This window comes from Pinus tabuliformis, chromosome 4_1 (assembly GCF_031772625.1).
Source record: "Pinus tabuliformis cultivar Carrire ecotype Pingquan chromosome 4_1, CPIR1, whole genome shotgun sequence".
Taxonomy (NCBI): Eukaryota; Viridiplantae; Streptophyta; class Pinopsida; order Pinales; family Pinaceae; genus Pinus; species Pinus tabuliformis.
The window spans coordinates 175,166,947-175,288,842 of NC_142303.1; the positions used below are offsets into that span (position 1 = coordinate 175,166,947).

The following is a 121,896-nucleotide window of genomic DNA, read 5'->3' on the forward strand; positions in this document are numbered from 1 at the left end:
CTTTCCATAATTATCACTTGAGCTTTCAATGAGGTTTCCAAGAGTTGTATCCTTTTAGTGAAGGAGATTATCTCAGCCATAGTATAGATCTCTCACTTCCTCCTTATTACTTTTCTTCGTCTCAGGTTCTTCGATTTCTTCGGTAATATGGGATTCTTCCTTATTTCTCTTGTTATTGTCCCTTTTAAGTTTAGGACAATCTCTTCTATAGTGCCCATATTCTTAACATCCATAGCACTAAACCTTAGCCATGTTCTGCTTTTTCTTATGAAGACGAAATTTACCAAACTTTCCTTTTATTTTTGTCATAGCAGCATATTCTTGATTTTTCTCATTTGATCCTACATCTGTTTTTGCCTTCTATTTGGCTTCTTTGATCTTGCACAATGACCATAGATCTTGGAAAGGAGTGGCTTCTTTCTTCCCATGAATACTTGAAGTGAAGTTGCCCCATTCCTCTGGTAGTACATTTAATACTATAGTGGTCATTTCTCTGTCGGATATTATTTCACCCAGATCTTGAAGTTGATCTCTTATTTCTGAAATCCTCATGAAATATGAGGTTATTCCCTCTTCATTTGAGATCTTCAATTTGTAGAGTTGTTTCCTTAGAGAGATAACTTCTCCTGCAGTACTTACGAAAACAAAACAAAACAAAAAAACAAAAATAAACTCCTCTACCAAATTGTCATATATATATTTTGAAGTGTATAGTTTTGATACATATGGGATGAGAGAATCCTGGATGGATTCTATGAGAATCATCTGTGTCCTCACTTCCCCTTTCATGTATTTATCAATTTCTTGATTATAATATTTCTGAGGTTGGGTTATTGACCCCCTGATCTCATCCATGACTTCATTCTCAATAAGGTTTAGATCTGTTATTTTCTTCCATGCAAGAAAATTTGAAGCCCCAACTAATTTGTTGCTCTCCTTGCAAAAAGACATTTTGATAGATTTAGATGAAGTCATAAATATACTTACTTGAGTAGATGTTTCTTTCTCCACTTTCTTCCTCCTTTAACTTGATAGTGATATAGATAGTAAAAGACTACTCCTTGATAGATTCTTTCTACAAGAGTAATCCTTGATCCCTTTGGTAGAGAGATCACTTTGATGAAGTTCTTCAAAGGTTAGAGCTTTTCTTTTCAAACCCATTTTGAGGATGATGACAATGTCCTTAGATCTAGCCTTCTTTAGTCTTTGAAATAGATTCCACTCCTTAGATGATGGTTGAGTGATGATTTCGGAAATACTTCTAGGGCTTTGGTCTTACTTTATGCTTCTTCCTTAATGAAGATTCCAAGACTTTTGCTGAAGTATAATTCTTTGATCTCGGGCTTCGGTATGATGTAGAACTTGAACTTTCTCTTGGCATTCTTCGACTCTCTTTGATCCCTTTCTAGAAAATCGATCCTTGTGTGTCCCTTTGATTAGATTCCCCCCCTTGACTTTGTCACCTTAACTTTGATACCATGTTGAGAAATCTAGGGCATCAATAGATAGGTGATTTCTCTATTACGATAATTTCTTGTGAGTGTCTTTTTACTTCTCGATTATGATCTTCTCTTCTTGTGTTATTATTTTGTTCTTTCATCAAGACAATTACCAACTCATGAACAATATAAGGACAAGAGATATAGTGTATAGGTTGTCATCCGAGGTCAAAACCTCTCACTCTTTGAGAGGAAAACCAAAACAAAATTCTTCTTATAGAACCTTCAATTGATGAATACCAAGACCATGACAAAATCCCCTTGACACTAAAGCCCTTCCAAGACCAAGTCACAAACCTCCTCTTCTCCCCTAGATCAATGTTGCTCTTCCTCTTCTCGACTTCCTTCAAATTCTCAACCTCTTCTTGTAGGTCTGAAACCCTTTATCTTCACAACAGAAACACTGGATATGATTTGGTTCCTCAGTTAGTCTCCTGCTTGAGACAGACTCTTCTCTCTCTAACTCAGCTTCCTTCAGCGAATATTTCCACCCAAACAAGAACAACTATGTATGATAGCAACATTCAACCTTCTTTGCATCTGTGATCTTCACACATGTGAGGGTAGAATAACCCATAAACAGTCCTCCAACGATGTCAACTCCTTCACTCTTCTTGTCTTCTTCCTTCGCTAATCTTGAGGCTCTTTCTTAGCATGGTTTATGCACTTCTTTTTAGAGACTTTCTTCACCGAATAGATTTCCTCCAAATGAGGCTGAGCACTGCTATTTATAGTGGTTGGTTCATCACTATTAGGCCAACATGATCCCTTGGAGTGGACCGACTTCACCTTACTAGAATTAACCTTTTGTTGTAGGCAAACTTGAGTGAGGGCTAGTGACAAGGTCTTAGAGGATGACTTACAAAGCAAGTTTGACTCTTTACAATGTGTAACATGCCTTCATTACATGAAAATGACTCTTTGGACTTTTCTGACTAGATGACAATATCCCTAAGGGCTCTCAATGGGAGCCTTAACTAAAAGAAAAATATCTTGCTCATGAAACCCATGAATCAAGCATTACAATAATTTTATTTTTCTTCTTTACATCTATTACATAAAATCACTTTTACATGTCACTATGAAGACCAAACCTAGTTACGCTTTCCATGACCTTTTCATTTCTTGTTCAATTGTAACCATGCCTTGTCTCCCATTCTAAATGATATCTCTAGTTAGTGTTGATCATGCATGGTCGTATATTCTTTCATTGACTTCTTCAGCATCTCCAATACTTGAAATGGATATGTATTGTAACATCCCCAACCTCTTGTTGGGCGAAGCCACACATACCCCATCCAACAATTACAAAATTTTAGCAGAAGCTCATAAATTTTGATACAATTTATAAACCATGGCCATTGTCATCTTCTCTTGCAACATCACTAGTTCACAGCTGTCCAAATTTCAATTTTCAACGAGGTATAATTATGCCTAGTGGCCCTCTGTGACCAATAAATATACCATTTTTCCTTTTCATCAATTGTCGCATCAACGCCATGATCTAGACTTGTGTCTAGGTGCTAACCCCAAATTATATATCCAATATAATGCAATGCATTAGTAAAGTAATACTCAGCCGTAATTTTCAACAGTAAATAAAATTTATGCATGACAGAGAAATAAACACAAAACCCCAAACGATGGTAACTTACAATACATGGCAATAAAATACACGGAAACACATATCTAATAAAGAAGGCCAACTGAATGCATACCTTCCACGTTCAACCTAGCGTTATTCAGCATGATTCATAATCTCTCAACTAAAGGTCACTCCCAAGCTAGGTTCTTGACTCCATGGGTAACAACCATATCTGAATCTTGGGCACACGTCCAACAATCATATTCAGCCAAGGTAACAATCCCCAGCTGACTCCAACCTACAATCTCATGCCCCCCATCAGCATGCACCCAAGCAGTAAACCCCTTCCCTGCACCCAGCATTCCCTTGTTTATGCCACCACCTCCAGCACATCTTACCAACACATAGGAACAATCTCAGCTCTATGGATCCACGAGCTCATGTTGCTCTCTAGGTCCCCAAGTACCCTTCAGGCCTCAAAACGACTAGCATCCTCCAACCTCAGGCTCACGGCCCCCATCAACCTACATCTTAATAGTGCACCACTTCACTTCCCCCAATAGTGTGTCGGTTGTACCACCACCTCCGGGGCGTGTTACCACTAAACATGGGAAGTCCCCACTCTGGGGCTCCATGATTCTTTTATGAAAAAACAAAACAAGTTAGTTGTGCCATCTCTGCCAGAGATCTGTAATCTCAAAATCATCATCCCCTACCAAATTTCCCCTCACAGGAAAAATATATTACTTTTCATATGCATGTTTTTCCTTTATAACATGGCATGCTCTAAATTTGGCATTCACTTTAGTTATATTTTACCCTCATAATAATTCATCATCAACATTTCCTTTTATTCCCCATGGAGTCTTCCCCCCATACTCTTTTTTTGGATTGATCTACATTCAGTCGTTTTTTTTATTATTATTATTATTATGATTATTACAACATCATCTTTACAATATTAGGTTTCCCAACCTCACAACCTATAAAGGCATATAACCAAGGGCATGTCAGCCCCAAACCATATATAGCATATACACACGGGCACACATGCCTCAAAACAAACCTCATCTCACCATCCTAATTCAATACATTCTAGCTCATCATCCTAAATATCTGCATGTGCATGGTATTTAAAACATAGGGCCGAGTGAGTTATTATATGCATAATCTTCTCAACGTTTTTTTTCTCTTAATGCATATCCTGTGATACCCTCCCTCACACCTTGTTTTCCATATACAACATCCAAAAATTAAGGTGGAAAATATCCAAAAAAAATTAAATGGGTACTTACTAGTAGATATGTGGATTTCTTTGTTATAAGAGTGTTGTATATTGACCATTTTTCATCACAAGTCTTCAGATGATTCTGATTGTAACCCCTCAAGTTGCACCCCAAAGTCATGGTGACTACTTTTGTTTTCCAATTTGACTATGAATGGAATGTTATAGACCTCTTCAACTTCATGTCTATCTTTTCCCACAATATTGTTCAAAATGTGTTGAGAAATCTAATCTCTATTTCAAACAATATTCCTTAGTATCCCAAAGTGCACCTAAACATGTTCAAAGAACAAATGTGTTGCTTCTTGCCCTTTTATGTTATTTTCATAGGGCATGAGAATGCAAATCTTGTTGAACCTATTAACTACAACAAATAGGTAGCCATGTTAGTTCTTGGTTGTTGGTAAACCTCCCACAAAATTCAAGGAAATTATTTCCCAAGAACAAGCGGATACAGGTAAGGGATGGCATAGATCTTATTTCATGTTACTAGGATTGTTGGTACAACAAAACACACATCCTCTAATGAGCCTTACTACATACTCTTGCATTATGGGAAAGTACACATACCTCTATAAGTGGACCATTGTCTTCCCTACACCAAAATTTCCTACAATGTTAGAGGTGTGAACCTGTCTAATTTGTGGTAATTTCTCACCCTTAGGAACACAAAGCTTATCTAGCCTATAGAGTAACCCATTCTGGAGATCATAGTCAATTGTAATATCATCGTCGTCTACATGACTCTAGATCTGAAATTGCTAAAACACCTTCTTAAATTCCCCATCATTTGTATATTCCTCTCTATATGCATCATGGGTGAAAGGTTCATGTGCATGAGAGTTCCCAAAGTTGTAATTTTTCTGTGAGTGGCCTTAAAGGCATTCCAGTTAACTAGTTTGTGTTTCACTTGTTATACTTAATCAATAAATGGAATTTTTGTAAGAAACCCATCCACTTGTAGTGTATGGTCTATTATGGCTTACTCTAGGCCTACAAACTTGTAGTGGTTAGTGATCTGTGTGGAATATAGTCTCATTTCCCATCAGATAGTGTTGAGTAGATCTGCTGCTATAAAATTAACTTGTGAACCTTGGTCAAAAAGGACAATGATATTTATCTTCTTGACCTAGATCTTAATATAGAGGATTTTTGTCATCTCCTTCTCTTCGTGGTGATGAGTCTTCTCAAACTCACCTCCTTCTACACCGATGTTCAAACAATCTTCTCATGAACACCAAAACTACTTTCAACTTGATTGCTTGAATATTGGCAATAATATTCTTTTTCTTCCCATCATTTTCCAACTCTAGACACAATTAACAACACTTCTCAATGTGCCCATCAATTTTTCAGTGGTTTCAATGATTGTTAGGATTCTTGTACTAGTGTTCAATCATTGTTGTCTTCTTGTCCTTCCCCTTTCCACTTCTTCTTCCCTTCCTTGTGTTGAGAAATCTATAGGGCAATAGTTAGGATGATTTCTCTTATACTTGATAACTTCGTGTGATGTATTTTTACTTTTTCTTAATAGTATTATCTTCTTATCTTATTATTATGTTACTCTTACCTTCAGACATCTACCAAAACAACAATATCAATAATACACAGGAACATGGGATATAGGTTGCAATCCAAGGCCAAAACCTCTCTAGTTGAGAGGAAAACCCACAAATCTCTTCCCTTCTTATAGATTCTTAAATTGATGAATTCCAAGACGTCTAAACCAAGACCAATACCCTTCCAAGACCAATTCCACCCTCCTTGATGATGTGCTTCCTTTGTCCAAATCAAACCTAGTCAAATCTCTTCCAGCAACACAACTTTGTCCCCTAGATATAGAATTTCAACCTCTATTGCATGTCTAAAATTTTAGGCCCCTCTAGCAATTGTTGCTTACACACGTGTGAGTTGATCTAGGGCTTCCAAGGCTTCTCTTTACCTTCGTTTGAGTTTCTCCTTATTCTAGGGCTTGAGGATGACCTATTGAGCCTTCCTTCAACCTTCTTTCTACACTTTCTTCAAATTCAATCTTGCAGCAGCAAAACCCTAGCCTTCGTTCCTTCACATGTGTGAAAAGAGAGAGAAAAAAGCCAAACGCTTGTCTTCATCCTTCCTCCTTCTTCATTGGCATTCTCCTTCTTCTCCTTTGCTTGAATGATGAGAGAATGAATGATGTGCCAAGGAGATTGAGTTCCCTTCTATATATAGGCCTCCAAGGTGGACGAAATGCCCTAGAACAGGTCGATTTCTTAGCTGTTAGGTCGACTTGGTCTTGGAAGGTATATTTACACTTTAAAATAGATATTATATATATATATATATATATATATATATATATATATATACAAGTTACAATGTGCCTGATTAGGTCTTCCTCATATGACCATGACTCTTTTGACTTCTTGACCCTAGGACCAATCCTAGAAGCACTCAATGGGTGCTTGACCTCTAATATAAAATAACTTAAGCATGAAACCCATGCTTCAAAAATAACAATAATAATTTTTCTTTAATATTACAATATATAAGAATCAAAAGTACACTTCATATTTATGAAGACCAAACCTAGTTACACATTTTTCAACACTCCCTCTTAACTAGGGAGGTATTCATAAATGGTACATGGACATTCTCAATCTGAAGAGATCTCATAAGAAGAGTCAGATTGGTAAACCATATATTTGCATAAAAGCATCCAGCATTGTCACATATCAAGGCCTTGACTAATAGCTCTATCTCTCCACAAGATCAGAGCACAATGTTGGCGAGACCAATGACTAATAGACATCGTCATTGTTGTCTCTCAAGGCACATACTCCACCTGGGTTTTCACAGGGTATGTCCTTCCAGGAAAATTCCTATCTTGGAGTATCACATCCTCGAGGAATCTCCTCTACGACCACTCTTACCTTGGATGCCCTACCTCATCCTCAAAGAGTGTCGGCTACCCAATGCTTACCCAATCCTCCATTCTTTATTCACGAAGCAAAGACAAAAATGATGTGTCTATCTCTCCCTCTCAACTAGGGAGGATATATCAACCAAACCAAGATTGTATTTCAAGTCATAAGCTTCTTGTTAGGAAGAGATTTTGTCAAGATGTTAGCTAATTGTTCATCAGTGGAGATATATCGTAGCTGCAATGCTCCATCCTACACCAACTTTCGAATGTAGTGATACTTGTTATTTATGTGTTTTGTCTCTCCATGAAACATTGGGTATTCATACAAACTTATATAGATGGTGTTGTCACAATGTATCACCATAGAGTCCATTGGTCCTTCAAATAATTCGGACAGCAATTTCCTCAACCAGACGACTTCTCTTTTGACTTCATAGGATACAATATATTTATCCTCAGCGCTACTCAAAGCAAATGATTCTTGCTTTCTTCTCATCCAGGAGACCATGGAGGATCCCAAACTAAAACATCCTCCAGTAGTGCTTCTTCCATCCTGCTTACTACCTCCCTAGTCAGAATTTGTATATCCAATCAAGTGGACATCATTCCTCTTATCATACTTTAGCAAGTAGTGGATTGTTCCTTGCAGATATCTCAATATATGCTTGGTTGTTATCCAATGATCATGCTTGGTCTCTACCTGGAACTGACTGAGAACATTCATTGAAAACAAATATTTGGGCAAGTATTTACCAAGTACATCAGCGAGCCAATCAATTGTCTATACCTAGTCGGATCCACTAGGTTTTATTCGTAACTTCTTATCCTCTTCAAGTTTCTAATCATGGGATTTGTCATAGGTTTGCAGTTCATCATGTCAAACCTCTTCAGCATCTCAATCACATACTTTCCTTGACCTAGATAAATCTCATCATATCCCTACCAAAATTTTAGTCCCAAATAATAGCGCATCATCCTTCATGTCATTCATGTCAAATTTTGATGCCATGTGATTCTTGCATTCTTGAATATGACCTTCCACACCTATCGTGATAATATCATCCGCATATAGAAGAATGATTACGGGCTCATCCTTCACAACCTTGATATAGAGATTTGGATCAGCAAAATGCTTTGAGAAGCCCAATATTTGTAGGTATGCATCCATCCTTGCATAACATGCCCTTGGTTCTTGCTTAAGGCCATACAATGCCTTCTTCAACCTACAAACATAAGTCTCTTTATCTTTGACTTCAAATCCCAAGGGTTGCTCTATATAGATTTCTTCATCAATAGTGTCATTGAGGAATGTAGTCTTGTCATCCATTTGATAATGTTACATCCCATCGATGCCGCCAAAGAGACCAGTCAACGTATAGTTGTATACCTTGTTTTAGGTGCAAATTTCTCTTCAAAATCAATGTCTTCCTATTGAGAGAATCCCCTAGCCACAAATCTTGCCTTATATTTATCGCACTTCCATATGTCGCATGTTTAATCTTATAGATCCACTTGGAAGTTACCACAGATTTATCTTCTGGCCTAGGTACGATCTCCCAGACTCCATTTTCATTATCGATTGATACTCTTCATTCATGGAATCTTTCCACTCTTGACATTTGGAAGCCTCTTCAAAGGTATATGGTTCTTCTTCTATTAGTTTCATCATATAGGTTGCATACCCAGAAAATATTTTGGGCTTCTTACTTCCCTAAATGTGCCTTTGGATGCTCCATGTCCCTCTGCATCTAAAAGAGTAAATCTCAACCAATTAAGTCTCTTTCTACTTTCAAGGATGACCACAGGTTGTACAAGTTCATTGGGACCTTCATTTTCATGATTTGAATATTCCTCCTCCTTGGCACATTCCTCTTCAAATATAGAAAGTTCTTTGTCATCAGAGTTGAACGGGGTCTTTTGATTTCTTAAATGCAACACTTTCATCAAATCTCACATCTCGACTGACTTCCATTTGGTGTCCTTCCTTTATGTAGATCTTATATGCCTTTGAAGTATTACTATATCCAACAAATGTTCCCTTCATGCTTGTAGGATCCAACTTCTTTCTCTTATCCTTCGATATGTGAATATAGACAGGACAACCAAATATTCAGAGATGGTCCACACTTGGTTTCTTCCCAGTGAATGCTTCTTTAAGAGTCATGTTGTCTAGCGATCTATGAGGACTTCGATTTTGAATATATGCTACATTATTTGTTGCTTCACCCCAAAAAGAAATTGGCAAATATTGATCATGTAACATGGCTTGCACTTTCTTCAATAGATCAATTTTTTTGTTCTACAACTCCATTTTGTTCAGGGTTATATGGGACTATCAATTCCCTCTTAATTTGAGCTTACTTACAAAAAGTTATGATTTCCTTTGAAGTTTATTCCCCTCCATTGTCGGACCTTGGTATCTTTATTCTTCTTTCTGTAAGGTTCTTCACTTCAACATTGAATTCTTGAAATTTGATGAATACTTCATTCTTGGATTTCAGAAAATAAACCCAAGTTTTCCTTGAATATTCATCAGTGAATGTCACATAATATAGATGACATCCAAGAGACTTTGTAGACATAGGACCATAGACATCATAATGAATGAGATACGGAATTTATTTTGACCTTGAAGCACTGCTTCCAAATGGTCTCTTGACATTTTTACCCAATTCACATTCCTTGCATACTCCTTCATCATCCCCCTTGAGTTCAGGGATGCCATTCACCATTGAATTTAGAGTTGGTAAGATTTCGTAGTGAAAGTCACCAAACCTTCTATGCCAAATTTCACATAGACTTACTTCAATGTGAACCAAAGCTTGAGAGAGAAGAGTCAACAATCTGTAAAGTATTCCTTCATGAATCTCAATCATATTTTCATTTTCGATGCTAGATTTTTTATCCCATACTACAACCTTTCCATCTATAAAAGGAACTCAATCTCCCTTATCTTCTAGACATGAAATAGAGAGTAGATTCTTTTGCAAACCTATAACAAATAGGATGTTGTTGAGATGAATCTAACGAGGTTGATCCAATTCCTCTTATAGGATAGCTCTTCTTGTCACCAATCTCAATGGAGTAAGAATATTTTCCTCTTGATGGGGTCTTTAGTTTCTTGTGCTCACCAGTCTTATGTCTTGATGCTCCACTATTGTCCTTTGTAGATGTCTTGGTCATATTATTCCAGATGGATAATAGGAGATTCCACAATGCCTTGATGCCTTTCTTGAGATGAATTGCTACCATAGAACACTTATGTAAATACTTATTCAAGGGAGTAGTGATCCTAATCATGCCCTTATCCAACCTTAGTTGTGATACCATGTTGAGAAATCTATAGGGAAATAGTTAGGATGATTTCTCTTATACTTGAAAATTGCTTGTGATGTCTTTTTACTCCTTCTTACTTATTATATTCTTCTCTTATTATTATTGTCTTCTTATCATCAAACATCTACCAAAACAAGAAGATAAACAATTCATATGAACACAGGATATAGGCTGCAATCCAGGGCCAAAACCTCTCTAGTTGAGAGGAAAACCTCCAAATCTCTTCTCTTCTTATAAATTCTTCAATTGACGAGTTCCAAGACTTCTAGACCAAGACTAATACCCTTCAAAGACCAAGTCCAACATTCTTAATGATGAGATTCCTTTATCCAAATCAAACCCAATCAAATCTCTTCCAACAACACAACTTCGTCCCCCGGCTATATAATTTTGGCTTCTACTAATAATCTGGAATTTTCAGCTCCTCTAACAATTGTTGTCTTTGCACATGTGAGCTGATTTAGGGCTTCTCTTGACCTTCGCTTGAGTTTCTCCTTATTCTAGGGCTTGAGGATGACCCAATGATCCTTCCTTCAACCTTCTTTATGTACTTTCTTCAAATTCGATCTTCCAACAGCAAAACCCTAGCCTTCTTTCCTTCTCACGTGTGAAAAGAGAGAGAAATAACAAAAACACTTTTCTTCATCCTTCCTTCGTTGGCATTTTCCTTCTTCTCCTTCACTTGAATGATGTGTCAAGGAGTTTGAGTTCCCTCCTATATATATGCCTCCAAGGTGGACTAAATTCCCTATAATAGGCCGACTTCTTAGTTGTCAGGCCGAATTGGTCTTGGAAGGTATACTTTAAAAGACAAAATTCTTTTTACAAGTTAGAATGTGCCCGATTGGGTCATCCTTACATGGCAATGAATCTTTTGACTTCTTGACCCTAGGACAAATCCTAGAAGCACTCAATGGGTTCTTGACCTCTAAAATAAAAGACCTTGAGAATGAAACCCATGCTTCAAAAATAACAATAATAATTTCTCTTTCATTTTACAATATACAATAATCAAAACTACATTTCATATTTATGAAGACCGAACCTAGTTACACATTTTTCAACACCTTGAAAGCTTCCTGGTGCTCTTTCTATTTTGAACCACTTCCCTACCCTTTTTTTGGCTTATGTTTTCTAGGTATTGTTCCTCAATGATTAGTTATCAGAGTTTGAGAGAAGTCATTTCCTTTCATGGTACTGGGTTAAATGTTCATTTAAGATAGGGTCAAACATATCGATGGCCTACACTATTGATGATCCATGGCCATCAAATTCCCCTATTCTAGAGGCACGGGGAATAAAGGAATGCCACTTCACGTAAAAAATGGAAATAATCCAATTTTATGGTTTCGGATGGCGCGTGAGAGGAAATCTCCTGGTAATCAATGTTTCTCATTTGATGGAAATATGGATCTTGGTGGTGTAGGAACTCTTTAGAAACACTGCCTCCCGATAGATATCCACTCTATGTTCTATTTAATCTAGTTTCTTAGCTATTTGTTCATTGTCTAGTGGTTTGGCTTAACATGGAGGCTCTTATCAATCTAGTCATCTCTCTTTCTCCTTGTTGTGCCATGCCTCTCTTGGTCATTTCTATTATGTTCCCCTTTCTCTCAGTTTCTTTTGGCGATCTCTTAGTGGTCTTCAGATTTTCCTAGTGATCATCCCCTCCTATGTACCACCCTTGGTGACTTCTCACCCCCAATACTATTCTATCCACCATCCCCCACTCTTCTCTGCTAACTTTCTTACTTTGGTTTTCTAACTATATTCCTCTATGATATCTATCCTATATATCTACCTCCCCTTGTAGTATATTTCCTCCTCATCATTAGTTATGCCTCACCAAAGGGCACAAGTAAGAAGGGTGATTGCCTCTTAATAAGTACAATAGAATTTGTGGGCCTAGTCTCAAGCAGCTACCCCAGTTCCCATTCAATTCGAAATTGATCAAGTCAACAAGAAATAGCTAGAGAGAGTAAGTTTCTTTCAGACATTGAAGTTATAACAAACATGGGTGATTAGGTACCTAACACAGACCATACTCGTGGAAAGTGTTAATTTTTATAGCTAGGGTCAAATTCCACATTGGACAACTCAAATGATCAAGATAGTATGTGCATTAAATCCCTCTTTTCGAGAGGACAAAAATCGACCTAAAGATTACCTAATTTGGTTAAACATAAATTAAGTTTTGAATTATTTTATTCATGCACACATTATGGAATGGGTAGACCCTAACCACATGAGTAACTGCTTGGGTCAATATTAACCCCAATTTAACCCTCAGGAAAAACTATAAAAGGAAGTGACCTCAAGTTCATTTGATCACATCATCATCTTCTTTTTGTTCTTCTTTTTCTTTTGGCTCGCACATGTTCATCAGCAAAAGTTCACATTGAGTCTGAAATTATAGGTGAAAGGTTCTCTCTGGGTTAGATTTTTTTGGATCTCGATCGCTAGCATAGATCTGAAGTTTTTCGTCCTTAGTTGTAGGCACAAAGTAGGACAGAGAGTGACTTTGGCTCTTTGGTCACTCGGAGACAGTTCAATGAGAGCGACTATGGGTTCAGAGACAGATCGGAAGGATCTGATCCCCAGTTGCTTTCATCGGGTAGACTTGAGAGTTACCCTGTCATCACAGTCACTCGCACAGCTCAACAAGGGTGTGACTTTGGCTCTCAGGTCGCTCGCACAACTCGATAAGGGAGCGACTTTAGGTGTTTTCAATTCGGTGTCAGAGTCGCACACATAGAGACCTCCTAAGTGTGACTTTGCAGTTACAGTCGCTCGAAAATTGTATACGTGAGAACGACCCAAAAAATTCAGTTACTCGCAGAGAATGTAGATGAGAGTGACCCAATTCAGATCTAAGATTTTGACATCTTGCCATCAGTTGGCTTTAGTGATGTGGTAGATCTAGGTTTCTCTGTTGTTATAACAAATCTGTAGATCTGTAGATCTAGTTCATTTTTATCCACTGCAAACCATATGTATTAAGCTCAATGTACTCTCTTCTGAAATCTTTTTATAACAATCTACTAAAGAAGAAGGTTTGAAAGGGTTTCCCCCTAGTGGGATTTTTCCCTAGTCTTGGACCAATCTGCTATCTCTTATGCTTGTGTTATTTTCTTCTCTATCACGACATATATTTTTCTTTCTTCAAATATGTTTATGATTGATTATATTGCTAACAAATTGGATACATTGTTAATGAAAAGATAAATTGGGCTAAAGTAATTGATACAACATTGAACAATCTGAAAATTTAACACGGTATGAGAGAAAAGGTGAAAGTCAAGCCCAAAAGAAGACAAGCTTTGAAGCCCTCTCCTTCAAAGAGCAGATCACCTATTCAAGGACAAGATGTCGTCTTCTACCTTCAAGGAGCATGAAACATTGGGTGATGCATCAAACTTTGCTGCATGGAAAGTTACATTGGAGATCATAGCTGAAACAATGAAGTGTTGCAATACATCCAAGGAAGAATGCCCGAGCCTCCAGAAAATGCTTTCGCTTCTCTCAAGAACAGGTACAAGAAAGGTGAATCTAAAGAAAAACAAATTATAGTTGATGGTTTACAAGATCATTTACTTGCTTATGTTGAGAATTTACGAAATTCTAAAGATATGTATGACAAGATAGTTGGCATGTATGAAGTTAACAAATTGAATGAAACATCACTCTGAAAGATCAACTCAAGGAAGCTAATATGAACAAAGGGGAAATGGTTTAATCCTACATTATTTGAATCTCCCGCCTTTAGAGATCAATTGCAAAGGGATGGATAAAATATGTCGGATAGGGAGCTTTTGGTTGTGACTCTTAGAGGTTTCCCTCCCATTTGGGAAACCTTCATTACTACAATTAGCAATAGCAATGTCCTTCCGACATTTGACAAAATCGTTGGGAAGCTCACGCAAGAAGAATCCAAGATGATAGCAAGAGGAAGGATTCAAAAGCATGAAGAGGGAGAGCTGCTACATATATCTCTCATGACAAGAAGAAGAAGACAAAAGGAGGTCCATCACGAAATCCTCCTCAAAGCTCAAAAAGAAGAAACGAAAAATCATTATCTCAGGTTGAATGCTTCTAATTCCATAAGAAAGGTCACTTTGCTCATGATTGTCTCAAGAAGAACAAAAGACATCACTATAACACTAGAAGCAACTATAATGACAAAAGAAGAGAAGACTATCAAAGGAATAACTATGATAGAAGATTCAAAAGAGACTCCTCAAGTGATCGTGAAAAACAACGTCCTTCACAAAAGAATTCCAAGGCTCCTAGTTATGAAAGTAATGTTGTAAATAAATATGAATACATTCTCATTTCTTCTCTTACTGGTTCTTCCCCGTCGGATTCGTGCGATAGTTGGTTGGTTGATAGTAGGGCCACTCATCATTTATCTGGTTATAAATAAGTCCTCTCTAATCTGGTAGAGAGGGAGACTAAACTAAATATCATTCTTGGAGACAATTGTACTCACCCATTGAAAGGTTTTCGGTCTTCCAAGTTTCAGTTAAATTTTGGGGAATCAGTTCTACTGCATGATGTCATGTATGTAACAAGATTAATGAAGAATTTGGTATCTGTATCTGCATTGGAAGACAAAGGTATCAGGGTTTGCCTTCATCAAAGATAAAGTTTTAACTTGTCCTATTGAGTCACCTGTGAGGGATGCCTTCACACTAGGATCGAGATTTGAAGGACTTTATAGGGTCACTTGAAGACCTCTCTTTGGTCCATAATACTAATCATTTGAGCGAAGCATGGCACCGAAGACTGGCTCATCTTCACTATGATGCACTTCTGAAACGAAAGAAATTGGTCTCTAGTATTCTCGATGTTCAGGTTCATCATGATGGAGTTTTCCCAGGTTGTGAAAGTGGAAAGAAAACAAGGGGACCATTTCCCTCTAGTAAGAACAAAAGTCATGACATCCTTCATCTCATTCATTCTAATATATGTGGTTCGATGCCTGTACATTATGTTGGTGGTCATCTCTAGTACACTACCTTTATCGACGACTTCTCAAGAAAGACATGGATACACTATCTTAAGCACGAGGATGAAGCCTTTGAAACATTCAAGGAATTCAAAGCCTTGGTTGAAAATCAATCAAGAAGAGAATCAAATTCTTTAGGTTCGATAATGGAGGAGAATACATGTCAAAATAATTCATAGCATTTTGCAAGAAAGATAGAATCAAGAAGGAAACAATCGTGCCATATACTCCTGAACAGAATGGTCTAGCTGAAAGAAAAAACATGTCCATATTAGACGTTGCTCGTGCTATGCTACATGATCAAAAGGTTCCAAAGTTCCTCTGGGTTGAAGTAACATCTATTGTTGTATATGTTCAGAATAGGGTGCCTCATCAAGCATTAGAAAACAAGACACCTAAAGAAATATTCACAGGCACTATGTCTGATATCAGCCATCTTCGTGTATTTGGATGCCCAATATATTTTCATGTGCCGAAAGACAAAAGGAACAAAGTGGAAGCTATTGTCAAAAAAGGTAGGTTTTATGGGTTATTTTGAAAATTCTAAAGCATATAGAATTTATATTCCTGGTCAAAGGAAGGTCAAAATTAGTAGGGACATAACATTTGATGAAGATGCAGCTCTTGGTAAAGCAAGAGATCTTCCTCCACCTCCTCCTCCCAAGGGAGAGAATGATGACTGGGATATTCTGGATGATTCGTCTGCACCTGAGTCTGATATGGTTGACGATCCCATAGGGCCTGTGGATCCGTTAGATCAAACTCCAAGTGATCCTCCCTCCAAGTAGAGACCACTTTGGCTTCAAGATACTTTACAACATATTGAAATAAATGTCCCCATTCATAGATCATACAGAGAAAAGAAACAAACATGTAGGGATCAGGGATATGTTGTTGCTATGAGTAGTATGATTCATGTTGAACCTTACACATTCGAAGACGCTGCAAAAGAACAATTTTGGAAGGATACTATGGTTGAAGAATATGAATCGATTATGAAAAATGATGTATGGGACATTGTACCTAGACTAAAAGGGAAGTTTGTTCTGAGTTCAAAATGGCTATTTAAAATAAAACATGGGATTGATGGTAGCATTGAGAAATATAAAGCAAGGTTCGTGGCTCGAGGCTTCTCTCAAAAAGAGGGAGAATATTATGATGACATATTTGCTCCTGTAGCTCGATATACAACAATATGTTCTATAGTTTCCCATGTTGCAAGTCAGGGATGGAATCTTCCTCAAATGGATGTAAAGACTGCTTTCCTCCATGGCATGTTGCAAGAAGCGATATATTTTGAACCACAAGGATTCGAAGTAGAAGATTGAAGAACACATGTTTGCAGGTTGAAGAAGGCATTGTATGGTTTGAAGCAAGCTCCCCGAGCTTGGTATGCACGTATTGACAGTTACTTAGTGAAGTTGGGATTCACAAGAAGCAATGTCAATCCCAACCTCTACTTCAAGGTAGTCCAAGGTATGCCATTAATTTTGGTTTTATATGTTGACGATCTATTTTTGACAAGTAGTGAGCCTCTGATGATCAAATGCAAGAGGAAGCTAGCCTCTGAATTTGAGATGAAAGACCTTGGTCTCATGCACTACTTTTTGGGTCTTGAAGTGTGGAAAAAGCATGGTAAGATTTTCCTTTCACAAGGAAAATACATTGTAAAGTTGTTGGAAAGATTTGGAATGACTGAATGTAAATCTATGGTCACTCCAATGAAAATGAACTTCAAGAAATTATGTGGAAATGTTGCAGAACCAAACTTAGAAAATCCATCTCAATATAGATAGTTGATTGGAGCTCTAACATTCCTTGTGAACACTCATCCAAACATATGCTATGCAGTAAACACTTTGAGTCAATTCATGACTGAGCCCCACACTCACATTGGATAGTTGCTAAACACATATTGAGATATTTGCATGGGTCAATTACACTTGGCTAGAGATATTCTGCAGGAAATGTTCAACTTCGCGGATACATTGATGTTGATTAGGCCAAAAATGTTATTGATAGGAAAAGTACATCTGGATGTTGTTTTATTCTTGGATCTGCCATGATATCCTGGATGAAAAGGAAACAAAAGTCTGTATCATTGAGCACAACCGAAGCAGAATACATTTCCACTAGCATGGCTCGCTGTGAACCAATTTGGCTGAGACAGCGCTTTGGAGAGTTTCTTGAGCTAATCCTGAATACTACAATGATATATTGCGACAACAAAAGTGGAATCCGTTTGGCAAAGAATCTTGTGTTTCATTAAAATTCCAAGCATATTGAGATTCGATATCACTTCAATCGAGACATGGTGCAAAGAGGAGCTGTAAAGCTCCATCACATATCAACATATGAACGGAATTCAGATATTCTCACAAAGGTATTACCCAAGAGAAAGTTCTTGGTCTTCAAAGAGAAGCTTGGATGTGTCCCCTCCGAATGAGGGTCAGCGCTGATCAAGAACACTGAGTCAGCTCTTCCTACCTTGTTTGAGCTCTAGGGTGAGGAATCGAGATGAAGGGCTCCTGGGGCTGAGGGAACTCTGGACAATAGGGTGTTATCGCTATCTGTTACCCATAGGGTTGGAGTTGTATCTCACCTTATCTTGGTCTTTGCAAAGTATACCCCAGTTGGCATCATAACCACAAGTCGAGCTTGTTGGGAGTACCGCTCTTCGTCTAGCCAACGAGTGAGAGTATACTTGGGGATGTACAACCCAAGGTGATTATGATGCAGGTGTTCTACCACATGACTATTCAAGATCATCGATGGTAAGATCAGTAGGCAATAGGATGAGTTGAGATAACCCTAGGTAATAGCCCGATATGATTCTGGGTAAGGGTTCAATCCCCTGTATGATGAGTTATCTTATTGCTAGATAAGGGTGGAAGTTATTACTCCCTGATTATTCTTCTAGAACCGAGAAAGTTTCAGCAGATAAAGTTGAGCAAAGACAGTCTTGACAGGTTTATCAACTGATAGATATTGAAAGGTGGAATTCTTCTTAGTTGAGAGGAGTGTTCATTTTTGCAACTAGGGTAAAATTCCATATTGCTCCAATGATCAAGATATTATGTGCATTAAATCCCTCTTTTCGAGAGGACCAAAATCGACCTAAAGATTACCTAATTTGATTAAACAAAAGTTAAGTTTTGAATTATTTTATTCATGCATACCTTAAGGAATGGGTCGACCTTAACCACATGAGTAACTACTTGGGTCAATCTTAACCCCAAATTAACCCTCAGGAAAAACTATAAAAGGAAGCAACCTCAAGTTCATTTGATCACATCATCATCTTCTTTCTATTCTTCTATTTTGTTTTGGCTCGCACGAGTTCATCGACAGAAGTTCACATTGGGTTTGAAATTACAGGCGAAAGGTTTGCTATGTGTTAGGGTTTTCTGGATCTCAGTCGCTAACACAGATTTCAAGTTTTTCGTCCTCGGTTTGCAGACATAAAGTAGGCCAAAAAGCGACTTTGGCTCTTTGGTCGCTTGGAGACAATTCAGTGAGAGCGACTCTTTGTTCAGAGATAAATCAGAAGGATTCGATCCCTACTCGCTCGCATCAGGTAGACCTAAGAGCGACCATGTCGTCATAGTCGCTCGCACAACTTAACAATGGTGCGACGTTGGTTGTTTGGTCGCTCGCACAGCTCGATAAGAGAGTGACTTTGGGTCTTTGCAATTTGGTACCAGACTCGAACGCATAGAGACCTTATGAGTGCGACTTTGCAGTTACAGTTGCTCGGACATTATATGAGTGAGAGCGACCCAAAAGCTTCAATCACTCACAGACAGTGTAGATGAGAGCAACCTAGTTCAGATCTAAGACTTTGACGTCTTGACATCAATTGGCTTCAGTGATATGATAGAATTGGGTTTCTCTGCTATTAAAACATATATGTAGATCTGGTTCATTGTTATCCGATGCAAATCATATGTATTACGCTCATTGTAATCTCTGTTGAAATCTTTTTATGATGATCTACTAAAGAAGAAGATTTGAAAGGATTTCCCCCTATTGGGGTTTTTCCCTGGTCATGGACCAATCTATTGTCTCGTATGGTTGTGTTGTTGTCTTCTCTATCACTGCATATATTGTTTTTTCTTTAGTTACATTTATGATTGATTATACTGCTAACAAATTGGATGCATTGTTAATGAAAAGATAAATTGGGCTAAAGTAATTGATACAACATTGAACAATTTGAAAATTTAACAGAGAGAGTAAGTTTCTTTCAAACACTGAAGTTCTAACAAACATGGGTGACTAGGTACCTATGACAGACCATACTCATGGCAAGTACAGCCAATATATGTATATTGTTGACATTTATTAACATCTTAAGCTATTAAAAGGCAAAGTGATTCTATACAAATGAGGCTAAAGAGGAGGTTCTTCTAGTGTTGGATCATTGTTGGACAACATGCAACTCACTTTTAAGTTCTTGGATAGAAGACTTAACCATGTGGAAGCTCATTTTGGCATACCCCCAAACTCTGGCTAATCCCCCGGTAGCAGCAAGGAACCACCTGCAGTTGAAGCTATGGACTAAAGTTCAAACGATCATTTTCCATATGTTTGTTGTTATGAATTTTTTATCTCATTCTCTAATTTAGCAATCTATTTTTGGCCTCAATGGCCTAGACTTAGTTCTCAATTTCATAGTCAATTTGCTTACTATTAGTAACTAGTTTATATGGCTGATATTAAAGCTTCAATTTTGCATATGGTCTAGTTTCCCAAGCAATAGACCAAATTGAACATTCTCATGTTTTGTAAATTTTCTTCAATTTTGCAAATGGTTTAGTTTCCCTAGCAACAGACCAAATTGAACATTCTCATGTTTTGTAAATTTTCTTGAGTCTGAAAAGAAATTTAACCTTTACCCCACCCACACACACACATATATATGAAGATAAATTACCCTAGAAATTTGTTATTGTCCCAAAAAGAATGATGGATAACCCTATTTTCAACCCAAAATTCATTTTCAATATAGAAAACAATGTTGAATAGAAAAGGAAGAGTCAACAGTAGCTTTGATAGTATGTTGAACTTATCACAAATCTATGATGAACACTTCAATAAACCCTAATCCAACATAAATTTTGAACAAAAATATCACAAAAAAAAAATGCGAACCTGCGAACAAGAAACATTGTTCCCTTGGGAAAAAAATCAATCGCTAATGAATCCATGACAGTTATATGAATAATTCATCAAGTGTGGCACCTTCCCTCATGAAGGTATTATGGTTTAATGTAAATGGGTGGGTAGACCTTAGTCACCTAGAATAATAGAATAATATAAAACAAAGATATTAAACCATAATCTAGTATTATAATAATGAAGACACAATAACAAACCACAAGAGAAGATTAGCATCATTTCAACATCATTGTGCTCTTATATATATCACTATCAAAAAGATGAATCAAAGCGTCCTCAAAAGGAAATACTTATCACAAACTTTCTAGCCCATGCTCTCATCAAATCTTAATGTTGAAGAAGATGATAGATTCAACGGAATATGCAGAGTGAGTGATTGAAACAAAATGAGAAATCACAAAAAAAAATTGTTTAGAGAATGGTTGCCAATGCTTTTAACACTCAACACATTGACATCAAGTCCAAATGCATTTGGCATAACTTTTATCTAATATTTCAAGTTCAAACACATATTTTTGATGCAAATAGAAATGTGTTATTACCCTCAAATATTATAATTTATTTATTTGATTAAAATGAATTACATTATTGTTCTTGATTATTCTAATTAAACTATCGGTTATAAATAATTACTTAACATAAAAGAATTTATAAACTTATTAATAAAAAGTTAAAAATAAAATGATTATTTAAAAAATTAAAAACATATTAATACAATCTCCCAACTCCACACAACTAAATACTTTAAAACAACTCTACACAACTAAATACTTTAAAACTAATTATTATACAATGGAAATCATGCTATCAAATATTTTATTGGTTAAAGAAATTTTCCACTAATAAATATTAAAAATAAATTAACACACTTAAATTGTGAAGAATATGTTTTTCTTAGGTTATATTAAGAATTAATATAATTTCGATAACATGTTTTCTTTATTTTAATATTTCAGAAATATATATGCTTACTTTTCAAAACCTAAAATCTAATAACATTTTTTTAATTCCCACATTTGCTATTTTTTTAATTCCCACATGTGCTCCTGACTTGCCATTTGAATTGAAATTCAAATTCACATTATGCATTGTAGTTTTATGGAACATATTTGGAAGAAAGCCACATCAAAAGTAGCATGAAGTCAAATTGTATTTTTTAGAGTTATCATGTTATGTTAGGCTGGTTGGTTAGTTAATAATTATTTAAATTAAATAAAAAAATAACTATTAAATTAAATAAAAAAATAACTATTAATATTTTTAAAAATTATTTAAAATGTAATATTTAAAAAAGTTATACTAATCTTAAAATGTAATTTTAAAAAAATTATACTTATCTAAAATTATTTTAAATTTAGATTTAAATCATGAAACAAATTTAATTTATTAATACATACATTTTTTAATATAAAAAAATAATAATTTTAGATTTATAAATCATGAAATATATTTAATTTATTAATACATATATTTTTTAATATGAAAAACTAATACATAGAATTAGATGATTATAAAAATTATACATAAATTTTATTATTGACATTTAATAATTTAAATTAATATTAAAAAACATTCTATTTTAATTTAAATTTTTTAAATATACTATTTTCATATACTAATAAGATATAATATAATTTATAAATAAAATAATTTTTTCTCTGGAATATAATTTCAAATCAGATTGTGATTTTTTGTTATTTAAAATACATTTTTAAATACATAAATAAATTCAACGCCCTACAAAACCAATAAAATACTGGAATTCTACATATTAAACAATTTAATTCAAATTATTTAAAATCTCTAACATATTAGATTTAAAATTAACTATAAAAAAAAATATCCAGATTACCAAAATAAATAAATAAAAACAAAAAACAAACCATTTCATCTGCAACCACTCTTAATAAGTCTCCAATAAAAAGTTCTCTTCCTGTTAACTTTGTCCAGACGTCTAATCCATCGTATGACCAAATCCATATTCGACTATTCTAGATTTCTGAAACCTCTGGAGATAATCACTTCTTCATTAGATTTAACAGATAAATGAAATATAAAAAGCAGGTGAGGGATTTTCTGGATATTACTCGAGTGTAGAAAGCTTTGCGCAGTTTCCTTTTAAACAATTTCAAACCATCTATCAGTTTAGAATGGGAATGGAAAGCCTGCCGAAATCTAGATAATAAAGAAATTTCTCTTTATCAAATTTGATTGATCAAAGATAACATAAGAGGTAAACAACAAAAACTGCTGACAATAATTTGGAATTGATTTTCTTCAAGAGCGAGAACATCAAAGACAGTACCATGTACCTGTCTTCCTTACAAACATTTTTTTCCAATAAACATATATTCCTTCTCTGTAAACTTTTATATTATAGACTCCTCAATCACGGTAAAAACGTGCATGTATAGTAAAAATTTAATTACATTTATACTAAAATCAGTCTGTACCAAATTCATTTTAATAAAAATCATTATAACATAATATTTTTTCAAGATATGAAATCCAGAGCTAACAATGAAATGAAATCCAGAGCTAACAATGAAATGAATTGATTTCTTAGGTTACCACTTCAACCAATTCATTCATGCATAATTATTGTAATGGCATTAGATATGGCACAACCATTATGAAAAGTGACTCTTAACAGCCACTTACAGCAACTGGGGAGCTCCATACATTATTGTCAATTTTAATCAACCAATGATCATTACAGTGATTTTACATGCTTGTTTATTGGCAATCTTCTTGCAATATAAATTGCAAATGCTCAAATTTCTATATACAAGAAAACCAATTATATTCTCAAACCTTACTCAAATATCGATACCGCACCATCCCAGCTGCAGGACGCCACCACTGAAGGTATTAGAGGATGGTAAACAACATCTGTACATGCATGCCCATGTGCTTGTATCCGTCTTAAGACTTTTGATGATCTATAACTATAGAAGTAGATATACCCATCAGCAGAACCCGTGACCAGCAGCTCACCATCATGACTGAAGTTGCACCGAATTGGAAAGCCTGAAACTTCATGCTTTTCGAACCGTTTGTATTTGTTTAACTTAAATGGTGGATTGGATGAGAATATTGCAATATAGTTACCATTTGATTGGGCAACAAAATTAGCTTCAACTGGATGATAGCGTATGCATGGACAAGTATATGCTTCCACATAGACCTAATAAAGCACATGTTATATTTCAGGACACACTGGTTACAAGTTAAGGTTGCAAATTAAGCTCCCTTGCATACAGAATGACGATTTTAATCTACAGTTTTGAAATTGATTCTAAATATATAGATTCGCGATATTCGATAAACCAATCCATCATTTTTCACATTACTAACAAATAAAAACCAAATCTACAACTACACAAACATTGTAAACTATTCGAAATGGTATAAATTAAAGGTGCGTGAAGGGAAAACATAGTTTTCACTACGTACTTGATTTGATAAAGGAACTTGAGTCCAAAAATCCCAAACAACAATAGACTTCTCACTGGAATTTGTCTGGGAAATATCGCAAGAAGACGCAAAATGCTTCCCATCATAACTGAAGTCTATATCCAAGATTGGGCCAAGACCTCTCAAGTATTCATGGACCACCTTGTTGGCTCTAATGTCCCAAAGCCTTAAAGAACCCTTTGATCCACCAGACAAAAATAAGTCAGACTCACGAGGATGAAACTTTAAAACACTTACAATTTGGTCGTCAGAAAACACTTGTATTTGACTACCAGTCTCCACATCTGTCAGTCGAGAAGTTTTGTCATATCCACCGGTGAGAAGATGAAGTCCTTGTTTTGACCACTGAACATCTTTTATGGCTGCATTATGATAGTTTATCAGACGAGCCTTCTGCTGGCCCACTCCATTCCAAACATTCCAAATGTAGGTTATATGATCCATTCCTGCCGAAGCAAGCAGATGTCCTGAACAACTCCAAATTATTAATAACTTTCCAGGGATATTCAAACAACAGTATTATTTGCTAAAAGTGATTTCTATTACTCAGATTCTGCTATAACCAATCTCCTCAGCATAGATGTAAGTTTATGCTAATGAAACATTGAGATTTCTAAGTAGAACTAACCCAATAAAAGATAGATGGGAAGCTCAGATTGCAATCCTATTAACCTACCAAGAACACTCGTTGGCAATATTGGCATTGATGTCAACATTACACTGATTGATTAATGTCGATAAATGTTATTGATGTCACTAAGCACATTGGTGATCATTTATGTTGAATGGAAAGTGTACACAAATATTGAATGTTGAATATAAGACGCTGAAAGTGATGTGAAGTGCAAAGGCTATGCTAATCAATGTGAAGGCTAAACATTGAGACAAAAGTTGAAATCTGTTTTGTCTCTTGTGATTAGCACTGAATGAATTGTTAATTCAGCTCTATCTTTTTATTACAAATAATTTTTTGAACTGAAAATAAAAAGACAAGTTTGTGAGCCGTTTTGGAAGTCTAAGAGACTATGCTTCATTTCATATTCCTTCAAAGAATACAAACAGCCAAGAGGGTTTGCTTATAAAACATACAATGTAGAATGAAACTCGTCATCTTCTTTTTGAATGGAAGTGCTCTGCATCAGAGAAAGAATTAGCAATAGCAGAAGAGAAGAAGAGTAAAGAGAAGAAGCAGTTCAGCAGAAACCCTGACAGCAGAACTAGATATGAAGTAACTAGCGTTTGTGACTCGAGAAATTTTTGTTTTTTCTATGTTGCAGCTTGAAAAAGAACATGTTGTAGCGTGTTGAGGTAGGAGCCTCGTACAGGGTGTAGCGTGCAGAAAACTAGTGGGAGTTGAAGCTTTTTTTGAAGTAAGAGCCTCTTGTAGGTTGGAGCTTACAAAAATCTGATGTAAAAAAGAGTAGCAACTTGCCTTTACATCACTTTCAGCCTAAAGTTCGTGGTTTTATCCCTTCGGAGTTTCCACTTATATCTAGTGTCTTCATGTGTTTAATTCTTGCATGTTGTGTGAATACTTTGAATTCTTGGTAAATAAATCTACAAACCTCTCCTTGAAATCTACAAAAGAAATTCAATAACTATTGAGCACAAACATAAATCATTAACTGCATAAGAAGAAGATTAAGTTGAGCAAAAATAAAGAATTAAATTACTGATTCATCCCCCCCCCAAAGTAATTTCCTATCTTAAATATCAATTGGTATCAAAGCGAGTTCCTTCAGTAGCAGTCTAACAACTCGAAGGAGGTCCTAGGTAAGTAAAATGGCTATTCAATAAGAATCCTCAACAAATAAAGCCCCTCTATTTACTGGTACAAACTATGCCTTCTAGAAAGTAAGAATGAAAACATATTTAATGTCTCTAGGAATAGAAGTTTGGTCTGCTGTGTTGATGGGGTATGAAAAACCAAAGGAAACAACTAGTGACGAAGATGCCAAACTAAACTTTATAGCTAATGCAGAAACTATGAATGCACTTCCGAGTGGTCTATGTGAGTCTGAATTTATCAAAGTAATGCATTCTGAGACAACTAAAGTTATTTGGGATAAATTAGAAAATATTCATGAAAGAGATAAAAAGGTGAAGATGACCAAATTACAAGTGTATAGAACTCAGTTTGAGACATTAAAAATGAATGAAGATGAAGATATAGCTAAATTCTTTTTTAGAGTTGATGAAGTTGTGAATATCATGCTAAATCTAGGTGAAACAATCCACGAAAGTGTAATAGTTCAAAAAAATTTGAGGTCATTACCTTCTAAATTCAATCATAAGGTTTCAGCTATAAAAGAAACAACAAATTTTGATACCTTGAACAGAGATCAATTATGTGGCTCTTTGACAGTATATGAGATGAAAATTCCAAAAGGGAAGGCAACCAGTAGAGAGGCAGCTTTCAAGGCACACAAACCCATAGAAGAAAATGAGCAGTCATACCCAGGTTCTAATGAAGAAGAAGCAAAATTTGTCTGAAGGTTGAAGAAAGGCACAGGTAAGTATAAAAGAAAACTTCAATTTAAGTGTTTTAATTGTGGAAGAGTGGGACACTATGCATCAAAATTCCCTTTTAAGAAAGAGGAAAAGTAGTTTAACGGGAAAGAGAACAACAAGTCTAACAAAATGCAAAAAGAGAGACAATTCAAAAAGAAAATTTTCTATGCTCAAGAAGATAGTAGTGGATCTGAAAGTTCTAATGAATCCTCTAGTGAAAATGGAACAAGTGAATTTATACTAATGGCCTTGGACGAAATTGAAAAGAATTTCCAGGAATATAAAGAAGAAAAAGGTGAGGTAGACCTTGAGGGGGAGTTAATCAGTGCCCTAGATGAAATAAAAAGGCTTAAACTAAAGAATAGAGAGTAGAAATAGATCCTATTAAAATATGTAAAGGAAGAATCAAAGTCAAAAGACATTATCAAGTTGACAATTGAGCTTGAAGAAGCAAAAAAAGTGGAAAACATTTTACTGCAGCAGATAAAAGAGAAAAACTAGGAGTGTGAAAGACTAGAGGAAGAAGTGGTATGTCTAAAGAAAAAACTAGAGAAAGTTCAAACTAAACTAAGCATAAATATTCAATAGATAAAAGGATCTGAAAAATTGGATGTGATATTGAATTCTCAGAGGTTTCCGATCATAAGGACAGAGTTAGGTTATGAAGGAGAATCCAGTAAATCTAAGGCAGAGGATAAAAAGACAATCACCTTTGTAAAAGCTGCTAGGAGAGAGGATGACAACTCACATCAATCTAAGAATAAAAATTTGAGCAACACTTCAACATCAAGTGAACAACTGCAAAGGAACACTGTCGGTGTAGTACAAAAAGCAAAATAAATGGACAATCAATACACAACCTATCAAAAACCTCACTTCTTCAAAAGACAAGGTCATCAAATGTCAAGTTGGTTAGATTCACAAACAACATCCACTACCAGGTACAGATATTTGTTTTATGGATATTGTTATTGTTGTATAAATTTTGGACATAAAACCATAAATTGTAGAGCTTATGTCAGAAGAATTGATTTTGGAAATTTTAAGATGAGAAAGAATGGATTCACAAACGTTAAAACAAATATGAATCTAAACAAAAATGCATTTGCTCCACTCCTTGACATCACTGAATGTTTCTATTCTCACAACTTTTGGCACAAGTCATATGAATGTAAACTTAAAGACAATAGATTAACATCTCAGAATATGTATAAAACAATTGGGTGCATGCAATGGAGAAAGAATGTAGAACAAAATAAACATGACAAGTGTGACTTAGTTCTGTACGCTCAAGATCAAAATAATACATGGTATGTGGACAATGGCTGCTCTAGACATATGACAAAAGATAAAAGCAAGTTTGTTTCCCTGAATAAAAACAAAGTTGGAAATGTCACATTTGATAATGAAGAAATAGGTAGAATTGGAGGAAATGGTACAGTCAGTGTAAACAATAGAAGAGGAAAGGCTCAAGATGTATTGTTTGTAGATGGTCTAAAACATAATTTGTTGAGTGTAGGTCAGATGTGTGACAAAGGTTGTGATATTCTTTTTCGAGCTCAAAACTATGAAATCGGGTCAACATCTACAAGGAAGGTTCTGGCTAAAGGAGTTCGAACTGAGAATAAGGTATATATCTTGAAAGAAGAGAATGAGGAATGCTACATCAGCAAACAAGATGAATCCCGACTATGACATGGGAGATTGGGGCATCTCAACTTTGATCACATCATCAAACTCAGCAAGAAGAAAGCAGTCAGAGATCTACCAACAATAAAAAGGCCTCAAAACACTATCTGCAAGTCATGTCAAATGGGCAAACAAACATGAACATCATTCAAAGTCAAAGATAAACTATCAAACAGTAAGCCCTTACAGCAAGTTCATATGGATCTATGCGGGTCTTCCAAAGCAAAAGCACCAGGAAGAGAACAATATTTCATGCTGGTAATAGATGACTATTCAAGATTAACATGGGTGGCATTTCTCATAAATAAGTCAGAAGCATTTGAGAAATTTAAAACATTTAAGGCATTGGCAAAAAATCAAACAGGGTGCAAGATAAAGTGCATAAGGTCAGACAGAGGAGGTGAATTTATATTAGATGAGTTTGCAGACCTATGTAAGGAATTTGGGATAAAACAACAATATATTATTGCAGACACACCACAACAGAATGGAGTCGCAGAGAGACAAAACAGGTTTGTTCAGCAAATAGCCAGAGCCATGATGCAAGAAAGAAACATTGCTCAAACCTATTGGGCAGAAGCAGTGCATACAACAATACATATTCTCAATAAGGCACATCTTAGACCAAATTGTGATAAGACACCATATGAACTATGGCACGGGAAACCAACGACAATCAAACATTTAAAGTATTCGGGAGTAAATGTTATATCAAAAATAATAATGAAAAGTTAGGAAAGTTTGATGCTCGATCTGATGAAGGAATATTTTTGGGATATTCGTCAAAAAATAAGGGATACAGGGGTTATAATAAAAGACTGCATAAGATTGTGCAATGCATAGATGTAAAGTTTGGTGAAGAGCTACCCAATAAAAAAAGAACGTTAGTTTTATCAATCCTCCAAACCATCATCATCATATCAGTGAGGAGAATGAAGTACAAGATGAAGAATTAGAAGATATTGAGACTCAACTAAAAGGGCCTTCAAAATACACTCAAAAAAATCACCCTGAAAATCAAATTATTGGAGATAAAAATGAAAGAATACAAACAAGGAGGCAACTAGCAGAAAAATCTGAGCAAGTGTATATAGCCATGTTGTCACAGATAGAGCCAAGGAACTTTGAAGAGGTAAGTAAAGACAAAAGTTGGATAGATGCTATGAACGAGGAGTTAGACCAAATTGAGAAGAACAAGACTTGGAAACTAACACCAAGACCTGTCGGAAAGAATATCATTGGCACAAAATGGGTATTCAAAAATAAGATGAATGAACAAGCTCAAATTGTTAGAAACAAACCCAGACTCGTCTGTAAGGGTTACTCACAAGTAGAAGGACTTGATTATGAAGAGACCTTTGCACCAGTCGCGAGATTTGAGGGAATCAGGATGTTTTTGGCCTTTGCGTGCTACAATGATTTCAAGGTGTATCAAATGGCCATGAAGTCTGCTTTCCTAAATGGTGATCTTGAGGAAAAAGTCTATATGGAAGAACCTGAAGGTTTATCATTGACAGATAAGCCTAATTATGTTTGCAGGTTAAAGAAAGCACTCTATGGCCTTAAACAAGCACCTCGGGTGTGGTACTCTAGACTAGAAAAGTACCTTCAAAAACAGGGGTTCAAGAGAGGAGTTGATAGTAATCTATACATTAAGGCTGATAAAGATGAGTTATTGATTATAGTTGTGTACGTGGATGATATTATGTTTGGCAACAATAAGCATCATCTAGTAGAATGGTTTGTTGAAGAGATGAAGACCGAGTTCGAAATGTCTATGATTGGAGAACTTACCTTCTACCTAGGGCTCCAGATCCTACAAAACCCTAGAGGCATATTCATTTCTCAAGAGAAATATCTAAGAGATATGTTGAAAAGATTTCAAATGGAAGATTGTAAACCTGTCTCAACCCCCATGACTACAGGATGTAAGCTATGTGCAGATGATGAATCACCTGATGTGGATCAAAAGCAATATAGATCTATTATAGGAAGTCTGTTATACCTAACAGCTTCTCGACCGGATATAATGTTGGCAATCGGATTAGTAACAAGGTATAAATCAGCACCCAAACAAAGCCATTTGTTAACAATGAAAAGAATATTCATGGACTTGAAAGGGACTACAGGCTATGGTCTATGGTATCTGAAAGGTAAGAAGTTTACTTTGACAGAATAAACAGATGCAGATTGGGCGAGTTGTGTGGATGACAGGAAAAGTACAAGCAATGGTGCATTTTACCGAGGAGAATCACTGGTGGCATAGCTAAGCAAAAACAAACATCAATGTCTCTACCTACCGCAGAAGCTGAGTACATAGCAAATGTAGCCTGTTGCACTCAAGTATTGTGGATGAAACAAACACTGCAAGACATGAAGGTAAATTTTAATGAACCTATATCTATAAAGTGCGACAATACAAGTGCAATACGCATTTCAAAAAATCCTGTGCTCCATTCAAAGACTAAACATATCCCTATAAAGTACCACTTTTGTTGAAATTTGGTACCGGAGGACAAATGGTTCCCTTAGGCTTTGATCTTTGACCTAGGGAAAAGAGTCCAAAAGAATTTAATTTTTCTCCTAAAGTAACTTTATAATTTTTATAAAGTTAAATCTAATTTAAAATTGACTTTAAGTGATAAAGTTACTAAGTCTAATTTTAAAGTGACTTTTATAAAGTCAATGAAAAATTAGAAAGGAAAAGTGACTTTGGAAATAAATGACTAAGTGGGTCTTTATTAAAATGGGGTGAATTAAAAAATAGAAAGTGAGATTTAAATGAGCATTTAATCTCAGCCTTAGATCTCAATCTATTTCAGCCATTGGATTTAGGGATCACCCAAAAGTCACTTGGATCACCCAAAAGTCACTTGCGGTTAGATTAAAGGAGGAAAAAGAGGAAAAGGTCATTCATTCTTTCATGAGCAGATTGGGAGAAGGAGAGCAAGAGAGCAAGAGAGATTTCTGAGCAGGGAGGAGAAGGAGACAGCAGCTTGGCACACATTACAAGGCAGCAGTTAAGCAGATTTGTACAGCTGGTTCAGCACACAGTGAAAGGCAGATTTTGGCACGATTTTCGAGTGGTTTGCACAAAAATGGAGCAGTTTGCTGATTTTTCTGCACGCAAAACGAAGGCCGTACAGCGCATTTATTGCAGTCCGTACAGCGCATTTAATGATGTCCGTACAACAGCATTTAACGCTGAAAGTGGGCACGAAAATCGAACAGGTCGTACAACATTTATTGCTGTCATGTTTGCTGTAATTTCCAGTTTGCTGTGAGGCATGGGAAAAGAGATAAGATGTAAATTTGTTTGCTGATTTTTTGTTGAATATTTCTCACTGTGAAAAAGGCATTTTCAAAAATAAAGAAGAGCTCTCGAACTGGTTTTCCCCAAGAGTTGTAGGGGGTTTTTCCAGGGTCACATTGACCAAAAATCTCAGTGTTTAAATGTGTTTTAATCGCTGTTTATTACTGCTGTTTTTTTATTTCTGCAATTTCCAGCGTTCTGTAAAATTTCCAGAATTTGTGTTTTCAGCAAATTTATTTTTTCCAGCTTATTAAATGTATGGTTATGGGAAAGGGCATTTAACTATATGGGAGAAATAAGGAGAAACTGAAAACCGGGGTGGGAAATGAGAAATTTCTACATGGTATGAGAGCTTGAGTGCTGAAGGACAGTTTGGGACAGCAAAAGGAAAAATTACAGCTGCTGATTTTTCACTCAGAAAATTCCAACGAATTGATTTTTTCATAAACAACAGTTTTATCTTTACTACAGCAGTGCTATTTTTCAGTTTTAGGACAGCAGGATATCATTGGGATTGAGGGTGGAAGATAGGTTGGATGGGCATACAAATTACAGCGTTTGGAATGAGAGAATGCAGAGTATCTTTGAGGAGACAGAAGTCTGGAATATCATGGTGCATACCACACAGAACCCTGTTGTTGTGCCCACTGATGCTACTCAGTTGACAGCTTATAATAAAAAGAACAACAAGGGTAAGAGGCTGATTCTAGACAGAATCAAAGACCATTGCATTCCTCATGTGAGAGGAAAGAGCAATGCCCATGAGATGTGGACAGCGTTGTCCAATCTCTACCAGAGTACCAATGAGAACCGGAAGATGGTCCTGAAGGAGAAGCTGAAGAACATTAAGATGGGTAATGATAGTGCAACTGGATATCTCACAAAGATTACTAATGTGAGAGATGAATTGGCAGCGATTAGAGAGGCCATTCCACCCACTGAGTTGGTGCGGATTGCAGTGAATGGCCTCCCCCGTTCATGGTTGAACTTTGCTGATGGGGTTTGTGCACGTGAGACCCTTCCCACATGGGAGAGGTTTTGGGATGATTGCATTCAGACAGAGATCAGGAAAAGCCAGCTTGGGGCAGCCAAGCCAGTTGAGCAGGATGAGGGTGTAGCACTGGTGGCAGGAGGCAAAAAAGGCAAAGGGAAGAAGCAGGCTTCCACAAGCAGTGGTGGGGGCAAAGGCAAAGGTAAAGGTAAACAGGGGAACACACAGAAGGATTATTCCAAGGTGAAGTGTTGGAATTGTCAAAAGATGGGACACTATGCAGTTTTGTGTCTGGAGAAGAAGAAGAAGAAGGAGAAGAACCAGGACGTGGCAGCGTCAGCAGAGATTGAGGACTTTGCAGGTCGTTTTGACCGAGAGTTTGCGTTCACTACGTGTGAGTCCTCTAGTGCAGGATCACCTGCCACACAGGTTCAGGGGGAGCATGCTTTTCCCTCGATTAGCGGAGCATCTTCAGGTATCTGGTATGTGGACAGTGGGGTTTCACGTCATATGACAGGAGTCCGTGAGTACTTCTCAGAGCTTTTAGAGAGTGGCACTGATATTGAGGTATACTCGGTGATGATAGAGTTGTTAGAGAAGTCGGGGTGGGGACACTGACATTTCAGAGGGAGTCCAAACCTCCCTTGAAAGTGTCAGATGTTCTTTATGTGCCAGGGATGAGGAAGAACCTCATATCCGTCTCAGCTTTGGAGGACAGAGGATATGAGGTATTGTTCAGGGGAGGACAGGTGTTGATGTATCCCAGGGGCACTCCAGCTGATTCAGCTAGAGTGATAGGTGTACGTCATGCAAAGGTGTACAAGTTTGCATTCCAACCCCTTTTGGCATTGAGCAGTAGTAACGATAACAGAGCTAGCAGTTCTGAGCTGTGTGAGATTTGGCACCGCAGGATGAGACATATGTATCATGGAGCCTTGAAGACATTGCGGGAGATCACTACAGGTGTGCCAAAGTTCAGTACTGATCACTTTGATACTTGCAGAGGTTGTGCGATGGGCAAGTTTGCCAAATCCCCTTTTCCCAGCAGTGACAGCAGAGCGACTGGGATACTTGATTTGATTCATTCTGATGTGAGCGGTCGGATGTCTCATGTTTCCTTGAGTGGATATGAGTACTATGTTTTATTCATTGATGATCACTCCAGGAGGACTTGGATTTATTTCTTGAAGACCAAGAGTGAGGTCTTCAAGCGGTTTTAGGAGTTCAGAGCTCTTGTGGAGACACAGACAGGTCGGAAGATCAAGTCCCTGAGGTCGGACAATGGAGGAGAGTACACCCTTGGAGAGTTTGTTGACTATTGTGCGGAGGCGGCATTAGGAGGGAGTTCACTATTCCTTACAACCCCCAGCAGAACGGGGTTGCGGAGAGGAAGAACAGATCCATCATAGGGGCTGCCAAAGCCATGTTACATGATCAGGGGTTGCCATTGTTCTTGTGGGCAGAGGTCTGCAACACAGCTGTTTACTTGCAGAACAGGAGTCCGCATCGTGCCTTGGGGCACATGACTCCGGAGGAGGCTTTCTCTGGGAAGAAGCCTGATATTGGTCATCTTCATATCTTTGGATGCATTACATACTCCTATATACCCAAGGAGAAGAGGACCAAACTAGAGCCCAACGCAGAGAAGGGTATCTTTGTGGGCTACAGTGAGACCTCAAAGGCCTTTCGGATTTACATTCCTGCACAGAGGAGAGTTGTTGTCAGACGGGATGTGAAGTTCGAGGAGGACAGGGCCTTTAGGAGGTCACAGGAGTTAGAGTATCTGGATCAGCCAGACCCTCAGCAGCAGTTGAGTTAGTCGTAGGGATCCAATGGGCAGGGATCAGGAGGATCCGGAGGTACATCTATGAGGATGTCAGGTCCGTCAGTGAGCAGTGGCTCACTGAGCCAGAGGGGTGGTGCTCCGGGCAGCATGCAGAGCAGTTCACTAGGGAGTCCACTGATGGACAGTTCACACGGTACCTCAGCTTCTACAGGTTCAGGTGCAGGCATGAGGACAGCAGACAGACAGTCAGGAGTTCAGGCTACTGATGGTGATGAGGAGGAGGAGTTTCATTCTCCTATGGGAGAAGCATGCTTAGGGAAGAGAAAGCCCAAGTGGCTTCAGGACACCTTGAGAGATGCCACATCTGTTGCTGAGCCGAAGAGGCCGGTCAGAGAGAGTAGACCACCTGAGAGGTTTTGTAGCTATATGGCGATGGTTACCAGCATCCTTGACTCTGAGCCTTCTAGCTATGAGGAGGCAACTAGCCAACAGGTCTGGAGAGAGGCCATGCAGGAGGAGTATTCTTCTATCATGAAGAATGATGTTTGGGAGGTGGTGTCGAGGCCTGAGAGCAAATCCGTGGTTACTTCCAAATGGCTTTACAAGGTAAAGCGTGCTGCAGATGGTAGCATTGAGAAATTCAAAGCGAGGTTTGTGGCTAGAGGGTTCTCCCAGGTAGAGGGAGTTGATTATGAGGAGACCTTCGCTCCCGTGGCTCAATATACTTCGATCCGCTCCATTATATCGATAGCAGCAGAGATGGGTTGGAAGATCCACCAGATGGATGTGAAGACCGCATTTCTCAATGGCTTCATACAGGAGGAGGTGTACATTGAGCAGCCACAGGGCTTTGAGGTGCATGGGAAGGAGTCCCAAGTGTGCAGACTGAAGAAGGCCCTTTATGGCCTGAAGCAAGCTCCCAGAGCTTGGTACTCCAGGATAGATACATATTTGCAGGGGATGGGTTTCACAAAGAGTGAGGCAGATCCGAACCTTTACTTTATTGTGATAGGTGAGGAGCCTCTCATTCTGGCGCTGTATGTGGATGACTTGGTCATTACAGGTGCAAAGAGACTCATAGAGCACTGCAAGAGAGATCTTGCGACGGAGTTTGAGATGAAGGACATCGGCTTGATGCATTACTTTTTAGGTTTGGAGGTATGGCAGGAGGAGGGGCATTTCTTCCTGGGGTAGGGGAAGTATATTGTGGACATCCTTAGTAGATTCCACATGGAGGATTGTAGACCCATGTCGACACCGATGATCACCAACTGGAAGAAGCTTCATGCTTCGGATTCCGAGTTGGTGGATCCCACATTGTACAGGCAGCTGATTAGTTCCTTGATGTATTTGGCCAACACTAGACCAGATATCTGTTTTGCAATCAACACGATGAGTCGGTTTATGTGTGAGCCTAGGAAGGTTCACTAGGTGGCTGCAAAACACATTTTGCGGCACTTGCAGGGGACAGTGGATTATGGTCTAGACTACAGACAGGGAGATGGAGTGAGATTGGCAGCATACACTGATTCTGATTGGGCAGGTTGTGCTTCTGATAGGAAGAGCACTTCAGGGTGTTGTTTTGGGTTGGGTTCAGCAGTAGTGTCATGGTTCAGCCGGAAGCAGCAGTCAGTAGCACTGAGTTCGGCGGAAGCAGAGTATATGGCAGCTAGTCTAGCTAGTTGTGAGGCTATCTGGCTTCGCAAGATGTTGTTTGGCTTATTTGGTCAGCCATTGAGACCTTCAGTGATTTACTGTGATAATCAGAGTTGCATTAAACTCACGGAGAATCCAGTTTTTCATAACAGGTCAAAGCATATCGGGATCAAATATCATTTCATCAAAGACTATGTTCAGAAGGGAGCTGTGAATCTTGAGTATATTTCCACTGATGAGCAGGTTGCAGATCTTCTTACCAAACCCTTACCACGGGGCAAGCATGTCTACTTCAGAGACAAGATGGGTGTGGTGAGGAATACCTTCCTCGGTAAGAGGGAGTGTTGAAATTTGGTACCGGAGGACAAGTGGTTCCCTTAGGCTTTGATCTTTGGCATAGAGAAAAGTGTCCAAAAGAATTTAATTTTTCTCCTAAAGTAACTTTATAATTTTTATAAAGTTAAATCTAATTTAAAATTGACTTTAAGTGATAAAGTTACTAAGTCTAATTTTAAAGTGACTTTTATAAAGTCAATGAAAAATTAGAAAGGAAAAGTGACTTTGGAAATAAATGACTAAGTGGGTCTTTATTAAAGTGGGGTGAATTAAAAAATAGAAAGTGAAATTTAAATGAGCATTTAATCTCAGCTTAGATCTCAATCTATTTCAGCCATTGGATTTAGGGATCACCCAAAAGTCACTTGCGGTTAGATTAAAAGAGGAAAAAGAGGAAAAGGTCATTCATTCTTTCATGAGCAGATTGGGAGGAGAGCAAGAGAGCAAGAGAGATTTCTGAGCAAGGAGGAGAAGGAGACAGCAGCTTGGCACACATTCCAAGGCAGCAGTTGAGCAGATTTGTACAGCTGGTTCAGCACACAGTGAAAGGCAGATTTTGGCACGATTTTCGAAGAGTGGTTTGCACAAAAATCGAGCGGTTGCTGATTTTTTTTGCACGCAAAACGAGGGTTGTACAGCGCATTTATTGCAGTCCGTACAGCGCATTTAATGATGTCCGTACAGCAGCATTTAATGCTAAAAGTGGGCACGAAAATCGAACAGGCCGTACAACATTTATTGTTGTCATGTTTGCTGTAATTTCCAGTTTGCTGTGAGGCATGGGAAAAGAGATAAGTTGTAAATTTGTTTGCTGATTTTTTGCTGAATATTTCTCACTGTGAAAAAGGCATTTTCAGAAATAAAGAAGAGCTCTCGAACTGGGTTTCCCCAAGAGTTGTAGGGGGTTTTTCCGGGGTCACATTGACCAAAAATCCCAGTGTTTAAATGTGTTTTAATCGCTGTTTATTACTGCTGATTTTTTATTTCTGCAATTTCCAACATTCTATAAAATTTCCAGAGTTTGTGTTTTCAGCAAATTTATTTTTTCCAACTTATTAAATGTATGGTTATGGGAAAGGGCATTTAACTATATGGGAGAAATAAGGAGAAACTGAAAACCGGGGTGGGAAATGAGAAATTTCTACATCTTTCTCAGAGAACAAGTGGTTGAGCAAACAGTGAAGATGGAGTACATACCCACAAGGGAACAAATAGCAGACATATTTACAAAACCCCTTGCTAAAGAACCATTTGAATATCTGAGAAACAAGCTAGGGATAGTACCTACAGACTCTCTTCACTAATCTGACTTCAAAAGGAGAACTTAGAAGACTGCAAAGTATATGAAATTGAGCACAATCTAAGGAGGAGATTATAGGAGCAAGGAGTAATGAAGAGTAACACAAAGCTTATGATCATGACAAGAATTTGAAACAATTAAAAAAGTAGAAAAACAAAAGCATCATCAAAGTGGGAAATCAAGTCACATTCCCTAGGAGCTATCAACATCAATCAAGTTCACCATTCAAGAGTCCATTCTTCAATGAATCTTTTTTTTTCACATGTATATATCCGATGCATAAACATGTAAATAAATTTTTACAAGTAGACACAGTACTAGTGTTGCTAAGACAAATGCATATCTATTCGAATCATGTTGAAAGTTAAGCATAACTTATTGTATAACTGCATCATCAATTTTTCTCAAAATTCTTCATTCTCTGAATGTTGCATCACTAAACATCTAGTGTATAAAATCCTGAGAGCCATCCAAGATATTTCCATCAAAGTAGAGGAGCAGACTCTATATATGTTTATGTTTGGTTTATAGATGCATTCATCATGAAGCATCATGAGATCTACATCAGAACCTAATCATTGGCAATCTCCATGTGAAGACTTCTATTCCAGCAACTAATCAAATATTGTACCAATTTCACTGCATCACTAGGATTTCTTTAAATCCTTCAGCTCTGTTATTCTGAACACAAAGATTTGGATGCAAGAAGAGTTAAAGTATATGTATCCTCAATAAAAGAAACCTCTTGAAAAACACCAGCAATATAGTTGAAGATGAAGATCAGATAAGGATTCACCATCTCATGAGGTTTCGAATGAAAAATAAATACTTCAAAAGCTTATAGCTATTCTAAACCATAGCATTCAAATTCAAATAGAACATGCAATTCTTGGGCATTCAAATATATATATAGATATAAAGTTCAAGAAATCTTGCACAGTAATTGTGCTGCAACAGGTTATATGAGACAACAAAAAAGTGTTTTGGCAACTGCGATTTGTCAAAGCTCATCATCAAAAGAGGTAGAGATCGTCCTTTCTTAGAGTACGACGTGCGCAGCATTTGGTTTCAGATTTTGCAAGGGCTGGCGCGCCTGCACAATCAAAGATATTGTCAAATCAGAGTTGCACAACATTTGCTTTCAGATTGTTCAAGGGTTGGTGAGCACCAGAAAATTTTGGGCCTCCACCAATCTACAGCCAAAGTCCACCAAACTAGCACCCATATAAAGCACCAAGGGAGGATCCCACTGCCAGGACGAGGGGTTATAGTACTGATGCTCAACGCGTGGAAAACACGTGAACTCCTCCTTGGCATCGATATGTGGGCAATGGGTGGAACTCTTCACCGGCTGGAACTCTTCACCTGCTACCAACTATTTCGAAGCCCTTGCATGGCACGTCAATGGTGTAAGATTTTGTATGTCATTGGTACTCCTCATAACAAGAAGGAAATGGGAATCATAAGAGAATTGTGCTCTCAGAACGAATTTTATGAATAGCTGCAAGATATGTAACGCAAGAAAAGGAAACTTGAATGGAGCAGAAATGTCAGAGTCATACAACCTAATAACAAGTGTTGACAATCCCTTATATAGTATGGACAATGTAAATATCGATGGGTTATCTATCGGGCGTTATAGACGTTACCTCCAGCTCATGCGTGATATGTTACAGTGGCCAGGTCATGAAGCAGCAGCGTTATTATTTCATAATACGTTACAGTAACTAGCTCATGCGTGATACAGTGATCCAGCTCATGTGTGATACAGTGGCCAGCTCATCCATGATACGTTACAATAGCCAGATTATGAAGCAGCGTTATTATTGCAGAGGAACGTTATTATTTCGAGCAACCTTTTTATTTATTGTAACCAAAAATACATAACTAGCTGGCAAGTGTGGAGAGAATGCATAAAGGCAACAAGTATGTATTATTCTTGGATGAACGCCTTTCAACCTGATTCCTAGAGGCTTAGCCTTGTTTCCCTCTATGGCCCCTGACGCAGAGAGCAGCAACAGCGATGGCAGACTTAGCGATCTCCTTCACCAACCAAGAAAGTCCTCCCTCAGAAGATACGAACAATAATAGCCAAAACCAGGGTTCTAATGCCCGGGAACAGGATCGATTCCTCCCTAGTGCGAACATAAGTCGAATTATGAAGGCAGCAGTTCCTGCCAACGCCAACGTCTCATATCGCAGCAGCATCATACAGCCCTCTAATAGCTTCAGCAGTATGACAGCTCCATGTATTATGCTAATGATCTGAGCCCTCAAATACCCATACGAAATATTGACTGTGGTGTTATGGCCTGTGGCCTAACACACAGTTTTCCTGTAGCAACATAAATATCTACTACTCACAAAGAAGTCTGCACCTTCATGTTCTCTTACACGATCAGCTCATCAATCTACCTTCTATCAATGACGAAGCTCCACCAATGTCACTGAACATAGGCCTATATTAATCTGCCCTCTAACAGTCCCCTTTGTTGCTCCAAAGGTCACTGTACTTAGAGTTTCCAACCAAGGTCTTCAATACAGTGATTCCTCTTCCACAGAATTCACTGTTCATAGCCTTCATCAAGTTCAGGATCTCACACCCCTTGCTCCATCCAAGTGACTGTACATAGCTTCTAAATCAAGGTCTACAACATACAACAATTATGCTCTTGCATTTATTGTCAACACAGCCCTAACATATGTTGTCCAAGCACGCCTTGCTGGACAGACTTCAACGCATACCCTTCAGCACTCTTCTCCACGTCATACAAGCTACTCGCACTGATTTTCAGACCTTCCTTATCTGCCTGAAGCTTGACATTGTTCCTGACCAAGTCTGAGGTCAGATTGGGCATCATTTTGCTATGGTAAGGCTCCTCTTTTCTCTGCGGCAAGGGCATCATTTTGCTGTGGTAAGACTCCTCTTTTCTCTACGGCAAGGGCATAGCTTGAACCTCCATTCTCTGCGGCTAGATTACTCTTCCTTGGACTACGGATGAGGGCTTTTAAGGGCCTCCCCTTGCTGCATACAAACCCTCAATGACAGCGGCCTAGGACAGCGTATTAAGGCTAAAGCTTTGTTGTAGTTAGATCTCCTTTAGGGCTGAGATAAGGGCTTCTCCTTACCTGCGTTTAGGTTACTTTAGAATAGCGTCATAGGGTCTCTTCTAGACCTACGTTAAAGCCTCTCCTAGCTGCGTTAAACTCTCTATGACTTTGATAAGGTCTCTCCTCCATCACTGTGTTAGAGGGCTAGGGCATCTCCTCTAGGGCAGTGTTAGACCTTCTCCCAAGGACAGCGTATTCTCTTAGAGACTTCTCCTTCCACTAAAACCCAAACAAGTGGAGAGGAAGAGATCACAAGAGGTGTGTCTAAAATGACTTGCAATCCACCTCTATTTATAGTGTAACGTTGAGGATAGATGGGGGTAACTTGGTTGTTGGCCGACCTTGACGAATTGCCACATAACACAAATAAATTCATATCTCCATGAATACATGTCGGAATCAGATGATCTTTAGATCAATCCTACACTTCTCGATGAGAGGAATCTAAGAAAAATATCAGCTGCCATAAATAAGGTGACTCACATGGAGTTTGGCCCTAGTTGCCAATTTTAACACTCCCTCTCAACTAGGGAGAACTCCATCTGTCCGTCAGTACTATCTCTGCCATCAATGCACTTGTTTGCACTACTCTGCTGAACTATGAAGAAGAAGAAGTGATCGAGAATATATCATACCATCCTCTACTGACCCAAAGTCAGTGCCAGAAAAGAGACTATCTCATAGCACTCTTACTAATCCGAAGTCAGTTCCAATGAAGAGATTGTGTCATACAAGTCTTACTGATCCGAAATCAGTTCTAAATTAAGAGAGTGTCTCATACGACTCTTAGTGATCCAAAATGAGTTCCAAATAAAGAGAGTGTCTCATACCACTCTTATTGATCCGAAATCAATTCCAAATAAAAAGAGTGTCTCATACCACTCTTACTGATCTGAAATCAATTCCAAATAAATAGTGTGTCTCATACCACTCTTACTGACCCGAAATCAGTTCCAATTGATTCCAGATCAATATCATCCTAGCATAAGGAGTACGGTAGTAACACGATGCGTCCATCGGTACTACTACTATGGTCCCTATCCGTTAAATTAGCAACTAGGGCCAAACTCCATGTGGGCCGGCTTATTTATGGCAGCTGATATTTTTATTGGATCCCTCTCATCGAGAGGTGTAGGATTGATCCAAAGATCATCCGATTCTGATAAGTATTTATGGAGATATGAATTTATTTTGTTTATATAATTATTATTAAGCCGACCAGCTCTTATGTAGGCTCTAGAAGCCCAACCGACGTGTCTATTCATCATCCTCACTTTAGTATAAATATAAGAGGATTTGATGTCATTTAAATACACTCTTTAGGTGATCTCCTCTCCACGTCTTGGTTTTTGGAGAAGGAGAAAACGCTAAGAGTACTTGCTATGATGCCCTAATTGCAGTAGCATTAATCTGGGTAGCCGTAGCATTATAATGAAACAATGTTATGGTGATAGCCGTAGCATTATAGTGAAATGCAATTATTATATTATGGTGAACGCAGTGGCACCATGCTGAACACAGGTGATACGCATTCACGATGAACGCAGGTGATACGCATTCACGGTGAAGATACACAGAGGATCTCTCAACGGCTTCATCTCCATCGTCGTCTCTCCTCCTTCCATCTCCAACGTCCGATCTGATCTTATCAAAGGAAGCCCTTAAATACCTCCAGCTTTCCAAGCGCGGGTTCTGTTGCTGTATCCCAGGTCCCTGGTCATATGGCGGAAGCTAGCAGCCCGGGCAGCCAGGAAAGTCCTCGTTCTGGGGAACAAAGCCCCCAGTCCAGCGTGCGGGAGCAGGACAGGTTCCTACCCATCGCCAACATTAGCCGCATCATGAAGAAGGCGCTGCCGGCCAACGGCAAGATCGCTAAAGACGCCAAGGAGACCGTGCAGGAGTGTGTCTCGGAGTTTATCAGCTTCATCACCAGCGAGGCCAGTGACAAATGCCAGCGAGAAAAGAGGAAGACAATCAACGACGATGACTTGCTCTGGGCCATGAGCACGCTAGGGTTTGAAGATTATATCGAGCCCTTGAAGGTTTACTTGCTCATGTACAGAGAGGCGGAGGTGATACGCAGTCATATATGTCCCCCACTGTTTGGAACGCAATCATAGAACCCGCAGTCAATGGTGAACGCAGTCATGATATATATATCACGCACAGTCATACGCAGTCCATTCTGGGTACGCACAGGTCCAGACAAAGTACGCATAGTCATACATTGCAGTTGTGGTTATATACATTCGCTGGACAGTCATATACGCTAGGTTGTATACATGTGAACGCAGTCACATACATATATGGAATGCAATCATATGAACGCAGTCAAGGTATTGAAGACTATACGCAGTGAAGGTAATATGAATGCAGTCAAGGCACTCAGTAATGAAGACTGTACATATGATCATAGGGCAGCAATATATATACGCAGGCCCTAGATCTGGCAGTGTACAATATATACGCTGGGGTGATACAAGTTATACGCTCTATGCTCATATCTTCTAAACTATGCTCATATATACATGACTAGGTATATGCAGGTTATGGCCATAAATATCTATGCAGGCAGAAGGACGTATTATCATAAGGATGCAGCTATAGATATCATGATGCATGGAGCATGGACAACATCATGGTAAATGTAATCATGAGAATGGTACAATTGTGATGAATGATGCAACGGGTAGCAGCATGATAAGATCATGGACATGGGCAGCATGATGATAATCACAACTATTGCAACATGACATCATATGCAGTGATGCAGCAAGCGGACTTCTGTTGTAGATCTAGACAAGTCAAAGTGTTGACTTCTATTGTAATTGTATTCTCTCTCTCTCTCTTTCTCTGCTGAACTTTGAAGATAAAAGAAGATTTGATCAAAGGGTTTCCCCACACATTGTGGGGTTTGTCCCTGGCTCGCGCCATATCTTGTGTCCTCTTGTCTTGGCTTGTCTTCTGCATAATATATTTATGTTCTATCTGCAGTTTATCGTAATGCTGATGTGATTGCTAACTGTGAAAATTTAAATAAATTGCTCTAGCATAGAACATACCAAAAATTAACACTATCCTCATTTCCCTGCTCATTGGCCAGATGAGAGATACTTCCCATGAGTGCCAGACTGCATGGGTAGGATGTCTCAGTAGGAGAAGGATGAACCACTCATCTTGCCTACATGTCGCCAAGGGTATCCCAAGGGAAGGCTAAACCACTCACCCTATACACAATAAATTACTAGGGGAAGGTTGAACCACTCACCCTATGATTGTATCTCAGCAGGAGAAGGATTAACCACTCATCCTGCCTACATAGCAAACCACTAGGGGAAGGTTAAACCATTCACCCTGTGGTTGCTCATCGCTCCAAGAAGTACCCCCAATCTCCCCGAAGCTCCCAGAGCTCAATGTCCTTATCATACAGGACCTTCAGGAGAGACTCTCCACGCCTCCTAGTTGTTCTCAAAAAGTCAAGAATTTGACCTTTTCCAATGGCTTCATCTGAATATTGGCGACCTGTACATCAGTCCCAGAGTGATCGAGCCTTCTTGTTCCTCGTTGAACCATATCCCAGATAAAGTGGTACCTGATGTCTATACGCTTGGAGTGATCATAGAACACAGGATTCCTCAACAATTGAATCCCCCTCTGGTTGTCACAGAAGATCACGATGGTATCCAACACGTGTCAAAAATTGCTCACTGAAGAGCTTCCACAACCAGACATCTTCATACGAGGTCATACTCATAGTTATGTACCCAGCCTCAGCGGTGCTCAAAGCAATCGACTTCTGCTTGTTGCTCATCCAAGATATCGAAGAAAAACCCAAAGAGAACCAGCACCCAGAAGTGCTCTTGCGATCCTCCACACTGTTTGTCCAATCATCATCGGAATAATAATGCAGCCTCACAGCTCCAGCAGTGTATCTCAGTCCATGAGTGATTGTGCCTCGAAGATATCTCAGAAGATTCTTGGCACCAATCCAATGAGGCTCAGCCATATGTTGGCTCAACATGCTAACTGCAAAACATCTATCTGAACGGGAGTTCAACAAGAACATCAATGCTACTATGAGTTGACGAAACTCAAAGGCATTTCCCAAATCAGGTCTGACAGCACTACCGCATAACTTCTTAAAGTTAAGCTCCATCGAGGTAGTCACGGGCTTGCAGTTCACCATTCCAAATCCGGAATCCAACTCCCTCTTACTTTGGAAATGAGAAGGCCCACACCTGTCAGAGAGAGGTCATCCTCATAAGGTGCCAGTATGAGAAGTCTATCATCCACAACCTTAAGGCAATGGTTTGGATCAACTTTACTCCTAGTGAATCTCAGCTTCATCGGCTAGCTGTCAATCCTCTCATACCAAGCCTGGGGTGTTTGCTCTAAATCATAGAGAACTTTCTTCAACCTACATATATGAGATTCCCGATCATGAATCTCAAACCCCTCGGGCTAATCCACATCTGTGGTCTTCCTATTACATGAGGGGAATGGTACATCTCGGACATGTACCTACATGCTCTTCCTTGAATCCATGCATGCCTGTCACCATCTGTCTTACATTGGATAGGGCACCTCCGATGCCATAGGAGAGATGTGACACACGACATGGTTCCCAGTGGACTTCCAACAACTTCATACGAATTGCCAACCCTGAACCCAAGAGTAAAAGCATCTTTAAAATTCTTTTTCCAAGCACATACCTTTCCATCGATGAATTCCACCTTATAACCTTTGTCTTCCATTGCCGAAATGGACACCAGGTTCTTCTTGAGATTAGGTACATAAAGAACTTGCGAGTTACCCTGATGCAATTGAAGAGAAGCATTTCCTGCACCCTTTACGGGATAGGTGGCATCGTCTCCAAGTATATCTTCAAGTTTGTTTCCTTTTGTATCATATTAGAGAGCGCTTCGTTGTATCCGGTGAAGTGCCTTGAGGCACCACTATTAATAAGCCAATTTCCCAACAAGTCCGATGGAGAGGGCCAACATAAGATAATACTCCTTTTGCTTATCAAAGACAACATTCGATTCTTCATACTTGGAGTTCCTTGCTTTCTTGAAGAGTCGGCCATTTTCATGATGCCTTGCATTCCTTTTTCCTTTTCCATTGAACCTGTCATTTCTTCGATCATTGAAGATGCCCCTGGAATGATTGTGATCATCAACATTTGATGTGTCCCTTCTATTTTGGACACCCCCTCACATAATGGCCAAACTTATTGCAAGCAAGGCATCTGCCTTTTGTTGCAACCTTAGATCCAGGCTTTTCATAGAGTGACCTTTAGGTAGGCCACCAGAAGCTTCTGTTGTACCACTAATAATCTTCTTCGCTTCGACTTCACCCTTGGTGAATTTGATCTTTGGAGTAGTCGATGCATTTGATGGAGGCTCAGGGATTTTACCCTTCAAGTAAGCCAACACTTCTTGCTCTCGGGAAGTGAGATGAGGAGCCCATTGAGCCTTTTGTCCTTTCCAACTGTCTTCGGCGATTGCTCTTTCACTCTTGCTTGGGCTTTGTCTTCACCTCAGCTCTGATACCATGTTAATTTTGGAATGTTCTATGCTTAAGAGCAAATTTACTTCAATTTTCCATATTAGCTCAATATCAATTCTAGATTAGCAATCACATTTAGCATGATAGTAAAATGCAGATAGAACATAAACATAAATCGCAGAAAACAAGCCAAGACAAGAGGACACAAGATGTGGCGTCGGCCAGGCACAAACCCCAATGTGGGTAAACCCTTGATCAAATCTTCTTATGATCTTCAATAGTTCAGCACAGAGAGAGATAGTACAAATACTTTGGAAATCAACACTTTGACTTGCCAAAATGAGAGATCAGACATCAGAGATCTTCACCATGAAGATGACACAATGAGGTTGCAGATCCGATGACAAGGACTGCAATTCTGAACTCGGGTGAAGGCAAACATTCTTCAACTGATTCTCCAAGGTGATTCTATCACCATGCTGCACCCTCAATGCAGTAATATGAACCCATGATAATAGCTTTGTCCATCTCATATTGCAGCATCATCATACATCCCTCTAATAGCTTCAGCAGTATGAGAGCTCCATGTATTATGCTAATGATTTGAGCCCTCAAATACCCATACGAAATATTGACTGTGGTGTTATGGCCTACGGCCTAACACACAATTATCCTGTAGCAACATAAACCTCTGCTGCTCACAAAGAAGTATGCACCTTCATGTTCTCTTACATGATCAGCTCATCAATCTACCTTCTATCAATGACGAAGCTCCACCAAGGTCACTGAACATAGGCCTATATTAATCTGCCCTCTAACAATCCCCTTTGCTGCTCCAAAGGTCATTGTACTTAGGGTTTCCAACCAAGGTCTTCAACACAGTGATTTCTCTTCCACAGAATTCACTATTCATAGCCTTCATCAAGTTCAGGATCTCACACCCCTTGCTCCATCCAAGTGACTATACATAGCTTCTAAATCAAGGTCTGCAACATACAACAATTATGCTCTTGCATTTATTGTCAACACAGCGCTAACATATGTTGTCCAAGCACGCCTTGCTAGACAAACTTCAACGCATACCCTTTAGCACTCTTCTCCACGCCATACAAGCCATTCGCATTGATTTTCAGACCTTCCTTATATGCCTGAAGCTTGACGCTGTCCCTGACCAAGTCTGAGGTCAGATTGGGCATCATTTTGTTGTGGTAAGACTCCTCTTTTCTCTGCAACAAGGGCATAGCTTGACCCTCCATTCTCTGCGGCCAGATTACTCTTTCTTGGACTGCGAATGAGGGCTTTTAAGGGCCTCCCCTTGCTTCATACAAACCCTCAATGACTACGGCCTAGGGCAGCGTATTAGAGCTAAAGCTTTGTTGTAGTTAGATCCCCTTTAGGGTTGAGATTAGGGCTTCTCCTTACCTGCGTTTAGGGTACTTTAGAATAGCGTCATAGGGTCTCTTCTAGACCTGCATTAAAGCCTCTCCTAGTTGTGTTAAAGTCTCTATGATTTTGATAAGGTCTCTCCTCATTGACTGCGTTAGAGGGCTAGGGCATCTCCTCTGGGGTAGTGTTAGACCTTCTCCCAAGGACAGCGTATTCTCTTAGAGACTTCTCCTTCCACCAAAACCCAAACAAGTGGAGAGGAAGAGATCACAAGAGGTGTGTCTAAAATGACTTGCAAACCACCTCTATTTATAGTGTAACGTTGAGGATAGATGGGGGTAATTTGGTTGTTGGCCGACCTTGACGAATTGTCACATAACACAAATAAATTCATATCTCCATGAATACAAGTCAGAATCGGATGATTTTTAGATCAATCCTACACCTCTCGATGAGAGGAATCAAAGAAAAATATCAACTGCCATAAATAAGGTGACCCACATGGAGTTTGGCCCTAGTTTCCAATTTTAACATAAGTATATGCTAATGAAACATTGAGATTTCTAAGTAGAACTAGCCCCATAAAGGATAGATGGGAAGCTCAGATTGCGATCCTATCAACCTACCAAGAACACTCAAAAGATAGTGTTGCATTCAAATCTTGGAGGAAAATATTGTAAGCTTTTGGGTTACTCTGAAAGTGTTTACACGATGTTTGGGGGTTCCTCATGAGATTTGGGGTACAAATATATATATATATATATGAAAGAGAGAGAAATGAGATTTATGCACAATATAAAAACAAGTCCACAGATCCATCCTCAGACAACATTGTCGAACAGCTCATGAACTGAATATTCCTGCACAGTGGCAGCACTCTTGGGATTCATACATTGGAGCTCTGTCCGAAGTGCACATAATCCTCAATCAGGATCCTGATGTCTTAGTTTGGACCCCTGCTGATCATGGGAAATATAGTCCAAAACTCGGATATCTGCATCTACTACAACCTCGAAAGCCCAACCACACTCATGAACGGTGGCAGCAGCTATGGAGACTAAAAGCTCCCCCTTGAGCCCGCCTATTTATGTGGTGCGTTTTAAGCAACAAAACCCCCACAGGAGAGGCACTTACGCACAGATCCATCTTCGGGCCGAGCTGGTGTGTTCTTTGCAAACAGGCAACCGAATCAAATGAGCATCTGTTCTTGTCTTGCTCATCCGTCACATAATTCTGACAATCAATAACACAGCATCTCTTAATGAGGAATGCCTGGCAAGGCCCTACTATTCTGCAAGCTTGGAATAACTGGAACACAGCACACCAGAGGAAAAAAGCACAATGCCTACCACTTATAATCTGTTGATCCATGTGGCTAGCCTGAAACCACCACATATTTAAGAATCAGCCCGTCTGCTGGCCCCTGCTCACTACAAAGGCAGTGACAGTCTATCATGACATCCCTGATGAAGAGCCATCATGCACCCGTATAATATCGGGACCTGGTAATATCAAGAAAACCCGGCCATAGGCCTTTTTTGACGGGGCAGCACAATCCCAAGGCTGTGGGGGGGGGAGTTGCTTATACATCTCGGACCAGCATCATTTCAAAGTCAAATTAGGACTGGGGAAAGGAACAAATAACTTCGTTGAGCTTATCACTCTCAGACACTTACTGCATTTTACACTTGCACATAATTGCACTTCTCTACAGATCTTTGGAGATTCTCAAATTATCATAAATTGGTTCAATGCAAAAAACCAATGTCATGCTATATCTCTTCAAAACATTCGTTGCTTATACATCTCGGACCAGCATCATTTCAAAGTCAAATTAGGATTGGGGGAAGGAACAAATAACTTCGTTGAGCTTATCACTCTCAGACACTTACTGCATTTTACACTTGCACATAATTGCACTTCTCTACAGATCTTTGGAGATTCTCAAATTATCATAAATTGGTTCAATGCAAAAAACCAATGTCATGCTATATCTCTTCAAAACATTCTAAATGACGTTCACAATCTCAAAACAGGTTTTAACATGGTCTCTTGTCAACATATACACAGGGAATACAATGAGGATGCTGACAAGCTTTCCAAGGAGGGCTCACTACTTCCCCGACGCATGTGGTTAATCAATGAACAACTGGGCATAGAGGTCTATCAATATCATCATAGACCATATATAGACCAGGACTACTACAGGGTGGATCGACCATAAGTTACACTAGTATCTATTTTGATGTCATTTTTCTTGAGTAACTACATAGACATAACAATATGTATATATTTATATTTCTGATGATAATAGAGACAAGTGTTTTTTGATATTGGAAATAGCAAGGCCATAAATTTTGCTTCAGCAAACTAATGTACAAAGATCTATGCTGATCTTACAGATACAGCATATGCCACAGGTATCTACTACATGTAATTTTTCTCTCATAATGAAAGATTACGATTTTTTCATTGGAAAAAAGAACCACTATATAGATATACAATTATATAAAGAAAGATACTATACATGAGATTTACAAAGAAACATTGTTACAATGCAAAATAAAAACTTAACAATGATAAAAAAAAATATTTCTACATATCTGTCTTCAAAAGTTCTGATTTCTATTGAGTTGAGGGTGATTGCAAGATGCATCTGAAATGATCAAAAAAACTGCACCTCAAGGTATTTTATCCCTATCAACGCTTGATAGACCCAAGGTTAAGACAGGCATAGATTGGTAGAATCAAAGAGGGGTCCATACATGTAAAAAATTTTAGAATAGAGAAGTGTAAATCCTCAAGTAATGTGTCCCACATGTGCCAAGAATAGTAGACACTTGCCAACACCCACCAAGCACACTCCTATATGTAATTCCTCAAGTAATGCACCCCACAAGTGCCAAGAATAGGTAGACGCATGCCAGCACACTCCTCCATCAGCAATCACTAGTCAACCAATCAACTCTAGTCGATAAATAGAACTAGTAAAAACAAAAAATCCATAAAAATAGGAAATAACAAAACACTAATGGTATGGAGAATAGTCTTGTAGAAACAAAAAACTAACACTGCCTCTTTGTGAGGAATGTGTTCACCACCAAACTGAGCTTCTCTCTTAGCATCTCAAACCTCCCCTTTGCTAGGGGCTTCATCAAAATGTCGTCCACCAATGAATCTGTTAGGAATTATAATCAAAGACCACTACTCCCTTCCATACTATTGTGTCTCAAGAAATGATACTAGATATCAATATGCTTAAAGTGATCATGCATGATTGGATTCTCATAGAGTTTGATGCAGCTTTGATTATCACAGTGAATAACAGGGAGCTCTATCATCCCATCACTTGTGAAACCAAAGGGCTTCACAACTCCCTGAAAAAGATTTCATATACTCTACCTCCACTAAACTAAGTAAATTGCTACCTACTTCTTGTTAAGCCAAGAAGTCATCCATCTGCTCAATAAACTGAAACAATAGCATGAAGTGCCCATCTGTGTGCCTCCATCTCTTGCCAAGTCCAAATCAGTAAATCCATGGAGTAGCAACTCACCATATCCTGCATAACACATGCCATAATGAATCATGCCCTTCAAGTACCTAAGCATATGTTTTACCAACTTTCCAATGAAACCATTAAAATTCAGCCATGCACTAATTTAGTGTATTAACAAGATATCATATCTCTAACCTGGTATCCATAAGGTACATCACATACTCGACCAACTATATCTATATATAAGATAAACAAGATAATTTTATTAATGTCCAACCAATGACCACAAAAGTAGGTCAATGGGACTTGTTACCACTCAAACTAGTACGGGGCTTGAAAGGGGATCCTTAAAGGGAAAATGCTAGGCCAAGGGCAATAAATGGAGAGTTAGCCCAGTGTCACCTCAACTAAGGCTCCCTTCTATTTACAGACTTTCATCGATGGGAGGAGACTCAGTGTGTTATTGAGTCACCAATGAAGGATGAGTCAATGAATGGATAGGAGAGACCCAAACAATCCCTTTCCCAGAAGAGCTTGAAGAATGGAGCTTTCTTGCGTTCTAAGCAAGGTACAAAGTATCCTAGGGAAAGGAAGAGAGGATTTGAGGGTTAGGTTTATGGGATAAGACTTGTGAAGGAGTTCCCCCAATCCCAAAAATCCTTGTGAGAATTGGTATCCTGGATGGTTCTTGAAGAATGATCTTTCAAAGGAGCAAGACCACACGTGGCCAAGAGAACCCAGTCGAGTATGAGAAAAGTATGTAGCTACTAGCAACCAATGATATTCTTACCCTAGACAAGGCGGGGGAAAGGATCAAAGAAAGAATTTCACTTGAAGATATTGTTTGACCCTATGAGGTACTAGCCTTAGGGATGGCAAGGCAAGGCTTGATCGTGGAGCTCGGGCTTAGCTTTTCTCCCAACTGCATCGTCGGAATGGCTTCAAACTTGGAGGAGAACTTGAGGAAAGGCCAGCGCAGGAGACCCTAAGCGGTCGAAATTTTTGGATGGCTAGCTTGTCGGGAAATTGATGCCCTAGGTACCCCAACTTCGTTAGACCTGGAAGGAGGTGAAAGAATATGATTTTTAGTGACCACCCTTGGTAGATCAATGCCTTAATCTTTGGATATGAAGTTTTGATAAAAAAAAAGCAATGGTGAGATCAAGCTCTTCCCGTTTCTCCTTTTGAAACATCTTGTCCAATGGACCAAGTGAAATTGCCTTTCTTTTTGCTGCCTATCCCCCACGAGAACTCTCAAATGGGAATTTGTTGCTGCCTTTCCTCAAAAAAGGAAGGGGGTCATCATTCTTGGTTTTTTTTATTTTGCAGCCAGATTTTCCATACCAACATTGAACTCTTTTTCCATTTCTTTCCTCTTGTGTAAAGGAACTTTTGTACAAGCTCCAACTCCACAACCTGGTAAAGCCAACAAATGGGCTTTCACACAGAAATATGTGCTTGTGAAAGTATTGTGGCAAAAGTTGCATCTCCAATTCACATTGCCTCCTCCATTCACCTTGTTGCTTGGCCCTTCCTCTCTTGTGACATAATTCCACAAGGGATATTTCTCAATGTTACTTTTAGGAGGAAGTTTTCCCTCAACATTACTTCCAATAGAGGGAATACTTGCAGCAGCCTCTAATGAAATTGGGGGAGGAGGGGCATCTCCAATGGGGACATTCTTCCCCTTCCTTTGCCCCTTACCTGCTGCCCTTGATTGAGCCATGAATACTGTAAAAAAAAAACAAAAAATGCACAACTTTGTAAAAAAAATGCATATGCAACTGCTGTAATAGAAATGCAAAAATAGAGAGGAAATGCACTTACCTATTGCTTGAATCTCCTTGAAAACGCTCCCACACCGTTTGCTCCTTGCTCCAAACTCCTCACAGCAAACCCACAACCACCTATTACAAAAGAGATGCGTGAAAATGATGAAAAGAACTGCGATTTCGCCATTTTATGGTTGCGCAAGTCTATTTTTCCAGATTCGTGTCCAAAAATCGGGACACGATGTGTCCGATTGGGACACGATCCGGATTCGATCGTGTCCCAATCGGGCACGACGTGTCCCGATTTTCGGACACAAATCGTGTCCGATTCACCGGATTCGGGACACATCAACCTGTTTGAACGAATTCAATTTCAGAGCTTAAACCCAAGCAAAACCCCTTCAATCTTCTTCGAGGAAAACTTGTTAGCGAGCTCTTCAAATTTATTTATCTTTCAAGTTTAGGAAAAATACATTTGCAGACAAAACAGAACAGCAAAATACAACTTATCTCTTCAGCCCAAAACTCCTTAAAAACCATGCCCACTTTGCCTCTATTTTCGTGCCTACTTGACGCTGAAAATATGTATTGTACGGATTTACGTACCACTACGGATTCCTTTTCAAAAAAATCTCAAAAACTTCTCTCGAACAGCATGCATCTCACAACATTAAATGTTGTTCATATTGTACCTTATGTAGTCTTCTATGCCTCAATTTTTGGGCCCATATTTGCCCAAAAATCACTCCTTCAACTTGTTGCAACAAATTTCTCCTTCAGAGCTTTTCTCCAGCTCTCGGCCTTCTTTCTCCAATCTACTCATGAAGAATGAATGCAGTCTCTCTTTTCTTTTCCCTCTATTGTTTCCCTAAATGACTTTTGGGCAACCCTAAGATCTAATGGTTTAGATTCATTTAGATCAAGGGATGAAAATAAATTTGCATTTAATTCTCACTTTCAATTTTTTAATTCACCCATTAATAAAGTACCCACATTGTACTTTAGGTCTAAAGTCAATTTTCACTTTATAATTTAACATTGACTTTACCACTGATAAAATCATTTTCACTTTATAAAGTCACACTTAAGAAAAGAATTATTTTGGACACTTTTCTCTAGGTAGAGACCAACCCATGGGAAACCACTTGTCCAAGGTACATTAAAAATCAACAATGATCATGCAAAAAGAACTCTAGCTCATCTATGTAGACACCAAAGGGGATGGGAGACCAAGGGCACCCCTCTTTAACAACAATCGTACTACTAAATTTAAACATCCCATGCACAATGCAAAGACAACAAAGAACCAACTTGTACAAGCACATGGTGGAGATCAGGATTGTCTTTAAAATGTCGATGCCTATGAGCTTATAGAATAGGGCCTCATAGGGAATAGAATCAAATGCTTTTTGAAAGCCTATAAAGCAATCGTAGACTTTCAAAGGGTGATACCTTGACTCCTCAATGATTGCCCATAGGGGAAGGATGTGATTGGTGATCTGATGAGTAGGATAGAACCATGCCTATCCCTTAGCTCTAAGGAGTCTCCCCTAGAGGTCTCTAGAAAACTTCATGTGAAGGACAGTAACGTAGAGCTTGGAAAAGTTGTGGCCAACCATGATCATTCTATAGTTGTTTGGATCTATATTAGAGCTTGATTTATAAATCAAGTTAGTAGCATGATGAGACCAAACCTACAGGAAACCTATATGGAGAACATAGTTAAACAGGTCGGGCAAGTAGTTATCTATGGATTTAAGACCATTCTTGTGTTGATAGGTGCTTTTCATTGATGTCAACCCAAGCAGCACCAGGAGCTACCCTGATCTTCATCAGAAAATTTGCCAAGGAAATTCATGGTTTCTCGTCCCCTGATCACTCTAGTTAGTTTCTCCTTGAAAAGATCTATCTGATGAGATGTGGTACCCCACGCAGTTCTTTACGATTTGAAAGATATTGGCATTTTAAGTTGAAGCCACAGTTTTGTGGGCTAAAACCTCAAGGGGTAGTGACATGACACCTTATCATTAACTTAAGGGTTTGACCTTCTCATCTTGATAGTGATGTCTCCTCTTGAGAACTGATGGTACTCAACAAAGTAAGAAGCAATGTCTAGGAATTTTATTCACCTATGGTTGTCAATATATGACAACAATTCTCACTACAAACTCATTACGTATCAGTGACTATCTTCAAAAATGCACTAAGCAAATCATTGACTTCACAACCTTGGTAGGATCAAATACACTAATCCAATCATTGACTTCAAATTCTAATGGAATTGAAAATATTTCTGGCAAGATCCTTGACACAGATATTAAATAGGGCCCTTATGGGTTTCATAAATTTAATATAAAATTTCAAGGACACCAACGACTTCCTTAGAGCTTAAGGCAAAGCATGTTAGAAAAATTAAATATTTCAAAATAATTAAAGCTCCTAAAGTTTCCTCCAACGTCCATTAATAAAGCCCCTCTGAATGTCCTCTAACGGTCATCCTCTAAAACCAAAAAAGAGCCTCACCTTATCTATGAAAGATATATACTTGAACGATTATCTATGAAAGATGTATACTTGAACTACCTCCCTAGCTAAGAGGGAGCGTTAAAAATATATGTAGCTAAGTTAGGCATTTTTCATTATAACTTTGATGGGAAAAAAATTATCCTCCTGCAAATCGGCCTCATGAAGCTCATCAAGTCTACCCCATTAGGGAAAATTAGCCCACATGAATCTACTATAAAAAGGCATCATTGGAATTCATTTCACCATCATCTCATTTCAAGCATTCGATCTGCTATTGAAGAAGAAACACCGCATGTGCGAAGGACAGAAAGAGGACTATTACAGTTGCATTGACTTTCTTTTGGTAGCTACGTTGACTGAAGTTTTTCTTGGGCATTTTTGGCATCTACTCTAATCTCTTTGGAAGGCTGAATACTTTAGAAAAGTTCATTGATTCTTGGGACTGTGATTTCACTCTTATAGTGTGACGTTGATCAGGGTTGACCGAGGGTTTTGACTGTATTTTTGGGCCAAGCTTTTGTGGGAAGTTCGTTAACCTTTCTATGCGAACTTTAGACAAATTTCGGCCTCTTATTACAGTGACCACAAGCCTGAGTTTTTGGCCTCATTGTGCAAACCTCATTCAATTAAACAAAAGTCGACTATCTCTCTCTATTCGCAGACATTGTCTGGTATTTCATTGAGGATAGATTTGAATTTCTTGGAAAAAATTTGATGTACTTTTGATGGAGAGAATCCCTCTCTCGTAAGGAAAGAATTTTGGGTTTCCCCATGTGGGCTTTGCCCTAGCTGTGAGCCTAATATTGGTGTCTCTTCTCTCTTATTGTTCATTGTCTACTATGATCTCTATTTACTGTTCTTATTGAAGAATTGAATGGTTGAAGTTTTTCATGTATAGTTACTTGTTGATTAAAGTATAAAGAAAGAACTACTTGCATCAATAGAAGTAGTTATCAATTGTGAGAAACTATTATAGTCCTAGCTACACTAGAATTTCAACAGATCGTGGATAAAACCCTCTTATCTTTCCAGGCTTGCCCAGATCCTAGACAACTAGGGTTTTGAGGAAAATTTCAAATTCAATTTTGAAGAGGGCTATCATTTGAGGCTCGGAAAAATCAAGATCAAGTTTTGGGAAGGCATCCAAATTTTTTTAGGCCTCTTTCTCATGGCCGCAAGCATAGAAGAGGGTCTCTCTACCTCTTGTGAAATTTTGTTTTTGTTGGATGTCTAAGCTTAAGCGAAATTATCCTGAAGCGAAAGTGAATTATCTTTTAGAGAGCTATCAAAATAAATTTCTTAATTTTCTTAACTCTTCAAGGAAGGGTATTTTCTCTTGGAGCTATTTCTTGTAAAACCCTCCTCTAGATCTAAGCCCTCATTTCTCTCTAAGAGGGTTACAATTTGTAATAATAATAAAAGAGATTTTTTCTTGAGAGAGCTTGGGGTTTTTCCCCTTGGTATCCTACCTCCTCATTTGGAAGGAGGACCTCTTTGATGGTGGTGACTAACTTGTTCATTATGCATCATTAGATTAGATTAGTTTTCTTGCCCTTTTCATCATCTAGTTGCATTAGCATTGCTAGATCAAATTTCATTTTGCAAGTAGTTTCAATCGCTTGTCATCTACTTGATCTAACTTGCTCACTTGTCTAATTTGCACTTACATTGAAGTAGTTTTAGCTTCTTGATATAAGTTGCATTTTTAATTGAACTAATCACAGTTCCATGACCTAATTTACATTTGCTTCATTGAGTAAATCAAATTTGTTTCATTGGTCATTTTAGATAATTACTCTAAACAGAGTTTATTAATCAATTAATTTGATCATATAAGTGTAATGGTATTTTGCTATTGACACATTTTAGGACATTTCACACTTGAAGCATTTTATTCTAATTGTCAACTCTCACTTGAAGCATTTTATTCTAATTGTCAACTCTCACTTGAAGCAATTGTAGTAACCTAGTATGATAGTATCTAATTTGCTTCTTAGATCTCTCTAAATTTTACCTCCAAGCATTAGCTTGGTTGATAAACATCAAGGACAACCTTCCTCAACTATCATTCAATTTCCAAAATTTGAGTTTGGAGCAAAGGTTAAAATGTGTGACCTCGTAGTTCTCTTGTGGTTAAGTCCCTTGTAGGTATGAAGACACATGGGTTGTATTGAAGTCCTAGGGAGTATCATTAATGAGGCCTTAACCTCCTCATCCTAGCCTTCTTGCAACAACCTCAGTCCTTACCAAGTTAAAGGAGTTGAGGGGAAGTCAAACCTTAGGTTAGGCATTTAAATAAAATTTACCAAGACCTCCTATCTTTCTTGCTACTTGTTGTTCAATTGGTTATTATACAAGTTGGGCTAGGGGCATCTCATTCACTTGCAAGCATTTTACTTAATATTCTTGTACTTGTCTATTTCATTGTCTTGCTCATGTTAATCATCATTTGATGTTCTTAATGTTATATCATATTTGAGCAATCCCTCTTTAAGTACAAGTTTCATTTTCTTGCAAGCTCTATTTCCATTTTGTTGCTCATCTCTCAAATTTGTATATAATCTTGATTCGCTAACGCTTGTCTTGCAGCTTCCCATTCTTGTATCTTGAAGATCATATTTTATTGCAAGTATTGTGATTTTCCTTTGAGCATATATCTCTTGCAAGTTATATCTATTGGCATTAGTCTCTTGTAATTTGTCTCGCATGATATCTTGTTAAATTAATTAAATCTATATTGTTGATGTTTATATGCTCATAAACATTTGCACTTGCTAAATTGATCTCTAATTTCATTTCAACTTATATTGAATGGTGATAGCTTTACTAACTATTGATTTCGGGTAGCATCGGATGTGCTCTAGCCACGAAATTTGGTGGAGAGGTTAGGGCACATGAGATCTTCAATACCCAGAAAGGGTTTGGGCAGATTCCAAACAGTTTGGAAGATATTAAAATAATTAATATTTTTAATGAAAACATTGACGTGAATTAATATAAAACTGTGTTAGAATAGTCCAAAAGACATGGATCAAGCCAGATGTAACCTTAGCCGTCGATTGGGGACTTAATCTCGGTCGTTGATTTGTCAACGAGAAAAGTATAAGAGAGGCTTAAGGGTCACTTGGAGAATACACCAGAGTGATCAGTCATTCTATTCTCTACAGTAGGGTTTGCTAAGAGAGATAGAATCAGTGATCAGTTGCAGTGAGGGGCAAAGAGGCAGGGACAGTGCTGAGAGACCAGCACAGAAGCAGACAGAGGCAGATGCAGAGCCAAAGGGAGCCACGCAGAGGCAGCAGAGACTGCGCAAAGCCAAAAGGGTCTGTGTCATCCACGTAGAGGCTACAGGAGTGACGCAAAGAGCCAGAGAGGCTGCGCAAAGCCTCAATAGGCTGACGCAGAGAGCTAGAGAGGCTGCGTAGAGCCTCAGTAGGCTGACGCAGAGGGTTTCACACTGACGCATAGGCCAGCAGGGCTGATGCTGGGCTTCAGATTGTGTTGGAGAGGGATTTCGTGGAGCAGGCTTTCCGAATACTTGTTTCCGAAGAGAGGTATTGCTGCCAGATTTTTTATCTCTGTCGGGTTAGCTAGTTTGGCACCCAGTGTACTCAAAAAAGAGCTGCTTAATAATAAAACCCTCAGATAGATGCACCGGTTTTCCTGCATTGGGTTTTTCCAAGGACATTAGTCCAAAAATAACGATGTCATTTGTGTGCTTGTTTCTGTTTCCTTCAGTTGATGATCTGTAATGTGTTGAGCATGCACTTGTATTTATTTTCAGTATTTACATGGTAAATAACTTGTTAATTAATAGAACAAGTAGGTAGGAATAAATCAGTAAAGTGCATGGAGGGTTTCTAACATGTCAGACTTAGAAATTCCAACATGGTATCAGAGCGTGGTTGCAGATCACAGGAGAACTGAGGACATCAGCAGAGCAGCAGCAGCAGCAGAAAACAGCTGTCCCGAGTGACAGAAGTTGTTCCTAGCAGCAAGGACGAGGTGACGTAATGCCTGCATCATCAAGTTCGAGCCAAGAAGAGGTTGTGCAAAGGCTGAAAGAGGCAAGGACAGGCTCACGCAGAGGCCAGGAGGGCTGACACAGTTGGCTGAGAGAGCTAGTTTGTCGGTGTCGGGACTGCACAGAGCCTAGGAGCTCTCACCTTCAGGTTGTTGGGGTTTAGGAGGTTGTGGGTAAGTTGCAGAGTGGAGCTGGTGGGGTACTGTAGTCAAAACAGTACCTAACAGGGCAAGGCCAAGGAGGAGGGAGTTGCTACCGAGGGTTTCTAGCCGAGAAATCCGGATCAGTGGTGCATTTACACAGATGATCAGAGTAGGGGGCATCTCGACATCGGCAGAAGGGTTTCCAGGAGGGAAATCAAGGCTCAGGGGGAGTCACATTGAGAACTTCCAAGAAGGAAGTAGAAGAGCAACATGGCACTACACGAAGTAAGAGACCAGGACAGACTGGACGGAGCCTCAAACTTCGCAGTCTGGAAGGCCAAAATCTTATCCGTACTTGACAGAAATCGTGTCAAGCACTTCACCTTGAGGACGATAGCGATCCCAATTGACCCAGCTGATAACGACAAGTACGAGGAGGCAATGGCGAGGGCCAAGAGCATCATCCTTGACGAGGTAAAGGACCATGTAGTACCACACATTGCGAATAGGAAATAGCAAATGAGATGTGGGAGGCCCTAAAGAAATTGTACTAGCATACTTCTGTGCAGAGAAGGATGTTACTAGAAAATCAGTTGCGGTCATACCAGATGAAGAAGGGAGAACCGATCGACACCTTCCTCGGTCGACTGAATGAGATCCAGGATCAGCTGACTTCCATAGGGGCCACGCCGGATCAGGAATTGATGGTGAGAACAGCCCTGAACGTAGTCTCAGAAGACTGGGAGGTATTTGTCCAGAGTATACTAGGTAGAGCGACCCTTCCACATTGGGAGGAAATGTGGGCGGCTCTTCGCCAAGAAGAGATCAGAAGGCTAAGCAAGACGGGAAGCAATGGCAAGGAGATCAGAGTCAAACAGGAGGAGGAGGATGTTTCCCTAGCATCTAAGGGAAAGCAAGAGAAACGAAAAAAGAAGGAGCTCTCCAAGATCAAATGCTTCCGCTGTGGAGCTGGGTTATTATGCGACCCAGAGTCCAAGGAAGAAGAACAAGGGAGAGGCCTCCGAGACCAAGGCAGCGCCAACAAGAACAGAGAAGGAAGTGGAGACAGACGATGACTATGCCATGAGTGCACACACGCCACTTGAGTGGAAGTGGGGAGACATTGAGCTGTAGCCGGACGGACTACAGGCAATGAGGGGCAGGATCCTCAAGTTACTCAGACTCTTGGATTAGACCATAATACGGGAGCCTAGAAGAGGAGCAGCAGGACTGGCAGATGTGGGTAGAGACGGATGCAGATGGAGCGACAAAGAGAGCTACAGTGCAGAATTCCCAGGACAGCGCGAGGCTAGCAGGTTGCAACAGTGCGAGAGGCACGGGAGTGTTGCACCAGTGCAGGATGGCACAGAGAGGTGTGCAACAGTGCGAGATGCAGGGAGTTGTTGTAGCAGCGCAGAGGTCAGAGAGGGAGCACTTGTCAACGACAGAGGGAGCTCCAGCATCAAGAGTACTCTAGCCTGACAGAGAGGTCAAATTTGGGAGATCAGTTACTTACTTCTCAGTAACTGAGTTGCAGTGCAGCAGTTAGCAGTGGTAGTGCTATGGGCAGCATGATGAGAGGAGATGCAGTGCAGACGTAGTAGTGGCAATTGCAGGGCCATGGGCGATGCAGAGAGAGCTGTTGTACAGATGCAGCAATGGCAGTGGCAGAGCTATGGGCAGCAGTACAAGATGCAGCAGTGCAGAGGATGTTGGGCAGCAGGCCTAGCATCAGCACAGGGACCGATGTCGGATGATCAAGGTAATACTCAGTGAGGAGTATTGCTAGAGCACAATCCTCGCTAAGAGGGAGTGTTGATTTAGGGTAGCATCGGATGTGCTCTAGCCACGAAATTTGGTGGAGAGGTTAGGGTACATGAAATCTCCAATACCGAGAAAGGGTTTGGGCAGATTCCAAACAATTTGGAAGATATTAAAATAATTAATATTTTTAATGGAGTCCTTAAGTTTAAACTTAGGGAAATTAAAATATTAATGTGAATTAATATAAAACCATGTTAGAATGGTCCAAAAGACATGGATCAAGCCAGATCTAATCTTAGTCGTTGATTAGGGACTTAATCTTGGCCGTTGATTTATCAATGAGAAAAGTATAAGAAGAGGCTTGAGGGTCACTTGGAGAATACACCAGAGTGATCAATCATTCTATTCTCTAGAGCGGGGTTTGCTAAAAGAGATAGAATCAATGATCAGTCACAGCGAGGGGCAGTGAGTACGAGGCATAGAGGCAGGGACAATGCCAAGAGACCAGCGCAGAAGCAGAGAGAGGCAGACACAGAGCCAGAGGGAGCCACGCAGAGGCAGCAGAGACTGCACAGAGCCAGAAGGGCCTGTGTCATCCACGTAGAGGCTACAGGACTGACGCAGAGAGCCAGAGAGGTTGCGCGGAGCCTCAGTAGGCTGACGCAGAGGGTTTCAGGCTGACGCAAAGGCCAATAGGGTTGATGATGAGCTTCAGATTGTGATGGGGAGGGATTTCGTGGAGCAGGCTTTCCGAATACCTGTTTCCGAAGAGAGGTATTGCTACTAGATTTTTTATCTCTGTCGGGTTAGCTAGTTTGGCACCCACTGTACTCAGAAAAGAGTTGCTTAATAATAAAACCCTCAGATCACTGCACCAATTTTCCCGCATTGGGCTTTTCCAAGGACATTAGTCCAAAAATAACGGTGTCATTTGTGTGCTTGTTTTGTTTCCTTCAGTCGATGATCTGTGATGTGTTGAGCATGCACTTGTATTTATTTTCAGTATTTACATGGTAAATAACTTGTTAATTAACAGAACAAGTAGGTAGGAATAAATCAGTAAAGTGCATGGAGGGTTTCTAACGTGTTAGACTTAGAAATTCCAACACTAACTGTCTCCTAGAACTTGTTATCTCCAACAAGTTAGCCTTTAGAATCTTCTTAGGGACCACTCCCCTTAGCTTGCCTAGGAGAGAGCTTAAACGGAGAGAGTTGGGATCAGGTGACAGCCCCTTCTCTGAGCATTTCACCTTTAAGGCCACACCTAGTGGGATTGAAGACTTTTCCCACATTAATCCAGGTGTGCATCTTAGGCGACAACAATTCTCATCAAGAACTTGAATATAAACTAAACAATCAAATACATAGAAACGAGATACCTATGGATTCTCACCAATAAAATCCTCCTCGAGTGTCTTCTTCTTCAAAGCCTTGTATGGGCATCTGTTTTAAATTTAGACAAGGGTATTGCATGCTTCTAATGAAAGACATGTCGTCAAGTCCATATCATGAATCATGGCCTTCGTTGTATCAATGATTCAGTTGTTCTTATGTTCAACAACCCCATTCTATTGTGGGTTATATTGTATTTTAAGTTCCCTCTTAATCAATGCTTTCTTGAAAAACACATCCAACTCCTTAAATGTGTACCGAAACACCTTGATCCTCTCCCCTACCTGATTTCAACCAAAGCCTTGAATTCACTTAATAAACTGAACTCTTCATCTTTATTTCTCATAAAATAAATCCAAGATTTCTTAGAGGAGTCATCAATGAAGGTGTTACCCCTTCAGGGTAACCAATAATAAATTTAGCAAAAGTGTCCTCAAACATGTAAATTTATTGATCAAAGGAAAAACCCACATAATAGATGAGAGGCATAGCACATATACAACCGCTCTAGCCTCATATACCACCTCTCTAGTCTCATATCATCATGACATGTGTCCTTGATCAACGACTCAAGGATGATCACTATGACAAGGATGTGACAAGGCCTATCTATCTTCTATGGAATACAACATTACCAAAATAACTTTATTATTCTAGGAGAAATACATATATAATGTTTATTTAGTTAGATAGTTTTCATAGAACAATAAAGTTTTTCTATATATGTTCTATGAATAACTTTATTGTTCTATGAAGGATTATGAGGGTAACAACTACCTCTAGAGACACACTCATTTGAATGTGGTGATGCTACTTTGATGAGATCTCTTTCTCATGTTCTCAAATTCGGGCCTGTTCTTCCACTTCTTTCCATCAAATACATACCTGAGCTATTTCAGCTTGAATCCACCATGGTATATCGATTCCTATGCCCTACACTTCATATTATATGTGTGCTCACTAATGGTACAATTAACTCCCATATTTGCTTCTTAGCAAATCTGAAGGGTTAATGGACACCGTAGCTCATCATGCTAGTGCTCAAATTTATTTCCAGATACAACTTTCAAGAAGTCAAAGGTGGTACCCACAAGTTTCAAATGCAAGATGGTTCAATGATATGATCCTGGTTCAAAGCTAGAGATATTGCATAGGTTTTTCAACACTTTTGGATAGGATGAATATTGTTAGCAATTCTCCTACTTTTTAGGAGGTAGGGTTCAGAGTCCACATGTCAGAGGTCATAACATATTTGAGATCCTTGTGAGCTCATGATTTCCAGATTTGCAATGGAAACTCGTCTCTGTGAATAGAAATCTTAGTCCAGCAAAAAAGTATGCAACTCAAACCCCTGGGAATGAGGGAGTTGTTCCTCAAAACTTCGACTTGGTGAAAGAATGCATAGCTCGTACTCCAGAAGTAAGGAAACTCATGCCTTTATGACCAGAACCCTCCTATGATGCTTATTCCTCCAACTCGTACTCCTTTCAGCAAGCTTGTGTGGCAGAATGAGAGGAAATCAACTTCTAGCAGTGGTACTCAAACCTCAGACCTGGGTTTGAATCTTTGGCTCCATGATTATTGTCCCCAACCTGAAAGAAGTTAAATGAAAAACAATAAACTAAAGATTCAATTGATAACACCTCTTCTAGTCCAAGGCTCTAGATATTATTTTTCTCCTTTGAATTTTGATGGTGAAATCTGAGTGATTTCCCTCTCAAATCCAACTAGGGTGTCTAGTTTCAACACCAAAGTCAGCTATGGCGGCTAGGGTTCCAAAACCCTAAGCTTCTCCTTCAAACTCTCTCCAAGAGCTCCTTTCTCCAAAAACTCAAATGCATGAATGAGGAGAGTCTCCTCATTTTCCTTCTTTTATAAACTTAGGGTCACATTTTTTCTTTCCTTTTATTAAATTAACTTTTATAAAGTCACTTTATGATATTTCACTTTATAAAGTTAAAGTGACTTTTCACTTGCCTAGGAAATGTCACCCTTTCTCCTTTTTAGACTTTATAATGTTTTCCTTAGGCAATTTAAGTCCCCTTTATTAAATATTTCCCCACTTTAGCCTATGGGAACCACATTAGGCTAGCGGACTCCGTCATAAGCTTCCTAAGTGGTCGGGGACATTACAATCCTCCCCGCCCAAGATTGCTTGCCCTCAAGCAATTCCAATTCAAGATGTTTGAGCACATGTTCACCTTCCCAGATAGCATCTTCCACCAGCAAATATTTCCATTTTACCAGGTACTCCTTGATTGTCCTATTTCGTAGCTTCCTCTCCCTTGTATCTAGGATCTTTTCAGGAACCAAGATCAATTCTCCTTCCTCATCCAATAAAGGGATGTCACCTATGTCTATGAGGGTTTGTGTCTTTCTGGGCAGTTTGTGCGAAGGACTTGGGCAAAGTGACTACCCAAATCTAGGAACACATTAGAGCGAAGTTTGGAGACTGAGTGGTAATCTGAATACGAGTCCCTCTAATGAAATATATCCAGGATGAAGAAAGGATTAAATCCGCAGTAATTCTAAGTTTGTATGGAGGTTCGACAAGCTTTGTCATATAGTGTAGCAAGAATCCGCAGTTGAGGGAGGATCAAGAAAGTGTTCAGAATCGGTCCTATTAGATTCCTGAGATGTCATAAACTCAATCCAGGGCTGCGACTACTTTTGAGCGATCAATAACCAGTTAGCAGGATTTTGTAACCCTTGGACTATAAGTTATATGGTCGTACTCAATTATTGTGGCATCAGAATTTGGGGTTTATAATAAGTTAGGGTTATTACATAGTGCATAGAATGACTTACGATTATAAGAATTTGTGGTGAATTTATCTAAGGACTCGTGGTTATCCAGTGAATAGTTTATGTATGGGAACAGTGAGTTGTCATAACGATTGGATATTGGAACTTTATAAAGTTTTATGTTCAATGAATAGTTTGTGCGGTTTATGTGGGGACAGTGAGCTTGGATGTTGGAACATTATATTGTTTCCCTTTCTGTTGCACTATTAAGTGTTGTTTAATTTATTGGATTGTTAAGGGAATTATTATTAACTGCAACAAATGTGGAATTGGAAATATATGTGAAAACCCTTGATATTTTGTGCAAATAATTACCCTAGACTACTACAAACGCCCATATCAATGTGTTGTTCTCCCCGCACCGAAGTTGTGCGTTGGCAACAGCTGCTTACAATGGTAGTCTACTAGGTATCTACCTTGGTTGTAGGTGAACAAGAAATGACAGGTCCCAATCTGAGTCCCAATCTAGGCATAAAAGCTAGTGCAACCTCTCTAGCTAGCTTGATTTTACTTCCATTTGTTGATTTGGGGTAGCATCGGATGTGCTCTAGCCACAAAATTTGGTGGAGAGGTTGGGGCACATGAGATCTCCAATATCAAAAAAGGGTTTGGGCATATTCTAAACAGATTAGGAGATACTAAAATAATTAATATTTTTAATGGAGTCCCTAAGTTTAAAATAATTAATATTTTTAATGGAGTCCCTAAGTCTAAACTTAGGGAAAATAAAATATTAATGTGTATTAATATGAATCTGTGTTAGAATGGTCCAAAAGACATGGATCAAGCCAGATCTAATCTTAGCCGTTGATTAGGGACTTAATCTCGGCCATTGAGATGTCAACAGGAAAAGTATAAGAGGAGGCTTGAGGGTCACTTGGAGAATACACCAGAGTGATCAGTCATTCTATTCTCTAGAGCGGGGTTTGCTAAGAGAGATAGAATCAGTGATCGAAGAGCAGCTGAGGGGCATTGAGTATAGAGAGGCAGAGATAGTGTCGGGATAGCAGTAGAGCAGCCAGAGAGAGAGACGCAGGAGCAGCCAGTGCTCACGCAGGGCCACGCAGAGGTAGCTAAGTGTTGCGCAGAGCACCAGAGGGGCCAACATAGCTGACGCAGAGGCTCAGAGAGCTGACACAGGGCCTCCTGGGGCTGACGCAGGGCCAGCGCTAGGCTAGGAGAGGCTAACGCAGTCCAGATTGGGCAGACGTTGGGGTTTCTGGGGCAGATTGGTAATGAGTCGCTGCCGGAGTGATTATCCGAGGTTTCAGCCAGTAGATTTGTCAAAAACTTAGAGGTATTATTGCCAAGGAAATTCTCTGTTGGGTAGGCCAGTTTCGGCACCCAGATTGTACTCTGATATTGCTTAATAAAACAACCCTCAGATAGCTGCACCGGTTTTCCCACATTGGGTTTTTCCGGAGACATTAGTCCAAAAATAATGGTGTCATATGGTGTGTTTGTTCTTGTTTCTTTTAGTTGCTAATCTGTAATATGTTGAGCATGCACTATTGTTTATTTTCAGTATTTACATTGTAAACAACTTGTGAAGGAAAATAACAAGTAGGTAGGAATAAATCAAGTAAAGTGCATGGAAGGTTTCTAACTAAGTAAACTTAGAAACTTCAACACAATTGTTGCTTTCTTTACAAACGCATCCATCCTTGGAAGAAGTTCACATGCATTACTTGGCAAGACAGTAGTGTCAACCATCCAAGGAGTTTCTTCATTAACTATAGCATTTGATTTTTTATTTCCTAAAGTTATTATCTCATACAATATAGCCTCGACTTCTTCCATTTATGTTGGAGTTATCAAGGCCATCAAGCGTGGATGAATCTTTGCTCACAAGAGAAACTAAAATTGGCATTAACTTCCCTTCAAGATCCAGAAGACCCTTTGCAAATGTCACAACAAACATCTAAACACGACCCTTATCTGAACTATAATTTTTTAATCATCGTAATATGTACTATGCAAACATAGCAAGCTTGTTCCTTCTCTCGGATACATATTCGAAAGTATCTCCCTAGCTCTCAGTCTGCTTTCTTCTTGCATGTGTAAGTACACCACCATATTTTAGTACCATCAATGCTTTCACTGGACTCTCTTCTTCACCTTCACAATTATCTTTTATGATCGTTACCCTTTTCTTGAGGCTTCAATTGAACCTTCCGATATATCCCAAAAAAGTGACCACCCTCAAGGAAAGCTTTTTTGTGTGTTTCCTTATCTCTAAGAGTTGTACGTAAGCTATATTGGATAGTTGGGGAATCCATTGCTTGTGAAAGAGACTCTGGTCTCTTCCCTTGACTTTGTCTTAATTGGTTGGAAGAAGGTGGCATATATAAGAGTGGTGCCCTATTTTGAAGGTTGGAGGCATCTCAATTCCTAATTATATCCATTAGATTTGATCACAAAATTCTAATATATTTATAGTGCAAGATTGAGAGTTCTCTTTTATCTGACGTTCGGGTGCCATCTATCTTTAATTGTTAAATTTCATTGTAAATGGGTGCATTTTCGATTGAAACCAACACCCTTTTCAAAGTTGATTACAAGTGGTTATTGTGCTTTGAGAAAACGGCCAATATCCATTCTAGTGATAGTTTGTTAGATAGTTGATACTCTTCAATAGTTGGGGTTGTCTAGCCCTATTATAGCTTCCACTAGGATTGTTGAGCCTTTATTTTTGCTAAGAAAATGGCCAAACTCAATGGAGCATTAAAGTCACTGAATACTCTGATACTATCTATTGTTGATGACAATGAAAATCAGAAAATCCACTCTTGCCGATATTAGAATCTATTTACAACATGCACAAGAAAAGATTGAGTTTCTCCAACTTGAGTCATAGCTACAACAAGATGAGCTACAGCGAAAGAATCATCATTTTGAATTGGTTTTTGTTCAGAACAATTCTTTGTTTGAGTTTGAGACAGACTCACATCAGCAACTGGAAATTGATCAAATCAGTGAGGTTGAGATCGATTCACATCAAGTGCCCACTTTAGGAGCAGTTTCAAATGAACATGCAGAAGTTTAGGTTGCACTTCCCAAGCAATTCATCGGACCTTGAGAAGAACTTATCAGCAACAAGAATAGAACCGGTCTTGGATATGACAAGGATGTGTCCTTTCATATTCCAAACTATTCTAAACACATCAAATTTCAAAGTGTTGGGTTTCTTCAGAATGGTTCATATTCACCTACTCAACATCCTGCTCCTCCACAACCACAAATTATTAAATGCCAACATTGTAATCGGGTTGGCCATATGAAAGATCAGTGTTTTGATCTTCACCCTTGTAAGCATTGTGGAAAACACACTCATCATTCAGACAGATGCTCTAGAAACAAGACTCTTGCAAGAATGAAGATTCACCTTGGATGGATTTCTTCTTGGCAATGGCCTTCAACAGTCAAGAAGATATTTCAGTCATACCTCAAAGTTCAGTCTCAAGAATTGACGCATCTTGCAGTGGAGATATCTTCATCTTTCACCTTGTATCTGACAGGGGCAGATTGATGGTCAGTTACAAGATTCAAAGTTTTATCAGGCGAGCCTGAGTGTTAATTTTAGGTATGTTCTATGCTTAGAGCAATTTACTTCAATTTTTCCATTTTAGCTCAATATCAATTCCAGATTAGCAATCACATTAGCATGATAGTAAAGTGCAGATAGAACATAAACATAAACATCAAAAAACAAGCCAAGACAAGAGGACACAAGATGTGGCACCAGCCAAGGACAAACCCCAATGTGGGGAAACCCTTGATCAATTCTTCTTATATTCTTCAATAGTTCAGCAGAGAGAGAGATAATACATGTACATCAAAAGTCAAGACTTTGACTTGTCAAGATCAGCCATCGGAGATCTTCACCATGAAGATGACAAGGACTGCAGTTCTGAACTCGGGTGAAGGCAAACATTCTTCAACCGATTCTCCAAGGTGATTCCATCACCATGTTGCATCCATCCATGCTGCATCCATCGTGTATCCAACCATGTTGCATCCATTGCTATGACAATAGCTCTGTCAACCTCATATTGCAGCAGCATCATACAGCCCTCTAATAGTTTGAGATCTCAGCAGTATTATACACTACAGCTCCATACATAATGCTAACGATTTGAGCCCTCAAATATCCATACGAAATTCAATGTGATGTTATGGCCTGCGGCCTAACACACAGTCTTCAGGCAGCATATTCATTGTGCTTGTCCCTTCACACAGTGACCCAGTCAGCCTACAAACAGCAGTCACAAGCACTTCCCTTCTGCAAATTCTTCTTCTCTTCAAATCGACCTCGGGAACAATAACAACATGCCCAAACAGTTATGCTGCCACCTACAGCAATGTGACAATATCACAGATCCTCTGTTGTAATGTAATTACCCTTGCTGCGGTTTAGTTGTAGCATCTAAGGGTCCTTTCATATATAGATAAGGGCTCCTTCAATTAAGGCTTTCTTCCTTTATTTGCTGCAGCCAAGATGTCCTCCTTTAGGACTATGACAAGGGCAGCACTAGCCCTACTTTGACAGCGGATGAGGGCACACCTGAATGCAGCTTAAACTCCTTGATGGAACCTCCTTATTGGACTGCGGCTAGGGCAGATAGGAGCCTCATCAATCTGTGGATTAGGGCTCCTAGATTAGGTTGCGTATTAGTGCCTCTTGACTGCATTTAGACTGCGGATTAGATCCCTTCCTTGGACAGCATATAAATCTCTTCCTTGACTGCGTCTAGGGCACGCTAGAACACCAACTCATGACAGCATATAAACGCTCATTGACTGCGGCTTTGAGTAACATATAGAAGGCCAGTTCTTGCTGTGAAGATACTCTCCTTGACAGCGTCCTAAATGTCTTCCTCCATAACAGTGTTTAGGTTAATTAAGGATCTCTGCGTTTAGGGCATATTGACAGCGTTAGAACTTCTCCTGCTACACTTATAGAAGCCTCCTCCATGACTGTGTTGAGGGTCTTACTTCCATGACTACTAGGGCAGTGTTAGGGCTTCTTCATTAGGGCAATGTTAGGGCTTCATTAGGGCAGCGTTCGAGCTTAGGGCACTCCCTCTAGATCTCTTCTTCATCAAAACCCAAAACGGAATGAAGAGAAATCACAAGAGTGTGTGTCAAAATGACTTGAAGGCCGCCTCTATTTACAGTAAAACGTTGAGGACAAGTGGGGGCAATTTGTTTGCTGGCTGACCTTGACGAATTGTCACATAACACAAATAAATTCATATATCCATGAATACATGTCGGAATCGGATTATCTTTAGATCAATCCTACACCTCTCGACGAGAGGAATCCACAAAAAATATCAGCTGCCATAAATAAGAAGACCCACATGGAGTTTGGCCCTAGTTGCCAATTTTAACACTGAGCCACAGCCTAAACCAGAGCCAGCTATAGAACCTAGACCCAGAGTCAACCATAGCCAAATTCAAAGTTGTAGCGAGAGACAAAGTCATGCTCCGTGAGCATGTTTTTGGTTGGTGACCTGTCTTAAGCCAACACAGGCAGAAGACTTCAGTTTCTGCTACATCAGTTTATGGTCAACTTTAAGCCAACATCAAGGAGCACTTCCACTTTGCAGAAGACTTCAGCTTCTAGCTTGATTCAGAATTGTTTTAGGAATTGCTTCGAGCTTTAGTTCCAAAGTTGGTGGTCAGCCTTAAACCACCATCGGTAGAGACCTCGAGTTCTTCTACCCCTTTTGGTTTTTGGTCTTCCTTAAAAACCACCATTTCAAAGAGCACAACCAACGATTGGCTGCCATGCACTTTGTATTTCAGCTTTCTTCTTGGACTCATATACACCCCTTCAAATTAAGGGGGAGAATATTGGACGCCTAATCCGTAAGGGTTGCTATAAAAGAATTCCAAGAGCCACGAAAATCCAAGAAACCTCTTGGAATATGAAACCAAGAGTCAAGACAATGTATTAATACGTACATCTTTGTGAATAGAAATGGATCACACAAGTTATTCTAATCTCGTATATCATTTGTGAGTTTTAACAGGCACTAACCTTCACTCAATCAACTAACTCACTAAGTAAATCTGATGCATATTAAGAATCTTGATGGAAGAATTGTCATTGATGTCAAAGGATGAATGGGCCAGCATTTGTTTGAAGATTTGCGAGCACAAACCAAGTCAACTTGGGTTCACGGACCTTCTAGATTGGTAGCCCTTGTTATGTCTTTTCGTTTGATAGGTAGCATGCCATGTGGGTCCTCTTGGTTGGAAAGATATTTGATATTTGAAGTTTGATGCCCCAAGGATGGGTTTAGCACCAGCACATTTGCCCCAATGGTTTATGACCTCAACACTTCATTGCTGACCTAAAAGAAGGTATATCTTTGTAAATTAAATTGCCCTAAAACCATTGTCAAAATCAGCCTTGCCTTCTATACTTTGAAAGGCACAAAATTAATTTTTTGAATCATGATTGTTGTTAGACCAAAACCCACAGGCATTGGTCTCTACTACAATAGCCAGAGTTAGGATCCACGAGAGGCAGTTAGTCCATGTCGAGAAACTCGCGGGAGAACCCTGAACCCAATGTCCAACAATCTCCCCTCAAGCGCAAGGGGGGTGAGTTTCAAACTCGAGACTTGTCGTTCTGATGCCACTTGTTGGAATCACAATTGTCATTAGACCAAAACACGTGGGCATTAGTCTCCACTACAATCGCCAGAATTAGGATCCAGAGAGGTGGTTAGTCCATGTCGCAAAGCACACAGGGAGCACTGAACCAAATGTCCAACAACAGTAATGCCTTTTCAAAAAGAAAATTATTATTTTGTTCAGGTTGGACCCAGTATAAGGCCCCTTCAAGTGTGTATTTATATTCCTCTCGTGGCATTCATTTGGCAAGCAAACTCGTGGATGATCTGATCAAGTAATTCGCTGGAATTCTCTGAGGCTATGAGCTTAATGAAGATCTGAAGAAGAAGGCCGAAGCTCCTTAAGTTTGTGGATTTGATTAGCTTTAACTTTCTGTGGAGATCTCGCTGGTTTGGACAAGTTTCTAAGGACCATTTCTGAGATTATGTTCTGAGGCATTTCGGCCTCTCTGAAGCCTGTTTCAGTTCTGCTTCTGAGAGTATTTCCAGACCTGTAATAGGGCAAGTCTGAGGGTATTTTCCAGACCTGTAAACTTGGGGTTGTAGCCCTTCCAGTTATAGCTGGTAAATTTGGAAGTTGTAGTTTCCCTTGTAATATAAATATATTGTTCATATATCTATATATAGTGCTCCTTTGATGTGATGTTATTGGTTAATGGTTTTGATACTAAATTGTAAGAAAAAGTAAAACACTGATTCACCCCCCCTCTCAGTGTTTCCAACAAATCTTTGGTGGAAGTGAAATGTTATGATCCTATTGAGTTTCAAGTTTATCATTTTACTACATGAATATGCTTTATGCTTTCCAAAAGGTGCCTCTAATGTGAAATGACCACTTTTTTGTCACGTGTTGCTAGGATTCAGTAGTTGAAAATACAGATTTAATCCTATTGCATTCATATGAAGCAATTTGATCACATTTAATGTTTTAGATGCCTGTTCAATTAGCTGATTGTATTTGTCTTAACACAATTGAGCATTGATTTAGGTGAACCCTCTGAAAAGATTCACATTTAAGGGTTAAGATTTTCATTTGCTGATATATCTTTCTCACACAACCCACAGGGTTCATTGCTGTTCTTTCACAGATTGCACCAACAGTTTGATAATGTGTTAATCTCCAAACAAATGCTACAACAGTAATATTTCTTGCAAACTGGTGGTTAGATGTTTGTTTTGACAGTCATTTGTGACAGCATAGAATCCAACTCATGATGAATGAACTCTGGTAAATTTTTGGTGAATTGACATGAACAGTCTTCAAATGATCTAAACACTAAACTGAATGTCCGCATATTTCTGTTTTCCTGGACCATTATGATAATGCTTATACTGTGGCATACATTTCATTACTTTGATACAAGTTTCAAAGCAATTCTACTTATGGTTTTTCTCTTGATTTCTTTTCGTTGTTGATAGCTTCAAAAAAAAATCATTTCTTGCTGAATTAACTCCATTTCTAACTGTTGGAACTTAAAGAACTTCTAAACCTATATCAGCAATTTGCTTGGATCTTCGTTTTACAGTGCTAAGCATGATGGATGGGTGATACAAGTAAATAACTCTCTTCTTGTTGTCATTTATCACACCGCACTTGCTTACAGAATGGTATCACAGTTTGATGTTGATTGGGTCACTTTTTCACATAAAAAAAACATTGCATATTGTTGATGTTAATTTCTAAATTCCATATCTAATTTTAATTCATGGTAGTTTTTATAACCCAGAAAAATTAATTTCTGCAATGACTGAATATAAAATTCACTGGAACTTTTAACTCATAAAATTAGACACCAGAAGCAAAACATAAGAAATCAATCACACAAAATTCTCCTTCAACTTATTTCCACTTCTAAATGATCTGAACGGTGAGACTCCTTACTAGGAAATTGGCCTGTTACTCACCAAAAGAGATTAACCCCATAGGAGAAAACTTTTCTCCTACATTTGACAGCCAGCCAGCAGCCCCTGACAGCCACTATTTGACGATGATATGCCATGTGCCTCCGCGATTTGCATCAGCTATGTGCCTCTCACCATCCAACATTAACACTTGGATGATGATGGACTACTACTCAAAAGGTACTGTAATCATTTTGCAATCGGTGCTTATACTTATTTGTTTTGGGAACTTAGTATGAATAAAGGGGTGATGTGGAGGATTGACCAATGTTTACTGTAATTTTGTTCTCTTGCCTTGGCCCTCATCCAGTGGGACCTCCTTTAAAGCCCTAGGGTTATGGGAGGGGCACTACTTGGAAAATCCTGATTGAGATAGTGTGTTCATTGTCCCCTACACCATACTTGACACCTTCCATCCCACATTAGAAGCCCCATATGTCACATGCATTCTTCAGGTTTAACTTGTCATTGATTCGTTGGGATTTGGCACTCACATGTTCACATTCCTTGAGTAGGGCCAGAAAATTATTGCCCTGGAGGTTGATGCAGCTAAAAAAATGAAAAAGCATATCATGGCCACAACAAAACTTAGAAATAAAATTAAAATGCAAAAGATGGTCAGGACATAAGATTAGCACATGGGCAAAATCCTAGCATGAGCTTTACCCTACTCATTTGGCCATCACCTGATTCTTGAGCTCATGATGCTCTATTACATCAAAAGGAACCCTTGCATGTCCCAACCCTGATGAGTGACGAACCGACTCATCTAAAGGGGTAATAAAAATGTACATCATAAATAGCAAGCTCTAACCATTGAACTATATCCAGTAATACAAAGAATAATCAAGAAGAGGTAAATGGTGCACAAGAGGGGTGGAAAAATCAAGCTGAGCGAGTAACTCATGCCTTCATGATTGCTGCATGCTTTACATTCCGACACTCGGGATGTGGATACCCAATCAGTTGGTCCCTTTGACCATGGCACTTGGCCATGAAGCCTCTTCTCCCTCATTATCACATATTTACACCAGCACCTATTGATTGATGGGTTGACCTTAGAACTGTCACTTCCCCTTGAGGGCAGAAGCACCTAATAGGGTTGACCATTGGAAACCCCTATCAAGGTAGGGAACACCTTTACGGGACTTGGTCTAGTTAGATATCACAAGGTGATCCTTGTTTAAAGTATCAGCATGCCCATAACATTCAAGTTTGGTACACTAAGATGCATTATTGATCTTAGTCTTTGATGGATGGTTGCCTGCACTTGAGTCCATGTTGTTTTTGTCGAGTGATCCACAAGTACCCAGGCCTTTCAAAGAGATATATGGCCTTAGTAGATGCAATGTTGAGAGACTGGAGCCTCTTGACAGCATGTGTAGATGTTACATGTCCCATAGTACCTCCAGGAAGCAAGACATTAGTCTACTTTAACCTAGCACAAAGGCTTCTTCATGATGACACCACTGGAGCCAATGTGTGCCCAAGTTGCCTAATTCAAAGCCCAAATGAGGATGGTCTCCCGTTGAGAGAATAGGGAGGCCTTGTTGCACCTAGAGAAGCCCTAATGTTGGAGAGAAGATGGGCTTATTTGATAGTTGGAGGCAATGGAGACTACATGATGGCACCCTACCTACACTTGGGACCCCAAAGGTGGATTTGAAGTGGCTTTAAAGGAGTTCCTCAAATTTTGATGATCTAAGCACTTTGGCACCTTTTCACAACTCATCACACCTTTGCATCGCATGTTGAGCCCTAAAAGGGCATGACTGCAGCATTATGAGAGGCTACGACTCACACATGTGGGCATTAAGGTCTAATTTGTCATTAAGCTAGTGGGTTGGCTTGTAACCCAAGTTCATTTATGTCAAACTTGTTATTAAAGGCTTCATTAATGATTAGACTAAAACTACTTGAGATAGACCTCATATAAATAAAGGTTACCTACATGATGGCACCCTAGCTGCACATGGGACCCCAGAGGAGGATTGAGGTGCATTTGAAGGCATTCCCTCAAATTTAGATTATCTAAGCACTTCGACAAATTTTCACACCTCGGCACGCCTTGGCATGGCATTTTGAGCCCTAAAAGGGCATGACATCAACAATATGAGAGACTACAATTCACATGTGTTGGCATTAAGGTCTAAGTTCTCATTAAGGTAGTGGGTTGGCTTGTAACCATGTTCATTTTATGTCAAACTTGTTATTAGGGGCTTCAATGGGCTAAAATTACTTTACGTAGACATCATATAAATAGAGGTCATCTCCATTTCATTTAGATCATCACTTGTGGATCAATTTGGCCTTCTTAGAGATTTTGGCCTGGGTAAAATTTGTATTGTATCTTGTGGAGATGTAATCTATTGTGGAGCTTTTGCTTATGGAGCTATTCTCTTGCTTTAGAGATGTCATTTTGGAACAATAAAGGATTGGTTCATGAATTTTTCTTGAAAGTATTCTTTGAATTTGAATATCTTTATTGCTATTGCATGACATGAATATTGTTAGGGTTTATATGTGCTAGTTATTATTGAAGATTTTTCTACAAAATCTTCGCAATGGTATTGTATGCATTACCCTATTAAGAATTTGCATGACAATCCCATAAGTGATTCTTCATGTTAGTCTCTCCTCATAGACTTTGTTCCCTCTTAAAATGATAGCTAGGGTATGAAACTAGGTTTTTCATATTCCCTTACTCCATTCTAAGATTTAGTCTTTTCTCCTAAGTAGATCTCCCATAGACTCCATCACCCAAGGTCAAGCACTGGCCTTATTCACATTGTTGATCACACCATAAATCATCCATAAGCTTAATTTTTCTTACCCATTTCTAATTTTTTGCCTCTTAAGGAAAGTCGTTAGGTTAAGGTTAAAATTCAACTAGGGTTGATGAGTTGGCCTATGGAAGGATTCAACACGTGGTTGTGAAGTCATTGCCTCTAAACCACCTCTTTCCCGTGGCTAATTTTTCCATTTTAGGGTTGATGTCACTTGCCCTAGGTAAACCCTATTCTTGCCCTAGGCTTCAACTTGGGGCTTGTTGAAGGCTTCTTGTTCATGAATTGATCATAGTTGTTTATTTAAGCCTTTTCTTGGCCTCATGTACCTAGGTAAGCATGTTCACCTTACCTATTCACGAAGCCTAGGTCCCTTTGTGCCCTACATAGGCCTTTTGGAGGGTACTCATTGCCTTGTTTAAGCTTGTTGAACCTTAAACAGGCAATGAAGGATAGAATGTAAAAATATTAGTAAGGCAATGTGAGACAGAATAAAGAGGTAGCTTTTCCATAAAACAATGTCAAGACAAAGCTATAATTCTGCTTAGCACTTTGTAATTCATATTGTCTCATGTCTTTAACCATCAAAACTTCAAGATTGAAGAATCATTAGAAGGCAATGCCAGACAAAATGCAGAATAACTAGAAGGCAATGCAAGATAGAATGTAGAAATATTAGCAAGGCAATGTGAGACAAAATGAACAGGTAGCTTTTCCATAAAATGTTGTTAGGACAAAGCATCTTTGCAGGGAGAGGTAATGTAATATATATATATATATATATATATATATATAATTCTGCTTAGCACTTTGTAATTCATATTGTCTTATGTCTTTAACCATCAAAACTTCAAGATTGAAGAATCATTAGAAGGAAATGCCAGACAAAATGCAGAATAACTAGAACGCCATGCAAGATAGAATGTAGAAATATTAGCAAGGCAATGTGAGACAAAATGAACAGGTAGCTTTACCATAAAACGTTGTTAGGACAAAGCGTCTTTGCAGGGAGAGTTAATGTAATATATATATAGCGTCTTTGCAGGGAGAGGTAATGTAATATATATCTATATGTATATATGGATTTCAATTATTTATCCTCCTTATGTCGGATATTCCCATATGAATTATTGTTTATTACACGCATCACATGACTCCAGTCCTTGGTACCATGGTTTAGAGATGGTGTCTCATCATCCTTACCCTTCGTAAATTCCCTTTTCTTTTATCTTTCCTCACCTTCTCAATAAGTGGAAGGTCTTGGTCCTCTTCTCTTCACACCAGCATTGTTTCCAACCTTTTTTCTCTTGGACAAATATGTTTGAAAGCTTCTCATAAGTTGGGATTTTTTAAAGGTTTCCCAACCAAGAGAAAAGCCATTTGGCACAATAGGCACTAATTCGCCATCTTCAATCTTCATTACAATAACAAATAGTTGACTTTTGAGCTCAATGATCTTCATAAAGTGACTCACTATAATGTTTCAATTACTCGTATGTGTTTGGGTGAGCTTTTTCTTCAAGAGCATATTCCTAAAAATATTAACACTCTAATACAGGGTTATTAATGCATCAAACATTTCCTTCATCAATTTCCCTACAATATGAAAAATTAGGGAGGCCTTCATGGAGTCCAAAAGAATCCTCTTCACCTTAACAACCTTCTTCTCATGCCAAGATAGCTATTTAGGATTGGTAGGAATTGTAAACTTTCCTTGGACCATGCCCCAAATATCAATATGCTCCATTGGCATCTACAACCTACACACCTAAGGGGTGAAATTGAAAGCCCCTTCTACTCGATCACACTTTCTAGGCCTGACATTTCAACGTACAACATTCCTACAGTCCCTTGGATCACAACTCAATAAAAAATTGTTAAGCAAAATCAGCAACCTTTCTCAAGTCAATTCACCCTTCACAGACAAAAAATATTTTAATCTCTCGCAGGTCCTTGTGCCTTTCTTAGGCATGGATGAGAAATGCATGGATTGCTCTGATCAATGGAGCTTGTTTGACATCACCCCCACTGAAATCCTCCGTTGTCAATTCCCCCTCACAATTAGTTGCCTTCTCGATTCACTGAACAAAAGAATTTCAGCAATGTGGCTCTAATACTTGTTGATAAGTGTGGAGACAGAAGGTTTAATATGGTGTGTGCATTGGCCAGAAAGACCTCGAATTGTCCTCGGGAGATAGACTTGAGTTGTGGTGAGTTAATTTCCAGTTTATGGGAAAAATCATCATGAGTTCATGTGTAGAATTGGAGCTCCAATTATAGAGGAGTCTTATTCAGCTAACTACAGGATAGATGGCAATTCGAATTTAGAAAAGGATGAGTTGGGAACTTCAGTCCTTGATTGAAGGAGGACGAGTTATAACTCCAACTGATGATTGGAGAAGAGAACTAGTTCGACTTAGTTAACTAGTCAGTCACAACTCAACTTCCAAATTTGTAACTTGCATATTATAGCGTGGACAGAATCTATAAAGGAAGGATGAAAGGCACAAGTTATTCAATTGTTTTGTGCACAAGGTTGTGAGACAAAGCAAGCTCACGAGTTAGTGAGAGAGATCTTTGCTTGTGGTGTGCGTAGCCTTGAGGAGCAAGCATGCACTGGTTTGGTGAGCAGACTTGCGCAAAGGTTTAGGAATTGCATCCTATATAATAGGAGACCCAGTGCATATAGAAATAGGAGCCTACTACACTACAAAATAAGAGTTTTTGTGCACACAGATATAGGCCCTAGTGTGCTAGGAAATAGGGTTATTGCTACGCATAGTTTAGTAACGGGAGTCAAGCGAGTTTTACAGGGTGTTTTAAGCTACTACAATAGACAACAAGTTTGTTCTCAAATTGCCTTGTAAGAGATTCCATTGCTCAAGTTTATCAATAAATACTACGGCAAAGAAGAGGGTTTTCCTAGTTGAGTTTTCCAATAAAATAATTGTTTAATTGTGTGACTGTGATTTTATCTCTGAGTTCATATTTCGCTGCTTATCAGTTAAGAAATTTTGTATATTTCTGAAAGAAAGTTTGCAATTGCATTAATTTTCAGTTATTCACTAAGTTGTTGCAGAATTTTGTGGAAAATTAACATGATATCAGGGCAGAGATCAGTATAAAGACCAACACAATATTGATCAGTTAGTGAAGAGTGCAGATCAGGCAAAAGGCCTGTGCTAGAGTTTGAAGAGCAGAGCAATCATTTAGATAGCAGTATGGCGTTCCAAGGACTAAGGTCAAATCACAGTTTAGAGTGAGCCTCAAATTTCTGCACATGGAAGGAGTGAATCACAGTAGTGTTGGATGATAATGGGGTGGGAGAGTTTGTCAAACATGCAAAAGTTCCATCTCAAGATCCCCAACAGTTGGCCCAACATACTAAGAATGACACCAAGGTGAGGAGGATCATTTTAGAGGGGTCCGGAGACCATATTATCACTCATCTCCATGAGAAGAAGACAGTGTTTGAGATGTTTAAAGCCATCTTAGATTTGTATCAAGCTTCCAGTGATGTCAGGAAGCTTGCTCTCAAAGAGAAGCTAAGAAGTATCTGGATGAGCAAAGGTAAGCCCTCCATCACATATCTTTCAATTTCACTCAAATTCGAGATGAGCTAGGTGGTGTAGGCATGACTGTAGCAGAAAGTGACCTAGTAAGTCTCGCACTACTAGGACTCCATAAGTCTTGGTATGGTTTCCAAGATACAGTGAGTGGAAGAGAGCATATTCCCAATTGGGAAAGGTTATGGAGTAATTGTGTTCAAGAAGAGATCCGGAGAAGCACGAGAGCTAGTAGAGAAGCTCTAATAGAGGATGAGGAGAACTTTTCCCTGGCAAGCAAAGGTAGCAAGGCCAAGGTCAAGAAAGGCCAAGGAGAGGTAGAGTCTAGTCAAAGGGGCGAGAAAAAGAAGGATCTGAGCATGATCAAGTGCTTCCGTTAACATGAGTTTGGACGCTATGCCACTAAGTGCCTAATCGGAAGAAGGAGTCTAGTAAGGATCATGTAGTTGCATTAGCGAAAGTAGATGTGTTTTCTACCCAGTTCGAGAAAGATTTCTCATTGATAGCTTGCATGGCAAGCTCAACAGCTAGCAATGTATGGTATATTGATTCAGGAGCATCCTTCCACATGACCAGGAACAAGAAGAATTCCTGCCACCTGAAGGAGAAGGACATGCAGTTTCAAACTAAGCGAGGAGATGATGGCATGTATGCAGCTAGAGGAGTCGGTACTGTCAATTTTCAGAGGAATTTTGGTAATCCTCTCCATCTCAGAGATGTCCTCTATGTTCCAAGACTAAAGTAGAATCTTGTTTTGGTAGCTACCCTTGAGGGCAAGGTTATCATGTCATCTTCAGCAGAGGTAAGGCTTACCCCAAGCACTTAGCTTTTGGATGTATGAAGAAAATAGGTGTGAGGATGAAGAATCTCTACAAGTTCCAAGTAGAAACAGGCGCAGCTTTGAGCGGCAAAGCAGGAAGATCTCAAAGTAGAGAAGTGATGGTTGAGGAGAGCAGAGCTCTAAAAGAGTCCTTAGAGCAAGAGCAGGTTAGAGAATATGAGAAGAAGCTACTCAAGATGGAGCCTCAGCCAGTGTCTCAGTTTAAGTCTCGACTAGTTGGCAATTGGACCAACCAACAAGATAATGAGGAGCAGAGCCTAGGGCGAGTGGAGGCAGCCAATCAGTCAATGACTACCAGTATAGGGAGAGTTCAAGCCAAGTGGGCAGAAGATTTGTTTGGGGGGATGAGAGGAGAGTTGGACTTCCCAATACCACCTTCAGCCATAGGAAGCAGTGATAAAAGTACACAAGGTACATGGCACTTATGACTGAGGTGATAGACTTGCAGAGCATGGTTGGAGAGAAAAGGTCTTTAGATCAGATTCTGCAGCAAGAAGCAACAAAATCTTCTAGTTCAAAAGCAGCAGTTGCAACAGTAAAGAATGTCATGGTGTTGAAGATAGAACCAAGTGGATGAGGTTCTCTAGAAGTACCTTTCTCACTAAGAGGCATTATGAAAAGTGTGGCAAGAAAAGGTCTTCTTTGGTGTGTGCCTTGGCCAAAAAGACCTAAATTGTCCTCAAGAGATAGATTAAATTCTAGTTTATGGGAAAAATCATAACGAATTTTGTTGAAATATGTAACTAAGTTTGGTCTTCATATGTACTCTTGATTCTTTTATATTGTAAAATGAAAAGAAAATTATTATTATTATTTTTTATAAACATGGGTTTCATGCTCAAGGTCAATTTTATTTTAGGTCAAAGCACCCATTGAGTGCTTCTAGGTTTTTTCATAGAGTCAAGAAGTCAAAGAGTCATTGTCAAATGTAAAAGAAGCCATTGGGCATCTTGTAACATGTCAAAAGGATTATTTTTTAGTCAAAAGTGACAAATTACCCCTCCAAGACCTAGTTGGCCCGATAGTGGAGAAGTCGGCCTAAATAGGGCAGTTCGAACTCTTGGAAGGGATATATATAAGAGACCATTCGACCTCATTTGCTCACTCACTCATTCACTCATAAAACAAGCGAAAGAGAAAAAAAGGCAAGCGAAGGACTAGAAGGAAGAAAAAAGACAAATTTTCCTGTTTTTACACACTCTCTCACACGTGAGAAGGAAGGCTAGGGTTTCTGCAGCATCAAGGTCAAAGATTTCAATTTCCAAGGGAGGGGTCGAAATTGGTAGAAGAGAAGTCAAATTGGTCTCCTATAAGTCTTTGTTAAATTTTGGTATGTTCTATGCTTAGAGCAATTTACTTCAATTTTTCATATTAGCCCAATAACAATATTCAAATTAGCAATCACATGAGCATGATAGTAAAGTGCAGATAGAACATACACATAAACAACAAAAGACAAGCCGAGACAAGAGGACACACGATGTGGCACCAGCCAGGGACAAACCCTAATGTGGGGAAACCCTTGATCAATTCTTCCTATATTCTTCAATAGTTCAGCACAGAGAGAGATATACAAATACATAAATCTAAGATTTTATGACAATAGTAGAAGGGTCATCATTATGACAGTCTTCAATCATCAAGAGTGTTGAAGCATATCCCGATGCAGCGTTTCTCAAGTTGCTAGTTTCTCCAACAATTTTGGTCGCAGCCCCAAACTCCCTTGACTGTGATGAATGGTTGATCTGATGAGGGCACTTGAAGTTGTCCAAAACAATCTCCAAACAGTCCTAAGAAAGCAACCCCAAGGTAACCCTTGCTATGGTGCTATTGCCTGTGTCCTAGCACATAGCAACACTGAAAAAAATGTCTTCAAAACATCACCAACGGAATGCTCAAAGTGTCTCTTAAAAGTTTTGTAGACTTCTTGCTGCACTGCTGCAATTATGGGACTAGTTAGGGCACCAACCACAGTCCCTAACAACTCATCAAACTGGCCCAGAATTACTTTCCCTTGCTGCGGCCATCCTCCAATAGGATGTTGCCCTCCATGCTGCTCCTTTAGAGCAGATTCAAACCCAACGTAAGGACTATCCACCCTCCAGCAAGTCCTCCTAACCTCGTCCTGCAAGATTAGGGCCTCGGCCTTCCAATCAGCAACTTGAACCCTTGAAACAATCCTCAAATGACCTTGTTGATTAGGCCTCTCCTAGTTGTGGCAAGGGCTTCCTCTTGTTGTAGATAACCCTTCATTTGACTGCGGTTTCAGGCCTCTATATCACTGCAGATTTAGGGCTTTCTTAACAATGAATAGGGCTTCTTTATGACTATGTTTAGGGCTTCTGTAGGCAGCATATAGGTCCTCCCTTGACTGCTTCCTAGTCTCCTTCAGGATTGCAGATTAGGGCACTTTCAAGACTGTGACTAGGGCCTCTTCCTTGTTGCTAGTTTGGCCTCCTTAGCCTGCGGCTAGGGTAAGGCTAGATCTCCCTCTAGGACAACATATTCTCCTTTAGATCTCTCCTTCCACCAAAACCCAAACAAGTGGAGAGAGATCACAAGAGATGTGTCTCAAAATGACTTGAATACCTCTTCTATTTATAATACAACGTTGAGGATAAGTTGGGGTAATTTGGTTGCTGGCCGACCTTGACAAATTGTCAAATAATACAAATAAATTAATATCTCCATGAATACTTGCCGGAATTGGATGATCTTTAAATCAATCCTACACCTCTCGATGACAGGAATCCAAGAAAACTATCAGCTACCATAAATAAGATGACCCATATGGAGTTTGGCCCAAGTTGCCAATTTCAACACTCCCTCTCAACTAGGGAGAACTCCATCTGCTAATCCATTTGCCAATCTGTATTATCTCTACCATCAATGCAATGTCCTGCATTGCTCTAGTCTGCTCTATTGAACTATGAAGAAGAAGAATTGATCGAGAATGTATCATAGCATCCTCTACTAACCCGAAGTCAGTTCCATATAAAGAGAGTGTTTCATACCACTCTTACTGATCCAAAATCAGTTCCAAATAAAGAGTGTCTCATACCACTCTTACTGATCCGAAATCAGTTCGAAATAAAGAGAGTGTCTCATACCACTTTTACTAACCCGAAGTCAGTTCTAATTGATCCCAGATCAATATCATCCTACCATAGGGAGTACGGTAGTACACGATGCGTCCATCAGTAGTACTATGGTCCCTACCCTCATTTCCCTACTCATTGGCCAGATGAGAAGTACTTCCCATGAGTCCCAGACTGCATGGGTAGGATGTCTCGGCATAAGAAGGATTGCTCTTCGATGTACCATATCCCAGATAAAATGGTACCTGATGATTATGTGCTGGGAGCAATCATGAAATATGGGATTCTGATAATCAGATCCCACTTTGGTTGTCACAGAGGATCACGGTGGTATCCAGCACGTGTCCAGACAGCTCACTGAAGAGCTTCTCCAACCAGACAGCTTCACACGAGGCTATACTCGCAGCTATGTATCCGGCCTCAGCATGCTCAAAGCAACCGACTTCCGCTTCCTGTTCATCCAAGATATCGAAGCAGAACCCAAAGAGAAATAGCACTCAGAAGTGCTTTTGCGATCCAGCATACTACCTGCCCAATCAGTACGCAGCCTCACAGCTCCGGCAGTGAATCTCAGTCCATGAGTGATTGTGCCCCAAAGATATCTCAGAAGATTCTTGGCACCAATCCAATGTGAGTGATGAGGCTCAGCCATATGTTGGCTCAACATGCTAACTGCAAAACATATATCCGAACAGGAGTTCACCAAGAACATCAATGCTACTATGAGTTGACGAAACTCAGAAGCATTTCCCAAATCAGGTTCGGCAGCACTATCGCATAACTTCTTAAAGTTAAGCTCCATCAAGGTAGTCACAGGCTTGCAGTCCACCATTTCAAATTCGGAATCCAACTCCCTCTTACTTTTGCAAATGAGAGGGTCTGTAACTGTTAGAAAGAGGTTGTCCACATAAAGGACCAGTATGAGAGGTCTATCATCCACAACCTTAAAGCAATGGTTTGAATCGGCTTCACTCCTAGTGAATCTCAACTTCATCAGATAGCTATCAATCCTCTCATACCAAGCCTGGGGGGCATGCTTTAAATCATAGAGATCTTTCTTCAACCTGCATACATGACATTCCAGGTCATGAATCTCAAACGCCTTGGGTTGTTCCACATCTGTGGTCTTGCTATTACATGAGGGGAATGGTCCCTTTGTAAGTTTTCCTTCAGTACATCTCGGACATGTACCTTCATGCTTTTCTTTGAATTCAAGCATCCCTGTCACCATCTGTCTCACATCGGATAGGGCCTTACAATGAAAATGGGCAGACCTCCGGTGCCATTGAAGAGATGTGTCACACAACATGGTCCCCAATGGACTTCCTGCAACTTGATACAAAGTGCCAACCCTGAACCCAAGAGTAAAAGCATCTTTAAAATTCCTTTTCCAAGCACATACCTTTCCATCAATGAATGCCACCTTGTAACCTTTGTCTTCCATTGCCGAAACGGACACAAGGTTCTTCTTGAGATCAAGTACATAAAGCACTTCCTATAAATGAATCGTGTTACCTTGATTCAATTGAAGGGTAACATTCCCTACACCCTTTACGAGATAGGTGGCATCGTCTCCAAGAATAATTTCTAAGTTTTCCTTCTCTATCAAATTAGAGAGAGCTTCCTTGTATTCGGTGAAGTACCTTGACGCACCACTATCAATAAGCCAATTTCCCAAGGTGTCCAAATGAGAGGAAGTGGAGAAGGCCAATATAAGATAATACTCCTTTTCCTTATCAGAAACAACATTTGGTTCTTCATACCTAGAGTTCTTGGCTTTCTTGGAGGGTCGACCATTTCCTGCATTCCTTTTTCCTTTGTCATTGTACCGGTCATTCCTTCGATCATTGTTGTTGAAGTTGCCCCAGAAATGATTGTGATCATCATCATGTGATGTGTCCCTTCTATTTGGACACTCCTTCACATAATAGCCAAACTTATTGCAAGCAAAGCATCTGCCTTTCCTTCCACCCTTAGATTCAGGCTTTCCATTGAAATGACCTTTAGACCTCGCAAGGTTTCTCCTTTTGGCATGAGCGGAGAAAGCAGTGGGGATGCCTCTATTAGAAGGCATCTCTTGCTCCATCATCCTGGTTTCTTCTTGAATGCATCTCGACATCAATTCTTCAAATCTGGGAATTCGATCATTATTGAGAATAGTGGTTCTAAATATATACCACTCGGGTGGGAGTCCTCCAAGGGTAGTGATAGTAAGTTCCCTGTCAGATATGATTTCTCCAATCGATAGAAGATCATTCTTGATCTCGGTGATCCTTAAGAAGTAGGATTGAATATCCTTGTCCTTGCCCTTCTTAATATCCTTCAACTTATTTTTGAGGAACAAAATTTGATTTGCATCACTAACCTTGAACATGCTTAACAATCTATCGTAGATCTCCTTGTAGGTGTTTAGATCGACGATGTAGGCCATCAGACACTTGTCAATGGCATCTCTAATAATCTCCTTTGCTTTGACTTCACCCTTGGTGTACTTGTTCTTTGTAGCAACGGGTGCATTTGATGGAGGCTCGAGGATTTTACCCTTCACATAATCCAACACTTCTTGTTGTTCCAATGTCAGATCAAGAGACATCTTCCATCCGTGACAGTCAGATTTTTCACGGAGCTTGTCTTCAGCCGGGAAGTGGGATGAGGAACCCATTGAGCCTTTTGTCCTTTCCAACTGTCTTCGGTGATTGCTCTTCCACTCTTGCTTGGGCTTTGTCTTCACCTCATCTCTGATACCATGTTAAATTTTGATATGTTCTATGCTTAGAGCAATTTTTTCATTTTTTCATATCAGCCCAATAACAATATTCAGATTAGCAATCACATCAGCATGATAGTAAAGTGCAGATAGAACATAAACATAAACAGCAAAAGACAAGCCAAGACAAGAAGACACAAGATGTGGCACCAGTCGGGGACAAAGCCCAATGTGGGGAAACCCTTGATCAATTCTTCCTATATTCTTCAATAGTTTAGCAGAGAGAGAGAGTACAAATACATAAATCTGAGATTTTATGACAGTAGTAGAAGGGTCATCATTATGACAGTCCTCAATCATCAAGAGTGTTGAAGCATATCCTGATGCAAAATTTCTCAAGTTGCTAGCTACTCCAGCAATTTTGGTTGCAGCCCCAAACTCCCTTGACTGTGATGAATGGCTGATCTGATGAGGGCACCGGAAGTTGTCCAAAACAATCTCCAAATAGTCCTAAGAAAGCAGCCCCAAGATAACCCTTGCTTTGGTGCTATGGCTTGTGGCCTAGCACATAGCAGCACTGAAGAAAATGTATTCAAAACATCATCAACGAAATGCTCAAAGTATCTCTTAAAAGTGTTGTAGACTTCTTGTTGCACTGCTGCAATTATGGGACTGGTTAGGGCACCAATCACAGTCCCTAACAACTCATCAAACTGGCCAAGAATTACTTTCCCTTGCTGCGGCTGTCCTCCAATAAGATGTTTCCCTCCATGTTGCTCCTTTAGAGCAGATTCAAGCCCAACGTAAGGAATGTCCACACTCCAGCAAGTCCTCCTAACCTCGTCCTCCAAGATTAGGGCCTCGGCCTTCCAATCAGCAACTTGAACCCTTGAAACAATCCTCAAATGACCTTGCTGATTAGGACTCCCCTTGTCGCGGCAAAGGATTCCTCTTACTATAGCTAACCCTTCATTTGACTGCGGTTTCAGGCCTCTATATCACTGTGGAATTAGGGCTTTCTTAACAGTGAATAGGGCTTCTTTATGACTGCGTTTACAGCTTTTGTAGGCAGCATTTAGGTCCTCCCTTGATTGCGTCCTAGTCTCCTTCAAGATTGTGGATTAGGGCACCTTCAAGTCTGTGATTAGGGCCTCTTCCTTGTTGCTAGTTTGGCCTCCTTAGATTGTGGCTAGGGAACCCTTAAATTTGCGGCTAAGTCTCTTTCTTATTGCGGCTAGGGTAAGGCTAGATCTCCCTCTAGGACAGCGTATTCTCCTTTAGATCTCTCCTTCCACCAAAACCCAAACAAGTGGAGAGAGATCACGAGAGATGTGTCTCAAAATGACTTGAATACCTCTTCTATTTATAATACAACATTGGGGATAAGTTGGGGTAATTTGGTTGTTGGCCGACCTTGACAAATTGTCAAATAATACAAATAAATTCATATCTCCATGAATACATGTCAGAATCGGATGATCTTTAGATCAATCCGACACCTCTCGATGAGAGGAATCTAAGAAAAATATCAGTTGCCATAAGTAAGATGACCCATATGGAGTTTGGCCCTAATTGCCAATTTTAACACTCCCTCTCAACTAGAGATAACTCCATCTGCTAATCCATCTGCCAGTCCGTACTATCTCTGCCATCAATGCAATGCCTTGCTCTGCTGAACTATGAAGAAGAAGAACCGATCGAGAATGTATCATACCATCCTCTACTGACCCGAAGTTAGTTCCATATAAAGAGTGTGTCTCATACCACTCTTACTTATCTGAAACCAGTTCCAAATAAAGAGAGTGTCTCATACCACTCTTACTGATCCGAAATCAGTTCCAAATAAAGAGAGTATCTCATTCCACTCTTACTGACCCGAAGTCAGTTCCAATTGATCTCAGATCAATATCATCCTACCATAGGGAGTACGATAGTACACGATGCTTCCATCGGTAGTACTATGGTCCCTATCCTCATTTCCCTACTCATTGGCCAGATGAGAGGTACTTCCCATGAGTCCCAGACTACATGGGTAGGATGTATCAGCAGGAGAAGGATGAACCACTCATCCTGCCTACATGTCGCCGTGGGGTATCTCACGGCAAAGCTGAACCACTCACCCTATGGTTGCTCATCGCTCCAAGAAGTACCCCATGCCCCCCAAAGCTCCCAGAGCTCAATATCCATATCATACAGGACCCTCAAGAGAGGGTCTCTCCATGACTCCTAGTAATTCTCGGAAAGTCAAGAATTTGACCTTTCCCAGAGGCTTCGTCAGAATATCAGCGACCTGCACATCAGTCCCAATGTAATGGAGCCTTATTGCTCCTCGATGTACCATATCCTGAATAAAGTGGTACCTGATGATTATGTGCTGGGAGCAATCATGAAATACGAGATTCTCTGATAATCGGATCCCACTTTGGTTGTCACAGAGGATCACGGTGGTATCTAGCACGTGTCCAGACAGCTCACTGAAGAGCTTCTCCAACCAGACAGCTTCACACGAGGCTATACTCACAGCTATGTATCCAACCTCAGCAGTGCTCAAAGCAACCGACTTCTGCTTCCTGCTCATCCAAGATATCGAAGCAGAACCCAAAGAGAAAACAGCACTCATAAGTGCTTTTGCGATCCAACATACTATCTTCCCAATCAGTATGCAGCCTCACAACTCCGGCAGTGAATCTCAGTCCATGAGTGATTGTGCCTCAAAGATATCTTAGAAGATTCTTGGCACCAATCAACTGTGAGTGATGAGGCTCAGCCATATGTTGGCTCAACATGCTAACTGCAAAACATATATCCGAATGAGAGTTCACCAAGAACATCAATGCTACTATGAGTTGACGAAACTCAGAGGCATTTCCCAAATCAAGTCTGGCATAACTACCGCATAACTTCTTAAAGTTAAGCTCCATCAGGGTAGTCACAGGCTTGCAGTCCACCATTTCAAATGCGGAATCCAACTCCCTCTTACTTTTTCAAATGAGAGGATCTGTAACTGTTAGAAAGAGGTTGTCCACATAAAGTACCAATATGAGAGGTCTATCATCCACAACCTTAAAGCAATGGTTTGGATCAGCTTTACTCCTAGGGAATCTCCGCTTCATCAAATAGCTATCAATCCTCTCATACCAAGCCCAGGGTGCTTGCTTTAAATCATTGAGATCTTTCTTCAACCTGCATACATGAGATTCTCGGTCATGAATCTCAAACCCCTCAGGTTGTTCCACATTTGTGGTCTTGCTATTACATGAGGGGAATGGTCCCTTTGTAAGTTTTCGTTCGGTACATGTTTTCGTTCGGTACATCTAGGACAAGTACCTTCATGCTCTTCTTTGAATTTAGGCATCCCTGTCACCATCTGTCTCACATCAGGTAGGGCCTTACAATGAAGATGGGCAGACCTTCGATGCCATTGAAGAGATGTGTCACACGACATGGTCCCCAATGGACTTCCTGCAACTTGATACAAAGTGCCAACCCTAAACCCAAGAGTAAAAGCATCTTTAAAATTCCTTTTCCAAGCACGTACCTTTCCATCGATGAATGCCACCTTGTAACCTTTGTCTTCCATTGCTGAAATGGACACAAGGTTCTTCTTGAGATCAGGTACATAAAGAACTTCGTGTAAATGAATCATGTTACCCTAATTCAATTGAAGGGTAACATTCCCTACACCCTTTACGGGATAGGTGGCATCGTCTCCAAGAATAATCTCTAAGTTTGTCTCCTTCTCTATCAAATTAGAGAGAGCTTCCTTGTATCCGGTGAAGTGCCTTGAAGCACCACTATCAATAAGCCAATTTCCCAAGGTGTCCAAAGGAGAGGAAGTGGATAGGATCGATATAAGATAATACTCCTTTTGCTTATTAGAAACAACATTTGATTCTTCATAAGTGGAGTTCTTGGCTTTCTTGGAGGGTCGACCATTTCCTGCATTCCTTTTTCCTTTGTCATTGTACCGGTCATTCCTTCGATCATTATTGTTGAAGCTGCCCCTGGAATGATTGTGATCATCAGCATGTGATGTGTCTCTTCTATTTCGACACTCCTTCGCATAATGGCCAAACTTATTGCAAGCAAAGCATCTGCCTTTCCTTCCACCCTTAGATCCGGGCTTTCCATTGAAATGACCTTTAGACCCTGCAAGATTTCTCCCTTTGGCATGAGTGGAGAAAGTTGTGGGGATGCCTCTATTAGAAGGCATCTCTTGCTCCATCATCCTGGTTTCTTCTTGAATGCATCTCGACATCAATTCTTCAAATCCCAGAATTCAATCATTATTGAGAATAGTGATTCTAAATATATACCACTCGGGTGGGAGTCCTCCAAGGGTAGTGATAGTAAGTTCCCTGTCAGATATGATTTCTCCAATCAATAGAAGATCATTCTTGATCTCAGTGATCCTTAAGAAGTAGGATTGAATATCCTCATCCTTGCCCTTCTTAATATCCTTCAACTTATTTTTTAGGAACAAAATTTGATTTGCATCACTAATCTTGAACATGCTTACCAATCTGTCGTATATCTCCTTGGAGGTGTTTAGATCGGAGATGTAGGCCACTAGACGCTTGTCAATGGAATCTTTGATAATCTTCTTTGCTTTGACTTCACCCTTGGTGTACTTGTTCTTTGTAGCAGCGGGTGCATTTGATGGAGGCTCAAGGATTTTACCCTTCACATAATCCAACACTTCTTGTTCTTCCAATGTCAGATCAAGATACATCTTCCATCCATGATAGTCAAAATTTTCAAGGAGCTTGCCTTCAGCCAGGAAGTGGGATGAGGAACCCATTGAGCCTTTTGTCCTTTCCAACTGTCTTCGATGATTGCTCTTCCACTCTTGTTTGGGCTTTGTCTTCACCTCAGCTCTGATACCATGTTAAATTTTGGTATGTTCTATGCTTAGAGCAATTTACTTCAATTTTTCATATTAGCCCAATAACAATATTCATATTAGCAATCACATCAGCATGATAGTAAAGGTGTTGATAGAACATAAACATAAATAGCAGAAGACAAGCCAAGACAAGAGGACACAAGATGTGGCGCCAGCCAGGGACAAAGCCCAATGTGGGGAAACCCTTGATCAATTCTTCCTATGTTCCTCAATAGTTTAGCAGAGAGAGAGATAGTACAAATACATAAATCTGAGATTTTATGACAATAGTAGAAGGGTCATCATTATGACAGTGTTCAATCATCAAGAGTGTTGAAGCATATCCTGATGCAACATTTCTCAAGTTGCTAGCTGCTCCAACAATTTTGGTTGCAACCCCAAACTCCCTTGACTATGATGAATGGTTGATCTGATGAGGGCACCTGAAGTTGTCCAAAACAATCTCCAAATAGTCCTAAGAAAGCAGCCCCAAGGTAACCCTTGCTATGGTGATATGGCCTGTGGCCTAGGACATAGCAACACTGAAGAAAATGTCTTCAAAACATCATCAATGGAATGCTCAAGGTATCTCTTAAAAGTGTTGTAGACTTCTCGCTGCATTGTTGTAATTATGAGACTAGTTAGGGCACCAATCACAGTCCCTAACAGCTCATCAAACTGGCCCATAATTACTTTCCCTTGTTGCGGCTGTCCTCCAATAAGATGTTGCCCTCCATGTTGCTCCTTTAGAGCATATTCAAGCCCAACGTAAGGACTGTCCACCCTCCAACAAGTCCTCCTAACTTCGTCCTCCAAGAAGAGGGCCTCGGCCTTCCAATCAGCAACTTGAACCCTTGAAACAATCCTCAAATGACCTTGCCGATTAGGCCTCTCCTTGTCGCGGCAAGGGCTTCCTCTTGCTATAGCTAACCCTTCATTTGACTGCGGTTTCAGGCCTCTATATCACTGCGGATTTAGGGCTTTCTTAACAGTGAATAGGGCTTCTTTATGACTGCGTTTACAGCTTTTGTAGGCAGCATATAGGTCCTCCCTTGACTGCATCCTAGTCTCCTTTAGGATTGCGGATTAGGGCACCTTCAAGACTGTGATTAGGGCCTCTTCCTTGCTGCTAGTTAGGCCTCCTTAAACTGCGGCTAGGGCACCCTTAAATTTGCGGCTCAGTCTCTTTCTTACTGCGGCTAGGGTAAGGCTAGATCTCCCTCTAGGATAGCGTATTCTCCTTTAGATCTCTCCTTCCACCAAAACCCAAACAAGTGGAGAGAGATCACAAGAGATGTGTCTCAAGATGACTTGAATACCTCTTCTATTTATAATACAACGTTGAGGATAAGTTGGTAATTTGGTTGCTAGTTGACCTTGACAAATTGTCAAATAATACAAATAAATTCATATTTGCATGAATACATGTCGGAATCGAATGATCTTTAGATCAATCCTACACCTCTCGATGAGAGGAATCCAAGAAAAATATCAATTGCCATAGATAAGATGATCCATATGGAGTTTGTCCCTAGTTGCGAATTTTAACAGTCTTAGAAGAGGACGCAGCCCAAGCGAAGGAAGAAGCCATAGAAGCCCTAAATTCTCCCACATGTGTGAAAATTGTAGTTATTGCAGGGGCCGAAAATTTCGAACCTACAGTGAGGACCGAAAATCCGAAGTTGGGGTTCAAAGTTCTGCGATTGGAAGAGATTTGACTTGGTTTGACTTGGTAAGAAGCAACACATTCTCCAAAAGAATTGACTTGGTCTTGGAAGGGTCTTGGTCTTGGTCTAGAGGTTTTGGAATTCGTCATTTGAAGAATTATAAGAAGAGAAGAGATTTTTGCGGGTTTTCCTCTCTAGGAGAGGTTTTGGCCCAGTTTAATAGCGTACATCTTGTGTCCTTGTCTACTATTGATCTTCATGTTTTGGTAGTTGTTTGAAGATAAGAACAACATAGTTATAAGAGAAGAAAGAAGCTAATAATTAAGAAAAAGTAAAATAACATCACAAGTAGTTATCAAGTCTAAGAGAAATCACTTATATTGTATCCCTATTGATTTCTCAACATGGTATCAGAACTAAGGTTGACAAAGGGCATGATGAAGATCACTATATCCTTGAAGAAGTTCTCATTGAAGCAATTCTCCATGATGACAACGCTCAAGCAAGGCATCAAAGCAGCGTGGGATCTCTTATTATCTATTAAGAATTACATGACCAAGACCTCCTTTACAAAGAACAAAGGATTATTCTCATCACTTACAAGTACTTTTTAAGATGACAACATCTGGGTAATTAACAGTGGAGCTTCTAGACATATGACAAGCGAACATGGACAACTAAAAACTCTATCAAAAGGAATATCTTCTCATTCAGTCGAGCTTGGAGACAAAAAGAACTATGCAATCAAAGGAATTGGAACAACCGCGTTGCAGCTAGAAGATGGAGGAATCATACATCTCAACAACATACTATATGTCTCAGGTTTGAAGAAAAATTTACTTTCTATTTCTTGTTTAGAAGATAAAGGGGATAGAATTGCTTTTGTAGATGGAAAGGTTATGGTATGGAGTAAGGGTTCTAGCATTGATCATGCAAAAATCATTGGGATTCGTAAGGGAAGGCTCTACAAATTACAAATTACTAATACCTCTCTCTCAAGCCCTAGTTCACCTTGAAACCAATCAATGTGAACTTTGGCATATAAGGTTTGGACACCTTCATTACAAAATCTTACCATCATTAAACTCTATGGTAAATGGCATCCTAAGGAAGAGCATGAAGGAATTTGCAAGGGATGTGCACTAGGTAAAAATGTAAAGAAACCCTTTGGAAGTAGTGCTTCAAGATCTAAGGAAATCTTGGATCTCATTCACTCTAATGTTTGTGGTCCTATGGCTACAAAATCTCTTGGGGGTCATCTATTCTATGCGAATTTCATTGATGATCACTCAAGAAAGACTTGGATTTATTTATTTAAGTCCAAGGATGAAGTATTTGACAAATTTCAAGAATTCAAAGCAAAAGTGGAGAATATTACAGAAAGGAAGATAAAAGTGTTAAGATCTTATAATGTAGCGGAATACATTTCAAAAGAACTCATAGCTTTCTGTAAGAAGGTTGGAGTTAAGAGGGAGCTGATAGTTCCATATAATCCAGAACGTAATAGAGTAGCAGAAAGGAAGAATCTTACAATTGAAGAATGCATTAGGGCAATACTACATGATCAAGACTTAAATCAATTCCTGTGGGGTGAAGCATCCAAAACAGTAGTGTATATTCAAAATCAAAGTCCTCATAAGATACTTGACAACAAAACTCCTGAAGAAGCATTCACCAGAAGAAAACCTAGTGTAGATCATCTTTGAATATTTGGTTGCCCTGTCTACATTCACATTCCAAAAGATAAGAGCAAGAAATTGGATCCTACAAGCATATAGGATTTACAAGAAGGAAGGTCACCAAATTGAAGTAGAGATGTGATTTTTTATGAAAATGTTGCCTACAAGAAGTCTAAAGATCTCGTGATTGATTTTTATGATGAAGAACTACCTATATTTGAAGAATGCCCAAGGGAAGAAGAAGATACTATATTTAATCATGAAAAAGAAGGTCCCAGTGAACCTATGCAGCAAGTCATAATCCTTGAAACTCGTAAAAGAACTGCTTGGTTAACATCAACTCTTCAAGAAGCAAAAGGACATGCTGCAGCTAAAGGAACATTCAGGGAAAGTAAAAAGCCTAAAAGATATTCAAGGTATGCAGCCTATATAACAAAATTGATTGAAGCAAAACCATCCTCTTTTGAAGAAGTTGTCAAACATCAAGAATGGAAAGATGCCATGAAAGAAGAATACCAGTCTATAATGAAAAATGGAGTTTGGGAAATCGTTCCTAGGTCGAATGACAAATCAGTTGTAACTTCCAAATGGCTCTACAAGATTAAGCATGCAATAGATGGAAGCATTGACAAGTACAAAGCAAGGTTTGTGGCTAGGGGTTTCTCTCAACAAGAAGGCATTGATTATGAAGAAACATTTGCACCTACAACAAGATACACAACTATAAGATCGTTGGTCTCCTTGGCAACAACTATGGGATGGAACATCCATCAAATGGATGTGAAGACAGCTTTCCTGAATGGCACCATTGATGAAGAAGTATATATTGAACAACCCTTGGGATTTGAAGTACATAATAGAGAAACTCATGTCTACAGGCTAAAGAAGGCACTTTATGGCCTCAAGCAAGCCCCAAGGGCTTGGTATGCTAGGATGGATACATATCTACAAAGAATGGGTTTTTCAAAGAGTTCAACGGATCCAAATCTTTATATCAAAGTAGTGAAGGGTGAACCAGTGATCATTTTTCTATATGTGGATGACCTTCTCATAACAGGTGTGGAAATTCATATACAAGAATGAAAGAAACAATTGGCAGCAGAATTCGATATGAAGGATCTAGGGCTTATGCACTATTACTTGGGGTTGGAAGTTTGGCCAAAACTTGGGGAAGTATATCTAGGTCAAGGAAGTTTGTAATCAAGATGCTACAAAGGTTTGCCATGATGGATAGTAAACCGATGACAACCCCATGGTCACAAATTTGAAGAAGTTGAGAAGTTCAGAATCAAGCCCTGGAGATCCTACAAGTTATAGACAATTGGTTGGCTCTCTGATGTATCTTGTGAATACACGTCCAGATATTTGTTTTGCATTGAATATTCTCAACCAATTTCAGATGGAGCCTAGACATGACCACTGGATAGCAGCCAAGCATATATTGAGAATCGAGATATATATGAGGGACCACACATTACTGCATGAAGTATGATGGAAAGAATAATATCCAACTTATGGGATATATTGATTCAGACTGGGGAGGAAGTGAGTCAAATGGAAGAAGCACTACCAAAAGATGTTTTAGCTTGGGATCCTCTATGATCTCATGGATGAGTAGAAAGCAAGAATTAGTTGCATTAAGTAGTGTTGAAGTTGAATACATTGCAGCATGTGAAGTTAGTAGAGAATTTGTCTAGTTGAGGAAGTTGTTATCCAATTTGTTTGAAGGACCGACGGACCCTGCAGTTATACATTGTTACAACACCAGTTGCATAAAGTTGTTTGGACTCTGAAGACCCTGTATTCCATGAAAAGACAAAGCACATAAACAACAAGTATCATTACTTACGAAAACTGGTGCAAAATGGGGTGGTGCAGCTACAGTATATCTCCACCAATGAGCAGGTAGCTGATATTTTGACAAAATCTCTTCCTAATAAAAAGCTTGTGTATTTGAGAAACAAGCTTGGATTGGTTGATATCTCCTCCCTAGTTGAGAGGGAGAGATAGACACATCATTCTTGTCTTCACATTGTGAAGAAAGAATGGAGGATTGGGTAAGCATCTAATTTCCAATACTCTTTGAGGATGAGGTAGGGCATCCAATAGGTAAGAGTAGTCGAAGAGGAAATTCCTTGAGGATGTGTTAATCCAAGACAGGAATGGTTCTAAAAGGATATACCTTGTGAACATTCGGATGGGGTATGTGCCTTGAGAGACAATGATGATGGTGTCTATAAGTCATTGTCTCCCCAGCATTGTGCTCTAATCTTGTGGAGAGAAAGTTGTTAGTCAAGGCCTTGCTATATGACAATGCTAGTAGATGTGATGAGATGCAATGATATAAGTTGAAAATATAGCTTATGAGATGGCTTACCAATTTGACTCTTCTTATGAGATCTCTTTAGTATGAGAATGTCCTTGTACCATTATGAATACCTCCCTAGTAAAGAGGGAGTGTTGAAATATGTAACTAGGTTCAGTCTTCATATGTATTCTTGATTCTTGTATATTGTAAAATGAAAAGAAAATTATTATTATTATTTTTTATAAGCATGGGTTTCATGCTCAAGGTCAATTAATTTTAGGTTAAAGCACCCACTGAGTGCTTCTAGGTTTTGTCATAGAGTCAAGAAGTCAAAGAGTCATTGTCATATGTAAAAAACCCCATTGGGCATCTCTCAAAAGAATTATTTTGAGTCAAATTACCCCTCCAAGACCAAGTCGGCCTTGCAGTGGAGAAGTCGGCCTAATTAGGGTAGTTCGTACTCCTGGAAGGGCTATATATAAGAGACTATTCGACCTCATTTGCTAACTCACTCATTCACTCATAAAAGAAGCTAAGGAGAAAAAGAAGAAGGCAAGCGAAGGACTAGAAGGAAGAAGAAAGACGAATTTTCTTGTTTTTACACTCTCTCCCTCCCACACATGCGAAGGAAGGCTAGGGTTTTTGCAGCATCAAGGCCGAAGTTTTCAAGTTGCAAGGGAGGGGCAGAAATTGGTAGAAGAGAAGTCAATTTGGTCTCCTATAAGTCTTACAAGAGGAAGCAGCCCAAGCGAAGGAAGAAGGAAGCCTTAGAAGCCCTAAATTCTCCAACACGTGCAAAAATTGCAGCTGTTGCAGGGGCCGAAAATTTCAGACCTGCAGTGAGGGCCGAAAATCTGAAGCTGGGGGTCAAAGTTTTGCAATTGGAAGAGATTTGACTTGGTTTGACTTGGTAAGAAGCAGCACATTCTCCAGAAGGTTTGACTTGGTCTTGGAAGGGTCTTGGTCTTGGTCTAGAGGTCTTGGAATTCATCATTTGAAGAATCTATAAGAAGAGAAGAGATTTTTGTGGGTTTTCCTCTCTAGGAGAGGTTTTGGCCCTAGCTAGCAGCCTACATCTTGTGTCCTTGTGTACTATTGATCTTCATGTTTTGGTAGTTGTTTGATGATAAGAACAACATAATAATAAGAGAAGAAGAAGCTAATAATCAAGAAAAGTAAAAGAACATCACAAGCAGTTATCAAGTCTAAGAGAAATCACTTATATTGTGGCCCTATTGATTTCTCAACAAGTCAATGCATAGAGCTGGAGCTCCAGTTATAGAGGAGTCTTCTTCAGTTAACTACAGGATAGATAGCAATTCAAATTTGGAAAGGACGAGTTGGGAACTTCAGTCCTTGATTGAAAGAGGACGAGTTATATCTCCAACTGATAATTGGAGAAGAGAACCAATTCGACTTAGTTAACTAGTCAATCACAACTCAACTTCCAATTTTGTAACTTGCTTATTATAGCGTGGACAAAATCTATAAAGGAAGGAAGAAAGGCGCAACTTATTCAATTGTTTTGTGCACAAGGTTATTGGAAAATGTAACTATGTTCGGTCTTCATTAATGTACTTGAGTCATCATGAAATGTACTTGTCAAAATAATAAAGAAAAGAAATTTTATTATTGTAACAATGACTTATTGAAGCATGGGTTTCATGCTCGAGTCATCATTATATTAGTCAAATTCCCCATTATGGACTCCTAGGAGTAATATTGGGTTTATAGAGTCATTGTACATTCAAAGAGACCCTTCTTGGGCTTTTGAATCATGTAAAAAGGTTTAGTATTGAGTCAAATATGATTTATGTACCCTCCACATCAAGTTGACCTAAGGGAGATCAAGTCAACCTAAAAGACCCTAATTCGACCCACAAGAAGCCTATAAATACAAGCTAGTCAAATTCATTTGGATCATTATCTCTCAAGCTAGTTCGATATCTCAAGAAGACCTGGAGAAGTGCCATGTCTATTGCTGGGAGGTCGAAAGAAGTGCGAGTTTGGGGAAGTCTTAAAAGAGGAAGAAAATCGAACTTTTGGTGCCTCTCTCTCTCTCTCTCTCTCTCTCTCTCTCTCTCTCTGTTTGGTGGTTTGGATTGGGAAATCGAAATCTCCTAAGTTTTCGTTGTTGCTAGAAGCTGCTGCCTAGTCAAAGTTGCTGGAAGGGGTCGAAGATCTGGGAGGCTGACTCGATGTGGAGGGAAAGTCTGGTCTTGGTCTAGGGTGAAGTGTCTCAAAGACTACTATTGAAAGGAAGAATTATCTTGACTAGGTTTTCCCCTGGCATATTGCCTATATCTTGTGCCTCTTGTTTTGTGATCTTCATACACACATAATATGGTAATTGCTTGATGAAAGATAAGATAATAAAGAAGTAAAAGAAGCCAACACACTCACAAGTAATGATCAAAAAAGGAGAATCAAACCCTAATATATCTACTTTGATTTTCCAGCAATGGTATCAGAGCTAACGTCAGGAAGAGTCAAAGATCACTTTGTTGGCATGGATTCTCCCTCTATGATAAACTACATAAGAATGGGTTGCAACACTGCTGGAAGCTGGATCAAGAAGGTCATCTACTACTTGTTAAACAAGGTCAAGAATCAAGGATTCTTGGTTGCCCTTACAGGTTCTCTTACTGATGACAATGCATGGATCATTGGTAGTGGAGCATCAAGACACATGACAGGTGAAAGTAAGCAACTTCATACACTATCAAAGGAGCCACCCTCTCATGCAGTGGAATTTGGTGACAACAAAAGCTGTGGTTAGAGGCCTGGGATCAACATTGTTGAAGCTGGATAATGGATCGAAGCTGCATCTCAACAACATTCTATATGTTCCAAGTTTGAAAAAGAATTTGCTTTCTATTTCTTGTTTAGAAGATAAAGGGGAAAGAGTTGCTTTTGTTGATGAAAAAGTATTGGTTTGGGGAAATGACTCTAGCATTGATAAAGCTAGGGTTATTGGAGTTCATGAAGGAAGTCTTTATAGGATCATTACACCACCTCCTCAAGCTTTGGTTCATATGGAAATAAGTCCCATTGAGCTATGGCATAGGATGTATGGTCATCTACATTACAAGGTCATCCCTACTCTTAGTTAACTAGTTCATGATATTCCTAATATGAAGTTAGATCATGAAGGTGTTTGCAAGGGATGCTCTTTAGGGAAACATACTATAAAGCCATTTCATAATAGTGAAACTAGGTCTAAAGAGCTATTAGACCTCGTCCATTCCAATGTGTGTGGGCCCATGTCTGACAAATCACTTGGAGGCCATCTCTACTATGTGACATTCATTGATGGCTATTTTAGGAAGACATGGCTCTACCTCCTCAAAACTAAAGACGAAGTATTTGATAAGTTCAAGGAGTTTAGCGCTGAAGTGGAAACCCTAACTGAACGAAAGATAAAAACCTTGAGGTCTGACAATGGTGGAGAATACACTTCTAAGGAATTGATTGCATATTGTAAGGAAGCAAGTATTAAGAGGGAGCTCATTGTTCTCTATTATCCCGAACAAAAATGGATTGGCTTAAAGGAAGAATAGATCAATTGAAGAGGGCATTTGAACTATGCTCCTTGATCAAGATCTACCAAAGTTCTTATGGGGAGACGCAGCGATGACTATCGTATACATTCAAAATAGAAGTCCTCATAAGAGTCTTGATAATACAACATCCGAAGAAGTATTCACAGGAAAGAAGTCGAGTGTGGATCACCTCCAAATCTTTGGAAGCCCAACATATATCCATTTTCTGAAAGACAAGCGAAAGAAGTTGGACTCTACAAGTATCAAGGGAATATTTGTTGGTTATAGTCTTTCCTCAAGAGCATATAGAATCTACCTTAAGGAAAGAAGACACATTGAAGTAAGCAGGGATGTCATATTCGATGAAAATCAAGCATACAATAAATCAAAAGATATTCCTATTGATTCTGATGACAAAGAAGTTCCCATATTTGAAGAAGAAGAAGTTCATCATGAAAACTCTACTACAAATATCAAAGAAGAAGGACCAAGTGAGCCTATTCAATCGGTGGTTGTCCCAACCACAAGGAAGAGGCCAAATTGGTTGAAAGCTACATTAGAAGAGGCTGAAGGACATGAAGCTGCAAAAGGTTCCTTCAGGGAAAGTGAGAAACCAAAGAGATATTCTGGCTATGTTGCATATATGACAAAGTTAATTGAATCCGAACCATCTAAATTCAAGGAAGTTGAGAATGAAGAGGTTTGGAAGAAAGCTATGCAAGAAGAATGTCAATCCATCATGAAGAATGGGGTTTGGGAGATCGTTCCTAGACCTAGTGACAAATCAGTTGTCACATCAAAGTGGATCTATAAGATCAAACATGTTGTTGATGGAAGTATAGACAAGTACAAAGCAAGATTTGTTGCAAGAGGTTTCTCTCAAAAAGAAGGCATTGATTATGAAGAAACCTTTGCACCTACAACAAGGTACACTACCATTAGATCGTTGGTTTCATTGGCTGCTACAATGGGGTGGAATATCCATCAAATGGATGTTAAGACCGCATTTCTAAATGGGACCATTGACAAGGAAGTGTACATTGAACAAACCGAGAGCTTTGAAGTGAATAGCAGGGACTCTCATGTTTGCAGACTTAAGAAGGCCCTATATGGTTTGAAGCAAGCACCTAGGGCATGGTATGCAAGGATGGATGCATATCTACTTAGAATTGGGTTCGTGAAGAGTTCTGTTGATCTGAATCTCTACATCAAGGTTGTGAATAATGAGCCCGTCATTATTCTACTATATGTGGATGATCTATTCATCACAGGTGTAGAGCAAAGAATTCAAGAATGCAAGAAGATGTTGGCAGTTGAATTTGAAATGAAGGATCTAGGACTGATGCACTATTACCTAGGTCTAGAAGTATGGCAGAGACCTGGGGAGATATATTTGGGGCAAGGAAAGTACATCATCAAGTTATTGCAGAAATTTGGGATGATGGATTCCAAGTTGATGACTACTCCTATGATCACCAACCTCAAGAAGTTGAGGGGCTTTGACTCTAGTCTCATGGATCCTACCTCATATCGATAGTTGGTGGGTTCCATAATGTATCTGGTAAATATTAGGCCAGATATATGTTTTGTAGTGAACATTCTTAGTCAATTTCAGTTGGAGCCTTGTCATGATCACTAGATCGTTGCCAAACATATATTGAGGTATCTTTGTGGCACTATACACCACTGCCTAAAGTATGATAGTAAGGAAGTCAAGCTAATTGGCTTCACAGACTCTGATTGGGGTGGCAGTGAGACCGATGGAAGGAGCACTACTGGAGGATGCTTTAGTCTAGGAGTTGTTATGATCTCATGGATGAGTAGGAAGCAAGATCTCGTTTCATTGAGTAGTGCCGAGGCAAAATATGTGGCTGCATGTGAAGTAGGAAAAGAGGTTGTTTGGTTAAGGAAGCTTCTGACAGATTTGTTCAAGAAGTCTTGGGTCCTACTGTGATTAATTGTGACAATCAAAGTTGTATCAAAATGTCTAGAGATCTCGTGTTTCATTCGAGGACGAAACATATCAATAATAAGTTCCACTTTATTAGGAACTTGGTGCAGGATGGGATCGTGAAGTTGGAGTATGTCTCGACAAATGAACAGGTAGCAGACATACTGACAAAGGCTCTTCCTAATAAGAAGTTTGAATATCTAAGGAACCTGCTTGGTTTGGTAGATATTGTTGATTGTATTGATGATAAGAATGTGTAAGAGATTTGTTGAGGCTTTGCAAGTGAAGTATTGCCTGGGAAGACATTTGGTTGGCACTTTGTGTTGATGTCTAGGTCCCGAAGTTGGAAAAGTGGTGTTGGTTATTGAGCTTTGTTTTGGATACACACCTGGATTTTTGGGTTGATGGTTAGCAGGTAAGCCTGACAGTACCTAGAGGGGCTGAAACTCACCCCCTACTTGTCTTCTCATTTGATTTTCAACAGCGAATTGGTATGAAACCCTTGGGAAACTCTATGGAAATATTTTCGAGCCACTTCCTCTAAGGAAAATTTTGCAAACATTTTGTCTCTGTAGAGATATTTGCAGTTCCAAAAAATGATTTCTTAAGTTTTTTTTTGTGGCAATGCCCACAAACAAACAAAAAGGAGAGGGCAACGGAAAGCTAAAAAAAACATGCACACACAATAAAAATACAGAAAAGAGAAAAAAATAGATAAGTTGTACATAATATTTTTAAAAAAATCATTTTTTCTAATTTTATTAAAATAAAAATAAAAATAGATAGCCCACGGGGCATAGAGCAAACGGTGACAGGGTGTTCTGTTAAAGCACTACATGGTGTAAATGTCACCAGTTTGAAACTTTGCAGGCAAAAATCCAGCCATGCTAAGGGCTGGTGTGGCCCAAGCCGGTGTGATCCTAGATGATTTTGACGGCTTAGATGCCCCTGGGTCGCAGCTTCTCAAGCCATAGATTAGTCATACAGTCATCTCAGGACTCACATAAACTAGCAAACAAACAAACAAAAATACATAAGGTGAAAACATGCCATTGCCACATTTACCAAAAATTCTAAAAATGGCGTTCCTGATAACCATGCCTATTTTAGAAACCACACCTAATTTCCTATTTCATATTGATATAAATGTGTTGGTGACAAGTTTATCTCGAACTCACTCACCTCCTTCCTGTCCCAGTCCTATAGCTTTTCACAATAAACTTATGACGGACCAAGTTCATAAAATTAATTCCATCAAACGCATAAATTTGCTTATACAAAACTGGAAGATACATGCAGTAGCCATATGTCAAAAATTCAAGGAAGCTTGGCTTATTTTTCACTCACCATGAGTCGGTGACCATTGTACAGCATTTACAGCTTTTGTATGACCCGTTAGACTTACTGAAAGTCCTTTTGGAATCCTGCTAGGTTGTGCATCACCAGCTCCACAACCGGTCAGTTGTGCTAGTATACGAGAGGGCAACATTGAATTGGAAATGCTGCCAAGAACTGAAATCGCAATGAAAAAAACTGTATCATTCATCACAAACATTTTAATCAATCAAAACTTTGAAAAAGAAAATCGCATCTAACTTTCCCCCAACATTAGACTATTAGAAAAACAAAATACCTACTATGAGATGTTAAGACAGTATAAAACAAGCTAAACAAGGCATAAAATCTCAAGATTGAAACAATTAAACAAACGTTGAAAATGGAAAAATAGTATCTTTATACACATACATATATCACTGTCAGAAGCCCAAACAGCCAAAAAGCTGAATCAAAGTGTCTTAAAAGTGGCAATATCAAATAAGCAATCACACCTTTTAAATTCCTGGCCCATGTCGTGAGCAGCTTAAGAATATGGGAAATGGGAAATGTCAAGAAGACTCGTTTGAGAATAAGCATCGATAATTATAGAACTCAAGGGTGAAAACTCAATCTAAGTGGATTCGGTATAGCTCTGTACATGTTGTTGCAGGAGGTCTACGCAAATTGACATAAGTGCAACATGTAGTATATACTTCAACCACCCCCATGGAATAGAGATGCCACTTCTCCATTGGGACTTCTGCACACCTGCCTTGAGCTCTCAGTTGTTTTTCCTCGTACTATTGACACATGTAGGAGATGCGTTGAAGGCAACAAATCCTGAAGGTGGATTGTGGATGCAGTATCCTTTTCCTGACATGTGGAATTAGGATGGGGCAAGCAGCAAAAAGACTTGAGCTATTTTGTAAGCAAATTCCATGGCGATGGCTATTGTCTTAAGTCAATGTTCTTTAGCAATTTTTGATGCAGTCGTAGTTCAGCATTGAAGACAGTGGCATGTTGGGCCTCCTACTAAGGTTCAATTCCTCAGAGACATGAATAAGCATTTAGAGCCAGATGCAAGTCCTAAGTTATTTAATGGAAGAGTGCCCCCAAATGGAGAGTGCCGCCTTTGGCAGCAGCTTAGCCGAACGAAAGTGCTGGTGATCAATGGTTTCGCCTCAATGGCCATTTCGCTTGTGAAAGCAGGTCACTTGTGCTGCCCAACCTCTTTGGCCCACTTGTAACATGTCTCTTGAATCTAAATGAAACACTTCAAAGAAATAGAAAAAGAAAGGAAGAAGTTCTTGGGCAATGCCTTTGTTAGGGTTGTGTTCATGGCTTGGGATTTCTCAATGGATCAGCTGTAGGTCATGTTGACCTGGATAAGGGTGTTTGTGTTTGGCCTTCCAAACCTTGCAAAATAAGCAATACAAGCAGACAACAACCAAGACAAAAATCTTGGCTTATTCAACTACCGAACAGTTCCAATAATGCAATATAAGTTCAAAGTTAATATGGAAAAATATACTGAACTTTTATTGTGTGGAAGCGAAGCTTAGTGTCTAATTGCTTAGACTCTCACATCTAAAACACAATTCCGTGCTTAGACATTCATATTTTCACCTTGGCTTGCGATGAAAGAAAAGCTATTAGACAATAGAGCTTCAGGAGCAAGGAAAAGTAACTTGTAATGAGGAAATGCCCTCAATTCCAATGTAGTCATCGCTGGAGGAGAAAGCATCCCTATTCATTGGTTCTAACCATGCACTATGTTTACCCAGAGGAAGGACACCAAATATAAAACATTTAAAATGATGGTACCTTAATTCTGAAAGGGTATGTGATTGTGGGTTTAGAAAATCACACTGTATTCCCGCCGTGTGGCATTTTAGCAGCATTCCCCATCAACAGTGTGAGAATTAATTAATTGCAAGAGAAGAGAAGATAGTAAGAAGTAGAACCAGGTGATGGGTTGAGCGTGGATGGAATATTATGTGATGTTTGCGCTGCTTGCTCTCGCTCTCGCTCTCTCTTTGAGACATAGCGCCCACACGCAGCAGGAGGAGGAATACTTGTTGAAGATGGAGTAGAAAAGACAATCGGATTGCTTTCGCTCCATATTTTTCTCCTCTTCTCGCATCCCTTTGCTGACGGCGACGTTGATGGCTTACGACCATGATCGCGCTCACTTTCATCGTCAGATTCATATGTAGACAACAAATCCATCGCCTATAGTAACGTCAACTCCATAGCCTTAAAAAGATTGAGGACGATGAACAAGGGAGATTCAATGTTGAAATAAATCAATAGAGGAGCATGAGCGGGAGAGGGTTACTCGGCATGATACAAAACCGCTATCATTGTCAGTACAGAACTGGGTATACCATCACATCATAATTTTCAATCCGAGTCGACAACTGAGTTGCAGCAGCAGCGAGTTCGTTCGTTTCCTGAAAATTGAATGTGATATTGTAATGGAAAAGTTCGACCTTTTATATATGTTGTGCTGTGAAGGTTTTGATTATTTTATGTGGAGGGGCGAAGTATGAAGCTGGTGTGTAACTTACTTTAGGAATGAAGGGCGCGTGCAAGTTTTAAGAAGCTAATAGTTTTAAATATTTATCATATAAATTGAATTTACATGAAGAAAAGAGTTTTAAACATTATCATATAAATTGGTACAATTTAAATTGCATTGTTCTACATCGATTTATAACCGTATAGTCTAACGAGGCAGAGGAGTTGCCCGGAAAGTTATGGAAATTCCAGTTATATTTAGAGAAAATTCGGCAAGGATTTTTGTAAATTCAAGTTATAGTTGTTAAACTTCAAAATTTTAGCTGTCCTAGATGTTTTTGATGGTGCTAAATCCATTTCCACCATCAAAAACACGATTCAAATACCACCTCTACAAAAAAATTTGAATTTTTTTTTGCTCGAACTCCGGCCACTTTTGGTCGTCCAGGCAATTCCTCCGCCTCGTTAGACGACTCCATTTATAACCAGTGTTTTAGGGGTAGAGTAGTCCGTGCAATTAACATGTATCATATGCTATATAATATAATAAAAAACAAATAAATATATAAATGGTAGGTATTATTGTTATAGCAAGATATGTTTTTGTTTTTGATGTGATTGATGCATGCACAGTTGATGATGATGTTCTTATGAAGGAGCTTACCTATGTTAAAGGTTGCTTACTTGTTGAATGGTTCTGTGAAAAATGTTGCAAAGATGTTAAGGCAAAGTGTGTGATATGTTGCAAAGGGCTATGTTGTTGAGCTGGTATGTTGCAAAGATTGTTGTGATGCAAGGCAAAGACAAAGGCAATGACAATATGTTGTTGAGGTAGATTGATGTTGACAGAAGTATGTTATCATGTAGAATAAAAATGTGGTGATCCAAGGCATAAGTGATGATAGAAAGTTTAGCTACAGAGGCATGGTGATTTTGGTTACAAAGGCATGGCCTTTGATATGCTTGGTGATTTTAGTTGAGGTGTTGTGATCAGAACAAAGGTGTTGTAATGCAAGAGAATACATGTTATTTGAATAACTTGAAATTCATTTTACTGGCATGGAGAATATTAATGCATGTTATTTAAATGTGTTGGAATTCATTTTATGTATTTTTAATATGCAAAGAGTTGAAAACAATTCTGAAATTGAAGCGACACCTTTGGAATGCAAAGAGACAATACTTGTCATTTTAGATTTGTGTGTTGAATACTAACATCCATCAAATGTTGCTTATAAAAGTGTATGAGGTTAGAAGGTTGTGAGGTTAGAGTGTTAGAGATTGTGTGTGAGCTAATTGAGTTAGTGTTCATTAGTTACCTAACACATATGAAGCATATTTGAAGAGGAGAAGAGGCAGAAACAAAGATGGAGGTATGTTGAACTTAAGACCAGGTAAACCAACAAATTATTTTTGTGTGTATAAGGGGATTGCAATCTCCTTTCAAGTTTCAGCTTGATAAAGAACGAGTTGGAGCTTGTTAAGATAGGAGCCTCATGTCAATTGTAGCCTGCATAAAATTTGTGGGAGTTGGAGTTTCCTTGCAAATTGAAGCTTGCTGGAGAATTGAGGTAGAAGCCTCCTATAGGTTGGCACCTACAAAAAATATGGTGTAATATAGAAAGTAGGAGCTTGCCTTTGCATCACAACAACAACAAAATCGTGGTTTTCTCCCTTTATGGGTTTCCACTTATATCTGGTGTCCACGTGTGTTGCTTTTATATAATGAGTTGATGTTATGGTTCACATATTGAATGTTGTTTGCAATTTAAATATGTTAGGCTAGGAGGTAACTCCTCAAATAAAATTGTGTTTTTCCATTAAGGTTGATCGTGGATATATACAAAGAGGGAGAGTCTCTTGGGCTTCATCTCCCAGTGTCTCTTCATATTCCTATTCTCCTTGTTATCTATTTACATTATTTTACATATATTCACCTAATCCCAATGATTAGGTGTCAACATTCCCCCCCTTAATCTGAAGGGATGTTGGTGAGTCCAAGCATCATTCTAAATCTTTTGAACTTTTCTCATCCAAGTGCTTTGGTGAAGATGTCTGCAATCTGCTCAATTGTGAAACTATGGCATAGATGGATTGTCTTTGCCTCAACATGATGTCGAATCAAATGGTATTTTGTATTGATGTGCTTTGTTCGATCATGGAACTTTGGGTTCTTGGCCAACTTTATTGCAAAAGTGTTGTCAATCATTAGTGGAGTTGAATTCACTTGTTTCACCTACAAATCTTCCATAATTTTCCTGAGCCACACAATTTCCTTTGTTGCTTCAATTATTGCCACATATTCTGCCTCTATTATGGAATCTGTTGGAACTGATTGTTTGCGTGACCTCCAAGAGACAGCTCCTAATCTAAGACTCATAGCATAACCTGAAGTAGATACCACAATTTCTTTATCTCCATTGAAGTTTGAATCAGAGTATCCAATCAAGTTGAAGCCGCCCACCTGTGTATACTTGAGTCCAAAGTCTTGAGTTCCCTTCAAGTACTTTAGAACTATTTTTGCAACAAACCAGTGTCCCTCACAAGGCTCTTGCATAAACCTGGAGAGGATTCCAACAGCGAATGAAATGTCTGGCTTGGTAGTAGTTAGGTAGTTGAGACTTCCTACAAGTTGTTTATACTTTGTTGCATCCTCAAATTCTTTTCCTTCAATGGTTGTGAGCTTTAAGTTTTGTTCCATTGGAGTATTCAAAGAATTGCACTTAGCCATGCCAAACTTGTTCTACAGATCTCCAATGTACTTTTTCTGAAAGAGGAATATAAACTTCGGATGTTGAGTTACTTCAATATCGAGATAGTAGTTAACATAGCCCAAGTTAGTCATTTCAAAACCTTTCCTCAATTCCTTCTTTATGGATGCAATATAGCTCTCATTGTTCCCTGTCATCAAAAGATCATCTACATACACCACAAGATATACAATTGTTTTGTTGACTTTCTTCACAAACAAAGTTGCATCATCAAGATCATAATGTTTGAGGTTGAGCTTTAGAAGATGCTCAGTTAACTTCTCACACCAGCCTCGTTGTGCTTGCTTGAGGCCATACAAGGATTTTACAAGCTTGCATACTTTGTGTTCTTGACCCTTCACAACCAATCCTTCTGGATAGAACATAAAAACATTCTCTTTCAAATCTCCATTCAAGAAAGTAGTTTTCACATCCATTTGATGGAATTTCCAACCGTTCTGAGCTGCTAAGGTAAAGAGTGTATGGATGGTAGCCCATTTTGTTGTGGGGGCAAAATTCTCATCATAGTCGACCCCTTCCTTTTGTGCAAAACCTTTTGCCCCAATGTTGGCTTTGTGCTTGTCAAGTGATACATCAGCTTTATACTTGTTCTTGTATACCTTCTTACAGCCTATTGGTTTGGTTCCCAATGGAGGATCAACCAGCTTCCAAGCACCATTCTTTATCAAGGCATCATACTCTTTTTGCATCGCTTATGTCCATTCATCATGAGAAGTTGCTACTTTGAAGGAAGTTGGTTCAAAATCTGAAGACAAATTCAGTTCACAATCATAAGAAACATCCATATCAATAGGTGAACCAGAATCGTCTACATCATCTCCATTTTGTCTAGTAAAGCTCCTTGTTCATGTCTTTCCAACCGCATCAGGATGAACACTTTCAAGTGTCTTTGTCAGTGATTTTGGAGGACCATTTTGAGATGGCCCAAGCTGCTCAGTTGACTGAGTTGGGGTTGGATCAATATTGAGTCTCCAAATTATGTTAATCACATCAATCAAAGTGTCATCAGTGGTTGGAGCTTCATGTGGGGGGGGGAGAGTGCTTTCGAAGAAGATTCCACAGATTGATCCAATATAGGTATCCCCCCTTCAAGATGTGGAATCTCATTATCAAACTCTTGGAAAGACTTTACATGTCTGAATCTAGCCAAGCGATCAAGCTACCGCTCAACAACATTGTGAGCCTTGGAAGATTCAAGAAATATCACATCTCTAGATGCTACAAACTTCTTATTAACTTCACCATAGAGACGGTATGCTTTGGAGGTATTTGAAAACCCCGGGAAGATACACTTACAACTCCTTGCACCAAGTTTGTTTATTTGTTCCTTAGGTATCAAGGCATAATATGTGGAACCAAAAACCTTGAGATGCTTTACCAAAGGAATGTGGCCATACCACATTTCATAAGGAGTCTTGTTTCTAATAGCATTAGATGGACACCTATTATTTACATACATAACACATAGAACTGCATCAGCTCAAGACATCAATTTTACATTCTTGAAAAATGTCATGGAACGTACCATATTTAAGATTGTCCTGTTCATCCTTTCAACTACTCTGTTTTGTTGGGGATTATAAGGCACAGTGGTTTGATGTTTGATCCCATGCTAGTGAAGATAGTTTTCAAATTCATTTGAAGTGTATTATTTTCTATTATCAATGCGAATAGAGTCAATATGAGATTATGCATCATTTTCAATCCATACATGAAAGTTCTTGAATGTTTGAAAAGCAACAGATTTGTTCTTTAATAAATAAACCCCGACACATTCTGGTGTAGTCATCAATAAATGTCATCATATATTTATTTCCATTTGCAGAATGAACATGCATTAGGCCACATAAGTCTAAATGAACAAGTTCAAGTTTTCTATTTGCTATGGAATGTGAATCATGGAAAGATTGTTTGTTATGCTTTTTTAAGATTCAAGCATCACATTACTTAAGTTTCTTAGGAATTTTAGGCAAACCAGTAACACCACTTTTCTTCAACATATAAAGGTTGTCATAATTCAAGTGTTCAAATCTAGCGTGCCATAAAAGAATAGTTGGAAATGTACCTTCACATAATGAAAATTGTATGAGAAGTTATGTGCATGAGTATAGGTAACTTGCAGCTTCAGAAGTCTTTATTCTTTTATCCCCATCATGACAAGTGAGGGATCCGATGCTTTTCTGACCTCAACCTTGCCATCAAACATATGAATGGGTGTCCTTGCTGACGAACACGGACCAAGGACAACAAGTTTCTCCTTAGCTTCGGGAGATATAGACCATCATGCAAAAGAAAGTCTAGAAGACCAGGAAGTTTGAGCCTGATTGTGTCAAGCCCTAATGGCTTAAGTTTTGACTTGTCTGCAAGTATATTGTTCCATCAACAATGTCAGTAAATTCTTCAAAAAATACTCTTCTAAAAGTCATGTGGCAAGTTGCCCCTTAATCAAGCAACTAATCATTTTTCCAAGAAGCAAGTGAAGCATTAAATAAGTATTCAATTACTCCAATATTGCAATGTGCCACAACATAGTGAGCAGATTCGAGTGCTATATCTTTCCCTTTTGTCATTATTTTTACCTTTGGCTTCATTTCTTTTCTACTTAATTATGATCCAAGGCAACTTACATGTGGATGCATCGTGTCCATCTCTATTGCAACGTATGTAATGAAGATTAGACTTTTCTCCTTGGAACTATCTGACCCCCCCTACCTCTAAAATTCCTTCTTCCTCTTCCTCTTCGGCCACCTCTTCCTTTAGAAGAATCTTGTGCATGATTCTTCTCTCTATCTGCAAGACACACAACTTTTTCAGAAGACTGAGGATTTGTCTTCTTCCCAAAATCCTTATCTCTCTCAACGAACTTCTTTTCAAGGAGTCAAAGGTAATCCCCTTGAGGTTTCCACTTGTTTATAATGACTTAAGATAATTTGAATAAGTGGGATATAGTGCTTTGACATAAGCTATGAGAGGAATGTTTATTTGAACACCAATGGTTTTTATATCATGCATAATGGACCTTAATTCTGACGCTAAAGCAAGAGGGTCATCATTTTTCAATTCAAGACTGAACAATTTAATCATCAATTGGACAACTTCAAGTTCAAATCGTGAGTCATACAATTCCTTCAATTTCTGTAAGACTTCAAAAACATTTGAAAATGATGAAATATGGTGACTCACCTCTTCATTTACATATGTTACAATCAAGGCATAGGCCTTGTTGTTCTTATTTTCCCAAATGGCAGTCTCCTTATCTAAGGTGGGCTTTACATGTGCATTGTCTCCTTCTCCTTCACAAACTCCTTTCAACAACTCATTGAAAATGAGAATGTGTTTTATCTTCTACAATCATTCAAGACAATTCTCTTTTCCAAAGAGAACTACTCCAACAATAGATATTAATGAATGCATTTTAAATATGTGTACCGTGTAAAAAATGCACTCTATTGTCAATATACTATAAAAATTCCACTTGTATTGGTTATATGTGTAAAAAAAGATGCAGTTCTTGTATATATATGTGACAAAGGTATTATTTGGGGAAGGTGGTGAATGGGAAAGGTGTATATCAGGGAGGAGTTATTAACATGGACAACGTGTTATATAGAAGGCAGACAACATAACTGTTATAACTGTTAGTGTTGGGTGTGGAGCCTGATTATCTTCTGTATTCAAAGGTATTTCCACATTGGACCCCAGTTCGTAATGGGGCGGCAACGCTACCCGTGAAATATTCGCTACAGGGGGGGCGGCTGCGACCTTTGGGAGCCGCCCCTAGCGGGGGGATCGAGGAGTGCCCCCGAAGCTAAAAATACATGTAAAATTGCCTTGTAAGATGTTGTAATTTCGTAGTCAATCTGGATCGTTCATTAGGCAGATATCTGACGGTAGAAGTTATGTTTAATTTAGGGTTTTTTGCCCTAGAAGGCAACCCCTCACTATATATGAGGGAATTGTATTGTGTCTATGTACATCTGTATTCTGAGTGAGGAAGAGAGAGGAGATTGAGAGCGAAGAGGGAATTACAACGGATCTATTGTAGGTTGTATCTCTTCAGTTTGTTGGATAATATAAAAGGAAGGATTGGTTGTTTCTCCGTGGACGTAGCTCAAACTGGGTGAACCACGTATATCTGTGTCTCTCTTGTTTTATGCATTTTCTGTGTTTATATTTCTGCAATATTTTATGTGTTCCATTGCTCTGTAATATATAATTTTCTAACAATTGGTATCAGAGTCGAAGGTCTATTTGGATGATAAACTTGCAAGAGAGAAGGGTTCCTGGTTGGAGTGGGAGCAATGGCGGAATATGGTAGGTTTCGAGTCAAAAAATTTAACGGCCAAAACTACCAGCTATGGAAGATGCAGATGGAAAATTATTTGGATTAGAGAGATCTGTACCAACCATTGAGCGAAAAGGCAACGAAGCCGACGAGTATGATAGACATAGAATGGGATATTCTTGAAAGAAAGGCACTTGGAACAATACGATTGTGCCTAGCGGCATTGATAGCGTTTAATATTTCAAAGGAAATGCCAACAGAGGGTTTAATGTCGACATTGGCCAAACTGTATGAAAAACCCTCAGCCTCAAATAAAGTATTTCTTATGAAGCATTTATTTAATATGAAAATGTCAGAAGGTGGATCTATTGTTGATCATTTAAATGAATTTAATAGAGTTACCAGTCAATTAAGTTCTATAGGGGTAACTTTTGATGATGAAGTTAGGGCTCTGTTATTTATGTGCTCATTTCCAAAAAGTTTGAATGGTTTAGTTATGGCCATTAGTAACTCTGCCTCTGGATCTAGTACTTTAAAGTTTGATGATGTTGTCAGTGCAATCCTTAGCGAGGAAATGCGATGGAAAAGCTCTGGTGAGACATTAGGCAATGCTTTGACTATAGAGACTAGGGGAAGAAAAATGGAAAGGGGAAATAGCCCTGGATATCGCAGTAAGTAAAAAAAAGGCAGATCTAAGTCCAGATCGGGGATAGTGTGTTGGAAATGCGGGAAGAAAGGACACTTGAAGAAAGACTGCAAGTCTTAGAAGGGAAAAGAAGGAGACGCGCAGCAAGAAAATAATCACCAAGCGAATGTAACAGGTGATGTGTTGCAAGATGCTTTGATTCTTTCATTAGAAAATATTATTGATGCATGGGTGGTAGATTCAGGGGCCTCATTCCATGCCACACCTGATAGGAAACATTTTCATGATTATGTTCAAGGAGATTTTGTACAGGTTCGATTGGGTGATGATAAACCCTGTAAAATCATTGGAATGGGTACAGTTTTCATAAAACAACATAATGGAAATCAATGGCTATTGGAGGAGGTAAGGCATGTTCCAGATCTGAAAAAAAACTCTTATTTCAACAGGGCAATTGGGAGGTGAAGGCTGTGTGCTTACTTTTACAGATAAAACCTAGAAGGTCACTAAAGGATCCCTAGTAATTGCAAAAGGAGAAAAGGTTGGTACATTGTATTTATGCAATGGTATTTCTAATTATGTTAATGCTTTAACCTCTACATGAGAAGATGCAGCATTGTGGCATCATGGGCTCGGGCACGTGAGTGAGAAGGGGATGCAGATTCTTCACTCAAGAATTTTTTTGTCAAGTTTGAAGCATGTTGATTTAAAATTCTGTGAGAATTGTGTTTATGGAAAACAGAAGAGAGTCAGATTCCTCAGAGTTGGGAAAGAAAAGAAGAGCGAAAAATTAGAGCTTGTGTATACAGATGTATGGGGACCTGCTTAGGTATCATCTCTTGGTGGCTCTCGTTATTAAGTTACTTTTGTTGATGATGCAACTAGAAAAAACCTAGATTTATTGTGTTCGAAATAAATCTGATGTATTTGATATTTCAAGAAATGGAAAGCTTTGGTTGAAAATGAGACAGGAAAAAGGTTGAAGTGTCTCAGATCAGACAATGGAGGTGAATATTGCAAGAAAGAGTTTGATAGGTATTGTTCAAAGAATGGAATTTGCAGAGAGAAGACAGTTTCAGGAACACCACAAGAAAATGGTGTGTCAGAAAGGATGAACAGGACAATCATGGAGCGTGCAAGGTGCATGAGATTGCATGCAGGATTGCCTTTACAATTTTGGGCAGATGTTGTAGATACTGTTGTTTATCTAATAAACAGAGGGCCCTCAAGTTCCTTGGATGGTGGTATTCCAGAGGAGGCATGGACAGCTAAAAAGGTAAGCTACTCTTTTTTGAAGACTTTTGGTTGTGAAGCCTTTGTCCACATTAATAAAGAAAATAGAACAAAGCTTGAGGCAAAATTAAAGAAATGTACCTTTATTGGATATGGTGTTAATGATTTTGGTTATCACTTTTATGATTATGAAAAACACAAAATCATTAGGAGCAGAGATGTCATATTCAATGAAAAGGTTTTGTATAAGGATCAACTGTAGGAAAATAAACAGGAAAAAGAAAACAAAGAATACACAATGCTTGACGAGATCACAGAAAAAGTGATGGTGCCTGAAAATCATAATGATCAACATCCAGAACAACAACCACAACAGCAACAAGCACCTCAAACACCTGAAAGTGGTGTTAGAAGATCTACCAGGATAAGTAGACCCCCTGAACGATACTCTCCTTCATTATATTATGTATTGTTGACTGATTCTGGTGAACCAGAATGTTATGAAGAAGCAGTACAGGTAGAAACTAGGAAGAAGTGGGAGCAAGCCATGAAAGAAGAGATGGACTCCTTAGCACATAACCAGACTTGGGACTTAGTCAGGTTGCCTGCAGGTCAAACAACATTCGAGAATAAATGAGTTTACAAGTTGAAGGAAGAAGATGGAGGTAGAAAAAGGTATAAAGCTAGACTTGTGGTGAAAGAGTTTGCATAGAAAAAGGGTATAGACTTTGATGAGATATTTTCTCCTAGTGTTATGGCTTCAATTAGAACTATTTTAAGTCTAGTAGCAGTTGAAGATCTGCATCTTGAGCAGTTAGATGTAAAGACAACCTTTCTCCATGGGGATTTGGAGGAAGAGATATGTATGTAGCAGCCACAAGGATACAAGGTAAAAGGGAAGGAGAAACTAGTGTGCAGGTTGAAGAAGAGATTGTATGGCTTAAAACAGGCTCCTAGGCAGTGGTATCTAAAATTTGATAGGTTTATGTCTGAACAAGGTTATATTAGATGTCACTCTGATCATTGTGTTTATCTCAAAAGGCAAAATGATGATAGCTATATTATATTATTATTGTATGTAGATGACATGCTTGTTGCAGGTTCTAACATGCAGGAAATAAATGTGCTCAAAAGAAAATTGGCGAACTCATTTACAATGAAGGGTTTGGGTGCTGCAAAACAAATCCTTGGTATGAGAATAACTAGAGACAGGAAGAATTGCAAATTAACATTGTCTCAAAGTGAGTACATAGAAAAGGTGTTGAAAAGGTTTAATATGCGGAATGCAAAACCAATTAGTATACCTTTGGCTAGCCATTTCAAATTAAGTAAGGAGGAGTGTCCCAAGACTCGGGAAGAAATGGCTCATAGGTCTAAAGTTCTATATGCATCAACAGTTGGAAGCTTAATGTATGCAATGGTCTGCACAAGGCCTGATATTTCACATGCAATGGGAGTTGTAAGTAGGTACATGAACAATCTAGGAAAAGAACATTGGATGGCAATGAAGTGGATTCTCAGGTATTTGAGAGGTACCACAAATCAAGCATTATGCTTTGGTGGTTCAAACATTGCTCTACAGGGATATGTTGATGCAGATATGGCGGGTGATAGAGATAATAGTAGGAGCACAATAGGGTATGTGTCTACTGTAGGTGGAACAACTGCCAGTTGGGTCTCAAAATTGCAAAGTGTTGTTGCACTCTCAACAACAGAAGTAGAGTATGTTGCTGCTACAGAGGCTAGTAAAGAAATGATCTAGTTACAAAGGTTTCTAGATGAATTGGGTAAGAAGCAGGAGTTGGGCAGGTTATACAGTGACAGCTATAGTGCCATACATCTTGCAAAGAACTCTGCATTTCATTCCAAGACTAAACATATACAGCTCAAGTACCATTTCATACGGTTAGCATTGGAAGATGGACAGTTGAAGCTCGAAAAGATACACACTAGCGAGAATCCTGCAGATATGTTAACAAAAGTTGTAACCAGGGAGAAACTGAGATTGTAAGAAGATGAGAAAGAACTAGGTCCAAAGTGGAGTCATTGTCCAGTAAATGAAGCAGCGGTGGAGTTGCTATAATTGGTCTTCAAGTGGGAGATTGTTGGGTGTGGACCCTGATTATCTTATGTATTCAAAGGTATTGCTGCATTGGACCCCAATTCATAATGGGGCGATAACGCCGCCCGTAAAATATTCGCTACAGGGGGGGTTCGGGGGAGGGGGGGGGGCATGGCTGTGACCTTTGGGAGCCCCCCCCCCCTAGCGGGGGGATCGGGGGCAACGCCCTCGAAGCTAAAAATACATGTAAAATTGCCTTGTAAAATGTTGTAATTTCGTAGTCAATCTGGGTCGTTCATTAGGCGGAGATCTGACAGTATAAGTTATGTTTAATTTAGGGTTTTTTGCCCTATAAGGCAATCCCTCACTATATATGAGGGAATTTTATTGTGTCTATGTAGAACTGTATTCTGAGTGAGGAAGAGAGAGGAGATTGAGAGCGAAAAGGGAATTACAGCAGATCTGCTGTAGGTTGTATCTTTTCATTTTGCTGGATAATATAAAAGGAAGGATTGGCTGTTTCTCCGTGGATGTAGCCCAAACTAGGTGAACCACGTATATCTGTGTCTCTCTTGTTTTATGTGTTTTCTGTGTTTATATTTCTACAATATTTTATGTGTTCCATTGCTCTGTAATATATAATTTTCTAATAGTTAGGTGGGTTTGGTAACCGGGCCACGAGGGAGGAGTTGGTATGGGAGGGAGGTAGTATGAATGTTCGTAACCGTTCAATGTTAACTGTGAGATGGGGAAGCGATATGTTATATAATGGATAGTGTTATGTTATATAACAGACAATGTTAAACATCGTTCAACGTTCAACGTAACGTGGTGAGAATATACCATTCAACATATGGGAGTATACCAGCAATGGTGAAGAGGAGTGTTTTGAGTAATATTCAATGTAACTGTGGTTTGGAGGTGATATGACAACATTAACACAACATTATGACAATGATATATATTATGAAAGAACTGCATAACCTGACATAAGGCAGTATGGGAGGAGGCAGAATTGATGTATGCAGGTTCAAGAGGTAACAATGATGCCACGATGTAATAAATACCACCACACTTTTGTTGTGCGCGATATCATTCAACACCGGGAGGCAACGGAGGAAGCCTCCAAATATGTAATCGGGAGTGTGGAGGAGATATAACCAGCGAAGTTATATGTACTCGAGAGTGTGGAGGAGATATAATCAGTGAAGTTATATGTAACCGGGAGTGTGAAGGAGATATAACCAACGAAGTTATATGTAACTAGGAGTGTGGAGGAGATATAACCAACAAAGTTATATGTAACCAGGAGTGTGGAGGAGATATAACCAGTGGACATCGTAACATCGTATGGGGGAGTATTATATATACCATGGGCCAAGATATATGTGAGCGGTGAGATATTACAGGATGTCAAATGCTACAGCAAGTTGGCATGGCAACATAAGGAGATCACAATGGTATACGTAGCAGTGTGATGGCCACCACTAATACATTCGACATACAATTATTTCAATATATAAACCAGTCTTCAAACGGAGTATAACACAACACACAATTTAAAAATAAGAGTTGACATACCATTCACCACAGTCACAACGCCTTCTCACTGCACCACAACACTTCTAGATAGCAAACCTCTGGCACCCTCATGCGTTCAACATCTCCGAGCAACAAACTCTAAATGGGAGCAGAAAATTGGTAGAATACAGGAGTTACAAGTCTAAAATGAGTCCTATGCTTTGATGCCATGTCAGGCCAAGAGGTAACTCCTCAAATGAAATTGTATTTTTCCATTAAGGTTAATCATAGATATATTCATGTAGGGAGAGACTCTTGGGCTTCGTCTCCCAATGTCACTTCATATTTCTATTCTCCTTATTTTCTATTTACACTATTTTACATATATTCACCCAATCCCAATGATTAGGTATCAACAAAATATGTTGTTCATAAGATGTTGAGTTACTCATTTAATAGTTTATTTAAAAGTTGTTCGTGAATACACTAAATTGATTCATCCCCCCCCCCCCCCAAGTTTAGTCAAGTTTCCAACAATTGGTATCAGAGTAGGTTCCTTTTATGTAAGCCTAACAACTAGAAGGTAGACCTGGTTGAGTCATTGGCTATCAAAGTGTACTTATGCTTACTACAACAAATTTGCATGAATGGAAAGAGAACGTAAAGGCATAACTGATAGCTTATTGACCTGGTGTATGGAACCTAATATTCGAACTATATTGTAAAGACTCCCCCTCTCAACAAGAAGACCAATGGAATGCTCAAGCAAAATGCATAATGTGTAAACAACCTTCACAATAAGGATCTTGGGAGAATAATAGATGCAAAAGAAATATGGGATAGGTTACAAGTCATGCATGAAGGAGATATTCATAACAGTGATGTAGAAAAGGAGAATAGAAGAGGTGATGAACAATCATCTGAAGGAGAAAGAGGTACAGTGTGAAAGGTTAGAGGCAAAAATTGTTTCAACAAGAATTGAGTTAGATGAAAAGAAAATATCATATAAAAAGTTAGAAGAGGAGATTGTCTCCATGAATAACTGAAAAGAGAAGAGTTGTAGCTCAAAGGTAGCCACCAACAAGGATAAAACAACTCCAAGAATACATGTACAAGAAGGTAGTAGTAGCATGATAAAAGATAAAATTAAGCAGCAATATCAAAAGCCCAAGAATGAGGTGAAGAAAAAGTCCTTTGTAAAAAGGTCATTTGCTCCTAGAGATGAGTTGAGCAAATTTAGAAGATCACAAAGGAGATTATTTGCTCCCTTAAAAGATATCAAGTTTTTTTCATGCCATGAACCTGGACATGTAGCAACATAATGTAAGAGCAATCAAATCAACACTAATCGGCAAAAGGTGCATCATACAATGAAGTTTCATCAAGCAAGCAAGCGGAGAAAATAACTATTCACCAGGTACACAAATCACTTCCATGGTTATTGTTTTTATGCAATGGATTTGGACATAAAACTGTTGAATGCAAAATGTATACAAAGAAGAAGATGAACTCAATAAGAAACACATCATTACCTCCATTTCTTAGCCACATAATATGTTATGTGTGTGATAATCTTGGCCATAAAGATTGCAAGCTGCCATATACCCTAAAGAGCTCTAGACAAAAGATGGAAGCAACTCCAAGCATACCAAACAATGAGTTAACAGGAAATGTGGACAACATAAGGCAACCCACTGAAGTATGGAAGAAGAGGAAAAAGGAGCAACTGTGATTTTAAGACAAAGTGAAGTCAGCCTAGTCTCAGGGGGAGTTTCTCATGAAACCAAATTTTGTCAGTGTTAGAGTGGTAGTTATGAAATATGTGAAGTCTCTACAATCATTTGAGCATCAACAAAAGAAGATTAGAATGACAAATAAGTAAGTTCATAGCACAATAATTTATTAAAGCTAAATCAACTTTCTTAATGTAGAAAACCATAAAGTTGGTTCAACATATGTTTAATACAAAATGACATTGAGTCATTTTGTCCTCCTAGACTATCATTACTTCATTGAATAAGTGTTTAGCGCATCTTGAAGAGCAAGAAGAAAATAGAAGAACCCTACACACAGGTAAATCAATAAAAAGTGAGATCTAGAAGCATTGTTGGGCGAATCATTCCCAACAGAAAGCCTCGAACTCATGTTTATTCGAGCCTAACCTCGTTTTTTAT

General features: G+C 39.2%; 1 protein-coding gene and 1 pseudogene across 2 annotated transcripts; one reads left to right on the plus strand and one right to left on the minus strand.

Annotated features, from left to right (window-relative positions):
• Positions 1 to 23,338: 23,338 nt before the first annotated feature.
• LOC149174756 (Transducin/WD40 repeat-like superfamily protein) lies at positions 23,339 to 107,194 on the minus strand. 2 transcript variants are annotated; one of them, XM_089419405.1, is made up of 4 exons: positions 106,649 to 107,194; positions 104,715 to 104,900; positions 24,256 to 24,743; positions 23,339 to 23,986 (listed from the first exon to the last, which is right to left on the minus strand). In XM_089419405.1, the coding sequence occupies exons 1-4, from the start codon at positions 106,911 to 106,913 to the stop codon at positions 23,615 to 23,617; spliced, it is 1,311 nt and encodes a 436-aa protein (XP_089275531.1). In that variant the 5' UTR covers positions 106,914 to 107,194; the 3' UTR covers positions 23,339 to 23,614. The 2 variants fall into 2 exon arrangements, with proteins under 2 accessions (XP_089275531.1, XP_089275530.1); XM_089419404.1 differs by having other exon boundaries at positions 104,715 to 104,879; positions 106,649 to 107,189.
• On the plus strand, positions 42,672 to 43,104 carry LOC149174757 (nuclear transcription factor Y subunit B-8 pseudogene; annotated as a pseudogene).
• Positions 107,195 to 121,896: the final 14,702 nt, after the last annotated feature.

Bases quoted from the DNA above. Each gene is read 5' to 3' on its own strand.
- LOC149174756 (XM_089419405.1), bottom strand. From the start codon at position 106,913: ATGGATTTGTTGTCTACATATGAATCTGACGATGAAAGTGAGCGCGAT. The intron at 104,901-106,648 runs GTTCTACTTCTT...TGAATGATACAG, and splicing joins CACGCTCAACCCATCACCTG to TTTTTTTCATTGCGATTTCA. The intron at 23,987-24,255 runs GTACGTAGTGAA...GTGCTTTATTAG, and splicing joins AAGTTCCTTTATCAAATCAA to GTCTATGTGGAAGCATATAC.